The sequence below is a fragment of the Gadus chalcogrammus genome, chromosome 16 (assembly GCF_026213295.1).
Source record: "Gadus chalcogrammus isolate NIFS_2021 chromosome 16, NIFS_Gcha_1.0, whole genome shotgun sequence".
NCBI lineage: Eukaryota > Metazoa > Chordata > Actinopteri > Gadiformes > Gadidae > Gadus > Gadus chalcogrammus.
Window position 1 is genome coordinate 13,590,044 of NC_079427.1, and position 144,179 is coordinate 13,734,222.

The following is a 144,179-nucleotide window of genomic DNA, read 5'->3' on the forward strand; positions in this document are numbered from 1 at the left end:
CCAGGTAAGAGTCCCACAGGACTCGGCTCAGGGACAACTGCCCTGATTAATGCAAACTGGAACCGAGATGAGCTATTCCCTGGCGCACTGAAGACATTTTGGGCATTGCCGTCAGCTCTTAAAAAGGCCACATTAAGTGTGCAGATTACTTAAAGTTACTTCAAAGTTTACAGCAATATTAGTTGAATACAGGAAAAATACTTTGAGTACACTGTGGCCGGGGGGGTCTTTATTGGCCACAATGATTCTTGTTATAAATTGTATTCATCCCAAATCCTCCTAGGTGCCTTTGGGACGCTTGGAGTAGGAGGCGGGTTTGCCCTCGGAGCAAAGCTGTGCCGACCAGAATCCGAGGTAGCCTTCATTGACTATGGATTCGGTGCATTATTTAAAGGATCGTTCACTTGATCTAAACATGGCATTTTTCTCTGAGGTATGGATCGTCTACGGTGACGGCTCCTTGGGGTACAGCGTTGCAGAGTTTGACACCTTCACGAGGCATAAGGTGACGACTCCATTTTAGAGCTCCTGGTTTATAAACGAGGTCGATTTAGTATCCTCACTTACTTCATTATCATTTTACTTTTGATGTTGCTCCACCAGATGGTTTACTAATTTGGGTATTTCTCATTGGAAATTAAACTTCAAACTGTACTAACAATTAAACACTTCGGCAGTGCTTTCTCTGTATTTCTGAGTGTCTCTATCTGTGTGTCCGTCTAGACGCCAGTCATAGCTGTGGTGGGGAACGATGCGTGTTGGAGTCAGATTTCCAGGGAGCAGGTGCCCATACTCGGCAGCAATGTTGCCTGTGGCCTCGCTTTCTCGGGTAAATATCGTTGTACCGCAGCACTGATCTGGAAAAAACGGCCATGCCAGATGCATTGATAACAGAACAGCATTTTTGCTTGTTCTTGTTTGCTTGCTTGTTGGCCACTGTTTGTCTATCATGTATTGTCTTGTATTTGCTGTATGTGTGTCCTTTTACTATTCCTGCTGCCAGGAATTGCTGCTGTCTTGGAAATTTGCTTAAGCGATATTGCGGCTAGGACAGATGAGACTTCTCAGTTCTCAGCGCTAAAAACCCCACAATAGTTGTAGACAATTAACCTATTTTAGTGTGTGCATACATTAAGCTCAGTTCCTCACTCACAGGAAGTTCCAAAGTTCCACATCCTCCCCACAATGCAGTTGTAAATAATCAAATCAGGTAATGTTACCCAAGACACAAAGTTGCCTGTGCTCTCATCAAGCAGAAGAATGCATAAGGGGATGCCTTCTCCCTTGTGACCGGTTTACCCCAAGCACAAAGGATAACATTTAGATGACATTGAGGAAAGGCAGAAAATACAAGGAATAGGAAACAAAGCTTTAAATGACTAAAAGGAAACCACAAATGGATTATTCCATCACACCCACTAGGGGACAAATAAAGTTTTTTTTAATTTAATTTGATTCAATTGAATTGTTTTGCACACGTTCATTGTCAATCAATAGACATCATGTCCTTTCCAGACAGAAGACAACCTTTTTTCACACGTTTTATTTTTCAGATTACCATATTGTGGCTGACGGCTACGGAGGTAAGGGCTGCCTCATAGGACGCGAGGACGAGGACAGGCTCAGTGAAATCATCAAGTCCGCTCAAAGGGAGTGCCGGGAAGGCAAGGCCATGCTGCTCAACGTTCTGATCGGCAAGACAGACTTCAGAGAGGGCTCCATCTCTGTGTAGAGCGGGCCGGCGCTTGGTGCCCCGCTCAGACCCCAAAGTTTTGCCCGGCTTGCCTGAGGGATTTGTTGTGGGTCAGGCAAAGAGGGAAAATGGAATGTAATGCTATGAAATGAATGAGTTCAAGACTGATTAAGGACCAGCCCGGCCCTGACCAAACCCTGGCTAACCCTATGTGCCCTTAAGAGTAACTTCAAGGTTATTATAGTTATGATGATTATTATTATTTGAATTACATTTTTGTTATTTTACATGTTTACGTCGATTAAGAGTTCTTTGAACAGTCAGCCACTACACATAGGATTCATCACTCACTTTATTTGGTTATATGTATTGTTATGGTTACAAAATATCAAACTTCAGTTATATGTCCGAATGCGAACAGGCATTAATGAGTTATTGAGACTGACTTTTACATAAATCTATATGGTATGTGTGATAGAAATATCTTATGTGGAAAAATTGTGTAACTGTTAAAACCATGAATGAGAAGTTAATGGACTACAACTATTCAGGAACTATTTCAACCTCTACTTTTTCAATGCTAACTAATTTAAGTTGCATCTTTCTCTTGACTGCATCTTTCTCACTTATGCTATTAAGAATAGATGAAACTGCTTCAGTTGACACTACATTGGCATTAGTTTTATGACCAGGATGCCCTTTCAGCCTATAGAATGTATGCATTGTGTATTCAGTCTAACGATTTACTTCTATAGGCATGTATATTTAATCCGGTCAGTGGGTTTGATTTAAAGATGAAAAAGATAAACCTCTAGGCCGCAAGTTTTTCTTTTAGTCATATTCAGATAAAAAAGCACATGTTCTGTTCACAAATTCTGCTTCAGTACACATTTCAAGGGAAAAAAGGGTATATATTCTGTGTTTGTTAAATCAGAAATACATTTTAATAAAATAAGCATTTATGTGAATAATTATTTTCGATTTTAAGCACAAATTCGGCTTGTTATTACTTAATCCTGTCAAGTAAAAACAACGTTGATTCAAATACCTGCTTTGAGGTGTCAAAATAGCTAAACGGGCATGTCCATCTTCTTAATTATTATGAATAAATAATGTGGTGTTTTTTTTTATCATACAGTAACTAACGAGGCGTGTGTGTGGTATAGGGGGCGGGGGGATAACGATACAGGACGAATTCAAATTTTACCACTAGATGGCAGACAAAGTAATTTTTATGGGGGAGTTTTCCTCTGTTTAAACTTCCAGGAGCAGCTGTACGAATCGAATAAGGATAAAGTATACATTTACAGATTGGGTAACATTTAAAAATATATCATTTAAAAGTACTCCGCATCTATGAACTGTGAAACAATAAGACACGACATCGATGTCATTCTGCATGAGTCGCAGAAGTCGGGTGTGTGTGTGTGTGTGTGTGTGTGTGTGTGTGTGTGTGTGTGTGTGTGTGTGTGTGTGTGTGTCAGCCCTCATAATCCCATAGGAAGCAGGAGACACTCCTCCCCGTGATGTGTTGAGAAGAAGACTGGTGGGAGACAACAAGTATCAGCGTATCCTCACATTATATCTTAAACAAATATTGTTTTTTAAACTAAAATCGTACAGTTTACTGAATCATTCGGTTTGTACTAAAACTCCTGTGTCCCCTGGCTTGGTTGGATGTCACTATGTAGAGGACAGCCCCTTTGGGTACCCTGACTTCTTCGGTCTGTGTCCAATGCGAGGAGCTGCATGTGAGCCCTGTGCTGCGCGGTGCGGTCTGGGAGATAACTGCTGTCTAGCGTGGCGGGCTCGGGCGCGTCGAACACTTGTCTCCTCCCCGGCTCAGCGGTGACGCTAACGGCAGAGCTAGCTCCCACTAGCCGGTAACATCAGCGGCGGTTTCTCTGGTTGTCTGGTCAGTGGAGGAAGTGGCAGATACTTCTGTTGACTATAAAAATACAAAGAAACCCCACTCGGGTGAGTTACAAAGCTATGGTTACACACAGTGGATTCGTTTTTCTTTGAAGTTGTTGTACGCGTGGTGACAAATTAAAGATTGTAATGTAAAATCTATTCAATAGTACCGTGTATCACCGGCTTGGATTACGTGAACGCAGCAACAAGTGATAGGTCGTCACCTTTCTTGAGGGTTGCTTTGTCGATTCATTGGACATCAGCAATTTTGCTTCATGTTTTCTTTGCTGAACCTTTTATGACGAACAGCCGCAGTATTTATAATCTTTAATAGCATATAAACTGTAGGCCTACAGATTATGCAAGCAGCCACATATGTTACTTTATTGCCTTGTATTGTTGTTCATTGGTAACCTATGCAACCGGCCAGTGTAAACGTGGCATTTATTATGGGAATTATGTATGCATGTATGTTATTTCTAAAAATGGATGCACATTTTGTCTTTTTAGGAGCTGAATGGCCACTGCTCTAGCATTAAAAACCGAGAAGCGACCAGCAAATGATTCTCAGGATGTAGACTCTAATGCAAAGAAGCCCAGGTAAGTTCATGCCTTGTTTCTAAACAGCGATATGCCATGTCAAAATGTATACAATATGTACATGGAATGGATATACTGTTTGAAATCAGCCATGTGAAAGTATTTCCAATCCTTTCAGCATCACTAACCTAAATGTTAATCGGGGTCACATTTCATACCACGTGTGACCACTAGTGTGACTAGTGCTTTAAAATGCTCTGTTTAACCTACATGCTTTCGGAAGGATGTGGAAAGCCCCATCACTGGAACCATCGTCACTGAATATCTTCCTGCCCCAAAGGAAACTGCTGCCTAGCCTGAAGACAAAGCGGGCCCCTGAGCTGGTCCTTGTAATTGGCACAGGGGTGAGCTCCGCAGTGGCCCCCCAGGTCCCTGCGCTCCGTTCATGGAAGGGTCTGATCCAGGCCTTGCTCGATGCAGCCAATGACTTTGACCTGCTGGAGGAAGAGGAGAGCCGTCGCTTCCAGAAGCACTTGCAGGAGGATAAGAACTTGGTGCACGTGGCCCATGACCTCATCCAGAAACTGTCTCCGGTAAGGACTTCCTTCCTGCTTCCTCCTTCCGGTCTAGATCCAATCTGTGTGTTACACGTGGGCTCAAAGTCTAACAGCACACTGTTCTCCTCCTTGATGGGGACATTGCCCTTAGGCTTTTGTGGGATTAGAAAAATGTGTTGCTCTTATCTGGTTTAGAATTTGGGGTCATGGTAACTTTTGTTATGGGGCCAGTTTAGCCTTTAATTTGTTTTTAACTTATTCTGTAGACCAAAATAACGTGATTTGTCAGAAGATGGCTAATATGTTGTTCTTCAATATCAGTCCTTTTATAAACAATCAAAGACCCAATTCTCAACATGGATTGGGTAAGGCCATGTTCTGCATCGAGCTAGTGCTTGTATTTCAAATCTTTGTTGGATTTATGAAAACAAAGCATATCCTTTGTTTGATAGTTTACAACCAAGAAGCACTTTATCTTTATTCTCATCCTAACATCATTTTATGACTCATTTCTAAATAACAGTTGGATTCCATAGGGCTTGACATAGAAGTAAAGTTAATGAATTACTCAGTATTTTATTTGATTTGGAAGAAGTTCTGTTTCATTAGAGGAAGCAGAAGTATATTTTATGATAAGAATGATATGATATTATTAGTTAACATGTTGTAATGCCAGCCAACTTGGACAAGAGTTTTCCACAGACACAATACTTCCCAGCTGCAGAGGTACATGGTTGAGTTAGTTGTAATTACTATTGAGCAGTTGCTTTTTTTTTTGGTCCTTTTCAAGTGTTGTTGTCTGATCGTTAAGAATAATTTAATTAGTTAAGATTTCCAAATGGTAACAACTGTATTGATAATCTGAAATAGAATGAAAGAAAATACGTTATCAAAAAATATATATACATATTTTTCTGCCATAAATTCGATATCAGTGCATTCATTTGCTGTGAGGCCATGGTGATGTTCCAACCCGTGGTCAACGTGGTTGGAATTCACGTATTGTTTCAGCCTCCAGCCCTTTGTCACAAAGGGAACAAATGGAGTTTTTATGGCTTAATCCAGTAGTGTGGATAAACCGCCACCACACTGCTGTGGGCTGCAGAGGCATCAGCCTTCTCTGTATCGCTTTTTGCGAGGGGTGTGTGTGTGTGTGTGTGTGTGTGTGTGTGTGTGTGTGTGTGTGTGTGTGTGTGTGTGTGTGTGTGTGTGTGTGTGTGTGTGTGTGTGTGTGTGTGTGTGTGTGTGTGTGTGTGTGTGTGTGCAAAACCTTCTGAAACAGTAGTTCCCACCCTAGGCACAGAATAGCCAACATGGACAAACAGGCCCCTACCAATCCATATACACACTAGTCCTTGTTATGCTTTTTCTCTTCAACAGCCCAACAAAGTAGCTTTTGTGCTGCTCTACTCGCGTATCAAACGATACGTTGAAGAATGTGTATGATCTTATTGTTTAAATGACAAGTAGGTTTCCATCCCTGCCGTTACTTACCTTTTTTCCGTTATTACAAAACTGCTGAGAAAAATGCTTAATCTACTGAAGCACTTCAATGTCATAATGGCAAAAGAAAGTCGTTGTAACTAATCCTCTCACATCTTTGACCCCGGACAGAAAGTGGGCTAATTAGAACTTTGCTGAGTAGCTAATTAGAATAGTCAGAATGAAAACATGCGGCTCCTAGAAGCTTGGTGATTAGGCCTAGATTAGTTTTGTTTAATTTTAGGGTCATCAAACGAGCCATTTTTGATTCAGTTCAACCTGAAAAACTAAAAACCGCTTAAATTCTGTGTCACTTTTAAAGAGTGCTTTACCTCAGGTCTACTGTCGGTCTTATTACAATAGGCATACATGCGTCTTGATTAGCACACCATTTCTCAATAAAAAGGTGTAAATGGTGATCAATTGCTGTACCACTAAAATGACATGGCTCCCTTTCTTATATAAATCTAAACCTGACATTAGAGTCAGTGTCATGTCGTGGTGATTTTTATTGCAAGAATCCCCATTGGTTGTCTGTATCCCAAAGACTCCCTTGCCTATGTCAAATGGGCTTGACGAGTGTTAAAACAGTGGATAATGATGGTTGTGTCGTGTGGTTAATGTCTTCCTTCCGGTGAAAGGTTTTTGAGTATTTAGCTAATTTAGCTTCTTTAATTTGAATCACCAACGCCATGGGCGGCACTCCTCTGGTATCAATAGATATCCCTCCCTTCCTCAGTCCAACGTCTTCTCCTCCGCCAGCTATGTGTTTGCTCTAGCCTGGCTTAGTGTAGAATGACGTCATTAGAATAATCCCTCAACGATGCAGTCACTAATCTGTGTCCAGTAACTCATCTTGTCCTGCTACCACAGACATCACCACAAGCGGCTCACTGTGACAAATGCACTTGCAGCTACTTTACTTGTTATGTTGGGGCCAGGAAAATATGGAAAATGTGTACTACTTTGAGATGCCCTGCTGACCCTGTCTGTCTTTAGTATTAAGTGCTGGTTCCGGAGTTGTCACGTTCTCCCTGTGTTTACCCAAGCATACCCTGGGTAAACCTTTGCTTACCAAGTTGTGGTCTGCTTAAACTCACTGTGGAATTGGGCCTTTACATTGCAGCTAGATTCCTAATAGATTCCAAAAGTGTGTGTGTACATAAAAATTGCTTGGCATGGTTTCCATTGGTAGTAAAACCGGAGTTTCAAACTGGCTTTGTGTGTGTGTGTGTGTGTGTGTGTGTGTGTGTGTGTGTGTGTGTGTGTGTGTGTGTGTGTGTGTGTGTGTGTGTGTGTGTGTGTGTGTGTGTGTGTGTGTGTGTGTGTGTGTGTGTGTGTGTGTGTGTGTTTGCATTATCATACACCAAGACCCGAGTCATGGGTATGTTGACTTTAAAACATTCACTTCATTCTCAGATCAACTTAATTTGCTCAATCTCTCGGTTACTTTGTGTATGAAAAGTGCTATATAAATAAAAAATAAAGTTGCCTTACAGCTGCTGGGTTGAATACATAGTTAGAATGACACTGTTTGATTCTATCTGTAAGGCATATACTGTGCATTGTTCCATCCTCTCTTCCTTCCTCCCTTCCTTCCTTTTGATCACTCGTGTTTATTTGTATAAATTTTTTATCAAGACCTATCGTGTGAGATAGGTCATGGATGATGTTCATGTTTCCAGATGATGTGCCATCATATGTACATTATGTGTTTCATCCCATTATTCCCTTTTTTAGTTTCCCTGGTAATACCCGTTAGTAATTTAAAGTGGCCATTTAACAGTAGCCCCACGCCTTACTCAACATCAATCACGTCTTCTGTCCTTGATTGTGGTGGGCGGCTTCAACGTCACACCGGCCATATTGTTTGTGTGTCCCCCACTGTTTGTTCCCTTTTCATCGTGTTTGCCTCCCCACAGAGAACGGGCAACGTGCGCTCCACCTTCTTCAAGGACTGCCTGTACGAGGTGTTCGACAACCTGGAGTGCAAGATGGAGCACGCGGGCAAGCACCTGCTGCGCTCCGTGCTGCAGCTGATGGAGAGCGGCGCCCTCGTCCTCACCACCAACTTCGACAACCTGCTGGAGATCTACGCCGCCCACCAGGGCACCAAGCTGGAGTCGCTGGACCTCACGGACGAGAAGAAGGTGGGACGATGCTCCAACGGGGTGTTTAGAGAATTATCCTTAAAGCCTCTTGTTTAGTGTGTTGTTTTTTTTGTGTTTTCTTTTTTACAGTTTTCTTGAACATTATCTGTCTATGTAAAAGGCCAAAGGTGCAAATGTACTTGGGAGTGCATGCTTCACTAGCCCAGCCTGTCTTCCGCCTGAAAGAATCTTTCCAGCGCCCCTTGCGTCGCGTGGCCACAGAGGTCAAAGTTTGCCCCGTTAATCGTCTGTGGGAGAACTTTACAAGTTGGAACAATATTTGCATTTGGTGAAAGACACGGCTGGAGGAGGGGAGTATTTCTCTAATCAAGAGCAAACAGCTGGGTTTGTAAAAGTTCTCACAAGCTTCCTCTGATAGCCAAAAGGTCAACTGAACTGCAGCCTCTCAATCCTGGTATTTATGTCCCATCTCCCATCCGAGCTAATGTGTTGCAAACCTGTTTCTGTCCAGCAGGAACAGGATTAGGTGCGTTGGACTGTTAACAAACTGTGTGTGTATGTCTGTGTCCTTGTGGGTGTGCCTGTGTGCGTGTGTGTGTTACCAGGTATTAGAGTGGGCCCAGGAGAAGCGCAACTTGAGCGTTCTGCACATCCATGGTGTTTACACTAACCCAAGTGGAATCGTACTACACCCTGCTGGCTACCAGAATGTACTGAGGAATACCGAGGTTATGGTAAGCACGACATTCGATAGGCAGCGCTTATCCTTGAGCCTAAATGGTGCCGGCTGCTAGGTCATTATTAGGGGAACATAGAATACTTTGGGACAGGCTTAGTCATCATTCCAACCCTGACCAGGAAGACAATAAATCTGATGGAAGGATGACATGGGAACCGCTGGTGACATATGAGGATAACGGGCAAATACTACATAAAGGCACCAATTATGAGTTTTAAGTTATTTTTTATTATTATGAGAAGTCTATTATGAGAGAGTAAAAATGTCATCAATTTTCACAAATTGTTCCTACTCGCTTATGTCTTTATGCCTAAATTGTGTTTTCTTTGTGGATTCTGCTTGCCCTTGTTGGTCATGTCCTGATGTTAGCACAGCTGAGAACGCAGCAGTAACCCCCCCCCCCCAACTCCCCCCTTTCCTCTCCTTCTTCCCCCCATCTCTCCCTCCCCACAGCGGGAGATCCAGAAGCTGTACGAGACCAAGTCGTTTGTGTTCCTGGGCTGTGGGCGCACGGTGGACGACACCACCTTCCAGGCTCTGTTCCTGGAGGCGGTGAAGCACAAGTCGGACCTGGAGCACTTCATGCTGGTGCGGCGCGAGGACGTGGGCGAGTTCAAGAAGCTCCGCGACAACATGCTGGACAAGGGCATCAAGGTCATCTCCTACGGCGACGAGTACTCCGACCTGCCCGAGTACTTTGAGCGGCTGGCCAACGAGATCTGCAGCCGCGATGCATCCGCCACCGCCGCCGCCGCCACGCCCTATGGTCAGTTCTGTGGCCGTTTTTTTTTTAATTCTGTACCATTTGTGTGTGGTTAGTGTGTCGCCCGATCTGAGGGTCAGAAACGCTACCCCACTTCTCGCTGGTCATGGTATATTTCTTAATTATTTTCCCATCGTGTACATTTTGGGTTGTAGGTTCAAGCTAAATTTGACTTTTCTTACAAAATGTTTTTCCATTCATTCTCTGCATTCAACCATGTACAACTGCACTGTAAACCCAAAGCTTCACTTCCAATAGGGTTCAGGCTTGATGTTTATTATTTTAATATTTCATATAATATGTATGCTATAATATTGATATAACTGAGGGTGTCTTGCCACCTGATTTATCCGAATAAGAGAACTAGTGTGAAGTTTTTCCACATTGTATCCTACATCTTGAGCACTTTAAATCATCCGTTTATTTAAGGTTGTTATACCAGAATAAAGTGAGGTTTTAATTGTATTTTTCTACTTACAGGGTCTCCTTCACAAAACGGGGACGAACAACAGAATGGCTTTAACACACAGAAAAGCCTTCTCCAAGGTTAGGACTGAATGTTTCTCTTTGGTGTCAGTGCCTGTTTCCCTCTAGCATTTGGAGAATACCAGTCAATTCCTCTTCCCTCCCTACTTGTAGACATGCAATTTCAGTCTCTTCCAGGATTCCTTTTTTGTTTTAACCGACTTGCATATGTGGCATTCAGTGACGGCAGATGTTGCGCCTTGTTGCACTCTTCATGTCAATTCATTCCCTCCCTCTTCTGTTTTGCCCCAGACTATCGTTCTTGACAGGCAAACGGTCGGGAGCTCAATCTGTCAGTTTCCCCCAGACTCCAGTAGAGATCTGTCTACTACTCCCAGTCAAGCTCAGGTCAGATTTCACTCGTTGGACTTATTGAGGGCTACCAGTAACAGGTGCCACAAGAGACCTTTGCTGTTACTACGATTTAATAAAAGCCCTGTTTGGTTTCCTTTTTATTCGCTTATTTTTAGAAAAGGGAAGCATCGGTAAACAGAAATGGACAAAAAAAATAATAATCCCAGCATCAAGTCTGCTAATAGCCTATATCCAACCCCAAACTATTTATTTTTGTAATATGAATACTGCGGGGGGGGGCAAGTGATATTTAGTATGATACTGAAACTCACTTTGATGCATCCCCTGGTTCGTAAGACAAAAGACCAGTGGGTGGTGATGTCCGAACCGAACTCCAAGCAGTGGAACGTGCAAATATGAATACATCTCTGAATGAACTCCCCTCACTGGCCTACAACACCCCTGGCTTGCAGTGATTGGACCTCAGGTCAACTATGTGACCCCAGGTAGTTGATTGTAAAGATAGTGCATTATATTTTTGAATGTATTATATTCATCTGTTGAACTTGAACCTTTGGACACTTGACTTGGGTCTTGCTGTGTAAGGGGAATGAGGTTGGAGTTAATTTATTTTTATTCATTAAGTGCATATGAGAATGTTCTCAAAAGGTGACCCAGAATGCCCTACGCAGGGGGAACTTTGCTTCTCCCATTAACACAAAAATTAGTTGTATACTATTCCGTGTAAGCTTTTTTGTATTTAATACTTGCATGCGTTTGTGACAATTGTTTGATATTTATAAGCACACTTTTCAGAATAAATTCTTTATATCCCCAGTGTCTTTGTATTATTTGATATATTCCATGATCCATATTCCACAACAGAACAAACCTACTGTGTAAGCATTGATGGCATGAAGCAACTTTATTTAGAAATGTTTACATTCTCATAAATTACGGCAAATCTTCTGTATATTTATAGGTTTGTATTGCACTACCACAAGTTAGAGGTGTAGATGGTGAACACCTAAGACAGCCCCTTGATCTAAACTTGAAGGTAGTGTGAATTGGAGAGGTGAGGGGAGCTTTAGACTTCTTACGCAACTGTAGTCTTTTGAACAGAACTGCAACCTAGAAATGACAATCAAAACACTGAAACCTCAAACGGGAAATTGTAAGAAAAAAAGTTGTAATTATGTCTTTGTGAAATGGCAGTTAGCTTTGAAATCCTTGGTCCTTCCCCTAGCTTAGGTTAGCGTTATGTGTTTGATTCAGCTCGGATGCATTTAGAAACTCTTAGCCATATCAAAGACGAACTACTACCTAATTTTACTACTTCCAACATGAATGACTATTTGCTCCGAGCAAAGCACGGAGGCTGAGTGTATGAACGGCCGTTTCCCAGTACAACTATAATGGGAGAATATAGATTCAATATTGACATAGGTGGCCGCGGGTCGCTGCACCACCTGTTTGACTCTAATAAACCGCTTAAACAAGTAAAATTGCATTTAGATCACTTGTTCAGACTGCTCTGCTAAAAATGTATGGGCTCGGACTGTAGTTCGACTAGACATGTGACAGGCACCACGGTCTCTAGACTTTCTTCTGGGACAGGCAGCTGCTGAAATGTCACATCCAACAAGCATTGTGACGTAATTTGTAAAAAGACACTGCGTAAATAATTTAAAGATTACTGGATAAACCAGAGAAAACGAATAACATGCAAGTCCAAGGTCCATGTGATCAGTGGCAGTTCAAATGTCATTTGAATCAATTGCCATTTTGTATGGGACTTGATATCTGTTGATTGGTGCGCAAAGCTCAGACACAGATGGGGTACCTTCCGATTTCACCCAAACATTTTAGATTTATGCCAAACGAGGCTACGTTAATGTAGCACACTTTTTCGTTGTTTGATTTTCCAAAACTCCATGTGATCCTTTAGGTTCTTTTATCCAGGCTGTTTAAGAAACTCCACATGACTATTGAGTTCATGACTGGAGTTGTGTGTTGTGAATTAATCAGAACTGTTAGCTGGGTCAGGGAAGAAGAAGACGTCTCGCAGTCCAAGCGTAGGTAGTTGGGGTGTATTTGTCAATAGAAAAAAAAGAAAAGAAAAGGGAATCCGACCAATCATGCACCCTCCTAAGCCTTCATCAGGGCGCTGACCACAGCGCGGGCGTTGAGGCTGCGCAGGTCGTTGTAGGTCTGCCCTGTGCCCACAAACACGATGGGCTGGCCCGTGATGTAGGTCATGGAAATGGCAGCGCCGACCTGGAGAGGAAGATGGGAGGCATTTCAGTCAAAAATGTCATGAAGGCACAGCATAAAATAAACATGTGGGTGCTCTGAACTGGCAGGAAGCTCAACCAATCATGCCAGAGTGAAATGCCAGTACGTTATTGGGAACTTTGTTAACCTTGTCGTCGATGGTATCAAACTTGGTGAGAACGATCCCGTCGATGAGGCGAGGCTTGTCAGACATGGAGTGGTCCGCCAGGGCCTGGTTGAACTTCACCTGGACGCATGAGGAAAACGTCAGTCAGACGATGTTATGCTGAAGTGATCTTATTGAACAAGGAAATCCTTTTTTTGTCAAAGAAGAAATTCCCTTGAAGGATTAAAAAAAATAAAGTGCTATTTGCATGTGTACATATTGATTGCCCATCAATATACAGAATATGCAATACACACGTGTTAAGTCTGAAGAGGAAAACTCAGACTCTACAATGTTACTCAATACTGAACAATCTATAAGTGTTTATTTTATTCACGTCAAATGTTGCCTTTAATAGGTCCTTAACATGTTAACAAACAAAAATTTCACCCTGCCTAGGATCTTCGTTAGTTTATCTCATAAGGCAACGGTCAGTATCTGTTCTTCTGCATACCGTATTTTCCACACTATAAGGCGCACTTAAAAGCCTTTAATTTTCTCAAAAAACGCAGGGTGCCTTATAATCCGGAGCGCTTTATATGGCGAACACACAAACACTTAGAAGGCGAACACACGTTCACCAAGACGGGGAGACAGCGCCGGGCGACTTGCGCCACTATCTGCCAATGGATCGTGGATGCCTGGGCTGATATATCAGTCTCAACTGTGGTCCGAGCTTTCACGAAGGCAGGAATAATCACTGAACTGCCAGGTAACAGCAGCGACACTGACACGGATAATGACGAGAGGGAGCCGGGCATGTTGGATGCCGTACTCGCCCAACTGTTCAATTCGGACACTGAAGAAGAAGAATTCGAGGGATTCGTGGACGGGGAATGAACTGAAAAAGTGAGCTTTACGTGTTATACGTAACTGAACAATGTTGAGTTATGCACTAATGTTTGAATTAGTGGTATCAGACTGTGTCTTTTACGTGTTTACAACTGAACAAGGCTGGAAGATATTGTGAATATGCACATTACCGTTTGAACAACGTTGAATGCACTACGTATAAAACATAGTTTTATACACAAGTTGAAAAATTTTGAGTTACTATATTGTGAATGCACTAACGTTTGATTTAGTGGTATCAGACTGTTTCTTTTACTGCATGTTAACTGAATCAGGGAAAAGTTCCCCTCCACGTTTGGGAGAAGAGTGAACAAGGCTGAGAGATATTGTTAATATGCGAATTAACGTTTGAACATCGTTACCATGGGAGTGAACAGAGTTGTCAGACTGTTTTGTTGACATTCCCTTTAGCACAGCTCGGTCTAGTGGATGCATAACGCAACCCCAGTCAAACATTTGACTGCAGTATCTTCTATTCTATGCGCCTTATAATCCGGTGCACCCTATACATGAAAAGAGTTCTAAAATAGGCCATTCATTGAAGGTGCGCCTTATAATCCGGTGTGCTTTATATTGCGGAAAATACGGTATATTACTGTATCCATTTCTGCTGTACATGTTATCCCCCCTTTCACTTAATACACGCCATATTAAGACAATAATTTAAGGAGAATTCCCAACAAGTGTCCACAATTCATCTGAGCACTGTTCAAGCTTCAAAACCTTGCTTCTTGAATTTGAATCCTTGAATTCTTGCTTTCTTTTCTCTTGAATCTGAATCTTGAATCTTCTTATAGCTCTGAATCAGCACTTCCACAACTTGCCCTCATAATACAGCCCCTTTTACATTTAGATCTTACTGGCCTCGTCAGCCAGCAGACGGAACTCTGTCCTTACCAGCTGGTCCACAGCCTCGTTGCCCACCAGCGCCTCCCCAACAAACAGGACTAGGTCAGGCATGTTGACGGCAATCAGCTTGGCCAGAGCCGTCATCAGGGGGGCATTGTCCTGCATACGCCCGGCTGTGTCCACGAGCACCACGTCGAAGGCCTGGTTCCGGGCTGTGGAGGGGCACAGTCAGCATGGAGAGGTCATGCATCTCAAGTCCACAGTGGGTTATTGATGACGATACAAGTTTTAAAAAAAAAATCGTCATTTCCGTAATGACTCTTTCACGCTATTTGGTGATAGTCTTCGACACGAACAAGAGCTGATATTCTGTTCCATGTGTAGATTTGGTACGGTCTACCATAACAGCAACAGGGTTTCCGAGGCCAAAACCCAATAGCGAGCGGTTGTTGTCTTACCGTAGGCGATGGCCTCCATGGCGATGCCGGCGGCGTCCTTCCCGTAGCCCTTCTCGTAGAGCTGCACCACGGGCCGCCCGCCGTGCTCCTCTGGCGGGTGCAGGGAGTTGAGGCGCCGCTGGTGCGTCCTCAGCTGCTCCACCGCTCCGGCGCGGAAGGTGTCGCAGGCGGCGATCAGCACGGTGAAGCCGTTCTCGATGAGCCAGAAAGAGATCTGGGGGGGGGGGGGGGGGGACACGGTGAGACGGGATGCATTACGTTAAGGTTGATGGGTTGGTGAGGCGTGGATTACATTAACTAAATCAATGTTTTTTTATTTCATCTTGGAAGACAGTGTTTGCGTGAAGATTATGACAAAAAACCTGATTGTGATTGGTTTAACGGATATATCCGGAATGGTGGGAGCCGAAAATGTTCATCATGGTGCGTTTTTAATGAATGACACGTTTTCTCAAAAAGGTTCTACCTACTGGCACCGCCAATAAAACAGGCCAGTACAGTTCCATCAATGGACCTCTATTGAAGTTCTCTTTATGCTTGTATTCATCCGCCCATTGTTTGCCATTACATTTATGTTTTTCACCTGAACCGAAATAAAACTCAATTTGCATGTTTCATTACTTCTTACTTCAAAATTAATTATCTACATGAATGACTCTGCATTCAACTTCCCTTCCTGAAGTCACCGGCTCACCAACTTTGCCGAGAACCGATAGAGTAATATAAAAGTGAGTGAGTGAGAAAACGACATTGAAATCATTGACGCATTGACTGAGCCCAGCTCATACACACCTTGGCCAGGTTGGTAGACTTTCCGACCCCGTTGACCCCACAGAAGGTGACGATGAAAGGCCGGCGTTGGCTACGGGCCTCCAGGACGTCTCGGAGGATGTCCACCCTTCTCTTTGGCTGCAGGATCTGCACCAGCGATTCCTGCAGGGCCTGTTTAACCGTGGAGGCCACAGCTGGAGAGACGGAGGGAATAACAATTTACCGTGTAGTCATTTAACTGATGAATTCTGTCCTTCATGAGCAATAGGGGTTAGGGGCATCCAACCACTACATATCAGGTAGACTGTGGGGCTTGACTCAGAACCTTTCGGGTACGAGTGAAACATCTGACCATAGACCATTCTTTCCAAAGAAGACTAGCCTTGTTAGGCCACCGTATAGCATATATATTTAGAATTGTATAATTACAACAATTAAAGTACCTTTACCACTATGCCCTACAATTATTTAAAAGATAAATGTCACACCCACTTACTGGTGAAGGTGCCCATGACTTTGCCCTCTAGCTTTTTGGCCACAGAGTCACAGAGCTGGATGGATATCTCAGCTGCTACATTCTTAGCTGTGAGACGACAGAGAGAGAATTGCATCAAACCGATACTCCCATGGGTCAACAGGTCAACATTGAACTGAATATACTGTAAGGTTTGAAGGGATTTATTACCGATGAGGTGATCCCTCATCTTGTCCAGCACTGGCTCCATGTCCTCCCTACTCAGGCTTTTGGCGCCCACCAGGCCCTTGAGCATCCCAAACATGCCCCCAAAACCTACACCCTTCTTAGGGCTGTGGAGAGTTGAGAGTCCACCGGTTGAGTACCAACAGTGATGAAGCAGGCATCCTGTTTTAGAACTGCTATAATGTCCCAAGACCATAACACCCCAGAACCCTTCAGAGAAAATATTCGAAAAGGAGTTGAAAAAGGCAGGGTGATCTTACACTTTCTTAGTGTCGGCGACCTTGATCCTCTCAGGTTCCTCCTCCACAACTTCCTCTTCCTCTTCCTCCTCCTCCTCCTCCTCGCTGGACTCATAATCTACAGACAGCAGGTCTCCCTTCATGGAGTTCAGCTGCAATTCCTGAAACGCAGGGGAGATCATTGGCAACTGACCCTGCCCATCTCCTCTTAACCGGCCCCCTCTGATACAATACAAAACAGGAGAACAAAATCAGTTGCTCAAGAAACCCCACTAAAGGACTGAAGTAAAACAAAGATAGTGTTTATACATACATCTCTTGCTGGTTCGACGGGGACGTCCGGGCTGTTTGGATCGCTGTAGTCCAGTGCAGTTGGACTGCTGCCACCCATGTCCCACACACGTCTCTGCTTCTCCTTGGGCTTCTGAGGCTTGGGGGATTTAGTGGCACTAAAGGAAGTAGAATGGCCGGTTAAAAGAGAGAATACAACCGGTTGGCCAATGTGCAATCTGTTATATAATAGAAAACAAAAAATATATATAATAATAAAATAAATTTCTTTCAATGTAATATTTCAAACATATTGCAAACCAGCCAGTTGATCTAGCCTTTTCTGATCTTCATGACGGTTCATAAATATTGCTAATATTGTGTTAAATGTCCCAGCAAGAGATCACGTCCAGATCATTTGCAGAACTCCCTAGTTTGTTGGATCTCATCAAATCAAAAGTCTGCCTAGCTAAACCCCTACACAAACCAACATTTTGACTGTCTCTAACCTGGGTTTCTCAACATTTCCACCCCGGTGCTTGCGGAAGAACTCTTCCCGCTTCTTCTGGATGACCTCCTCTGGGGTCAGGCCCTGGTTGCCGTTCTCCATTGGCTTCTGGCTGACAGAAGCGTTCTTGCCTGGTTCCACTTTCTCAGGCTCGGCTACAGGAGCTGGGAGGAGAAGCAAAGGGAGAAAATATTACAGCAACGCCAACACGACACGTTGCATCTCAGCATCTCTCATGTCTTTCAAAAGGCATGGGAGGACATGTAAAGTCAGAAAGTAGACACATATCCCGGTCAAAATACAACATTAAATATAAAAGATGTATGGTAGTAAACATTACTACTGATACATACATAAAAATGATCACTAGCATTCCCTGCAGCACTTACCCTCCTTCTTAGCATTTTTATTCTTCTTGCCGCCCTGCTCCTTGACCTTGTCCCCACCCTTTGTCTCGATCATTGACTTCACCGTTTTCTGGGACTTCAGCGACTCGGTGAAGGTCCGCATGGAGGCAGGACCCTTAGCTTTGCTGCTATCCTCTGCCTCTCTGATTTAAAAATCATCATAATTTTACATTAGAAACACACTCAAGATATATAGTTCACTGGCCAGCTGGATAGTGCACTTCACTGTGTATTAGGACATTTTAAATCTACTTGTACATGTACATGTTGGTAAGAGCAGTGAACCTACCCAAAAATTGCACATACAAATGCAATATTTTGCCAGCATCATAACGAACTTCTAATCTGTATATTATATATTATTATTATTATAAGCATCAAGAGTTTCTATTAACAACACCTACAGCAGTTGATTTATGATTGAGTCGTATGCTACTTTACCTAAGCAGCATTGTGAAGTCGTTTTCAAACTCAAAATTGCTGTTGAGAAGTTTCAATGACACATTTTTGTCCAGCTCATTCTTATAGCGATCCCTGAACTGAAGTTGGACATCAGTTATCAACTTGTCCACGTATGTCAGTGTGAGGATCTTTTGAAAACCCACCTAGGGAAAACGGACAATGCACAAACTGAAATGTAAAGTGCTATAATTACTCTGGGAGGTTAATATTGAGTTTATGCTTGGCATACTTACCACAAAAACCAACTCAAACTCATTATCGAGCTTGTACTTGAGACTCAATGCTTCATGAGTGTAGGAATTGTTACCACTGCGTTCCTAAAAAAAAAAATATATATATATATATATATTAGGGAACGTTTGATATTTAGAGTTGATACAAATAATCCAATAGATTAATTTTTAGCACAAATGAGAGCCACAGCGCAGAAGGATGTGAGAACAAATAAACCACTATAATAGAGCTCTTCCCTAATGAAGATGACACCAGTGATAGTCACAAAATAACTAAACTCTAGATGAAAACTGCGGCACTGGTGCCCCGTGGCAGTGGTGCCCCGCGTGTCGTACAGCCAGGGCGGCGTTGCTGCCCTGGCAGCGGGGCTCTGGCGGGAGAAGAATCCGGGCAACAATCGCAGGCAACAATCCCTTTCTCCTCAATGTCGGCGGTGGTGCTCCACCGCCACCAAGATAACCCCCACTACGAGTCTCGTTGTGGAAGTAGCGGGATTCCGCTTTCTCCTCCATGTCTCAGTCTGTACTTCAGATTGATGTGAAAGGGGAAGAACCAGAGAAGTCTGACAATCCAAAGCAGTCGTTTGAGATTCATAATATTATCCAGTGGAACTCACAGCTTTTGGCCGTCATAATAAACATTATATTATATAGATATCTACTGTATATTAGGGCTGTCAGTTAAACACGTTATTAATGGCGTTAACGCAATCCAATTTTAACGGCGTTCATTTAAAAAATAAATAATAATCTTTGGCTCAAAACAAAGAAGCAGTAGCCTGACTGCTATGTTGTAGGCAGTATGTTTGTATGTTCATCGTTTAATTGCACCATCGTTTTTTTTTGTATCTTCCTGTTTTGATCACTATATGTTGTTATCAATAAAAAAACATTTGCACAAGGCAAGCCGATGCACTTCTCCATGTTGATAAGAGCATTAAAATTAGAACAATTAATGGGACAATGTAATCAAGGGATATTTAGCATAGAAAAAAGATTTGCGATTAATCGCGAGTTAACTATGGCAATAATGCGATTAATCGTGATTAAATATTTTAATCGCTTGACAGCCCTACTGTATATATTATATTATTTGGATTTTGAGCTCCAGGACTTCCGCCGAGCACCCGGAGTGTTCTAGAATATTTTCCAAGTACTGTATTAGGGGCCCACTAACAACTTTATTAAAGCATCTGTAAAGTAGCATGCCATGGGACCTTTAATACCATTAAGAACAAAATTGAATACCGATTGAACACCCAACTCCCTACACATAAATGACAGTCTTCAACCTGGAACCATTTTATCCATATTTTTTGAAGCAAAAGTTTGACATTTTGACAATTTGCAGAAGTACTTGCACTGCCATACGTGCAGATAGGTTGCTTATTTTTGAGGGTGTGCACTTGTAGCGCCAGTTTCGTTCTGGATATTAACTTTACCCGAAAGAGTGCAGGCCTACTTTTAGTAATCAAACAGGAAATCAATCAAAAAAACGTTTCCAAATCATGGAATTATTAAAGAATGCACGTCCCCTTATCATGATCCCCCTCATCCCCGAACTGCCTTCTGCTACACTATTCAACACTTGGGATAAGAAGTAAAACTCCATTATAATTGGTTCCCCTAAATACATGAGTGGTAATTAATGTGTGGGGAAAGGACAGATCATGCTCTTCCTCACTGGAAACATGCGTTGCGTCTGAGAGAGGGTTAAACTTATTTGACACATATATAACACCACAATGTGTAGAGCTCAGTCTTGCCACTGGTTGATGTTGATGGTGAGCTCAAGAGAGGGTTAAGCTTCTAAGACCCTTAAATATAATGCCCCGGTGTGTGTGGAAGTGTGAAGCTCCATCTGATCCGGCTGTTTCTGATGTCCGCATCAGAGAGGGGGTTAAGCTTCTCTGACGCATAGTATAACACCATGTTGTGTGTGTGTGTGGATGTGCGGACCTCCGTCAGGCCAGCGGTTGATGTTGATATTCCGTCCGAGAGAGGGTTATGCTTGAAGGACACTTATAGCAACACACTTCATGTACAACATGGTTCAATATGACACGCCTCCACTACTTTAAAAAATAATTAGCATGGGTCATTGCCATGGGGATAACACGACCCCCTCCTTCCTTGATTTCTCAAGCCAAAACGCTATGTCCCCCCTGGGCTACTAGAAGAACATGCTCCATGTTAGAGGACCTGACCCCTATGTAGATATAAAGGGCTCATTATAAGTTAACTTAAACAATGTCTCTTATTTTCATGGCAATATGCACACCAATTTAAACATACTTATGAATAGTATACTCCCTTTCTGCCATTTGCCTTCTGCTAGGCACTTATTCTACTTTAAAATTAATTTTTTTTGTATGCAAGATTTTCTAATACTTTGAATACCTCAATTGGTTCTCCACTACTATTACGCAATGTGCTAACGTTTGCTAGCGCTAGGGCTAGCTGAAGCTAGCACTCCGACTAACCGCAGCTACACGACAACAACCCGTACGGACCCTATACTGTAGCCGTACCTGGAGGATGACGGAGCGGATCAACGCATTGACCGGCCCGGTGAAGGACTCAGTGACCCCGGCGCCCTGGAAACACCACAGCACTATGCCCCCCTTGCCGAAGATGGTGAAGAAATCCAGCATCTTGACACCACGTCGCTACACGAGCTGCATCAGGAGAACACACACATACACAATAACACACATGTCATGTTGACGTGTAAAGTCATGGTGTTTCAAGCAGTTCAGAGGTAACCTGGCTAGGTCTTGCGTTATGGGATTCTTACCAGATATAGTCTAATAAATAAGAAATAAATCCCCAGCAAGTAGGACCAGCTGCCCATGCGAAACTATAAGACACGTCAGATTCAGGACCAGGAAGTGACGTTTCGCTCTCTTCCGTCATGGCGTGAAGTGGGCGTGTCATACAGTGGGCGTGTCGTACAGTCAGCGCGTCAGATTCTTCTGTAATAATGGTGCGTTCACTTCACTGGAAATTAGGCCTAATCCCATTTCCACCCCTTACCCCTCCCCCTTGTTTTAAAGGGGAAAGGCTGTCCCAATTCTAATTTGGTTTAAGGACTAGGGCCAAGACGTAGGGCTACGTAGCCCTTGAAATGAAGCTTCCAAAGGACCACACTTTAAAGGGAGGGCTTTGAGGAAAAGCCAGCCTGTAAATTTGGCAGCTGTCATGTATCCTTTTTTGTTGTTTTTCTGAGCCCTTTTACTTTACTTTTTAATTTTTTGTTGTGAAACATTGAGTCCAGCTGATGGGTCTGTGCATATATTGGGCATTTGATTCTCGTTTCAGAAACAGAAATATATTAAAAGACGAGTGGTAATTATGATTTCTATTTTAACATTCAAAAAGGTATACACAAGGTGCTTTTCTCATAAAGTCAAAAAGGGGAAAACTAATCTAAAATAATAATTGTTAAACATATAGAGAATCATCGTGGGATTAGTAACTGGTCGGTAAACAAACAATGCTACTGCGATCGCCCAGGGCCCCGTTTCCCGATATCGATGGATCTTCGCTCGTAAAATGGTTCGAAAGGTGGATCTTTCGAACCATCGATAATAACCATCGAGTAAAATGGGGTTAAAAAGGGTTAAAATATCTCCCCATCAAGGCCAACCGCAGAGTAGCCTACGAAAAGAATAGATTGCAATAATATGAATGCTAAAGATATTAAAACACAATTGATTAAACCTAGGCCGACATATATAGCAGTCCTAATCCTGAGCGCACGATCGGGAGGTGGAAGTTGCGCTTTAGATGCCTTCACAAGTCCAGCAGAGGGCTCCAGTTTTCGCCGGCCAAGTCATGCGCTGTGATATATGTGACAGCTATGTTGCACAACATTGCAGCTAAGGCTGGGGTAGCTTTGGTTGAACCGGAGGACATTGAGGACGATGACGACGAGGAATATCGGTGTGAGGACGGCCTCCCTCATAACTACGCGGCTGGTTTTCATGCACGTCGAAGAGTGATTGAGACTTTTTTTTAACCCCCTCCACCCTCCCACATGTCACTAAACATTCCCGTCAAGGTGACCAATCCCCACCATATCCCAGCCTTTTGCCTGCTCCTTTGCTTGTTTTTTATAAAAAAATATAATATATATATATATATATATATTTTTTTTTTTTTACATTATTTTATGCTACGTTTCATTTTAAGTGCCCTGCCTGCTCAAACATTTCCTGGACTGTCTCTCTCAAACTAATGCCGCTTTTCCACCGTACATGTAGCTCGACTCGACACGACACGACTCGACACGACTCGACACGGTAGCAGCGCGGGTCCTTTTCCACCGCAAATAGTACCTCCGGGACGTGGGCGGGGTCGTCTGCGCGAAAGGGCCGTGATGTATTTTTGTACGCGACGCAAACAACACCTACGTAACCCACACATGGACAGAACCCACATAACAACAATGGAGAACATCGATGCGATGGTATTCGTGTTCGTATTATTAGCTGGCATGTTGAAGAAGTGGAATATGTTGGCTGCGGCGCTGCTATGGCTGTTACCAGCATGATTGCCATGTCGCTCTCGTGACTTCGTCACACTCTCTGGCCAATCAGTGGCCGGCCGTCTGCCGACGTCACCTTTTAGCATCGGCTCAGCCGCTTGGAACCTAGAGCGAGGCGGTACTAGAAAAAGCAGCCACTTGAGGTACTAGATCGCGGTGGAAACGCAAAAAAGGCGAGCTGAGTCGAGTCGAGTCGAGTCGTGTCGAGCTGGTACCATGCAGTGGAAAAGCGGCATAAGAACATAATGGCCCACATTAGGCTCAGACGCACGTGATACACCATTACCAATGTGTTATAATAAAACGCATCCAATACTAGGAATGTCCGCTGGCTACGCCACTGAGGCTATAGTAGGCTAACGAGGCTCTTAGCGTCCTACGAGTACCCTGGAGCACTCGTTAGCTACTCGTGACTCGTGAGCGTTTTTAAGACGTTCGTTACCAAATATACTTTCGGGAAACGGTGTGAAAACTGTACGATGCTCTTACGACCCACTCTGCGATCCACTTAGGCTAACAATGCAGTGAAATCAGTCAAATTAAACCAAATCAATCGTCAAATATTGTCTACAACAGAGAGGATTTATTTCACTTCGGTAGAACATGCCAAATTCCGATAACGAGTGCCTTTCAACACTCGCATGGGATTCCTCCGGGAATAGCAAGAACACCGGCGTCTCCATGTATAGATACACCGAGCGGCATACCCCGAAGACGGAGGAGGGAACGTAAACAGAAGCGGGGTTGCAGGTCTGGCGACTTGGCTAGGCTAAAAAGGGCTCCAAACAGACCACCACTGCCCAGTCTTTACGTCGCAAATGTCAGGTCTCTAGGAAATAAGATGGACGAGCTTCATCTAGATATATCGACGCGGTCAACCATACGAGACAGCTCCATCATCGTTATCACGGAAAGCTGGCTACACTCAGGGATCTCAGATGCAGCAGTGGAGCTGGCAGGTTGCTCACTTCATCGCAGCGATAGAACAGAGGCTTCTGGTAAGAGCCGTGGAGGAGGACTATGTACATATGTAAATAAGGACTGGTGTACAAACTCCACTGTCATTGATCAGCACTGTTCACCTGATCTAGAGATGCTAGCAGTCAAATGCAGACCATTTTATTTACCACGCAAATTCTCAGTTACCGTGGTAACCGCTGTATACATCCCACCAGATGCCAACGTTAATGCAGCACTTGGCTATCTACTAGCAGCTATAAACAAACAGCAGACCACTTATCCAGAGGGCGTTTTTATCGTGGCTGGTGACTTTAACCATGTCAACCTCAATACGGTGCTGCCTTGCTTTGATCAACACGTAAAGTGCGCAACTCGAGGAAAAAATATTCTGGACTGTGTGTATTCAAATATTAAAAAGGGATACAGGGCCTCACCCCTCGCACACCTGGGCCAGTCTGATCACCTGTCACTATCCCTGATTCCCGCATATCGCCCCATTAAAAAACAAGAAGCTACCATTAAAACGTTTAGGAAGTGGCCTGAAGATGCATCTCTACAGCTCCAGGACTGCTTTGAAAGAGCAAACTGGACCTTGTTTTTTAATCAGGATGTAAATGAGTATGCCTTCGCTGTCCTCTGTTACATCAGGACCTGCATTGAAAATATCACCACCATCACCCGCAGCAGGATTCCCCCTAACAGGAAACCCTGGATGACTGGGGAGGTACAGGCCCTTCTGAGGGAGCGCAACGCAGCATTCAAATCAGGTGACAGAGCACAGTACAGCATAGCCAGGCACAACCTGAAAAAAGGCATCAAGCAGGCCAAAGCCATGTACAGGGAGAAGATTGAGGGCCACTTCACCAACAGAGACCCAACACAAGTGTGGCAAGGCATACAACAGATCACAAACTACAGGGGAAGCCGCAACCCACCGACAAACATCAATGCCTCCTTGGCAGAGGAGCTCAACCACTTCTATGCCCGCTTCGAGACACCTGGGCTAGATAATGGAGCTGCTCCCCCACCTGCTGGCACAGACCACACAGCCATGGTCACATCAGAGGAGGTAAGACTCATCCTCAGGTCTGTGAACACAAGGAAGCCAGAGGGACCAGATGGCATTCCAGGAAGAGTGCTCAAAGAATGCGCATACCAGCTTGCAGATGTCTTTACGGACATTTTTAATATGTCTTTAGCCAAAGCGGTCGTACCAACCTGTTTTAAAACAGCCACTATTATACCTGTGCCCAAGCAAAGTAACATCAGCACCTTAAATGACTATAGACCTGTGGCGCAGACTCCCATCATCGCCAAGTGCTTTGAGAGGCTGGTGGCGAAGCGCGTTAAGGCTTTCCTCCCTCGCTCCCTGGACCAGCATCAGTTTGCTTACAGGGAAAACAGGTCCACTGAGGACGCTATCGTCACAGCCCTCCATTCAACGCTGACACACCTGGACAAGAAGGAGACATATGTAAGACTACTCTTTATAGATTACAGCTTGGCTTTTAATACCATCGTCCCCAACCGGCTGATCACCAAACTTCTTGATCTGGGCCTCAGCTACAGCCTGTGTATGTGGATTAAGGATTTCCTAACAGATCGCCCGCAGACAGTGAGACTGGGTCCTCACCAATCCTCGAGCCTGTCCCTCAGCACTGGAGCTCCACAAGGCTGTGTATTGAGTCCCCTGCTGTACTCCGTATACACATATGACTGCATCAACACCCATCCTTCAAATACTGTGATCAAATTTGCAGATGACACCACTGTGGTAGGACAAATCACCCATGAAAATGAAAGTGCCTACAGAGACGAAGTTGACAGACTGACAGAATGGTGTCAAAAAAACAACCTGACCCTGAATGTTGTTACGTATTTTAAGAATCTGAGCTACCCACACATAGACCAAAATGAAGCAGGACCAAACATATAAGCCGTAAATACTATACATAGCCACAAGGGGAGCAAGACCTTATTAGAGGCTGCTCCAGCCACAGATGGCAGGGCCTTTTAAATATATGAAGAAGCCGAAGCGGCACCCCGGCCACGCCCACTAGGCCACGCCCACTTGGCGGTCTCTACCTGAGGACACGAAGTGGGGATCGCCAGAGAGATTTTCAGCGACACCCGCGAAGGGTCACGGGCCTCTGCCCGTGGCCCATAGTAGCCAGAGTTATTATCTCTCACACGTGTTCTACACGATTCCTAGAATTCCCTCCGTATAGCTTCACTTACCATGCCGAAACATGCCGACGACTTTATAATAAATGAAGTGAGTTCAAAGCAACCCGGGATTGGACAACTTTCTTCGAGAATATGCAAAAATGTCAGAAAGACAAAAGAAATCATAGTCGACTTCAGTGGGCGCCAGTGGGCTTCCAAAATGGGCGCCATTTTGGAATCCGTTGTCCATTTTATAATATGTCCATGGGCCCATCTGAGACCCTTTGATTGATTGACTGCTGACCTGGTTCCAGCGGTCATGACGTAATGTTGATGTGAAGTTATAACAGGCTACATGAGCTTAGTATTGTGTTTTATTTTGAAAATTCACCAGATGCTCTATGGCTTTTACTATTTAACTTCCTGCCCGGGTCGATCTGCTCTGTGGAAATTGACTCGGTTCAGCAACGGCTTGCGTCAAAGATAGAAGTGCTACGGAATGATTGCGGTGCGGCGCGGCCCAATCATTCCGTAGCACTTTTATTCATGATGTTGTTGTATATTTTGATTGTTGTTCAAATAGTTTAATATCATAGCTTAATGTCATGATGAATATCGATCTCAATGCAAGCTTAGAGTAATAGTTGAATGAATTGGTATATTAGTGCTAAAAGTAGCCTAAAGACTGCTGTGACTACTCTGTGAACACTATTCTTATACTCTGTGAACACGTCAAATGGTTCAGTCCACACAGCTGATTTCACCGCAAATCGCACCTTGCCTACGCTACGGTGAACATTTATTATCTGGATGGAGTTGCGGCAATATGTCATAGCCACAGTTAAATAAATTGAAGTCTGGCTCTCCGAAGAGAAAGGTAAAGAAAGACAGGGAGAGAAGACAAAATGAAGGAAGTCAGGTTCTAACTAACTAACGTTTAAACAAACAAGATGAAACGATAGTTATGTTATTATAACTCTAGTTCTATGATTGTAGGCGTAGCCGTCTAGGCTTCGCCTTATGGGCTTGTCCCGTGCGCGCGCTGGCGCGCGCTGAAAATTCTAACTATGCACCTATCAGCGTGGGCACCGCCCACATTTCCCACGGTATCGTGTCTATATAACGCGGTGTATACCGTCGCTCATCCTCCACGCTTTTCTTTCAGCATTTGGAGGGTACAGCAGGTGGGAAACTAGACGGCTACGCCTACAATCCTAGAACTAGAGTTATAATAACATAACTATCGTTCTATTTCATGTAGGCTACGCCGTCTAGGCTTCGCCTTATGGGCTAAGGTGAAGCTGCGAGCGGAGCCCGATCAATGTACTCCTGCTGGACCCCAGTCAAAACGACCTAAGTCACCAGAACACATTAAGACTCAAAAAGCCAAGGAAGTGTAAAACACAACAGCTTTATAAAAACTAATTCCTCCTAGATCAAGCAACGCAATGATCAAGGGAGAAAAAAGTGAGTCTGTAAAGACTCCGGCTCTATTCCGTGCTTCATGGAACCCATGAAAAGGAAAAGAAAACCAGAGCAACACGGTTTCCATTAGGTCCGCTACCACCGGGGGGGGAGCTACGGAATTCGGCTCTCCAATAATGGGACTCTCTCGGCCGTTTCTTATTTGAAGAAAACGGCGGGAGTGCCTCACTGGTAAACAAAACCACCAGACAATTGGCGAGCCAATAGAAAACCCCCTAGCCTGTTTTTCATTTGAAAAAAGGTGGGAGAGTAAGAGACTGGTAATCAAGACCAACTCGCCAGCCGGCGAGAGGAAATCCAACCACGCCGCTTTAAAGAACATGTCTATATTCTTAAGCCGTAAAAAGGGGTCCCGGACTCTAGCACAGAGTTGCCGAGTGAGCCCCTGGACATGTCTAACATGTAAAAACGGACAAAGAGGCCGAGGGAAGACCAAGACGCAGCCGCGCAGATGTCTTCCACCGAAACGCCCTTGAGTAGAGCCGTTGAAGCGGCCACGCTCCGTGTGGAGTGAGCTTTAACGCCCAACGGTGGCGCCAAGCCCTGCCGAGAGTAGGCTAGGCAAACACCCTCACATACCCAGCGAGAAAACCGCTGCTTAGAGAGAGCGCGGCCCCTGCTAGCGTCGCTATAACACACAAACAACTGTTGTGTGGAGCGGAACGCTGCCGAGCGATTCACGTACATAGCCAACGCCCGAACCGGGCACAGGAGATGCAACTCAGCCTCCGCCTCACTAGAATGAGGCGGGGGGTGAAAAGCCTTAAGCACAATATCCCTCGACCGAAAAGAACTATTAATGTTCTTCGGGAGGAACGCAGGATTAGGTCTGAGCAACGCGAAGGAGCTGTCCTCGTTTAGCAACAAGCAACTCGGGCTGACAGACAGAGCGGTTAGCTCACCGGCCCGCTTGGCAGAAACCAAGGCCAACAAGAGCGCCGTCTTAAATGACAGGGCATCCAAAGGGGCCTGGGAGAGAGGCTCGAAAGGATCCCTGGACAATCCGCGCAACACGGTGGGGAGATCCCAGCGTGGTGTAAGCACGCGTGAAACAGGCCTAACCCGTCTAGCCCCACGCAAGAATCTCTTGACCAGTGGATGGCTGAAGATCGGTCCACCATCACAGCCTGCATGGCCAGCCGAAACGGCTGCCGCATAGACCTTGATAGTGGAGAAAGCCAAACCTTTTTCCAATAAGTTTTGCAGAAACGAAAGCACGCTTCCCACCTCGCATTGAGATGGGACAGCGTGGTTCGTCTCACACCAATTAGAGAAGGCGCACCACTTCGCCGCATAGAGGGAAGAAGTAGAAGGCGCACGAGCACTCTGAATAGTGTTGATAACCGTCTCAGGCAAACCTTTGCCCTGCAGGATCAACCTCTCAGGAGCCAAACCAACAGCCGTCCCGAGACATCGGGCTGGTGGTGCACCGTCCCGTGGGCCTGTGAAAGCGCATCCGGCCTGAATGGTACTGGCCAAGGCGCCGACCGCGAGAGCGCGGCCAGCTCTGGAAACCACAGAGCTGAACGGTTCTCCGGGGCCACTAATATCAGGGACAGTCTCTCCTGTCTGACCCGTTCCAGAAGAGGAAGGATCAGCTGGAGCGGGGGGAACGCATACAAGAGAGCCCGCGGCCAAGGTGTGTGTGCCAACGCATCTACCCCCAACGGGGGAAGATCCCGAGGGCTGAGGGAGAACCACCACCTGCAGTGCGTGTTCTCCCGGGACGCGAAGAGGTCCACCTGCGCTGTCCCGAACCTCTGCCAGATCAATCTGACAATGTCGGGATGTAACCGCCACTCGTCTCGGCGGGGACCGCCTCGAGACATGAGGTCCGTCCCAAAGTTCTGGGCGCCCGCGATATGCAGGGCTCTCAGACTGCGGAGATACTGATGAGCCCAAAGCCAGAGCTCGACCGCCTTTCGGTGGAGAGCAGGGGAGCGGACTCCCCCCTGTCTGTTGATGTACGCCGCCGCCGACACGCTGTCTGTCCTGATCAGAACGTGGCGGCCGCGCACCAGGTGAAAGAAATGCAACAGCACTTTCCTCACTGCGTCGAGTTCCAACACATTTATGTGTGCTGTAGGGGGCGTGCGCCACTCGTCTCCGACCGAGTGAGAGAGGCACGTTCCTCCCCAACCCGTCAACGAGGCGTCCGTGAAGACCACTACGTAGGACGCCACCCTGCCCAGTGGAACACCCTTGAGAAGGGCGGAGGGTCCTTTCCAATATTCCAGGTCTGGCGACACCGAACGGGGGACGAGGAGCACCCTGAGCTTGTGTCGCCTGGGGTCCAACCGTTGGCGAGCAAACCACCGCTGGAGTCTGCGCATAAAAAGCAGACCCAGGGGGACCACGGGGTGGGCAGCTGCCATCAGCCCCAACAGGCGCATGGTGGACAGTGCGGTCACGTTTCTGCGAACGTGAAAACGGGAGAGCGCCGACAGGATGGCGTCTCGCCGAGGAGGCGAAAGCATCGCAGTCATGGTGGCTGAGTCTAGGCAAAGCCCCAAGTAGACTGTCTGCCGGCTGGGGAGCGGGGAGCTCTTCTCCCAGTTGATGGCAAAACCCAGGAAGGAGAGATGGTTTATCACCAACATGGTGTCCCTTCTCGCGGTCTCTTCTGAGTTGCTCAGAATAAGCAGATCGTCTAGGTAGAAAATAATCCTCTTTCCCTGACGTCTGAGCGGTTCCAACACCGTCTCCACACACTTCGAGAAGGTGCGCGGAGCCAGGGAATAGCCGAACGGCAGACACTGGTACTCGTACGCCATCCCCATAAAGGCAAAGCGGAGAAACTTCCTGTGCGCCTGCCGAACAGGGACGTGGAAGTAAGCATCCTTGAGATCCAGGGATGTGAACCAATCGTCCTCTCTCACACACCGGAACAATGCTCCGACCCTGAGCATTCTGAACTTCCTCGTGGCAACGAATCTGTTGAACACGCGAAGATCCAGAATAGGTCTAATTTCCCCTGACTTCTTGGAAACCAGGAAGTAGCGGGAATAAAAACCTAGGTGAGACTCGTGGGGGGGAACGACAGTGATGGACCCCTTTACCAAGAGACGTGCCACCTCTGCTGCAAGACCCGTGCTCGCAGCCGGGTCCCGTAGCGTGGTCTCCACCAACCCCATAAAGGGTGGGGGACAACGCTTGAACTGTATGGGATGGCCCCATCTCAACGTGGTGTCCAACCACGATGGCAGAACGCACCGCTCTTGCCAACACGCATAGCGGTTGGAGAGAGGGTGAGCCGACAGCTGAGGAAGACCGTCCAGGAATAACCCGTATTCCTCTGCCCCTACCGCCTTCACACTGCGTGTGAACCATGGGGGGCTCCCCATGAAAGGGAGGAGGCTCAGCGAGCGTAGGAGACGTACCACAACTAGCAGTTGTAAAAACAACGAGCTGTCTAGACGTCGCGCTCGTGCCCGCTGAACAGGGAGCGAGCCGTCCGGCCGCAGCACCTGTCCGCAGGCTGTAGCCACAGCGCGCGGACCCATCTCCTCACCTATAATGTGGGGAACCAGGAGACCGGTACAAGCGGCCGTATCCACGGGCTCGTGCAACGAGTCTCTGATCCGTCCACGAGGCTCCAAGGGACGCCGCTTCTTAGAAGCAGGTGAACCAGAGGCCATGTGAACACGCCGTCCGACCGCCACCCTACAGCCACAGGGCTGAGAGGGGGGAAGAGGCAACATGGAGGAACGCACCACAAGCGTAGGACGCAGGTGGCCTGAGGAATGTCGCTCTTTAGGTACCATGTAGCCTACCGCTGTTCGGCCGAACGGTCTTTACTTTTTTTTTTTTTTTTTTTAATAGGGAAAGAAAAAGTAGGAGCAAGCTTCCGGAACTTACCGGTCCGTGGCGCTGCTCTACCCGGCTGCTGCGGCACCGGGGCAGGAATCGGAGGCGGCCCCCTGGAACACTGGGACCGGTCTGGACCCCGCCTCCTCCCAGCCTGCTGGTGGGAGGAGCACGTGAGAATCGCCCCGAACCGGGAACGATTCTCACGGACTGACTGCTGGTGCGCGAGCACCTCGGAGAACCGGGGACCAAATAGGCCATCAGGCGCTAGTGGACCCTGGACGAGGCTGGCCCGCTCTCGTTCCTGCACCGCAGTGTGGGAGAGCCATATGACCCTTTGAATCATGGTAGCCCACGCCATATGCCGGCCGGCCGAAACGGCTATCGGCTGGCATAGCTGGAGGATGGCGCTGGAAAAAGCGGGAAACCGCCAGCCATCTCACGGCTTCCTCCGGGCCGTAGGCCTCCCTGTCAGCAAACAAGGAGACCATGGCAGAGGAGAGCAGGGCGATGTTGTTGACCGCCGTCGCGGATTGTCGGCCTAACGTCCGTTAGGCCGACAATCTGCTTCTGGAGGCGGTCGGGGGGCAGCGGCTTTTCGTTAGGGCGCCATCCGGCGCCCGGACAGAGAAGCGCTGCCAGTGGAGGCTCCAGGCGAGGGATCCCCCTCGCTTACCGGAGCCTTCAGGGTAGAAGGGTCCCCACCTGCAGCAGTAAACAAGTGCTGCACAGGCGGGAACAAGGGGTAACCCGCCGGGAAGCAGATGGGGTGCGAAAGCACTCGCCCTGCATATCGTCAGATACGGGGGCGAGAGGCGGGGCCGGCATGGGAAACCCTTTGATGGCCGCCGCCTCACCCATGATCTCCCCGCGACGGTGGCGGTTGTAACCCGAGAGCGGGAAAAACCGGACGCCGAGTCGCCGTCCATGGAGGCGTCGTCGTCGGCGTCGATGATGCCATCGCGTCAGGTCCACCGCAGGGGAAAAGAAGAGATGCCTGGAGAGGATCCCCTCTTCAGGCAGCTCCCGGCAGGCGACACAGGAGACGGGGGCCGCCATAGCAGCCTCGGCGTGGTCGGTGCCGAGGCACACAGAGCACGCCAAGTGCCCGTCACCCGGTGCCAGGGAGGCGGGACAGGAGGCGCAAAGGAGTCCTGAAAAGGACCTAGCTCCAGGAGCGCTCTCAGGTGGCCCTGAAAAGGGGCCGTTTGTCCGCGGCCTCGCCCGAGCCGCTGCCACCGGCTCGGGAGATCCGTGTTTAAGTCTTCATCTTCTTCTTAATAGTAGTTCTCAATTTCTCGCTGATAAGCACAAGTGCTGAAAGAAAAGGGAGGATGAGCGACGGTATACACCGCGTTATATAGACACGATACCGTGGGAAATGTGGGCGGTGCCCACGCTGATAGGTGCATAGTTTGAATTTTCAGCGCGCGCTAGCGCGCGCACGGGACAAGCCCATAAGGCGAAGCCTAGACGGCGTAGCCTACATGAAATAGAACCCCATTCTTAATTACCTCCTTTATAGTTGCTAAAATGAACAGAGACAACCAAAAGCAAGAGCAGACACTTTCAAATGATGAGGCCTTGGTTATTAAGACTGGTTATTAACACTGATCAAAAAAATGATTGTTTCTCTCAATCAAAGCACAAAACAGGAAAATGTATGTCCATAGCCTTAACACATACATGTTGTGTAATTAACAAGGACACGTTGGTGTAGTTGTGTTGAGTAATGTCACAGATTTCACTGTAAAATCGCCGTTAATGTGCAGCCATCGGGTCTTCCGTTAGCCAATGGGAGGAATGCTCATAGCTTCATATATTGCAGTGGAGGGATTACATTGTAATGAGTGGAAAACCCCCTGCATCGAAAAAAGAAGCACAAGGTCCTCCGTTAGCCAATGAGATGAATGCTCATAGCGTCTCTATGTGCAGCCGTCGGGTCCCCCGTTAGCCAATGGGATGAATGCTCATAGCTTCATATATTACCGTGGAGGGATTAGGCCTACATTGTAACGAGTTGAAAATCCCATGCATCGAAAAAAGGAGCACAAGGGTGGGTACCCTTTTGCGTCAGAAGCTGAAGCCAAAGTCACTGACCAAATCGACGCGCTCAGAGTGAGAATGTGTTGGATAAATATAACCTATGGCATGTAGGCCCCAGACGCCTCGACAAAACAAAATGGCTGTAACATCCTAGCTTCCTGCTAGTTAAAAAATAAAGGGAGGGCTTCAGTGGGGCTTCAGGACTTCTTGTATATAGGGTCCAGAATTTGGTGCTACGCCCCTGCATGCACATATTGGTGCTGAGACTTCAGACCACCACCGGACGGGAATGTTGATCATAGATTAATTTCGAGCACTGGATCAGTCCACACACTCTGTAAGCGTACTCAACTTTGACAATGGCTGGAAGAAAGTAGTTAAAAATGAGTAGAAATAATTGCTGTGAAAATAAGAACCATTGATGGTAAGTATAAGCTGATGGAAACGCAGTTATTATCTTGTCCTTTCTTTCTTGTCAAACTTACCTGCTAAATTTTAAAGATTACATTTTAAGATAGTTTAGGCTTAGGCCTACGCCACATTAATCCCTAGAGACACTGGGTTACCACCCACACTTTTTTATTTCACCCTGCATAAGTTGTAAATAGACATTAAAAAGTGTGTTTATCTTCTTTAAGGTTTGATGCACTGGCTCAAGTCGAGGGCAAGTGCATTTTCGTAGTGCAAAGAGGCATCGCAGGATGATCATACATCTATTGTGGCTAACAAAGCTGCTTCTTCTGAGAGGTTATCACTGTCATCAAACTTAGTTTCATCAACATCATCGTCGTCATCACCGTTATCACCATCCTCTTCATCAGCGTTGAACATCCCAACAGCCTCCTCCTCCAAAGCACACCTGCCAGTGGGCCCTCTGAGCTCAGCGCCACGGTGGAGTCGAAAGTATGATGTCGTTGTGTGCCACAGCTCGGCGGAAATGGATATCCAAAAGGGGAATCGTCTCGTCACTTTCCTGGAGGTGGCACCCCACTGCTTTAGATGTTTTTTGCATCTGAGAGATTCTATCCCAGGAGCTGCCATCGCTACAGAGCTAAGCCAGGCCATTCAGGACAGCCAATGCTAAGCACTGCTCATCACGCCACACTTCATACAGGAAGGCTGGTGCAAGTATATGATGCAACAGTCATTGGCGGCAGGGGCCGCTCGAACTATACCTCTGATTCAGAACCTGCCCCACGACCAGTATCCCAAGGTGCTCCAGTGCGTTGTCTACAGCGGCATCAGCACAAACCCTGACTGTGGCTACAAGTTGATACACAAATCTGTTCTGAAAGGTATACAAAACGGAGACACTGACTTATATTTTTTATATTTATGAATATGGTAAAATTGTACAATAACGGGACATTCATTGACATAAGTCAATGCAGTAAAAGCATTAACTAACAATTTCTTAACAGAATGGTTATGTAATTATTTACTTATGGTAGTCATGTTTACTTATGGTGTTCATGTTAACTAAGGCAAGTTACACTTGCTGCTATGGTGACGACCATTTATCCAGCATCTCCCAATCATTGCAGCCCTGGGACAATACCTTGCATCTGCTGGCAGCTGTAACACAAGGCAGGGAATGAATGATACACCCTCAAATGTAATCAAGAAAACCACCCACCCCCCTCTTACATGGATACATCCCTATCCAATACATGCTCCAAAGTTGTAGCAGTAGTTGTTTTCCTTGAGTGCTGGCGCTGTCTGTCATTCGCTGCCAGCTGTCAATTAGCTGTTATTGCAGCGCTTCCCATCATGTTGGCGTCTAGGCCTGTAGGCAACGGGCTTCAAGGAAACAATTAAACAAAAGGAAACTGAAGTAAATAAGCACTGGCAGCTACTTGAATATCCCGACAACTAGGCTATTAAGTGATAATCTGCTTCTCACCTTGTGCACCAAATATAGATTGCTCACAACATCTCAAGGACCTCAAGAAGGCATTTTTAAAGGTTTTATTAATTAAAAGTTATATCGGAATATGTATATCGTCAGACTTATAGCCTAGTAACGCCACAAAAGGACAGTAGCTAATTGGTGCTATCAATTCAGTGGTTCTCAAACTTTTTCTTGTCAGGCTAGACCTTGGGTTCAAATAATAGGCATCTACCTACCCTAAATGTGTAACACCTCAGGGACTGAGGTTGCAAATTAGCTATCTAGCTACAAACCTTTTATGTATTCACATCTGCAAGTTGTGTCATTGCCTTGCCATGTCATGTTTGTAATAATGTGCACTGCTTTGTCCCTGCTAAATAAACTACAAAAAAAAAAAAAAAACATAAAGCCGCAAACATTTTGAAAATCATCAGATTCCTCCACTACGGTTCTAATACTACGCTACAACAACCGATAGGTGGTTGAGCTAAACGACTTTACCCTATATGAGCTTAACCATCCATTTCTTTGAACACGAAACACTCTGCAGCCGTTGTTAACATACGAGCTATTCCCCTGATAACCACACGGGGGTGCTAATTGCTCAAGGTCTAGGATCGAGGTCAGCCACTACCTTCACCTAGTGATCAGTGACTGAATATATCACATTTATAATATATGTATGTAAATGCATATATATATAATATATATATATATATATATATATATATATATATATTGTGGCATCCCGCCACTTAAACCTCGGCCCGGACCAGCCCGAGGGTTGGTCCTTGATGGCCTATACCGTCCGTCACCCACCAGCCGGCGACGGAGAGCACCTGCCGAACCCCAATCAGCGGTATGAGAGACACCTGGCTGGACAGCCAGGGAGCCAGGAGCCGTTTCTCAATTCGCGTACTTGTGCGTGCTCGTGTGCTCGTGGACTCGTGAAACGTCATCAGTCGTTGCCCGAGCACTGTTCCAATTCGAAGCACGCATCAAGCGAGTACTGTCGTAAAACCCGGAAGTGTTCTGGATGCGTGCTCGATATCGCCGTTTCACCGAGCATGCATCGGAGGTGGCTCGTGTGTGCTTGCTCCCGCTATAAATCCCAGGATGCATTTCGCACTCGCAGCAGTACGAGGGCGGACAATATGGAGAAGACGCACACAAGTTACAACTGTAGCTTAAGTTACTCTTAACTTATATATACATTTATATAATATATAATATATAGGCCTAATATAATAATAATAATATATAAATATATATATGTAAGGTCGTGTGTGTGTATAGCTTATACACATGACAGGACACTCATATCTTTTCAATTGTTATTCATTCAGAATATTTACATACTATTTGAAAATGAAAGAGGCTGGGATTTTGTTTTATATCATTTGTTTATATTGTTCAGTAGTATATGCCTAAATGAGGCCGTAGCACAGTTAACGGACGAGCAGAGGTGGTGACGTCATCGAGTCCGCTGCTGTTCCAATTCCAGGTACGTACTCGCGTGCTCGCAAGTATGTGCTTGAAGTACAGACTTGCCAAGTACGTGCTAGCAAGTCATCGAGTCCGTAGTACGCGTGCTAGGAATTGAGAAACGGCCAGGGATTTTCCAACATTTTGAAAATCATCAGATTCCTCCACTACGGTTCTAGTACTACGCTATAACAACCGATAGGTGGTTGAGCTAAACGACTTTACCCTATATGAGCTTAAAGTGTAATTCCGGCGCAAATTAGCCCAGGATCTTTGTTTTGGCATTAAAACCCATCAAATAAGCCTTCCAGATACCTTTTTCATTGAAAATCGAGTATTATAGTTTGCCGGGCGCAATGTTTGGCGTCCATGTTGTTGACTTGGGGCATAGTGTTTCGCTTCTAAATCCGCATTTTTGAACCACTATATAGCACCAAACCTCTGCAGTAGCATGACTAGGGTCCCTACACATAAAACGAAGCACAAACAACTTAAAAAAAAAAGTTTGGAAACCCGGAGTTTATTTAAAAAGACAGTTTAAAAGCATTACCGGTAGATCCGTGTTTACAGGAAGTCCACACAAGTCGATTGCCGAATGCGCCGGAGTTCAGTTCAAGGAGGAAAGTTTTGGAATTTATAATTTATATAATATATATTTATAAATAATATATAGCAAGTGTTGACACGTAAATTAAATGAATTGCATATGTAAGTTACAGTTACACAATAATTGTTCGCTACAATCAAGCATGGCACGTTGTTGACGGAAGACGCACTGCACACGTGACTGACGCATAGAGTGAAGGACAGCTCAAGCACCGGAGAAAGACGAACCATCCACAGCTTGAAGTCAAGAGAGGGATGGTTCGTGTTGGTGTTTTCCCCGGCTGCGGAAAAAAGAAAGAAAAGTTACACTCCAGAAACTTTCCATAGACTGCCATTGCGGTACAATGACCGATCTCTGGTAGACCAGTGGCTTATTGTTCTGAATATGGACATTGAGACAACAATCAAGACTCTAATGCAGAAGGATCACCGTGTCTGCAGTGCTCATTTTGATAAGGACAACTTCATCATTCCCAAAAGAGCTGCTGACCCAAAGAACCCAAAAGGAGTTTCATTGAAGAGGAATGCAATCCCTCGAGTGCGGCAAGTGGCTACGGATAGACTTGAGGTAAAGTTGTTGATTGCATTCCTCTTCAATGAAACTCCTCTTGGGTTCTTTGGGTCGGCAGCTCTTTTGGGAAGGATGAAGTCGTCCTTATCAAAATGAGCAATGCAGACACGGCCCACATAGCAGGAGACTCCTAGGCGGATCCGCCTTCAATCCGCCAAACCCGCGTAAGCTGCCTCATCCGTTTGGGCGCCGCCCAGAGGATCAGCTCCGCCTCCGAAAGTTCTACTGTCATACAGCGGATCCTGAGCGGACCCATGTCGGATCCCTGTACGCGGACGCGCCTTTCACAGAGGATGGCTCCGCCCACTGTCAAACAGCGGATCCTGAGCGGACCCATTTCGGATACCTGGATGCGGACGCGCCTTTCACAGAGGATGGCTCCGCCCACTTATAACGGTTGAACTTAACAGCTATCGCAGACGCTTAAAGAACCGGAGAAGGTCAAGACATCATCGGAGATTTTCTGTGCTTTTTTGACTTTCGGCTGAATCCTCTTGACTGAGTAAGTGCATTTATTAATTGAGATATTGCGACATTCACAGTAAACATTGACCTTTCTGTTTTCATCGTGTAGGGGCTATGCTATAATTGTATTGTAATGCCTTTGCATGATATTGAACTAGCAGTAGAACCGAGAAGTGATTGATCATGTGAGTGTATTTGATTTAAAATGCAATAGCAATTTCGGCAGACTATGTTATATAAGGGACAATGTATAGAACGCCGGTCATTATGGGGAAAATGAGCCCCGTGTCGGTCTGGTCTGTTTTAAGGCCCATATCCATTATCTACTCCTAGCATATCTGCCTGGCAACGGACGATCACGTCGAATGACGTGAACATTCGCGAACCTTCTATCTAGCGATCCGTTATCTGTATTGCGCTATTTCGTCCTTGACCTGCTTTAAACACTCAGTTTACTTGCTCAATTTGATTAAACAATTAAATACAATACAAAGATAAAGTAAAAACAAGAGTTATCAAGCGATCCGTAACTGTATTATGTTATTTCGTCTTTGGCAACATGAGCGCGAATGTTTTTTTAAACCTGCCCGGCAACGGACGACCCGATCATCTGCTGACAGGCAGGTTTGGAATGGATTACGTATGGATGATGCGCCCGGTACAAATTTGGCAGCCGGTACAAATTGTGTGTGACAGTGCCCGCGTTGCCCGGGCTGCTGTCACGGGCCCGCAGTTCCAGGGCCATTCACGGGGCACGCGGGAGACGCGGGAGTGCCGTGGCCGCGTTGCCCACGGTTCCCGGGCCATTCATTCATTCGTTCGCGGGGCACGGCGGGAGTCGGGGGAGACGCGGGAACGCCGTGGCCACGGTGTTCCAGCAGAGTTTGGTCTCATAGTGTCTATTGCCCCTTTTCCATCCTCTATGTAATGAAAATTAAGCTTCAACATTTTTCACAGTCGTTTAGACAACGGTCTGGTCTGTTTTAAGGCCCATATCCATTATCTACTCGTAGCCTATCTGCCTGGCAACGGACGATCACGTCGAATGACGTGAACATTCGCGAACCTTCTATCTAGCGATCCGTTATCTGTATTGTGCTATTTCGTCCTTGACCTGCTTTAAACACTCAGTTTACTTGCTCAATTTGATTAAACAATTAAATACAATACAAATATAAAGTAAAAACAAGTGTTATCAAGCGATCCGTTAACATTATTATATTATTTCGTCTTTGGCAACATGAGCGCGAATGTTTTTTGAAACCTGCCCGGCAACGGACGACGCGATCATCTGCTGACAGGCAGGTTTGGAATGGATTACGTATGGATGATGCCCCCGGTACAAATTTGGCAGCCGGTACAAATTTTGTGTGACAGTGCCCGCGTTGCCCGGGCTGCTGTCACGGGCCCGCAGTTCCAGGGCCATTCATTCATTCACGGGGCACGCGGGAGACGCGGGAGTGCCGTGGCCGCGTTGCCCACGGTTCCCGGGCCATTCATTCATTCGTTCGCGGGGCACGGCGGGAGTCGGGGGAGACGCGGGAGACGCGGGAACGCCGTGGCCACGGTGTTCCAGCAGACTTTGGTCTCATAGTGTCTATTGCCCCTTTTCCATCCTCTTTGTAATGAAAATTAAGCTTCAACATTTTTCACAGTCGTTTAGACAACGCCTGTTTGTGATTTATTATGGTAGCATTATGGAACTTGGTCCTCATCATCTTCTATTTTGTGTTCTGCAGCTTCAACTTTTCTGCCATTGCCTCCTCTGCTGGGTTTGATTGATCAAGTAAGTCAACATTTCTGTTAATGGACACCTCGTCAGGCATTATCCCTTGCATCTTGCTCATGTTACGTTTATGATACAATTGCCTTTGGAGCACAGAAGATTTCATTGCAACCTCATTACATTCCCTCCATATTGGTTTCTGCTTCCCACTTTACTCACGCAGTCACAACACATCAATGGAACTAAAGCGCCCTGATGTGGCATGAATGGTCTGCTAACAATAATGAGAATAATAATGCCTCACACATACATTTTCAAGAAGGCCATTTCATGTAGCCGAATCAAGTAGAGCATCACAAATGTTTTTTTTTGTCTAGTTTGTAGCAATGAAACAGACAACACCACTAAAGTATATTCAACAATGTATTTATTTAAAAAACAACATTAGGAGCAATGATTAGGAACATTACATTAGGAACAATGATCAATTGATTGCAACCTGTCTTTCTCAAATGTCTCTTTTAGAACAAAAATGAATAGAAAGACTCTGCCTGTCTCCTCAAACGCCTTAAGACGAAGGGCACGTGTTGACGTCCAAAAAAGGCTTCTTGACATTAGGACAGACATGACTGACATGGACATGACGGCAATGACGGCAGATTACAGAGTTCTCTCTGAGGACACTGCTCCTACCTCTTCAGCTGCAGATGCATTTGATTCACTTGACGATTTAAGTGAAGAGGACATGGATTTTGATGATGGGGATGGGACAACATGTTCAGATTCTGAACCTGATGTCCCATCAGATTCTGAACCTGATGTCCCATCCCCATCCCTTTCCGATAACATTGCCAACTGGGCAGTGAGATTTGGCATTTCAATGGTTGCCCTGACTGCGCTGTTGAGCATACTCTACATAACCCATCCCAATCTGCCCAAGGATGGTAGGACCCTTCTCAAAACAAAAGTCCACTATGATATTCAAGAGAAGGCTGGGGGTAACTACCATCACTTTGGGATCCTTTCCTCCTTAAGGAACACTTTAAATAAACACGTCAAAATACTGACAGAGGGCATGACATTGGGGCTGCAGATTAATGTAGATGGTCTGCCTTTATTTAAAAGTTCCACTTTACAGCTGTGGCCGATCCTTGGATTGCTAGTTACCGTCCCTATGAAGGAACCAGTGGTGATTGGGGCGTACTGTGGACCTAAAAAACCAAGTTCGGCCACAGAGTTCTTATCAGATTTTGTGACTGAATTAAAGGAGCTCGAGGCTGGGTTTTGCTTTGGTGATAAGAACCTCACAATTGAGCTTCACACAGTAGTGTGTGACACCCCTGCACGGGCCTTTGTGAAAAAAACAAAGGCCCATAATGCTTACCATGGGTGCGATAAGTGCCAACACCCGGGGAAGTACCAGAATCACCGCATGTCGTTCCCTGGACCAGAGCACCCCCTTAGAACGGACATGTCATTCAACTTAAAGCTCGATGAAATTCACCACCATGAGGGACCTCATCCATTTCAGGGTATCAAGATAGGCATGGTAACACAGTTTCCATTAGATTACATGCATTTAGTCTGTTTGGGCGTTGTTAAAAAAATGCTCCAGTTCTGGCTCCGGGGTCCTTTAACTGTGAGAATGCCTGCACTGATAGTTGACAGGATGTCACATGAACTCCAGTCTGTCAGGCCGAATGTTCCAGTTGAGTTTGCCAGGAGACCACGGTCACTTAGAGAGTTAGATCGGTGGAAGGCAACCGAATTCCGGCAGTTTTTACTGTACACTGGCCCTGTGGTGCTGGCGGGATTCTTGGACCAGAATATGTATTCTAATTTCATGCTCCTGTCAACTGCCATATCGATCTTGGTAAGCCCTCAACATCACAGCCTTGTAGACTATGCTGGCCAATTGCTGAAGTCTTTTGTTGCTCATTTTGGTGAGCTGTATGGGACAGACCAAATTGTTTACAATGTTCACTGTTTGGTCCACCTAGCAGACGAGGTGAATCGACATGGCTGTTTGGATACTTTTTCAGCGTTCCCGTATGAGAACTACCTCGGGAAAATAAAAAAACTCGTAAGAAAACCGGAGTTCCCACTAGCCCAGCTTGTCCGGCGCCTTTCAGAGGTTCAAGCTAGGAAATTGGATGTTGATGCAGACATCACTCTAAAAAGGGAGCATTTTGTGGGGCCAATTGTTGTTGGGATGGGAGTGCAGGGCCAATATGGGGAAATGAGATGTGAACGATGGACAGTAAAATTATCAACAGGGGACAATGTATTTCTGGTGGGGGAGAAAGTCTGCCTTGTCAAAAACATCATCCAAAATGATAATGGTGTGTTCATTGTATACACTGAATTTTCCCAGCAGTCGCCATTTTATACCTACCCCTTCAACTCCGACAGAATTAACATATTCATTGTCAATCATGCATCTGATGAGCTGAAGTCGGTTGAGGCGTCAGCACTGCGACAGAAATGTGTAGCCTTGCCGTACAGGGATGGTTTTGTGGCCATACCTCTCCTCCACTAAATACATAAGGAATAAAAAAAACAATCAGTTCAATCAATCAATCAGTTTAAACAATCAGTTCAAGTTAAAAACTCTAATTATATAGTTGCCTACTGACTATGAATCAGTTCATTCAATCAATCAATCAGTTTAAACAATCAGTTCAAGTTAAAAACTAATTATATAGTTGACTACTGCCTATGAATCAGTTCAATAAATCAATCAGTTTAAACAATCAGTTCAAGTTAAAAACTCTTAATAATATGGTTGACTACTGCCTATGAATCAGTTCAATAAATCAATCAGTTTAAACAATCAGTTCAAGTTAAAAACTCTTAATAACATGGTTGACTACTGACTTCTGACTATGACTTCCATTACTTCATTACTCTTGCTGTAAGTATTTCAGAAAAGGTGGTATTTTTCCAGGTATACACTACGTGTCTTGTTTTTGTTTTATTTATTATTTTTTATTTTTTATGTTTTGCTCTTTGAGAACCCTCACAATGGCAGCCTAACATGAGAGAAAGACAAGCTGAAGTACACATTCTTGGCGAAGTCCACGCTAGCTAAGTAGCTACGACCAAAGCACATGGTAGCCAAGCTAGCGATCCTAAGCCTAAAGTCCATTTAAATGTAATAACCGATTCCAAGGAACACAATAAATATATGTACAAGCAACCAAGTATTAATACAGTATTATGTACATTTAGACTCCCGTAATACATCGCCAAAGTGTGGATTCATATTTAACTGCTCTGACTACCTACCTCTCCCAGCCGGGGTATACGTAGACTGAGGAGAGGAGGCAGCAACGTACAATACAACCCTCGCATTCCGCTAGGGGGAGCTCTAGCACTCCAACCAAGGCTCCCACTACCACAGCCAGCGCAAGGATCTCGCTGGCAATGGCAAGTGGGAAGCATTAACCCTGCTACACATGACAAATAATTTTTCTTTCTTTCTACATTAAGGATGAGTTTTCATCTCATTAAGTTTGCCGACGGGGACATTGCTGTGGTCCCGGAAAATTGGTGTGATGACGGGATGGTGTACTGGCCAAAATATAAAAACACCGAACGTGCCAAAAGGGCAGCGGCCAACAGTGAGACACCAGAGTCAAGCTGGCCAAAATATGACATCATGGTCATCAGAACTTGTGGTATGCCAATTCATAAAACTGTAGTTTAAAGAAAATGTGATGGTTTCTTCTCCTTCTGCTTGGAATAACATATTCTGTCTATGTTGTGAAAATTGTCTTGCATTGTTTAAAATGTTCCTTTAATTTGTGGTATGAGCATCAGTGCTGAGTATGTAGGTTGCGCCCAAGAATAATGTACCAAACAGCACTCTGCCATTGAGTCTCTGACTCTGACTCTCAGCGCTCTGCCATTGTCCCTGATTGGCATCGCCTGGGAATACCAAAAGCTCAAACTAAGAGTCAATGGCAGAATGCTGTTTGGCACATTTTTCTTGGGCGCAACCTACCCATTCAGCTCTGCTGCTCATACCACAAATACATGTTCCTTACAAATGTGGCATCATTTAAAAGGGGAGGTTTCAGGCTTTCCAACGATGTACGTTTTCTTGCTAAAAAGCATTGTTATAGCAATGAAAATATCAACCAAACACAAGTTTGCTTACTTTTTGTGCCTAGTTTACGTATCTTTAGTAATAATATTGCAGCTAATTTCAACCTAATGATCATTTTAACATATTCCATTTTAGACAACTACAAAGATGCCTGTAGGCTAATGGAGAAGTACCAGACGGGCTGCAACACCACTGATCTTCAGTCTGAGGCAGAGGAGGAGTGTGGGCTGCCAGATAAACGACCAAGGAAGGCAGTGTAAGTGTGTTCTGTCTTGTTTATGTTTTTGTATTGATAGGAAGGATATTTCCCGTAGCATTCAAAAATAGACCAGAGAGGTTTGTGCTATACTGTATGTATATTTGGCAATTTTGGGATTGCAGTTACCCCAATAATAATATAATATGGTTATTTAACAGGCATCACTTTGGGGACTCTGATGAGAGTGAAGATGGTGGCCAATTGCACTGGCAGAGTAAGGGATAATCTCCTGCCATCAGAAATAACATAATCATAACTTTAATATTAAGATATGGTTAACATTCTTAGTGCTAAAGATAATCACCTCACCTTGTATCCATTCCTCCAGCTCCAACATCTCGCCGAGGGCCAGGCAGCAGCAGCAGAGTCTCTCCTCGACTTGAGGAAAACTGTCTAGGTAAAGACTGATCTCCGAAATAATATTGAATACAGTGGCCCCATCTATATTAACACAGCAATGGTCACTCTGTTTCAAATCAACAGATTGCAACTGCATTACCATCTTAGATTTTCTGCATACTCCACTGAAATTGTAACTTTTTTTTTTTTGTAAAAATATCTAAATGTCAGCCACATATTTTGTCAATTAAAAACATCTGCACTCATGCAATATTTATCATTCATCAATACCAAATTGTATTGAAATACATCGTCAATCCATTCATGGGATTTAAATAGGTAGTGCATTCCAAAATGTTGCAACATACAAATGAATGCACAACCAGAGCATGACCAGAGATTTTTCGTTTGCAATTGTTTGGTCCTCTAGCTGACAGTCTACCATGGTTAACACATCACAATAATTTAATAACAATTTCCTTCCCTTAGCACCTCACCATGGGGCAGGACCGCAACAACCGTTGCCAAACCAACTCCGGAGAGTTACTCAAGGTAAGGAAAGGACTGATCTCTGAAATATTAGTGAATAGAACGGTCCCATGTGTATTATCAGTCATGATTAACAGATGATTGATTTAATACAATTCTTTCCCCCTCTGGGCCAGGAACGGCAGTCCCTCCTCTTCTCCCTCCACCCCCTCCACCCCCGACATCAACCCTGAGCCTGCGGCCAACAGAGGAGCCTTCTTCAATCCCCGCCATCGGACCAACATGGCGAGGGGGAAGAATGAATGAGTCCATTCCCTGCTCTGGTAAGCAATAACTGGCAAATACTGGAGGGTCATTCTATGCTACAGATTTTGGAAGAAATTATAACAACTCTCACATATTTTCTTCAAACTTTATCAATAACTAATGTCAGTATTGTGAGTAATGAGGATAAGCACTGAAACGTGATGTATTTCACACACTACATTTGAGCTATATTTCATGTTTGTCATCAGTGGCTGAAGTCCACATCCTCAACCTGCTGGAGACGATTAAAACGCAGCAAGACCAGCTTGTGGCAAAGGTCAACTACCTCTGCAGCAGGATGAACAGCACCCCGGGGCCAGAAGTTGAGATGCCTGATAATATTAATCTCCCGTTGGAACACCTGGAGGCAGTGGAGGCATTTGAGGTGTTTTTAAAAGAACCCTCAAACCACCCAGCTCGACAGAGAATAGTGAGTCTTCTTAATATGAATGGTCCATGCTATAATGCTATTAGGTATATTGATTGTCCATGATTATTGCAAGTATTCTATTGAAGCAGCACTGAACAGGCCTGTCCTGAACCCCCTTTTCCCAGATTGTGTCAGTGAGCGGCAGTCTACCTGGTATGACATTGTGTGTAAGGTGGCACATGTCCATGAGAGTGTGAGCCAAGTACATGTTTAGAAAAATAAAAATTCAAGGGAACAGGATTTTTTTCTTGAGAGCAACTAGTACAAATATAGACGTTTTTGTTTTTCTACATTTCGGGATGCATAAGCTTAGAATTGTTTACCTTGCTGATATTTAAAAAAATATATATATATTTGCCTTTTAGATTGCTTCTTTGGCCACAATTGGAGGCCATGATTTGAAGAGGGTGACTTGGAACATTCTTGGCCGGCTTTACACAGACGACGTGTCCCACCAGATCAACTGGAAAGGTGTCAACACCAAAAAGGCCTTCAGCCAGATGTCGGCAAAGAGCTTGCTTTTCAGTAAGTATATAATTCAAAGTAATATTGATTGTCTGTGGCGTAGGCCTGCCCGGCCTACGTCATCAGTTGTTTACATCTTGACAACCTGCCTGGCAACAGACGACGCGATCGTCTGTTGCCGGGCAGGTTGCAAAAAACATTCGGCTCCTGTTTCCAAAAGACGAAGTAACATAATACAGATAACGGATCGCTAGATAAAACTTGTTTTTACTTTATATTTGTATTGTATTTAATTGTTTAATCGAATAGCGGAAACGGGCGATCGCGTCAAATGACGTAGGAAGGTTCTCGTACATTCCTGACGCGATCGCCTCGATTAAACAATTAAATACAATACAAATATAAAGTAAAAACAAGTGTTATCTAGCGATCCATTATCTGTATTATGTTATTTCGTCTTTTGGAAACATGAGCCGAATGTTGTCGGCAGGTTGTCAAGATGTAAACAACTGATGACGTAGGCCGGTACAATTTTAACGTGACAGCGGCGCATCGCCGCCGCCGGTGTGGGGGGTGTAGGCCTACATAGAAATGTTCTGTTTTGAGGCGTGCCGTTCGGCAGCGGTGTGTTTTGGATTTAGTCTTCTTCAAATAGAATGTAGCCTACAGTATCTGTTGGATCATATAGCCTACACAGATATCTATATCATATAATATATATTATCACGGCCAAAAGCTGTGTGAGCCGATATTATGAATCTCAAACGACCGCGTTGGGTTCTCCGACGTTCCTGGTTCTTCAACGTCCACATCAATGTGAATACACACACTGTAACGCAAGTGTTTCTTGTTGGTTCTTTGACTTGTCTTGTATTTCCACAACGAGACTGTCGTGGGGGTTATCTGAGCCATGGTTGAGAAGGAATTGGGGGAAAGGAACTTTGGTTTGACTCGCTGAAGTACATGAACTGCGACATGCCGCCGGTTGCCGCGAGGCACCATCGCCCGGCAGCGGGCAGCCGGCAGCGCGCGGTTCAGTAGACTTCAGGTTGATGTGAAAGTGGAAGAACCAGAGACGTCGCAGAACCCGACAAAGTCGTTTGTGATTCATAATATCGTCTGGAGGCGCACACAATATGTTATATGATATAGATATCTATGTATTATATGATATTATTTAGATATAGAGCTCCAGGACTGTAACGCAAGTGTTGTACACTTCCTTGTTATTTGACGACGCTGAAGTTGGCATCCGATTCGCAGCATCCGATTCGGCTTGAAAACCACTTAGAATCTTCAAATCGGTCCTGATTGAAAACCACTACACCTAGACTCTTCAAATTTGGACTACATTATCACAGTGAGGCTATACATTATGTAAAACATAGTTTCAGATTTGTGAAACCTTTACCCTATTTGTGAAAATGCAATACAGGCTTATTTGAATGCTTTTTAGGGGTCCAGACCGCATTGCATTTTCACAAATAGGTTAAAAGTTTCACAAATCTGAAACTATGTTTTACATAATGTATAGCCTCACTGTGATAATTTAGTCCAGATTTGAAGAGTCTAGGTGTAGTGGTTTTTAATCAGGATCATTTCTAATGCGGTCTGGACCCCTAAAAATCATTAAAATGTGCCTTTATTGCATTTTCACAAATAGGGTAAAGGTTTCACAAATCTGAAACTATGTTTTACATAATGTATAGCCTCACTGTGATAATTTAGTCTCGATTTGAAGAGTCTAGGTGTAGTGGTTTTCAATCAGGACCCGTTCTAATGCAGTCTGGACCCCTAAAAAGCATTAAAATGAGCCTGTATTGCATTTTCACAAATAGAAAAAAGGTTTCACAAATCTGTAACTAGGTTTATTATAATGTATAGCCTCACTGTGATAATTTAGTCCAGATTTGAAGAGTCTAGGTGTAGTAGTTTTCAATCTGCTGCTGCTGAATCGGATGCTGCGAATCGGATGCCAACTTCAGCGTCGTTGTTATTTGGATAACCGTTCTGCTGTTGGTGTGATGGCGCATAACACGAATGAATGCATTGGGGGGAAGGAACTTTGGCTTTGACTCCCTCAAGAACATGAACCACGACATGGAGGAGAAAGGGATTGTTGGCGGCGAATGTCTCCCGCTTGAGCCCCGCTGAGGGACCACCGCCGGAGGCGGAGGTGCATAAGCGCTGCCCGGCAAAGATCCCTTTCTCCTCCTTGTCGTGGTTCATGGTCTTGAGGGAGTCAAAGCCAAAGTTCCTTCCCCCCAATTCATTCTCAACCTTGGCTGAGATAACCCCCAATACGAGTCTCGTTGTAGAAATACCAGAGACGAGAGTCCGACGTGATGCGCCATCACACCAACAGCAGAACGGTTATCCAAATAACAAGGAAGTGTACAACACTTGCGTTACAGTCCTGGAGCTCTATATCTAAATAATATCATATAATACATAGATATCTATATCATATAACCTATTGTGTGCGCCTCCAGACGATATTATGAATCACAAACGACTTTGTCGGGTTCTGCGACGTCTCTGGTTCTTCCACTTTCACATCAACCTGAAGTCGACTGAACCGCGTGCTGCCTGCTGCCGGCTGCCCGCTGCCGGGCGATGGTGCCTCGCGGCAACCGGCGGCATGTCGCAGTTCATGTACTTCAGCGAGTCAAACCAAAGTTCCTTTCCCCCAATTCCTTCTCAACCATGGCTCAGATAACCCCCACGACAGTCTCGTTGTGGAAATACAAGACACGTCAAAGAACCGACAAGAAACACTTGCGTTACAGTGTGTGTATTCACACACACACATGTGGCGCTAGCACGGTCGAGTCTCATTGGCGGGCCAACGTCTCTGGGCGGGCCAGGCAGAGTAAGGGGAGGAGCTGAGATTCCTCATGACGTCATGAGCACAGATTTCCAAATCAGCGCGCTTTAGCCTCCGTTTTTTCAAAGGCGAGCAGAACAGCTAGTGCTCGTTTTACACCAAACGCAAGTTTTAGCCACTGGGGGACCATAGGCAGGCTAGGGGAACTCATATTTATGTTAGAAAACCTCATAAACTGAGATTTTCATGTCATGGGACCTTTAACACTATTCATTTAATTTAAGAAATAGAATAATAATAAAAAAGAAACACATTTTTTAAACTGGGGAGTCGGGACCCATTGAATTTCTCAGGGACCCACCCAACTCGCCACCTGTGGGTCCCGGGGACTCACTACATTGAAAACCTATCAACATCACAATATATGTGCTCTGATCAGGGAAACATTTAATACAACTGATATTGTTTGAACATTTTGGATGTCCTTTTAATCATGGCACACCTTGCCCTGATCACAAATTCTTAATTTACCCAAATTCTCAAATTCTTAGTTTACCCACCTCTTATTTTGATCCCCACAACCTTCATAACTTTGCAAGTCATGTTTTTTTGCACCTCGTAATTTTTTTAATTATTATTATTTAATCTCCTTACCTATTGTATTGTGTTAGCCTACTTGGCTTTGAATGCTACATACCATAAACATAAACATATTTGTCTGATTTCAGGTGCTGTGAGGAAAAACTCCCTCACAAAGTCCGTCACCGATGCGGAGGTCACAAAGCACACCATCAGGTGGTTTAACCTGGCCATGGATCGGGCGACAAAGAGACGAGGAGGTGTCCGTCCCCCGACATGTCCCTCACAGCCGTAGTGAAGCCGTAATGAAGCAGTTGAGAACATAATGAATAAAAAAATTACTCAAATTATTGAACGTTTGATTCTTGTTGTTAACCAGTTTTTAATTTTCTGATATTTTAGCTGTGCATTGCACAACATTTCATTGAATTTCATTGAAGATGTAGCCTAATATATAAAATGTATGCACTATAGGCCGGTAAAGCACTAAATGAGTTTCTAAAATGAATGTAGCCACATTCATTTAACAGGTTAGCAAAAACAGAATAGGCTATAACCGGTATCTTTCCATAAATGTCCATTTTCCATTGAGAAGTTATTACTTTTGTACAGTAAACCGATGTTTTGAATTGAACCTTTTCTGTTAGGCCTATTGTATTGTAAGGTTGAAAATATGCAATGCAGATTTAAGCTTTAGGGCTATATTGCTGTAGTAGGCCTAGTTCTAGCGATAGTTTTTAGTTTTATCAAATAGTTTAGTTTATCCTATTTTATCCTACACGAGAACAGAAGGGATTTGGAAGGACAAACGGATCCGGGCCGGATGAGCCACGATTTGTATGAGTCCGTTGTGGGTCCGTTGTGGGTCCGCGACGGATGTATGTATCAATTTACGGGTCCCGAACGTACCCGTCGCGGAGGTAAGGTTTTAGTCGTGGATGCGGAGCGGAGGCAGCGCGGAGCCACGGCGGGTCCGCGATCCACCTCCGTGGCGGATCCAACGCGGCGTGCAAGTGGACCCCGATACGGGTCCGTTTCGCGGGCCCGTTCCGGAAGCCGCGATACCTCCGCGGCGGATCCGGCGCGGAGTACTTTTGCTATGTGGGGGTGATCCGTATGCATTAGCGTCTTGATTGGCGTCTCAATGTCCATATTTAGAACAATAAGCCACTGGTCTACCATGCAGAGATCGGTCATTGTACCGCAATTGCAGTCTGTGGAAAGTTTCTGGAGTGTAACTTTTCTTTCTTTTTTCCGCAGCCGGGGAAAACACCAACACGAACCATCTCTCTCTTGACTTCAAGCTGTGGATGGTTCGTCTTCTCCGGTGCTTGAGCTGTCCTTCACTCTATAGAGTTCCTGAACCCACGTGACCACCGGTGTTCGGAACGCCATTTTGGCAGTAAAATCAAGCTCCGCCCTTAAAGATATTCCTTAAAATGACCCAGCGCCGAAGCTTTCAAGCCATCGGAGTAGTACTCATCTCACTTTAATTCGCATGACATTGAGCTTTATATGCAAAAATTAAATAGGTTAAATATTACCGACCCATACAATGCCCCCGGGGTGCTTTTCAAAAGCATCTCCGCTGAAGAAGACGTCCCAGATCTGCAGTATCCGGATATATATAACTACCTTCAGAGCAGCCACAAAGACAGACGTCAGAAAGCCTGCAGGGTCTCTAATAAGACAAATATGCTACCCAAAAGTCCCATAGTTTCACCAGTGAGGCTACCAGGTATTCATGAGCATAGAAGGATTAGGGATGAAATAGGGCATGCAGTGTGTAACTGCTCCTGTGTGTAAAATTGTCATTTCCAGATGGTGTACAATCAAATGAATGTCAAGTAGGTAAAATAACAGGGAGGGTAAATCCAGGAAGTACTATTCTTAAAAAGCAGGAGTGTAAAACCAAGTAGTATCCTTTTGAAAGAGCAGGGCGGTACCAATGTGGGGTGGCATTACTATTGTCCAAAACTAATGTTATTGTTGTTTTCTTCAGTTGGGGATGTCATCACGAGGACTTGGCAAGAAGATACTATGAAATGCGGCATCGCCTCTCAAACACGGATGTCATGGTAGGAACAGCTGGATTCAGGATTTCACCCCTGCACCCGTTTATTGGGGCCTCACCTGATGGATACGTTTCCTGTAGCTGCTGTGGTTCAGGTGTCATAGAAATGAAGTGCCCATTTTCTGCAAAGGACCTTTCTGTTAATTAGGCAGTAAAGTGTTTTTCTGCAAAGAAACCAGCAGCAGCAGCATTTGCTGATCATAGTCAACAAATGCCCTGAGCCAGAAGCAGGGAACATGGTGGTCTGTGCGTCAGGTTTTTGTTCAGTTAAAAAGTTTCACCAGACCTGCCTTTGCATGAAAAGGGTCCCAAAACAGTGGGTATGTCCCATCTGCCGAAAAGTGATCAATGCCCAAAGAAGAAAACCATAGTGAGGAGACTGTGAAATGACTTGTTTGTAGTAGCTGATACTGTACTGTTATCTATGAATAAACAGTTGTTAAACCAATATTGTTCTCTTCCCCATAATTTGTATTAAATATCTGTAGCAATCAGGGATATGAAACATGGGTGGGTCATTCATATAAAACACACCAGAACAAATATCTGGTTGGGTGGAACTCGGTTAGAATGGGTGGATGTGCAGCTTGATCTGTAAAGAGAAACAATGTGATCGCATCAGAATAGCGAGTGATCAAAAATAATGTCACAACAAGCAAGCAAGTAGTGTGAGTCACAAAGTTTTATTTGCTGGTTGAGCACATCTGTAGCCAGTCACATCAGTTACATTTACTGTACATCCCCATCACTGGAAGGACACCACAGATTCAGACACATTTGTAAGTGCACAACATACGCTCACCATCTTGTCAAGGTAGGTCACATCATTTTCTCTGTATGTCCGTGAAACATATGGGGACAGTGCTTTGCAAGACTGTGTACTTTTGACGGAGAACTCCTATCACTCTTTCAATATGTATCCCAAGAGAGGCTAGACGTCTGGTGTTCTCCAAGTCAGCAGGATCTAACTGCTTCTTTCCACGAGTAAATGCTGGAATTTTTAATTCAGCTTGGCATCTCTCAATGGACTCTTTAACCAGACAACCTCTGTCCGCTAAAACTACGTCCCCTGGGAGCCAATGAGATAAAAAGTGACTTTGTTCTGTGATAAACTTATCACTTGTGCGACCTCCCCATCCAGTGGAAATGAAACAAATGGAACCTCGAGGGCAAATTGCAATTAAATATTTCATTGTGTGGTGTGATTTGTATGATGAGTAACACTGAGCACTGGCTAGCAATCTACTGGGTTTCTCTAGAAATATTTCAAAACAATCTATAATGCAAACTGTCTTTTCAAAAGCTACTGTTTCGAAATGCATATGGAAGAGATTTTCTTAAGTATTCTCTGTCAGGCCACAACACCAGACTTGGCACCAGTCTACAATGAGCTTTGAAACAGTGGTTGAGTCAATGTCAAAATAAAAAGCCAAAAAACTCAGGACAAGTTCATCCTAAGCTTAATTAAAGTTAACATGTACTGCTGAAAACATGTTAAACTAGATTTAAGTTTGAGAAAAGGAGCCACAATATGAAAAATTGTCATGAGAATGGAAAATGCTGATAAACCGGTGAGAGTATGAACCCTTTTATCATCGTTATGCGTACAGGGAATTGATTAACCTAGCGATTGTGGTACTTGGTTCTATGAACATCCTTTCTGTACCGACAGCGATATATTGATGCACTTCTTAGGACAAATGTACTTATTGTAAGTCGCATTGGATAAAAGCGTCTGCTAAATGCCCTAAATGTAAATGTAAATGTTATGCAAGCTCATCTCATTCAGTGTAGTCCTATTCATTTTTTCCTTCAACAACATATTTTCAGTCCTCAGAGCTTGGCATTCTTGCTCAAGAGATTGGACGCGTTTACCACAGGTTTCAGTGCTGCATGGTGGGGTTGCTGGATCCTCCTCATGGAGAACAGGCTGGACATCATTTCCAGGTTCTTCATGGGTAGATTCCTTCAAAGGCTCTGTGGTGGGACTTTGCTCTGCAGTAGGATCCTTGTTGCTGTCTTGGGGACAATCTGTTGATGCTCTGGTGAAAACAAAAGTAGTATAAACTGTCACTACTGATGACAGTTTGTCATTCTTTTGTCAGTCACTCTCTGTTTTCTGCAGTATACTAGCTTTCGTTAGTAAGAAAGTAAGTAAATTGTATTTGTATAGCACATTTACATCCAAAAGTGCTTTATAGTCGGTATATGATAAATAAAGAATGTAATAAAATAAATGAATAGAAAGACAATGACAGGGATATTGACAATGACAGTGACAATCACATGCATAGTCAGTGGCTGCCAAATGCAAGTCGGTATAGGTGTGTGATGATTTCAAACCAGCCACAGATGTTATGTTTTTAGCTCATTGGGTGTTATTAAACCTACAATGAATTGTACAAAAAAAAATTGGTTTATAATTTTACCAAGTCCATGGAAGTGGGGTTGACCAGGTTAAGGAACTTAAATATTCACCTGGGAGGGATGGCTTTCGCAGATAGCTTTGTCTGCTCTATCTTCTGTAGCTTTGCTCTCTGTCGTCTGTTGAAAACCTCCAGTCTCATTTCTCTTTTCCTCTTCTCTGGAGATGGAACGTAGTTGAAAATAGATGGAACAAAGTCCGGCCTCAAGGGATTATCACTCTTTCTCCCTACAAAATAAATAGAAACATTTCAGCGTCGAACTTGGGTTTGTTTACTACTACGTTAGCACTTGCTAGCTTAGCAGCATAAAAAACAGGACATTGTTAGCCCCACGAATTGCATGCTATAATTCACCCAGCTATGTAGTAATAAACTGATCCGAAACCACAATTATAGCCTATTAAATAATGAAGCTAAGCTGCCAAGCTTTGTATTCTGTAACTTACCTGATATGAAGTGATCGCTACACAAGCGGAATCCTACAGCCGGGGGGTCCCATTTTTCAGTCTTTTTTTGCTTGCTCCTGGCTCTTTTAATGGCGCTGATCCACTTAGCTCGCCTCTCCGCATCTTTAGGAATGCGGTAGAACGACGTACATTTATTTTTGCCTCGTTTATTTGTGCAACCTGGTGCACAACAGTTATCGACCATGTCTTCTCCACCCCAACAGCGCCAGTCTGCCGAATACTGCCAAAATGGTGGTGCCCACGTTTCCACCGCCCCAACAAGATGTCTATGACGTCAACACCCGGAACTCTATGCGTCAATCACGTGTGCAGTGCGTCTTCCGTCAACAACGTGCCATGCTTGATTGTAGCGAACAATTATTTTGTAACTGTAACTTACATATGCAATTCCTTTAATTTACGTGTCAACACTTGCTATATATTATTTATAAATATATATTATATAAATTCCAAAACTTTCCTCCTTGAACTGAACTCCGGCGCATTCGGCAATCGACTTGTGTGGACTTCCTGTAAACACGGACCTACCGGTAATGCTTGTTAAACTGCCTTTTTAAATAAACTCCGGGTTTGCAAACTAAGTTGTTTGTGCTTCGTTTTATGTGTAGGGACCCTAGTCATGCTACTGCAGAGGTTTGGTGCTATTTAGTGGTAAAAAAAAATGCGGATTTAGAAGCGAAACACTATGCCCCAAGTCAACAACATGGACGCCAAACATTGCGCCCGGCAAACTATAATACTCGATACTGCGAGTTTAAAGGGTCCATATTATGCTTTTTTGGGATTGGTCATTTAATTTGGGGGCACTCCTAGAATAGATTGACATGCCTTGATGTATAAGATACCCCTTATTATTCTCACACTGTTCATTTCTGAAAACAATTTCAGCATCTTTAAAAAGAAAGTACAATTGGAAAGTTATTCAAGTCAAAATATTTACATTGAAAGCTATCAATATTTTGTTTTTTACTTTGTTTTCTTTAAATACTGTGCATAAGTATTAAACTATATTTCATTACTGTAAGTTGAAACTAGATTTGTGTTTACTTTAATAACTTTATACATTGTATACTATATTATGAATATTATCAATTTGCTGTTACATTTTGATCTTGACAGTGTTGTTTCCCATTTGAAATGCATTTAACATTTGGCTTTTCCCTGAAGTTGTTAATAAAAGGCATATTTACAGGTTGTAAAAAAATATATATATTGTCATTGCACAGTAACAAAGTGCTGTTGCATTTCTTTCACCTGGTGCGCGGCCGCCACGTTCTGATCAGGACAGACAGCGTGTCGGCGGCGGCGTACATCAACAGACAGGGGGGAGTCCGCTCCCCTGCTCTCCACCGAAAGGCGGTCGAGCTCTGGCTTTGGGCTCATCAGTATCTCCTCAGTCTGCATATCGCAGGCGCCCAGAACTTTGGGGCGGACCTCATGTCTCGAGGCGGTCCCCGCCGAGACGAGTGGCGGTTGCATCCCGACATTGTCAGACTGATCTGGCAGAGGTTCGGGACAGCGCAGGTGGACCTCTTCGCGTCCAGGGAGAACACGCACTGCAGGTGGTGGTTCTCCCTCAGCCCTCGGGATCTTCCCCCGTTGGGGGTAGATGCGTTGGCACACACACCTTGGCCGCGGGCTCTCTTGTATGCGTTTCCCCCGCTCCAGCTGATCCTTCCTCTTCTGGAACGGGTCAGACAGGAGAGACTGTCCCTGATATTAGTGGCCCCGGAGAACCGTTCAGCTCTCTGGTTTCCAGAGCTGGCCGCGGTCGGCGCCTTGGCCAGTACCGTTCAGGCTGGATGCGCTTTCACAGGCCCACGGGACGGTGCACCACCCGCCCGATGTCTCGGGACGGCTGTTGGTTTGGCTCCTGAGAGGTTGATCCTGCAGGGCAAAGGTTTGCCTGAGACGGTTATCAACACTATTCAGAGTGCTCGTACGCCTTCTACTTCTTCCCTCTATGCGGCGAAGTGGTGCGCCTTCTCTAATTGGTGTGAGACGAACCACGCTGTCCCATCTCAATGCGAGGTGGGAAGCGTGCTTTCGTTTCTGCAAAAATTATTGGAAAAAGGTTTGGCCTTCTCCACTATCAAGGTCTATGCGGCAGCCGTTTCGGCTGGCCATGCAGGCTGTGATAGTGGACCGATCTTCAGCCATCCACTGGTCAAGAGATTCTTGCGTGAGGCTAGACGGGTTAGACCTGTTTCACACGTGCTTACACCACGCTGGGATCTCCCCACCGTGTTGCGCGGATTGTCCAGGGATCGTTTCGAGCCTCTTTCTCAGGCCCCTTTGGATGCCCTGTCATTTAAGACGGCGCTCTTGTTTTTTTTTAAATATATTTTTTGGTCCTTGATGGTGCAGGTGCCGTACCAGACTGTGATGCAGGTGGTGAGGATGCTCTCGATGGTACAGCGGTAAAAGTTCAGCAGCACTTGGGGGGATAGATGGACTTTAGCCAATTTCCTGAGGAAGAACATGCGCTGGGTGATAGACCTTAGCTCTTCGACGCTTTTCTCTGAGGAGGTGCTCTTAATGACAGCCACCTCAGGCCATTTGCTGTGAGCGTCGATTACCACTAAAAACATGTGATTCTCTAGTGGTCCCGCAAAGTCTATATGGACTCTTTGCCATGGTATTTCAGGCAAGTCCCATGGATGTAAGGGAGCCAGCTGCGGGATGTTTCTCACTTTCTGGCAGGCACCGCATGACTTTTCTTTTTCCTCTATAGCTGCATCCAGGCCTGGTCACCAGAAATAACTGCGTGAGATTTCTTTCATTCGCACCACACCACAGTGTCTTGAATGGAGCTCATCAATCACTTTCTCTCTCAATGGCGGCGGAAAGATGACCCGATAGCCCCACAACAGGCACCCAGACTGGACTGACAGCTTGTTTTTCCTCACCAGGTAAGGCTCCCCTCCCACAAGTGACCATATCCAGAACCTCAGACATGACCGGGTCAGTGTGCGTGTGTTTCTTCACATGAGCTGAGGTTACTGGAGCAGCAGTCACATCTTTGAAGTAGAACATCTCTGCTTGCGTTGGCTCAGCGTGCGCGACCGGTAGCGGAGGCCTCGAGAGTCTGTTAGCATTGCCGTGTAGGTCTGACTTCCTGTACTTGATGTCATACGGGTGGGCCGACAGTAGCAGGGCCAATCGCTGCATACGGCTAGCTGCCAGGGACGGGAGGCCACGGTGAGGACCAAAGATAGAGGTGAGAGGCCTGTGGTCCGCCAGTAGAGTGAATTTTCTCCCGAAAATATACTGATGGAATTTCTTCCCTCCAAACACTATAGATAATGCATCCCGCTATGGCTGCAGGATATATCGGCAATGTAAGATATATCAATATAATTTCCAAGGGGATACAAGATTTCACAATATCGTTTATATCGATATATGCGTTAAAATGGTCAGTTTCTGCCACAAGCGTCTTTGTTTGCCTTGGAGACTGTGTGAGCGTGACCCCTATCCCTCCCACTCTGTCCTTCCGAACGTGCCGTGTGCAAAGACGCCTCATTCCCGCCCCCGTCGCCCCCTCACAACACAACAAGCATGGAGGATATTCAATAGCGAAATGAAACCAAACATGTTCCCAAATGGAGCGGAGAAGGGAGGGGGCGGGGGATTAAAGTTAAACAATGCGACAAAGCCAATGATCTAAATGGTAGTTAATGTGTGCTACCTACAGCTTTTTATTATTGTTTTGCACAGGTGATTATTTTGTTAAGAAGATGAAAAACTGAGGAAAAAATGTTCTTTCAATTTAACATTCTAGCACTTGGCACACGTGCCATGTGCCAGCCAGAGTTCCTAATGGCACAACCAATGTTCTAACTGGCAGCTATTTGTGTAACCTTCAAAGTGTTCCATTCTGTTGAAGATAACGATACAAAATCACATTTTGCAGTCATACTGTGTTTTAATAAAAGTGCTTGCAACATCTCACATGTGGCTTTTGACTTACAAAAAAAACATCTAACCCACTCTGTAGAAAATATCGAGACGTATATTGTATATCGTCATTCAGCCCAAAAATATCGGGATATCATATTTTGCCCATATCGTGCACTTCCAGCTCAATCTGTGCATAATTAGATTCTGCCTTGCTCAGTGTCCTTGATGCAAAGGCAATCGATCTCTCTTCTCCTGATGGCATGATGTGTGACACCACTGCACCAACACCATAGGGTGAGGCATCACATGCTAGTAGAAGTGGTAATGTGGGGTCAAAGCGGGTGAGGGCCTCTGATTGAGAGAGGGATGTTTTCGCATCTTTGAAAGCTGCCTCACATTTGTCTGTCCACTTCCATGTCTTGGTTTTCTTTAATAATAATAATAATAATAATTTAATTTAAAGGGCGCCTTTCAAGACACCCAAGGTCACCTTAGAGCATAAAGTTATCATAAATCGTTTAAAAGCTCTAGGAGCTCATGTAGTGGTTTCAGTCTATTTGAAAGGTTAGGCACAAACTTTGCATAGTATGTCAGCAGGCCAAGGTATGATCTCAACTGGCTCACATCCTTTGGGGATGGAGCGTCTACAATAGCATTAAACTTTGATGGTGCCTTGTGAAGTCCTGTGCTATCGATTACATGTCCCAGGTACTCGACGGAAGGTTGGAAAAACTCACACTTGTTTTTCCTGACCCTCAGACCATATTCCTCCAACCTTTGTAATGCAGCATCCAGGTACCTTAAGTGTGACTGTTCATCTGGTCCTGTGATAAGCAGGTCATCCAGGTACCTTAGTGTGACTGTTCATCTGGTCCTGTGATCAGCAGGTCATCCAGGTAGCACTGCCCCCCTGGTAGCCCACGCAGAATTTGGTCCATTGCTCTTTGGAACAGTGCTGGAGCAGATGTGATCCCAAAAGAGAGCCGCCGGTATCTATAGAGGCCTTTGTGTGTTACCAAGGTAAGTAGTTCCTGTGACTCTGGATCCACGTGCATCTGGAGATATGCCTGACATAAGTCTATTTTACTAAACCTCTTCCCTCCGGCCAAACCAGCAAAGAGGTCGTCTATAAGGGGTAAAGGATACTGCGCAGCAATCAAAAAGGGGTTCACCGTTACTTTAAAATCACCACAGATCCTTGGGGTTCCGTCCTTTTTCATTCCTGGAATAATTGGTGTAGCCCATTCACTTGTGCTCACTGGTTCCATGACCCCACTTTTGACTTATCTGTCTAGTTCTTTTTCTAATTTGGATTTGGTGGCATATGGCACAGATCTAGCTTTGAGACACCTTGGTGTGGTCCCTGGTTTAACTGTGAGCTTAACGGTAATGTCTTTCATGCTGCCAAGTTCTTCATCAACAACTTTGCAGTGTTTTTCCAAGATCTCCTTTAAGTGACTTGTGTCTCCATCACTGACCTGAAACACTTCTTGCCAGTTAATTCTGAGCTTTTCCAGCCATCTGCGGCCTAGTAGCGCTGGACGGTTTCCTTGAATGATTTACAGTGGAAGAGTCTTTTTCTGTGCGCTATGTTGCACTGTTACATCTACAACTCCTAACACGGGGACTGGCTCACCAGTGTAGGGCCTCAGTTTCAACTTTGTCTCCCGAAGAGTAAGGGGCTGCAGCTTCTCCTTGTAAACCGTATCCGATACCATAGAAACCCGGGTACCAGTGTCCACTTGCATCCGTACTGTTTTGTTTTCCAACAATGGTGTGACCCAGTATCCATCATCCCCATCTGTAACAGCTAAAACATGCATTGTATCTTCATCCTCAGAATCTGAGTAACTCTGCTCATCCTGTTCATGTTCCATCTTATTCACTTATTTTTTCTTGTTTCTTTGAAAGCCACTTCCCTTTCGCTCTGTATTCTGTTTGTTTGTCTGGGTCTTTTTCATTTTACAGGCACGTTCAATATGGCCTTTCTTACCACAGTTTCGGCAGTCTAAGTCTTTACAACAACACTCTGTTGCCTGGTGTGCTGTATTCCCACAGCGGTAGCTGTGGTCACTGTCCTATGTTACCTCATAGGACAAATCCCCTGGCTTGGCAGGTTGTACTAGACTGCGCAGCAAGTTGAATGTTTCGTATCCCATAACACAAATGTGGGCACCACAACATAATCTGCAATCTTGTTAGCAATCACAAAATATCCAAGCCTTTCGGTGTATGAATTCCATGGTTCAGTGTTTTCCTCGAATGGTCCGATATGTCCAATCAGAGCCGCCATTCTGTTTTTTTATTTTTATTTTACTTTCCTTCCTGTGTCTCTTCACCGCCGGTTTCGTTGTTACAGAGATTCCTTAATTCCAACCGCAGCTCTGCCTTCTGTTTCCGTTCACCCTGCAGTAGCCAGCAAGTAGCCTCACACAGCCAGCCACCCCTTCGCGCCGTATATCCGCCGAAAAGACGTCCCTTCTCAGACTTTCCTCCGAGAATAACACAGCGTGAGAACACATAACCTCGACGCCAGTTTCGTTGTATACTAGGATATCATAGTACAACAACTAATAAGGACACAAGACTGTGAGCATTTGATATGCACTGCTCACGTCAGCATGTAGCATAAGAGAGGGCATGAACGCGTCCCAGGAGGGACAAACTTAAACAGTTAATGCACAACACATCCTATATTTGTCACGGTCTCACCCGCCAGATCCTAGCTGCTACTAGTGTCAGTCTTGTCTGTCCCTGTTTGTTGTTGTCTCAGTGTTTCATTTGCGGGGGCGTGGCCTCCGCATTCCAGCACAGTTCCCAGACCCAGCCTCGTTGATCACCCGCACCTGACAGTCATCTGCAATCAGGATCAGCAGGATATCTACCCCAGTCTTCCAGCCATTCGTTGCCAGATCGTCGTTTGTACTTATCCTGTTGAGTAGCTTCCTGATTCTATTCCTTGTTCTAGTTTACTCGTGTTCAAGTCTGCACATTCCTAATCTTTCTTTCTCTCTACCAGTCATCACCATCACAACCATACCACAACCCTGCTCCACTGCCGGATTTCCATCTTCGTCGAATCGTCGTGCGTGACTGTCGGTTCGCCTGCCAGCCGACCCATCCAACCCCGGTTCGGACCCCCCGGCCCGTGGTTTTCAGGACTAATAAACTGTTCTACTGTTTCCGCTCTCGTCTGTGGTCATTTGTGCCGTGCGTTTGGGTCCACCCCGTCTTGAGCCGTAACAATATTCACCAAGGGTACTAGGTATCACTTGATGGTAAGGCATCACCTGTTCATTATAGAGGGGATACATTTTGTGGCAGGTTGTTAAGGCAGTCTGGAAGAATGTGTATCCCCAACTGGCTTAGAAAGAGGAAAATTCTCTATACTCGTCGTTTATCAAAATATAATGCTATTGTGATTGTATAGCCTAGTTGTATTCCCTGGGTACAGAGAGGCCCTATTATGCCCTTTTTTACCGTTTATTATTTAATTTGTTAGACCTCATAGAATTGATTTACAACAATAAAGGGTTGTCTAGCGCATTATTTTTTCTCCTACTTTTATGAGTATTACAACCCCTGTGAAACACCCTGTTGCTTAGAATTTTGAGGCATTTATGGCGCGTTTCCACTGCAGGGTGCGGAACGGATCGGATCGCAAAGGTGCGGATCGGGTCGCGTTTCCACCGCCAAAAGTGGGCGTGACCCGGACTTAGCCGTACCCGTTTTGGCCAGTTTTGGCCTCGTTTTCAGGACTCCTCCGTTGGGGTACTGAAAACGAGACCAGACGCCTGAAAGGGTCCCAGGAAATTCTAGCTACACACCCCCTCCGTTGATTGGTCGACAGAATCATCACTTCCGTTTTACGCGAATCCTTACATGTCGTGTAAAACGCTTGCTTGGGCGAACAAGGAGCTGGAGACGTTCGTCTGCATTCTTGGGGAGGAAGACGTTGTTTACGATGTTTACGTAGCTGCCGCGGCGATCGACATCCGGCCTACCACAAAGGTACTGTCGGCAGTGGAAACGCGACCTCGGAACTGAGCTTGGCTATACCGCCCCCTCCCTACCGCACCTTTGCGATCCGATCCGTTCCGCACCCTGCAGTGGAAACGCGGCATAAGAATCTTGGTGCTGACAGGGTGCTTACGTCAATTCAGGCACTCTGTCACTCTGTCTACTATGGCTTCAGCTACCTTACCAATTATATATTATAACTCACAGATATATTATAACTCACCTTACCAATTATAGATGACCTTACCAATTATATATATATATATATATATATATATATATATATATATATATATATATATATATATATATACATATATATACATATATATATAGTATTATGTCTTTCTGTCCATCTACTTCTCTACTCAAACTCTGTTTTGCAATCTGATCCATTCCCCCCGACCCCAGCGTGTCCAGGAACGCAGCAAAAGTTGATGACGCTCTCCCATTGACTCCCAGCAAAGGTATATGCTTACGTCACCATGTACCGGAAGTAAAAGAAAGCCGCGGAGAGAATCCTAAGAGAATTTTAGAGAATTTTATAATTACTAGCCTAAGTTTGAGTACGTAGGGCGTTCCGATTCAGATCGGGCGAAAATAAGTGTACTGAAAGGAACCGGATGGTGTACTCAAAACGGTTTACACTTTTCGTACTCGACGGCAGCCATCTTAGCTACGAAGCGGAAGAGGGCGGAGCCAGGCTGAGCCAAAGTCGGCGCATTTTCCACATAGCCTGCACTAATAGAGTCATTTTGTAGTTTTGATCGTTTTTATAGCTGCTAGGCGTAAAGAGTTCACCGTTGAAATCGGGATGGTCATTGCGGGGGAGGAGCCGCGGCGGCAGTCGTGATCGTAATTTCCGGTTAGTGCACCACAGAGTATTCGATTTGGATCAACACTGACATCTGAAAATTAGCGCACTTAGTGAGTGCGGATAGTGTACTTCGTTTAAGTGTACTCACGGAAGCAGGGACGTCCTTAGGGGGGGGGGTAAATTAGGATGATTCCAGGGGCGCAGCACTGACGGGGGGGGCGCCCCAGAGGTGGTATTATTAATGCAAAAAAATAATATATCTATTTATATTTTTCGGATTAAATCATCAAATTAAGGTGGTTTGTTTAATCGTGGTTTGTTTCTCCATTTTTCGAAAATCATTAGAAAGTCTTCACCCTATTATCACCCCTCTCGTTTGTCATTATTTGGTACAGCCCAAGTTTTACGCTACTGCAGCGCAAAGTAGCAGCCCGGCAGATCATTGTGAAGCCAGTGCAGACTAGTCGTGGATTTAATGATTCGTTTCCGTGACCCAGTTCGCGTGATTCAGTTCGCCACGAGGAGTCTTTCGCGAATCGTTCGTTCAGTCGAGTTTCCGGTAGCACTAACTCCACTAAGTCTGACTGACTCAGCTGAGCACCGTGCAATGGGGTCCATTCCATGATGCGATTTACCGCTACCGGAAACCAGGCTGAATGAACACACGATTCGTGAACGACTCCTCCCAGTTCAGTTGAGTTTCCGGTGAATCGATTCACCGGAAACTCGACTGAACGTGGAGTAGTCGTTCGCGATTCAGCCTAGTTTCCGGTAACGGTGAATCGCATCATGGAATGAACGCTATTCGGCTAGACTTGGTTCAGTATCCAACCTGCTTCCAGCACTCGAGTTGAGGGGGGATGAGGGGGGATGGCATCCCCCTTTGGAATTAAAATGATCAAAATCATCCCCCTTCTGAAACAGCCATCCCCCCATGTTATTTTATCAATTAATGTGGAAATATTACTGCTATTTCATTATAGCGGTTTCCTTTTTCAATTCGGCGCAAGCAACGTTACTTTTCCGAGGGACAGATTTGACAGCGATACTGCATTCTCGGGCAGTATGCTATTGCGCAAGCACGCAGGCGTACTTGCGCAATAGTGCCTTCACAAGCTCTCATTCCACACCGTACGAAACTGACACTGGTAGCGTGAAGCAGTCTCTGCACCTCAGACATCGCTTCCGCAGGCAACTCTGTCCCCTTTTCTCCCTTTCATTCCAACCCGTGAGCAACGCTAGTCTCCCTTCTCTTCCGAATGCATTTTTGAAAAAAAAGAATAAGAATCCGTTTTTAAAATCCTTTAATGTGATGCATGCCTCAGAATCGTGTGATGCATCCGATCAGCTGCGTTTTTGGGGATAAAATAAGAGCGATGACATGACAGTAGTCATCGCTCTTATTTGCGACCAAGAGAAGCCTGGTCGCAAATGGAATGAGAAGGCGCACAGCCTTGTCTGAAAGCGCAGGGGGTCATCCCTATGTTCCCCGGGTCCTATGTTCCCCGGGTTCTATGTTCCACATAGGACCCTTTTTAAAAAAAAAAAAAGGTCCTATGTTTCCCGTTTTTCCCAAAAAGGGTCCTATTTTCCCCTGTAGCCATACATACTGGGGAGCATAGGACCCTTTTTCAGAAAAGCGGGGAACATAGGACCCTTTTCTGGGAAAAGGGTCCTACGTTCCCCGCAATCTATCTTTAAAAATATATCAATACTTTGACGTGACATTCGCGTGATGACAGCCAATCGGCGTTCAACAGCGCGGCCACTGAGTGACTGTGTAACGTAACAGCCAATCAGCGTTCAACCGGCCAACTCAGTGCAGTGCAGTCCGGGGTGAACTGCAGCATGGAGGATAAAGTGATTGTTGCCGTTTGCGACTCCCATAGCTCTTTATATGATAGTATATAATATAATATAATATAATATAATATATTATAATATAATATAATATAATATAATATAATATAATATAATTGTATAATAATATCACTTCCAAAAGCTCTGAGCGCCTCCGGATGGCCGTTGCGCGGGGAGCTCTTGTAGGGATTGGGCTTCTCGGGTTTTGTTTACTGGCGTATGAATAGACTGCGTCAGGTTCCTCTTCCACAAAAGGTAAAGACATGCAATGGTAGTTATCTCGACCGGAATTTGGCAGTTATGATGGAAAAAGTAACAGACCGGGGAACATAGAACCCTTTTTTGGAAAAAGGGTCCTATGTTCCCAGGTCACATATCGGGGTACATAGCACCCTTTTTGGGAAAAGTGGGGAACATAGGACCCTTTTTAAAAAAAAGGGTCCTATGTTCCCCAGTCTCATACAAAGAGGGGAACATAGGACCCGGGGAACATAGACACGCTCCCAAGCGCAGGATATTCGCTACGGCGCTGCATCCAAAAGTCCAGAAATGTCTGGCCTCTGAAGGCAGACTTCAACGTCTCGTCACAGGACGATTTTGCAAACATTTTGCTTCCCCTACTCGTCGTCACAGCAGTTAGTCAATGCAGGTTTAAGATCATTGCATATGATGGGTACATGCACTTTTTTTTTAACGGTTGCTTCAACTTCAAAAAATTGCTTCATAAAATCGTTCATACTCCACGTACCACTAGAGGGTGCTCGCGTACCACCAGTGGTACGCGTACCACAGATTGAGAACGGCTGCAATAGGAGAAGGAAAAAAACGGAAAAGCCTAATAGGACCCCTTTAAGAATTATGAATGTATATTGCCAGTAATAGGAACACAATGGTAACAGGGATGTTACAATAGTTTAGTTATTCCTATACGATGTGTAAGTGATGGAAACTATTTGCTAGACGGATTCATACCGTCAGTGTTTTCACTGTTTCCAGAACTGGTCATTTCATCAGTACACAACGTTTTGAATTTCAGTGTCACCATCGTTGGATAATCTATTCCAAATGTGTAACCAATTTCTATAAAAAAAAGCTAATGGCCAATATGTTTTTTACATTATTATTTAAATATGTTTTGATAGTAGACCTTTTACATTAGGCTATAAGACAGGAGCAAGGTACGTTTTATTACTCTGTTTTCTGGGAATAATTGACGCAAGCAGAAACCAGAAAACAAGCCGTTTTTTCGTTTTTTCCGCCCACCGGCGGTTTCCGCCGGTGGGCGGGTCCTCTTATTGCCTAGCGTGCTTCATTGCCCTGTGCTCTTCATAATAAAAGTTCTTCCGTTTGATAATGTCGACAAAAATATTACTGTATTATAGACACTAGCAGACACAGAGGACCACACCACCCACAGTCAAGACTGACACGGCTTCAAATAACAATAATAGTATTCATAATCTTTTGAAAATGAGAATTTATGAAGTTATGATGACTTCAGTGCAGTTCATATTTAGCCACAGTTAATACATGCAGAGCAGACCTGCGAACGCTGGCTGCTGATTTCCTCACAGCCTGAGAGTTATGAGGAATACAAGTGATCACAACACATTTCTGACAGCTGAAAATTGCGCATTTGTTGACCTTTATCCATTTAAAGTAAACAAATTATTTTTTCTTGTTGAAAGATATTTTATATTGTTTTCATATTATTATTTACTGATGGTGTTTATGCGAGTGCGTGTTATATTGAAAGCGAGGCTGGGTGTGCCTATGAATATAGGCTACAGTGATTTTTTTAAGGTGCTGTACAAGCAAATCATATTGTCTACTCTGTACAGTACAGTGACAGGGACTGTTAAGTAACCTACTTCATTCAATATCGAATAGGCTACTGTAGCCTACACTATGTACAAATGGTTTTGCTCATGGCAGTTGTGACAGTCATTTTAACGTGTCAGCAGGCAAGCTGAACTCATTCCAGGATGCATTATGCGTTGTCCTATAGCCTACTTGGAACATGTTTTGGAATGGATCTATAGTAGCGTATAGAAATTTGCTCATAACAGGCCAGCTGGAATACAAAGCAAACTCTTTGTATTCCAGCTGTTTTTTTTGTGATGTTTTATGATGTTTCAATGTTGCGTTGGTAATGTGTTAGACAGCTTAGATGTTCTTAAATGTTTTGTTAACCTGATTCCTATCCCACTCTGTTTAAGTAAAAGTGTGCTACTGCTGCAAAATCTCTTTGCTTTTGTTTTTTTCTTTTCTTTAATGTGTTTGGAAATGACTTTCAATGATGTTAACTAGATCTCATAACTGGCCTAAACACATAAAAATGTGTATGTACCCTATACCGTTTGACTATAAGACCTCTATAAGAATCTCTATTCATGTAGTCAGTCAATGATCAAACTAGTAGCATGAATATGAATTACAGTCCAAGCGGGTTAGGCAAGGCAAGGCAATTTATTTTTATAGCCCGTTTTTACAAACAGTTTGTCTCAAAGGGCTTTACATAGCATGAGCTTCATAACAACATCCTCTTCCCTTAAACCCTCACATCGACTGAGTAAAAACTCCCAGGAAAACCAAGGGGAAAAATTGCAGTTGGTTCAGACTGGGGGTGGAGCTGTGGAGAATATATGGAAACACAGAGAGACTGCGAGACGCCAAGGCCAAACTACAAGGTGCGACAGGTGAGGGGGGGGGGGGGGTCTGCCTCTCTGACCCATGGGGAGAGCTGGTTCCAAAGTAAAGGAGCCCAGTAACTGAATGCTCTACTTCCCAGTCTGTTTTTAGAGATACTGGGAGTCACTAACAGACCTGCATTCTGGGAGCCAATAAAAACCTTTGATAAGTCATAATAAAAATAATGACTCATTATTGTGCATTTAAAGATGTATATTATTACATTGCAGCATTATTTGGGGATGACAATACAAGACTTCCATGAATGTGCATTTGAAGGAGAGTTTGCTTTGTATTCCAGCTGGCAAATTTCTATAGGCTACTATAGATCCATTTCAAAACACGTTCCAAGTAGGCTATATGACAAAGCATAATACATCCTGGAATGAGTGAAGCTTGCCTGCTGACATGTTAAAATGACTGCCACAACTGCCATGAGCAAAGAGCAAAACCATGTGTGCATAGTGTAGGCTACAGTAGATGTACATTATGCCATGAGCAAAGAGCAAAACCATTTGTACATAGTGTAGGCTAAGCCTAATCAATATTGAATGAAGTAGGTTACTGTACACTCTTTGTCACTGTACCGAGTAGTCAATATGTTTTGCTTGTACAACTGCCATGAGCAAAGAGCAAAACCATTTGTACATAGTGTAGGCTACAGTAGCCTATTCAATATTGAATGAAGTAGGTTACTGTACACTCTTTGTCACTGTACAGAGTAGTCAATATGATTTGCTTGTACAGCACCTTAAAAAACTCACTGTCAGCCTATGCACCTTGTTTTTGTCTTCGTAAACTGTGCCACAAATTGGGACTTCAAAATTGCGCAGATGCGCATGCGTCAACCAAGGGAGTAACGGTGGTTGTCGAGATTGCTTCACTTTGAAATTCCGTTATCCGCTGAAAGACTTGACTATCGTGTTGAAAGTCCCAACCTAATTGGGGCATGATCTGGGTGTGCTTCCTTGAGATAGGATGTGTTTGCATCCGTTTAACCGCTTTGTGAGCGCCTCACACCAAGTGCGCGCAAACAGACGCCTATTCGATGCGGATCACCCTCATACCCGACAACACGGTCTTGATCTTCGTCTTCTGCTGAAATAGCGCCGTCGATTCTCCAGTGTGTCCACTGACTATACGGCTGGTAAGCATGTTTTATCCATGCATGCAAAGGCATTGGACATTCGTAGATTCACTTTCACTCTTGCCGTTTGCCCCTAACAGTGAATGGTTGATAGGATATAGACATAACTCAAGGTTGTGGGTAGAGTGTCAGCGAAAAGTTACTAAAGAACAACGTTTAGAAACGCTTTAGATTACAGACTGCAGCGTCGGGGATATTTTGTACTAACGGTGTAGCAAATCAGTACGCACCAATTGCAGGCTACCTGGGAACCATGAAGTTATGGGATACAGCTACCAATTATATTGTTGTTATTTTCCAACTACTGGGTACCTAGCCTATTAGTAGGCCTACTGGGTTAATTCGACCTACTGAGCAATAATCCGGACGTTTGGGAGGAATTAAGAGAGCATTTTGTACATCCTTTATTGTCCCTTTTTGGGGGAAATCTCTGCTTTTGACGCATCCGGGAGCCGGTGTTGTGCCGAATCTCGACCCCCGCATATTACAACCCCCCTTCGCGTGAACGCGCATTCGCTTATTGTCAACGCCCCATACTTTTATTTAGTTCGAGGCGCTCTTCCTTCTGACAACATTAGTCAAAAGTAGTGTTTATATTATATCAGAACATCAAAAGTTGAGCAACTTATCACAGAAAGCGATGGCATATTTTCGGTTGTAAGTTTTAAGACGAACACATCGCAATGGAACCTCCGACGACCCATGTACGCTGCAACATTCAAGATAATGAACTACGAGGGCACTTAAATACCTAATAGTTAATTAGTTAAAAGTAATACATTTATGCATTATGTTATTTACTCATATTAATTTTGACGTCTTGGTAGCCTACCATAGAAAGCACATTTAACTGTGACTGATCCAAAATTAAGGAAATCCTTTACAGACTCAGTGAGCACAGCCTCGCCATCGAGAAAGGCCACCACAGGCCTGTTGGATATATTCAATATGTATTCAATATATATTTAATATATCGAATATATATTTTGGATATATATATAATATATCGAATATATATTTTTCAATATATTGAATATATATTGAATCCAATTTATCTAATCTCATCTTCATCCGCTTATCCGGGGTCGGGTCGCGGGGGGAGCAGCTCAAGCAGGGGGCCCCAGACTTCCCTTTCCCGGGCCACATTGACCAGCTCTGACGGGGGGATCCCGAGGCGTTCCCAGGCCAGTGTTGAGATATAATCTCTCCACCTAGTCCCGGGTCTTCCCCGAGGTCTCCTCCCCACTGGACGTGCCTTAAACACCTCCCAAGGAAGGCGCCCAGTGGGAATCCTTACCAGATGCCTGAACCACCTCAGCTGACTCCTTTCTAAGTAAAGGAGCAGCGGCTCTAATCCGAGTTCCTCACGGATGGCTGAGCTTCTCACCCTATCCCTAAGGGAGACGCCAGCCACCCTTCTGAGAAAACTCATCTCGGCCGCTTGCACCCGCGATCTCGTCCTTTCGGTCATCACCCAACCCTCATGACCATAGGTGAGGATGTGAACGAAGATCGACCGGTAGATCGAGAGCTTTGCCTTGTGGCTCAGCTCTCGTTTCGTTACATTACATTTACATACATTTATCCAGGTCACGAAGACGGAGGGACGGACAGACCGGGGTTACAGGGCGGTACCGCCGCTGGATCCCGCTCTGTGCTGTCTTTGGAGTGAAGACGGGGCTCAGCGACCGCTGCCCCACTCCCAAAGACCAGCTGACGGCCAAGCTTACAGACAGAGCGCATCGGTGTATGATGCAGCAAGAGGCTGTTATGAATAACATCGCCCTGCTGGCGCATAACATCTCCACCATGGCGGTTAACCCTCATCGTCTGGCCGAACAGGCAGTCGACGTGCTCTCCTCCTGGCCCCCAGGCTTACCAGCCCTGCCCGCCTCCATCGCAGGCTGCGGCCAGCGGCCAGCGGCCAGCGAAGGCCCCGGGCAGCGGGCTCATGGGGCTATGTCCCGACCCACAAGCGCCGGCGAAGGCAATTACGGGGCGAGGGAGAAGCGTGTGACAGCGAGAAACACCTCTTTACTAAAGACGGCTGTTTTTTCCCCACACAGTTAACCCTGGAGCCTACCGGCCCGACCATAACTGTTTCTCACGCATCTCCCACCACATGCAGGCCGTCAATAAACCTTGTATTATTGATCGAGCCAGCCCTTCATTAACTTTACGAAGGCAGCCTCTCCCGGCTTACTAGCCCCGCCCGCCTCCATCGCAGGCTGCGGCGAGTGGCCAGCAAAGGCCTCGGGCAGCGGGCTCATGGGGTGATGCCCCGCCCCACAAGCGCCGGGACAAGGCGTCGGCTGCGTCGTCTCCCGCTGCGTTGTCTCCCGCTGCGTCGTCTCCCGCGGCCTCGTCTCCCGCGGCCTCTTCTCCCGCGGCCTCTTCTCCCACGGCCTCGTCTCCGGCGGCTTCGTTTCCGGCTGCGTCGTCTCCGGCTGCGTCGTCTCTTGCGGCGGGAATATATTGAATATATATTGAATATATATTGAATATATCCAATATCCTTCACTCTCTCGATGGCGAGGCTGTGCTCACTGAGTCTGTACATAGTAAAGGATTTCCTTAAGGTGCGGCCACACCAGACGCGTATCTCGCGTACTTCGCGTATAAAATCGCCATTTTTTCCATAGGGAACCATTGGTTTACGCGCGTGAAACGCGTTTCACGCGTATAAGCAACATTTTACGCGCGTAACGCACGTATGAGGCGCGTATTTATATTTACGCGCTATACGCGCTATACGCGCTATACGCGCGTATATCGCATACATTTCAAGAGTTCAAAAAATTTAACTTTTTACGCTCATACGCATGACGATTAGCCGCGTTGCCCAATCAGCGTTGAGCTTGACCCGACGTCACTGGCAGAGAGTAGTGAGCTTGGACAGAAGCATACCGCCGACATCTTTCTTTATTCTGTGTGGAAATAGTAACATAGTTACGCCATTAAATGCTTTTATGGAAACATTTCTAGCGAGAAATGTGCATTTTACTTTCATAATGTTCGCTCGGTGAATGTGAAGGATGTTTGGTTTGATAGTTATGACGAAGAGGGAACGCTCCGTTCACTTGCATGGACAGAGTCTCTGGTTACTAAGCAACCTCAACGTCTTGGCGGACTATATATCTGCTGATCAACACTATGAATGCTGGAAACACACCAGACACACCATGTGAAGTTATTTAACCCGATTATTGTTATTTATATCCGAGATTATTTAATCTAACCCGATCTAAACTCTATCACCCAAACACGGCGGCGTTTGGGTTTCCTACCTCGGACTCCAGCGCAGCCACGGCCGACAACTTTCTTTATTCTGGGTGGAAATAGTAACATAGTTACGCCATTAAATTTGTTTATGGAAACATTTTTAGCGAGAAATGTGCATTTTACTTTCGTAATGTTCGCTCGGTGAATGTGAAGGATGTTTGGTTTGATAGTTATGACGAAGAGGGAACGCTCCGTTCACTTGCATGGACATGGACTCATCTAGGCGAGTGACGTAGGCGCGTATAGCGCGTATAGCGCGTATGGCGCGTATGGATATGCGTATGCAACCATTTTTGACACAAAATGGTCAAGCAACATTTTACGCGCGTATCTCGTGTAAAGATTACGCGAGATACGCGTCTGGTGTGGCCGCACCTTTAGTTTTGGATCAGTCACAGTTAAATGTGCTCTCTAGGGTAGGCTACCAAGAGGTTGTCAAAATTAATATGAGTAAATAACATAATGCATAAATGTATTACTTTTAACTATTTAACTATTACGTATTTAAGTACTCTCGTAGTTCATTGTCGTGAATGTTGTAGCGTACATGGGTCGTCTGAGGTTTCATTGCGATGTGTTCGTCTTAAACTTACAACCTAAAATATGCCATCGCTTTCTGTGATAAGTTGCTCAACTTATGATGTTCTGATATAATATGAACACGCATTTTGACTAATATTGTCAGAAGGAATGAACTAAATGAAAGTATGGGGCGTTGACAATAAGCGTTCACGCGAAGGGGGGTTGTAATATGGGGTCGAGATTCGGCACAACACCTTGTTAACACACACTTGCACGTACACAAAAGGAGTGACCTTGTCAGAAGTTGGGATTTCCGTCAAGTTGGAAAGAAATGGGCAGATTCTGAGTTTGCGGTTCAATAGATCATCAGTGAAACATCGTTGCGACACAAATGACACCTCTAGCTAAATGTAGCCTGATAACCTAGAGGAGCAGCTACAACCTTGTTTTCATCAAAACAAGCCGTCTTTAGAGAACGGTGAATTGCCGTCAGGATAGGGACCGTCTGCAAAGTGCAAAACTGAAAACGACCTCAATGGTCAAATTTTAATAGCGTCGCCATTATTGACTCTAGAGCCCAAAAACATGATCAATATAGGCATGGCCTCTATATGGTCTTACTACAACCTTTAGTTTTGAAAAATATATCTCTTCTTATTTTTGAGGAATTTTTATTTAGCAACAATTTGAATAGCTTCACCATTGTTGATTCTAGAGCCCCAAAACTTGCTCCATAAAGGCATAGCATCTATATGGTCTTACTACAACGTTTCCTTTGAAAAAATGTATCTCCTCTTATTTTTAAGGAATTTCACAAAATCGATACAGTAAAATCACATGGTTCCATGTGTACAAGTAGTCTGCCAAACGGTTAATATGGTCATATCAGTCAGTCCCGAAACGTATACGCATAATTTTGTCTATAGCTCACTTCAAAGTGCTAACATAATGCAATTTGCAAAGGCGAAAATATGCATATGCGAGGTTTTCAAAGGACATTTATTAAGAATTGACACAGTAAAATCACATGGTTACGTGTGTACAAGTGGTCAGTACAACGTTTAATATGGTCATATCAGTCAGTGCCAGAACTTATCTATTATTTTGTCTATAGCTCACTTCAAAGTGCTACCATAATGCAATTTGCAAAGGCCAAAATATTCATATGTGAGGGATTCAAAGGACATTTTTTCAAAATCCATACTGTAAAATCACATGGTTACTTGTGTACAAATAGTCAGCACACCGGTAATATATCATATCATTCAGTCCCGGAACTTATCTATAATTTTGTCTATAGCTCACTTCAAAGTGCTAACATCATGCATTTTGCAAAGGCCAAAATATGCATATGGGAGGTATTCAAAGGACATTATTTCAAAATCTATACAGTAAAATCACATGGCTACTAGTGTACAAGTAGTCGGGACAACAGTTAGTATAGTCATATCATTCAGTCCCGGAATTTATCTATAATTTTTTTCTATAACTCACTTCAATGTGCTAACATAATGCAATTTGCAAAGGCCAAAATATGCATGTGAGGTTTTCAAGGGACATTTTCTCAAAATCTATAAGTAAAATCACATGGTTCCGTGTGTACAGGTAGTCAGCACAACGGTTAATATGGTCATATCAGTCAGTGCCGGAACTTATGCATAATTTTGTCTATAGCTCACTTCAAATTGCTAACATAATGCAATTTGCAAAGGGCAAACGGAAGTAGAATCATAACAGCGTCATGAGGTGTCGTTCACGCAAACTTCCGACATCTCGAAAATGTTTTCCCTATAATTTCCAGCGATGTGAACGCACCAGGCATCAACGCTCCGAGACCGGAAATGACGTCAAAAGTGCACCTCGGAAAGCTGGCATCCGTGGATTCAGGTACACACCATCAGTGTACGTTTAAATGCACAGTTTAATCTGATTGAAGCCATAGTTCTATCTCCTCAATTGGACAACTGCAATCGTCCGAGTATACATGACGGTGAGAAAATCGATTCATTGGCCGAAGCATGTCATGCCCCGCTACGATAGGTGGCACTGTACCCATTTCAACTAGTGGTAGTAGAGCAACCAGCTGACCTCTTTACGTAACCATCAACAACAAATACGAGAAAGATGTTTTCAGTAGAGAGCTGTCAGTTCACTTCGGGTCCATGTAATTTCTCAGACGCTCCATTGTTCCGACCTCTGGGTCGTATGCAGACTCCTCCGGGCTGTGGACGGGTCCCAGAAGTAGATATCCCTGTTCACTCCAATACAAGTGGGACCAGGAATGTGTCTCCGCAAAAAATATCTGGATATCGATCAAAGGCTCATAATTATCTTTATACGATTTACTAATAAAATGTACGTTTTCTCTTTTCAAAACCCCACCTCAAACGTTTTATTAGCCATTGTTTGCAGGAGAAGGAAGGTTGGGCAGCTGAAAGGAGTCGTAGTGAAACAAATGTTCTTTCGGCTCGGCATCTGAAAGGGGTTAGTGCACGGCTCCATTAACTTCTCGTAGTCTCGAGTGGTAATAACGATTTTTGTTTTGTTTTAAAATACAAAAATGAAATCTATATAAAAGGTTTTTCTTTATTAGGTCAAAAAGGGACAAACTAATCTAAAATAATAGTATAAATCATAATTGTTAAATAATAATTATACCCCAGATGGCAGGAGGAGTGTAATTTAAAGATCACATATAGTGAATCATCGGGGGGGTTAGCAATAGGATTCGACCGATATGGATTTTTTCGGGCCGATACCGTTTTTTTTTCATCAGCCTTAGCCGATAACCGATACGGCAATACCAATTTTCTTGAGCCAATATTTGGAGCCGATAATACCTTGGAAATCCAGAGTATTCGCGAGAGCACAATTTGAAATTTGATTAGCGAGTCACTCTGGGAACGAACAATATACTGGTGTATATTCTGGGCGTCCCCTGGCCCAGAACATTACTCAATCACATCGATGTATCAATATAGGCAGGCCAAAAGTGTTGCTGTTTTACCGACCGGATACGGCAAGAGTCTTATCTATTGGTTAGCTCCACTGGTCTGGATACGTCACCCCTTGGTTTCTTCTGATTGGTCATAGTGTTATCCAGTGATATTTTCAAATGCATGCTTGGTGCCGCCCCTCGAGTTGGGCCATTTTCATTACTCGTTGCCAGACCTCACAGCTTTCTAGATGTGGGTCTGGATCTCCAGGCTAAACCTTCGTCAATTTACGTCATAAAAATGACACAATGATGTTAACAAATGTTCCAATGTCTCAATTAAAAAAAATTAACATTTATTGAACGGCTGATAATCACGGCCCAAAAAAGAAAAAAAGAAATCGGCCGATAAAGAAAAAAATATTTGATATTAATCTTTGCGTTTTTTACGTGTATTGCTATCTGCCAATATTTTTTTGATAATATCGGCCAGCCGATATATCGGTCAATCTCTAGTTAGCAACTTATACTTCAATGGTCGGTAAACACTGCGACTATGCTTGCTCAGACCTCTCGCTTATGATGATATAATGCTAACAATGCTGGAAAACTTTTCTGCATCCGGAACGTCATGCACTACTAGGGCGTAGCTAGGCCCAAATCTCTCCTTATAGAAAGGACAGCGGATTCCAAAATGGCGCCCATTCATTCCTATGAAAACTGGTGTTCCCGTGGACCTCGGAGCCCGTATTTTACTGGGGTCTCTCAGACAGAAGCTTTTCTGGAACCGTTCCCTTGGCATTGCCTAAGAATATTCTTTATGAGAGAGTGGCAGAGTGGAGGTAGCGCGTCAGTCTTAAATATCTGCCTGGGCGACGGGGGTTCGACTCCAAAGGGTGAAGTCCCAATGAATTCCCAATTAAAAAGTCCCAATGATCATGCATATGGAATACTTATTCACTAAAGGTTATGGAATTATATTTTGTGCTTATTTCGAACTTGAACCCATATTTTCAAGGCCGTGCTGGCACCACGTCTATGGGGGTAATAAGGCATGATGATATACCGGTGAGATTTGAACCCCGGTCGCTGGTGTTCCGGTTTTATACTAATCCACTACGCCATCGCCGCTACCTCTCAGCGGTTGAAACGTATGCGATCCATTTCTTACATAGGATGTAAGAAATGGCTCGCCGTGCCGCAGCACTATCATTTCGTAGCATTTCTATTTTTGCAATTTCAACAGAGCAGATCGAGCAGGGCAGGAAGTGAAAAAGTAAAAGCCATAGAGCATCCGGTCAATTTTCAAAGTAAAACAATACTCAGCTCATGTAGCCTATCACAACTGCACATCAACATTATTACGTCATGACCGGTGGCACCAGGTCAGCAGTCAATCAATCAAAGGGTCTCAGAAGGTCGGCAACATGGACGACGAGAGACTCATTGTCGAAGTGCCACCTGTGCCACCTGTGATGACGTTATAATGTTGATGTGAAGTTGTGATAGGCTACATGAGCTGAGTATTGTTTTTTATAAAAAAAAATAAATAAAAAAAAAATAGAAATGCTACGGAATGATAGCGCTGCGGCGCGGCGAGCCGCTCCTGGGACGCTGCTGAGACGTTCCGCAGCCGCGCCCGGTGGAAATGGTCTCATAGATTAGAGTGGAACCTATCTGCTGCGGTGACCGCGGCCAAGACGTGCCGCAGCCATGACGCTGCCTTAACGCTGCAGTAACGCGTCCGGTGGAATCGGGCCTTTATGGTAGGCCGGATGTCGGTCGCCGCTGCAGCTACGTAAATATCGTGACATCATAGCAGCGCGACACATTGTCAAGCTCCCTCTGCACATCTTCCTCCTCCTTGTTCGCCCAAGTTAAAGTTTTGCGCGACATGTCCGTTGTCCATAATAATACCTTGTGTGATCTTTTTGTTTTTATCCCCATGTCGCCCGGAAGTGACCATTCTGTCCACCAATCAACGGAGGGTCGCGTGTAGCTCGAAATTGCCGGCAGCCTTTCAGGCGTCACAGTACCCCAACGGAGGAGTACTGCGAGACGAGTGCGAGACGAGTGCGGGTCACGCCCACTTTTGGCGGCGTAAACGCGCCGGTGTGCCGAACCGCACCCTCCGGTGGAAACACGCCATAAGTGAGCTTCGTAGTACTCTGATCGCTCTAATCGCGATTTGTGCTCAACATTTTCTTCCCAAATAAGTGTTTATCTTATACAGTAGGCCTACTTTTGTATAACAGCACTTGGGATGGTAAACAAATCACAACAACCGACATGAATTTGAAGTTTTATTCATGAAAAAATTTGAAATATTTTCAAAAATAAAACGTGTAGGGTGCGTTTGCCGGAGTCAAAATAGTCACAGCTCATCTTGAGCATCTACTGTCTCCTGGTAGCCTCAGTACTGCCCAGCTCTGATGGCCTGGACAACAAAGGAAGCCAATGTTGTCTAAGAAAGAAAGAGAACAACATCAGAGAAAAAATACAAATTATGCCTTGAGTAGCCTACAGCATTACACAGACTTCAAGCTAACGTAACGTAGCTTATAAATGCTCTGCCAATAAGATCGGCTACTTTCGGATAGCTACATTGTTACGTACCCCGGGACTCAAAACTATTGTAGCCAATGTGTTAGTAAAAAAACAAACACTTACTCTATACTGAGACATCTGTTTCTCCCGGCGGGCTTTGGCTGGCGTTACAAGTTCACAGGTCCAGAAATATTTATCCAATACCCAACTGTTCAGATATGGCGTAAAGCCTGGGTGAGAGATTACACACATTGCCCCGCCCTCGCCAAATTCAGCTATTTATTCTAGAAGAAACTGGCATTGCTGAAACTCGCTGCAGCACAGGGACTGTGTTAGTGTCTATAGGCGAACAGAGCAAACCGGCGCGCTCCGGCTCCTCGTCCTCGGCCACAGGCAAGACTTGTTCAGTTGCAGCAGCCGCAGCAGCCGCAGCAGCCGCAGTAGCCGCAGCAGCCGCAGCAGCCGCAGCAGCCTCCCCTTCTATTTGTGTCAATTCTTCCTTGCTGTATTCTGGCTCCTACTAATAGCCCTGAATGTCAGAATCCAACAATAGATTTTTAAAATCCACTTTGGCTGTTTCACATCACAAATTTGTTCTCGCGGGGAAGAAACATGGCGGACATTGTGTTTATATCTCGTACGCAAGCTCCCGCCCCCCCTCGTTCCTTATTGGTGGGCTTGAAAATTTGCGGAACCAGTGGTTTTTAGTCCTCTGCCCTTCTAGCATGCAAGCAAAGTTCTCCCGAGATGACGTCAAATGCGTCATTTGACGTCATCTCGGGAGAAATTAGATCAGGAAAGCTGGGCCAAGGGAAGACTGGGTTAGACTGAGGGAAAAAAAATAAAAAATGTATATTACAATAGCGATTTTATAATGATAGAATGCCGGTTCTGAATGGGTGAAGTATCCCTTCAATACTTTGTTTAGCAAATGAAGAACAAGATGTCCAATGCAAAGTCTTGCAAAACCCTATTAAAAAGTCAGCCTGCGGCCCAGCCTTGTGACTTATTCTATTTGTAACAATTTTATTTTATAACAATTGGGCCATTACATGAATGTAAAAGGAGGTAAAAGGATGTTCATGTGATGTGTACTTACATGTGCTTTACAAGTGCAAACATGTAAAATACATGTGCTTTACATGTGCAAAAAAAAGTAGGACGATATTTGAGAAACATTTAAAGTCATTAAAATGTTAAAATATATATGGCTGCACAGGCTTGTAATAAGCCCTTCTATTAATTTAAGTCTGCCCATTCAATTATTATCTCCCTGTCCAGCTACCTGCATGCACAAGGCTAGGGAGACTTATTGCTCAAGCATAGTGAGCTACTCTTTTTGTTGGATACTTTGTCTTGTTTCTCCAATTTGCCTATGCTTGCTTTAAACCCACTGACCATGCAGGGCTCCAGACTTATTTTTTTCACTAGGAGCACTGTGGCCCCTAACTGAAAATTTTAGGGGCGCAACCAGAAATTTTAGGGGCACACACCGTTAATCAACATGCCAACCAAATATTCACATTTCTATTAATTTCCACTGTATTACTAATAACTATTTTGATAATAGATGCAGAAATTACAATGTGCTGTTTCAAATTCAGTGTCACATTTTATTGTGATTCTCATCTATCCCAACGGTTTCCAGGTTTGCGCATGCGTGCCTTTGACAAGTACGGAAGCGACAGTTTCACGGGAGTGCGCCCGCTTGTCGTGCCGCTTGACTGGACGCTGAGCCTCCTCTCTGCCCGCTCACCTCTCCATTGAGAATGCATTATCAGGCCAGACAAACGCCCCCCGTGTGAAAAGCCCTTTATGGCACCTGAAGCAGAGTCCTGCACTGGTTCGGTTGACCCGCACAATGGATGAAACGAGTCGGGTCGGACGCCTGAACAGCGCGGGTCGGGCGCGGGTTTTGCGATTGCGAGCGAGACTTCACCAGTGCTGGATATGTTAATCAAGAGCGGAGGAGTCAACTAAAACCATCAACAGTGGATGATGTGCTTTTTTTGCACAACAATCTAAAGCACCAAGCCAAACACCAGATAGTGTAATTCCCATCTAATGTTTCTAATTTTCCATCGGGTGCGGGTCGGGTGTCGATATCAATTTATAGTGAGTCTGGTCGGGCTACTGTCGGAACATGGGTCGGATGCGGTTTGAAGTATTGCGGGTACGGGCGGGTGTAGGGTTTGTAAAAAAGATCCGTGCAGGACTGACTTGCACTGGCACACTTGCCGAAGGTCGTAAAAACGAGTCAATAGTTTGCTTGCTCATTGTAAACGCACGTAGCAGGTTTTGAAATCTTTCTTCTTCGCACAGACGTTTACGCACACCCGATAATCTCTAGGACCCTCCCCCTCGACACATTAACCACTTACAGTGGCCATTCCCTATTCTCCTTATGCCCTGTTTACACCTACCCGATAGTGGGCCCCGATGGTGCCCGATGGCTAAATCAGCAGCTATCGTTATAACATCGGCAAATAGCGTGGTTGCATCGGGAAACACCGTTACTCTTCCCGGGAACATCGTTAGACAACGGGAAGAAACGGGAAGAAATCGGCAAAGAACGAACATGTTTGTTAATTTTGGGTCTATCGGGGTAGAATCGGTTACCAGGTGTTGCTATGGGCTAATCGGCTATAATCGGGAATAGAACGAGAGTATAACGTAAGACATCGCAAATCGTTCGGGAATTTTCCTGGGCACATCGGCTATATTCGGTAATCTTCCGCGCTTTATTGTGTTTTATCGTCTTTATATCGGCAACCTCAACACACAAAAGACCCTCGAGAACCCTAGACAAATAACGATTGTGAGTGACCAGATTGTGTTAAGGAAGACCCTCAATCTGCCACTTGGGTATAAATAGGGGGTGATGGATGGATGTCCTACTTTTATAATTACAGGGTACTTCGCCCATTTAGAACCGGCGTTCTATTATTATAAAATCGCTATTGTAATATAAATAAATATATAAATAAATATCAGTCTAAACCAGTCTCCCCTTTGCCTTCTCCCGAAATGACGCCAAATGACGCCAAACGCGTCATTTGACGTGTTTGGCGTCATTCGAAATGACGTCAAATGACGCCAAACGCACTTCGGGTGTCTTCCCTGGCATATATCGTTATGTTATCGTTATAACATCGGGTATGTGTAAATGCTACCCCGATAAATTGACACGATCATACATTTTTAGCCCGATGTCACCCGAATCACCCCGACTTCCACATCGGTGGTCCATCGGCCATTAGCGGCCATTAGCGGGATGGTGTAAACGGGGCATTACACTCATTGACCTGCTAAAGATTCCGGATTCATTGAAAAACCCCTTCGTTTAACGTTTAAAAAAAAAGGGCAAATTTACTGGTCGCACATAGGCGACCAGATGGGAAAGTCGGTCGCACACTAGAATTTTCGACGCAAAATGCGAACATTTGGTCGCAGTCTGGAGCCCTTCCCTGATCTGCTGCCTCTTTGTTAATCCCTCCACCTTCCATGTCTCATTTGCTATACTTCTTCCATTTCTGTCTTTCACCCATGCAGCCACAGCCAGTGCGTTTACATGACCCAACAACCATTTCTCTCTCAACCACATCCATTTGACCATGTGAAATGAACCTTGTGGCTAGCTTCAGCAAGTTGAATATGTTTTATGTCCTGCTTTGTCATCAGATCATCATCATGCACAGTAATCTTCAGAGCCTGGATCATGTGAAGACGTTGAAGAGGAAAAGTAAGCTCCTTTACCAAAATCCACAATCGTAGATCTAATATATCATCTTGTTCTGTTTAGGGATGGGTCAGAATATCCGTTTATTCGTTCCCGACTGTCAAAGTCGATTTTTAACATTTGTGCCGTTAATTTTTTTTCCCATTCAAATAAACAAGAATTAATGGACGGAACTAATGTTGGACACCTCGGAGGGTATTCGGAGGGTATTATACCGCTTATACCATGGTCAACTGCCAAAGAAAATAAATTAAGACCATTCATTTATATTTTTTTGCGGTTTACAATCCAAATATAAAGTTTTTCACAATCCATAACTTTGTTTCTCTGGTAACGCCTGAGGGTTTGAGTAATTCCTGCAACAATCATTACCCTTCCGTTAGGTTCTTATTCAACGGAAACTTTGTTCACTCCAGTAAATAGGACGGACTTTAGCTTCGACTTGTCAATGAGAGGCATTCTAGTCCGCTCAGCTATGAGCTAGAGAGCTAATGTTATGCATTGTACATATTTATAATTCAAAATTTGTCCAAGCCTTTATACCACAGATACTATAGGGTCTAGAGCAGGCATCTGCAAATGGCGGACCGCGGTCCGGGTCCGGACCAAGTAAGGGTCCTATCCGGACCCATGACCAAGTAAAAATCATGATCTTCACAGAGCGAAGACCATGCACTCACCGAACTCCCCCCCTCCCTCCGTCTGTCACGGCATGTGCGCAATAGCGTCACTCAAAAAATAGCCAATGAAATCGTTTGTTCACCGGAAGAGCGATTTGGAATGAGAAAATGGCTTGCTCGAAAATTAGGAAAGTTGACCACGAAAACAGACATTTAAAATATGAATGGACTGACCAATACATTCTCCCGCAAGGCAGTACTAAACCTTCGTTGTGTCTTTTATGTGTTGAAACCGTGGCGCTGATAAAAAGCGGGAATATTAAGCGGCATTACGAATCCAAACACAGATCCTTTGAGGAAAAGTATTCCCAGAAGTCAGAAGTACAGTGGAAAATATCCGAGCTGAGAGCTCAGTATGAGAGGTCAACGTGAGTTTTCACACCAGGGATGGAAATGAACACCCACCACACGCCATTTGCGGGGTGGATTTGTATGGTGGCGGGTGAATTGTGTCACTTCACCCGCCACTGTGTCGGGTAATACTTTCCAGTCAGGTCCGATCAAATTTGCATATTTAATACATTCGTCATACGGCGCTGCACAGTTCCACAACCATTACTGTCAGCATCCGGCCCCCTTCCTCTTCTACGCCTCTCTAGCTGAACTGCGACTGTCAACATCTGGGATAATATACCGGTAACAGCTCTCAAGTCTCACGCATTCGGCGTGAGACACACGCAAGACGATGGGTGTGTCCCATAGACGACGTCATCGTCTTGCCGTCCCTCCCCGTTCTGTGATTAGTTCCCCATCTCAGGCGAAAATCTGATCCATGGAATCCAGGCTGCCTTGCAGCGCAAAATGAAATCGCGCACAAGGCAGCATGGCTATTGCTGCGTTCGAGTATTCTCTGACGCCACGCCCACACGTTTTATTATTTCGCTCGATCGTTGGAGGACAACATGGACGCCACCCGGAAAGCTGTTGTCGCGGTAGCATTGGCAAAGGACCAGGCGCTCCAAAATAAGTAGGCTATAGGCCATAGGCAGATACGGACGCAGTAAGGTATTGCAGTAATACGAGTGATTTAAATTGCCATTTAAACCACCAAAGTGGTCCAAGCACAATGAAAACAGTTCATACGTCAAGTCACCGAGATGGCGAGTTCGCCGTCCGAGGAAAAGGGGCGTGTTTGTGCGTGTCGCTAGGCAACGTCCTCGGACGTCCGAGACAGATGGATATTAAAATGCAGCATATAGCCAGGCTATTTCGGAGGCGGGTTCAGAATTCCATTCATAAATTAACAGACGTGACTTTGACGTGAATTGTCTGGCTGGCTGAAATTTGAGAGGGGTTCTGGAAGTGTCCATGGTCCATCAGTTAAGCATGACGAAGGAGAAGTGTATGGAAGTAAATCTGTGCCATCGGATTTTGCAAATAAAAAGCCATTGAATTCTAAGTACTGAATATTTATGCATTGAAATAACGCATCTGGACTTGAATTTCAACGAAATCAACGTCCCCACGTTGAAGTTTTGGACGTTGAATCTTTGATTTTTGAATTTTTAACATTGAAAAATAAAGCTGAATAGGAGTTCAATTCAAATCCAAATACGTTATTTCAATGCATAAATTTTCAGTGCTTAGAGTTCAATGGCATTTTATTTTCAAAATCCAGCACAGATTTACTTCCATAGAAGTGACTCAAACATTTTGTGGTTGAGAGGGCGTATCGGTTTCCACCATAGGTTTCTACAGGAAAAAATCGATGTGTGGATATGAAAAAATGGATATGTTCAACAAAAAAACAGTAGCCTAGGCTACATTCATTTCCCCTGATGTCAGCAATGTTCCACTTTCAGCTGGAATTCACCGGTACACTAAAACCACGTGTCTTCTTTAGAGATCCCTTTATTTATTCACACAGTTCAGCAGCGGCATTCATTCAGAATCAGAGCCCACATTAAAGCTGCATTCAGGACGACTATCAATACCCAGCCGAAAAATAGATGTGCTATAAATGGTTTTGTATGTAGCAGTCAGGAACATGGGCATAGTTGTGGAAGTGCTGGTGTTAGAAAACAAAGTTGACGGGAATTAAAGTGCTGCACCCTACTGTACAAACGTAGATTATTCATCACAAGAATTTTAATTCAGAAATTGAATAGGCTAATAAACTCTGAATTGTGAGATAAAATTCAGCATTCTGATAATAAAGTCAGAATACTTGGATAAAATCCGAATTCTGAAATTAAATCCAACATTAAAGGTTCATTTAAGAAGGTTCTCATCAGTCATTTGTCGCCTGGTCGTGGTGTCGAGTTTTTTTTAAAAGTAGTTCACTAGTCGTAGCGCGCAATCATTTGCAGTGTCAGAATTAGGAGAATTTAGTCACCATTCAGATTACTCTGACACTGCAAATTAAAGCGCTACTACTAGCGAACTACTTTCAGCGTGACTGGAGAGAACTTCCTTAAATTAACCTTTAATGCTAGATTTGCATGAACGCTATTGTGTTCATGGGAGAGTCCTTAATTTTTTTACCATTATTGTTTTATTAACAAATTTCTCCTACAGGGGATTTTCTTTTCTTTCTTTCTTTCAAGTTTATTTCGAATATGTAGACAAAACAAAAACAAACAAATTTTGCAAAAAAACAACAATAAAGCCATTCAAGAATGAATAACAAAAACAAAAATAATGATAGTAATAGTAAAAATAAAAAGCAAAAAGAAACAAGAAATAAAAATAAACATTAATGTAATGTAAATGATTGATAAAGTTCTATCTAGACTATTGAACAGAAAGAAACACTTGGTCATACTTTACACACTTTACCACAGCATTGGCCTACTGAATGCCACAGATATATTTTCAGCATTGGACTGAATGCCACATAAATATATGATTATGTTTTTGCACGTTTGCGACGTTTAAAAGTTCAGGGTATAAAGTCCAAGCATATGCCTCTACTTGTATTTCTTAAGCCAATAGCCTTTTGAGGCAGTGTTTTTTCTGAATATTAGTGTTAAAGGCCAATAATGCTTCCTATCATATGTTAGTTACCATGTCTGTGGACACATTTGTATGCAGTCATATGTAAATCTAAAAAAACAAATTGATTTATGATGGTGTAGCCATGCATGTTGTTTTATTGTTAATATGTCAATTTGATTTTTATTGAAAATACTTTGCATAGATGAATTATCCCCAAACTTGTCATCGTAAAACCTTTGAAATAAACATGACTTAACATGGCAGATACCTGTGTATTGTTTATCATATGCGGTAAGAGTGTAACGTTTTCAATCAGTACCTTAATAGAACCCACTTACAGTAAAATCACTTCTGATGGAAAAAAAGATGCGGATGAAAAACACTTTTCTTATCTATTGTTACTATTATATTGTTTAAAATGTACGCATATAGTAAAAATATATATAGCGTATAAAAAGTGGCTGGTAAAAAAGATGAGTGGCTGGTAGATCTTTAGGGTTAGGTCTCATGGTCTCAATCACCGGATCACTCATCGTCTCTACCATCATTGTTTGTAATCTAACTGCCACAGTGGCTGGTGGGCAAAAAAGTTAATTTCCATCCCTGCTTCACACACTCAGTTACCGGGCAGCAACGTGCACTGCAAATGAATGCTTACTTAAGATTGCTTGGATTCGGGGCAACATACAAAAACTTTCAGTGACGCGACTGTTGTGAAGGAGTGCTTGAACGCCGCTGCCGAGACGTTACTTGAAGGTAAACAAAGTTATGAATTGTGTGAAAAAATTAAGCAAATCCCAATGTCAGCTGCAACGACAACCAGAAAATCCGAAATGTTATCAGATGACGCATTGTCACAGCTGGATGTGGCTGTTCAGAGTGCCCCATCCTTAGCCATTGATGAGTCTTCAGATGTAACAGATAATGCCCAGCTTTTGGTTTATGTGCGATTTTTTCATCAAGACAAGAAAGAGATCTGTGAGGACCTGTTGGGTCTAACACCAATTGAGACACACAAAAGACGAGAAGATATTCTTGAGGCTATTAAGGAGATGCTGTCAAAGAGGGGGATTGATCTAACAAAGGTTGTCTCAGCCACTACAGATGGAGTACCTGTTTTGCTTACTTGAAATGTAGGCCTAGTGTACCTGTTTTGTTTACTTGAAATGTTACTTTGTCTTACCTGTTTTCATGGTTAAAAGTAAGCTATTTGGAAATTGAAAGTAAATACATCTGAAATTATAAGGAAATATGCCGTGTTGATTGTATTTGACAAAAGTAGGCTATTAGGACGTGGTAGGTTAGCGGTTCGGACCTTTCTTGGAATGAATTTTTGTCTTGTTAAATTTTAATTGTAGACCCCTGGTCTAGAGCATATAACCGCGTTGTCTGATTACAGTTTCATCATTTTCACCAATTTACCAGCTCTTGTTTTGAAGACCGAATCACCGCGCCATTCTTTTCAATGGGAATTGTGACGGGGGGGTGGGGGTAAATCCAGCAACTTAGAGGAAACCATCATAACAAATACTGCTATCAAACTTAAATGGCTTGGGAATACACTTTAACTCATTCAAGTGTTTCCTAACATGTACCCCTTTCAAACGTCTTCAATGAACTTCAAATTAATGTGGTTTCTCTTATATCTATTGTGTAACATGCTGGCCTTTGCATGTCTTCTTTCTATCTAGGATTGTGGTTCAGGCTACTACTGGTGTTCCTGTTCTTCCTTTCCTGTGTTACTTCCTACTTCATATACCCTGTTATATCAAGGTAAACAGCGCCGGGAACAAGTTCTCTATTTTAATTAATCCTTAACAATATATTATCACCTTACCTGGGGGTAAACTTTTTTTGAACGGTTTTGGGATAGTTATTATCCACAGACTATCTAAGAAAGAAAGCTGAATCCTAAAGACGATATTTGTTCATTAGTTAGCTTTATCTGAAAACATTGAACATTGCTTTGGATTAAAGTATCTCCTAGACTGACTAAAGATCCAAATGGCCTGCCAGGCTGAGTATGAAGGAAAGTTTCACTGGGTGGATTAAGTCATGGGTGGATAATATCTTCAAACATAGTTCTTCAACAAAGCAGTGAAAACAGTCAAATTTCACCTAAAAGCGCCAAATTTGGCACAGATGTAGCTCAGGTCATACTGAAATGATTCAGCTAGGGCGCCGGAGCCAATGACCCTTGGGGCCAAGATGGCGGCCAAATCCAAAATGGCCACTGCCTGAAAAGGGTTCCGGCCATAACTTTTGAACCACATGAGTAACAAATACAAACTTTATATATTTTTCAGCTTAATTGGTCATGGGAAACACATATGAATGTTAATATTTATGAACTAGTGCATCTGGATCCCTTATTCCTCCAATTCCAATATGGCCGCTGTCCAAAAAAAGCAGTTTTGGCTGCAGTATGGGGCCTTACAGCCCATTGTTCGCGCAAATTCATCTACATGCACCAAATTTGGCACAGATGTAGCTGAGGGCATACTGAAATGATTTAGCCAGGGCGCCCGAGCCAATGGGCCCTGAGACCAAGATGGCTGCCAAATCAAATACGGCCGCCGTCTGAAAGGGATTCGTCCATAGCTTTTGAACCAGATGAGATACAAATACAAACTTGATGTATATTTTACCTTTTTTGACCATAGGAAACCCATTGGAATACTAACATTTATGATTGGCTATATCAGGACCCCCCAAATTCCCTAAATTCAATATGGCCGCTGACCTAAAAAGGTTTTTTGGCTAGAAAATTTGAACCAAATGCGCTACAAATGAGGATGTGGTGTCTATTTTTTTGTTTATTGACCACAGGAAGTCCATTGGCATATTTATATTAATGCTTGTGTAAGTCTGTAACCGTTTTCATTCAAGACTGTAGTTGAACAACTTTTTTTAACACAACTTTGAAGATTATTCTCAGTGTTGATTAATTTCCTCCTGAAATGCTTTCAGTTTACCACAGGTGAATACATTCAAATTGTAATCATATTTGAAAGAATAAGACACAACTATTATTGCAAGGCAATATTTATTTTATGTAAAATTGTTAAAAGAATAATATAGTAAATTTGTCTAAAACTCTTAAAGGTTTGCTTAGCATAACAAAAAAACAGCAATAACATAAAAAACAACAGTGATCTCAATCACCGTATCACTCATCGTCTCTACCATCATTGTTTGTACAAGCACCCTCACATGCACATTACAGGCGTCTCCAAGATTAGTCCAGTAAGGTTCCCAAGTCTTGCTCGGAGAGTCCCGATACCATCCCCATGCATTGAACTCTGGGATATCTTGCTGGACAGAAGTTGCCTGATTCCAGTAGAAACTGGCCTGCAGCAGTGCTCTTTTAATGTGCTGAATCAGTGCAGCTTGGGTGGGAGGCAGGTTCTCGAGGGACTTGGTACCATTCGAGAAAAGGTGATGTCTAGCTTGATCTACGCAGCTGGAACTACAGCTCTTGCTGTACATGATGACAGCCATACGCTCCAGTCTTTGGACATGGACGTCATTGTTGATCTGTTCAGGGTCCGGGGTGAGGGTAACCAAGGATTCCCCCATGCTTAGACACATGCTGCCCATGTGTTACAGATATACGAATGAGGCTTGGCTCTTTCTTCTGCAAAACATTTATTTCCTGTTGGAAATATAAACAGTTTACTTTAGAGATGCTCTCTTTAGCGTAGCATACATTCATTAGCTATACCCATGTACTGTCCTACTTCGGCGCACCGATGCCCAGCCACCTGTAAGGCCTAGAGCGCCCTCTGCTGGTGAATACAAGTTTGTCCAGCCAATAATGTAACCCTTTCAAAATACCTTGTGATAAGACAGAACCTGTGTTAAGCTTGTTGACTTTGGCCTAAATATTGAAAGGGGGGGGGGGGGCAAATAATCCTATGTCTTTTAATACACAGTGCCACACTCTCCCCCACTAAGTTAAATGTCACCTGACATTTGCATAGTGGGCCCACTATGCAACTTTGGGAATTTCTTCGCCGTTTTCTTGGTTTTGGCACGCACATTTCTCTACACAGCGCCCCCTACAGCTTCGTAGTAGATATTTTACAACACTGTCGTAACAACTTGTTGACGACCCTTCCCCATGCATTTCTACGCGAGCCATGTGCATTTGTTTTCAAAGAAGCCGGCGAATGCGTGGAGCCATGTCCGAAGTAAATGTTCATAAAGTGTAGGCAAGGGTTAGGGTTAGGGTTAGATTATAATTGTTTTATCTTAGGTTGAACAGAAAAATCAGTGTGAGAGTGTTGGCCAACATAATAATCTAAATAACCAAGAACCTGGATTCGGGGATTCAGTCTGTATCTGGGGGACGAGACAGACGAACAGCAAAACACTAATGGAAACAAAGGTGTTTATATGGCTGCAACCAAGCAAGCTAGAAACATACAGGGCTCTCAACAAAACGGTCGAGAAAACAATTTTTACAGGGCTCACAACAAAATGGTTGAGCAAACACATTTGTACAGAGACTATCAACATCAAGAATACCACGAGGACAAAGTTCACCCAAGGGTACTTTCAATTTCAAAAGCAACACGGCCAAGTCGGAGTCTGATTTGAAGTCTTCATTTTCTTTCAGTTCACGCTATTCCTGAAAAGCTTGCCCAACGTTTACTCGTGTCTGGCCTCTCTGTCGGTCAGCCTCCCCTTTCTCTTCTTCTGTTCCTCCGACATTGGGTTTCTCTGTCTCTTTTTAGACGGCTGATCTATGATGAATGTAACAATCCCTTAGTTACTTGTGTTTATATCGAGCCGGTTCCGTGTTTGGAGGTCTGTGCCGCAAAGCAATTCGTTACTTCGCGAGACCCGAGACTCCCGCGAGAGTGGGCGGCGGGTCGCCGGCAGAAACATATTCATTTTCTCCGCCAAGATGCGCAAGGGGGAGTTGAAACAACGAACAATCGAACAAAAATGTATAATGGAACCATCGCAATGACTCCTAGCCTGTTATATTAAGGTAAATCAAGCCAAATTGCCTCGCAACTGGCTGTTTATATCTAGCCGGTGCCATGTTTGGGTGTGTGTCTGTGCCGTAAAGCATTTTCGAAACTACAATCTGACTACATTTTCGAGGAAACTTCCGCCGCGTCACATCCGGAAGCGCTCGGTCCGAACACATCAAGTTGCATATGCGCTTTTTCACTGTAGAGGCCACATGGGAAAATGACACACCCACCAATCGACCCAGAAATGGATGCAGAACCATCAGCATAACTCTCAACCTGCATACTTAATGTAATTTTGGCTAAAAAAGTTGCATAGTGGGCCTTTAAGGCATTATCAATGTTTTTAACAATGGGGGGAAGTGAGCAAATAGGTCAACGGGTTATTGTCTGTGTACAACACAAATGATGTAGCGTGGAACAGGTAGTCGCGGAAACGTTCACAGATGGCCCACTTCAACGCCAAAAACTCTAGTTTCACGGAGTGCAGATGATACCTCTTTTCTGATGGACTTAAGGTGCTGGAGCCATACGCTATCACTCTCATCCTCCCTTCCTGTCGCTGATACAAAACAACTTGTGATGCGTCACAGTGTAACACGAACGGCTCCGTGAAGTCTGGATATCCCAGAACAGGAGGCTGTGTGAGTGCATCAATCAGCTCACTTAGTACTTCCTGGTGAGACCTTTCTTTTTCTCCACGGCTTTCTTGTGTTTTTGGCCTGGTGGGTCTGGGTTGTGACTTTCAGGGTTAGGGACAGTAGGGACAGTAAGCAGGTTGTACGATGGGTGGGCGATGCGGGAAAAGTTGGGGATAAACGGTCTGTAGTAGGAGATAAAACCCGAGCATTTGGCGTATATCCCCGTGGCAGGTGTTTTTTCCTTTAAGGCCCTCACCGGAGCCAACTCTGCGGGGTCCACGGTGTAACCCTGTCCTGTCACAACCTTGCCGAGAAACACCCTGGCCCCTGAACATTTCGCATTTCTTTGGGGTCAGCTTTACACCATGTGCTTTATAGCGATGGAGGATAAGGCAAATATGCTCTAGGTGATCTTCGAAGCTGCTGCTGTGCACTAGGTTGTCGTCCAGGTAAGGGAGACATATTGTGTCTCTGAGGCCAGCCAAACAGTGCTCCATGCTCCTCTGGAATTCTGCTGGTGCAGAGCTTAGACCAAAGGGTATGCAAACCTATTTGTAGAGCCCCCAGGGTGTGATGAAGGCTGTCAAGGGGCGGCTTGCCTCATCCAGGTAGTCCGCGTGGTAGGCTTTACCCTGGTCCAAGACTGAGAACCATGAACTCCCGCCCAGGGCATCCAGCATGTCTTGAATCCCTGGTATTGGATGGCGGTCTGGGACTGACTTGCGGTTGAGTTCTCTGAAGTCGCAAAACAGAGGCGCAGACTGCCGTCTTTCTTGCGGACACAGACCACTGGCGACGAATAAGGGGATCGTGATGGTGTGATCCACCCTTTGTTCAACAGGTCCTGCAGATACTCTTTAACTTCATTGTGAAGAGGCTTTGGGACAGACATGTACGTCTTTCGTACTGGCTGGGTGTCGTTGAGGTTATTATGCATCTTGAGAGTTGGTATGGAGCCTACACTGTCTAATGCAAATGCCTCACATTCCTCTCTCAACACTCTCCTTACCGCTTCTTGTTGCCCCTCTGGGAGTTGTTGGAGGTCCACAGGTGGGTCCCAGGCTGTTGGTCTCTTGACTTGCTCGTTGTCAGGCTGTGGTGTGTTGCTTGCCTTGCTGGACTTGAACTCTGTGCTGTCTTTACTTTCAGGTGTTTTGCTTTCTTTGGTCTGAACGGTTGCTGCATACACTGTCTTGACTGACTCCAGGTGTCCTACAACTTTATGCGGTCCAGGTAGATGGTGTGGTCAGTGGTGTTGGTCACTGGTATGGGTATGTAGGGCACTTTGCGTTCTGGGACACGCACGAGGACCTCGCTGTAGGCCACGCCTTTTGGTGGGGGGTTGAGTAAGTCGGGTGAAAAAAGCATGTCTTGGCCCCTTGCTTGTGAACTCACATGTGCCCGTATGTAGACCGTAGAGACTTGATTAGCGGGTAAAGGCACTATTTTTCCCCCTGTACTAGCCATACCATTTGGACCTGATCCACTTTTCTGCATCAGTCTGACCACATTATGAGCGCTCCTCACTTTTATGGCAAAAGCTTTACTCATTTTGTGGGCCAGATGCTTTCTTCCACCTTGATTCTTCCCTTCGTTCCGGTTGATAATGGCCTCGATCACATTGTAGCCTATGATTGGGTCACTGGCAATAGCTGGGCACTAATATTGGCACTTGTAAGTCACTTGACATTGTGGGGTCACTGTCTAGTCGGAATCTTACTTCAATCCAGCCAATGTAGGGAATGGGCGTGTCATTGGCAGCAAGCACAGTCAGCATCTCCTCCCCTAACAGCTCTGATATAGGTCCAATGACCGCATGGGGAAGGTGGTTTAGTCCCCAAGGCTCATTTACTATGCTGGACTGGGCCCCTGAGTCCCACAGTACTTTGACTGGGTGATTGTCCATTAAACAGTTCACCATGCATCGGTTTCCCACCAGGCTTACCAAGGGCGTAGGAACCGGGGGGGGGGCGGAGGGGACGTGTCCCCTCCAATTTTCGAGACAGGCGCATTTGTCTCACCCAAAAATTATACCTCAAAATATCTGATGCTTTTATTTTGAAAGCGCAACACAGCGTCTTGTCACCGGCCCCATGAATGGTGTTGTATGCCCCCCACGGAGCCTTTAAAGCCTGATGTCCACCGGGGACGTAAGCGCCGCAGAACGGCTGCGCCGCGGTCACCGCTGCTGATCGCTGCCACTCTTTTCAATTAAACCCTTTCCACCGGGCGCGCTGCGTCCCCGGTGGAAATCAGGCGCCAGACTGTTTGAGATACGGGTGTCTGCAACTAGCGGCAGGTTAGAGCCGTTAAGATGAAAAGACAGCAGCAGCGTAGTTTAAATGATTTCTTTCTCCAGGGGAAGAAAAAAACGAAAGGAAATGTGAGTTGGTCATAATTTTATCCAAGAGGATAATTATATTTTCAGACTAACTAGAGTTGTTGATGTTGTGATCAACATCTGACTCTTGCTAGGTAAAAGTTGTTATCATGAAAGTTACTAGTCAACGTTACTAGCCAGCGAAAATGTAGCAGACTTTACAGTAAAGAAAAGGACAAAAGCGATTTGATTAAAGATGACTGTAAAAAGAACATTATTTGGCATTATTTGTTCTGGATAATGTAGATGGAAAGCTCAGTGAGCAATTTAACCAGGATGACTTGTTGACTTTGCAAAAGTTGGAAGAGACACTTCTAAGTGGAGAGATTGATGCTATTGAGAAATACCCAGAGTTAAACAGAGAGTCACTTTCAGTGCAGCTTTCTATGTTTTGCCTGAACTACTCATTTAGCTACAGTGCAGAGGCTGCAGGGATCATTCGTGGATTGCCTGTAGAGGTACTATTTGGGCAAGTGGAAAACCTGGTCAGGTTGCTTCTGGTAGTCCCTGTTTCATCCTGTGAGGCAGAGAGAAGTTTTAGTGTCCTCCGCAGGCTCAAAACCTGGCTCCGGTCCACAATGTCTCAAAACAGACTCAACCATGTTGCTGTCTGTCATGTCCATCAGGATAGACTTGACTTACTGCACAAGAAGTCAATTTGCAAGCAATTCGTGGCTGCAAATGACAGGAGGAGAAAACATTTTGGCTCTTTTGCCTAGGCCAGTGTTTTTCATCCTTTTGTGTGCCACGGCACGTTTGACACTGTTGGATAACACTACAGTGCTATCTAGCTTTTATTTATATCAAAACTACACAGCAATTGATATTTATCCGTTCATTACATCCATTCTAATGTCGTTTTAGTTTACCTTAATCTTCACACCCCAATTAGTTCGTGGAAATGTGGAAGAATATCACACACTCAAGAGTAAAAGCAAGTTGGTGTATATGTTACAATTCTTGATGCTGTTTTCCCCTTCTCCTCTTGCCGGCACTTTCTGCAGGCTCTCGCTGTCTGCATTGGTCCAAGGGGGCGGTGACTTGTCTCCATCACAGCCTGAAACATTTGTTTCATTTCTGTCGAGAGTCCGGACCAATGCGTTTTTATGGCCGTTGGCCCCAGCATGTGCAAGATGCAGGAATATTCTTGTATCTGCTTCGGGATGATTACAAGGCTGAAGGGCAGACATGTCATACCCTGGTCTGTTGCAGAGTACAGCATCTTTCTTGGTGGAAAGCAGGAGTTTACCTGACATGTCATGCTTGGATATATACAAGTAGTTCTTCCTTGTTGTCCTCATTTTTCGGGAAGTCACTGTTCCAGTAACTGGATATGTATCAAACACAATATCCAATCATGCGACAGATTCATAGCTCATGTGTGACCTCACAAACCCAGCAATATTGGTGTTAACACAGTCATGGAATGTTTTTTGCAGTAGTTGGCTGGACCATTTCGACCATTACAGCACCATCGAGCACAACTACAGTTGCATCTCTAACTGCTGCTACTGCTGTTTATTTTTTAACCTTCACACATTGAAGAATGTCTGACTTTGTACCACTGCGTAAACGCCCCTAGTTGGAAAGGCTGGGGGACATAAAGCAGGATATCTTTTTTCTATTTTGCAATTGTAGTCATATTAAGAAAAAAACACCTGGTAAAAAAGTACACCTGGTTACTTAAACGAGAAAGTAAGTTGGTAGGAAAGGAAGTAGTTGGTTAAACACTGTTGTTGGTCATCTTCCTCTTTCAACGTCTTTCATCTTGCTCACAAGCATGGAGTAGCACTAAACAGCTGCTCCACCACAGTCCATACAGTCAACTAGTATTCTCAATATTTGCTTAATATTGCCCAAATCTATGACAGATTGGATTTGGGGCTCCACATATACCCAATCACAAATATAAATATTGTTTTTTGTTTCCAATAGCCAGAAAAGTTGAAATATATATCAACTTTACATTTGTATCTCATCTGGTTCAAAATATGCAGCCAAATCCCTTTTCAGGTGACAGCCATATTGGATTTGGAGGTTTAAGGGGTCCAGATATACTGGATCATAAAATATAAACATTTCTATTTTTTTCCCATGATCAATCAAGCTAAAAAATACATCAAGTTTGTATTTGTAGCTTCATGTGGTTCAAAAGCAATATGGCCGCCAAGATAGCCATGTTGGATTCGGCCGCCATCTTCGCCCTGAGGGTCGCTGGCTCAGGCGCCATTGCTAAATCATTTCAGTATGACCTGAGCTACATCTGTGCCAAATTTGGTGCTTCTAGATGAATTTGTGTGAAATGACCTATTTATGTTCTTTATCCCCCCAACTAATTGTGAACTGCATCTTGAATGTACTTTTTTTATTTCAGCTACGAAACATCTCCAAACAGCAGCATGTTGCATTGTGACAGCTTGCACATGCAGCACAAGTGGGAGAGCCTCCATCTAAAGTGAGTCATGGCATGTGGGGGAGCCTAGGCCAGTGTTTACATTGAAGCCAAGGTGCCAGCCACCTTGGACATTTGAGCTCTCTCTCTCTCTCTCTCTCTCTCTCTCTCTCTCTCTCTCTCTCTCTCTCTCTCTCTCTCTCTCTCTTTCTCTCTCACTCACTCACTCACTCACTCACTCACTCACTCACTCACTCACTCACTCACTCACTCACTCACTCACTCACTCACTCACTCACTCACTCACTCACTCACTCACTCACTCACTCACTCACTCACTCAGTCACTCACTCAAACTGCCGATTAGCTGGAGGATGTATTTATTAGCATTCCTACAGTGGTGTTTGTTTATAAAAAAATACCTTCTCCACCTGACCTTAGACCTGACTAGTAACACAGACAATAGTTTGAATCGTGTAGCTTTAACCTGAGAGTTTAACTTACATACTGCTGATATAAACCATGGCTGTTAAAAGACTTATTCAAGCAAGATCAATGAAATATATTCATACATATATATATATATTTTTTTATTGATCTATGTATATATATATATGTATGGGTTAATGCCCGACGAGGTGTCCATTATCAGGAATTAATGGACGACGCGGAGGAGTGAACCGTCCATTAATTCCTGATAATGGACACCTCGAAGGACATTATCCAGCTTATACCATGGTCACTTGCAGAATAAATTAAATTAAGACAATTAATTTATATTTTCATGCGTTCTACAATCCAAATATAACGTTTTTCACAAGCCATGACTTTGTTTCCCTGGTAACGCATGAGGGTTTGACTAATTCCTGGAACAACCATTACCCTCCCATAAGGTCCTTATGCAACGTATCGTTGTTCACTACTCCAGTAATTAGGACGGACCTTAGCTACGACTTGGCAACGGGAGGTATTCTAGTCCGCTCAGCTATGCGCCAAAGAGCTAACGTTATGCATTGTACATATTTATAATTAGAAATTCGTCCCAGCGTTTATACCACAGTTACTCCTGGGTCTATAGCATATAACTGCGTTGTCTGATTACAGTTTAATGCATTTTTCACAATTTACCAGACAATTTGACTGGAACTACTTAGCAGGTGTCCATATATCAGGAGATAATGCACAACCTGCAGCCAATCAGAATCGAGTATTCCCCCAGACCGTGGTATAAATATATATATACATATACACACATGATTTATCTAACACTGCTATGGCACAAAATGGGTGCAGTTCAACCATGTTCTTTACCATGCAATTATTGCTAATACCTAGCCTTACCTTTCCTTTGCAGCATTAGCAGGCTGTCACATCTCTTTCTAAAAGCGGGGGATTTCTTCTGGCAAGAACATCCCTCAGATCAGGCTTTACCTTATGGCATTAAGGGCAGTGGTAAGTCAGCAGTCTGTGTGCTTGATTTGCTGCGCATAACATGATCCTTCATGACAGTTTATTTTAATCTGTACCTGAATTTCAACTGCAGACATAAATGGAGGCTTAACATTTCATAAAGGCCCATAATGGAAGGCAGGGGTAATTTCTATGACAGTCTTTTCTGAAGTGTTGGCAAGCCCGAAGTTGAAGAAGGACAAAGCTTTTCAAAAAGTGGAATGGTCTGAAGCTTCGCTAGGCTGGAGCTTTTTTATCTGTCAAAAATCAATCACAGTGCTATACGTAATAGTCTATTCAGAGGAATGTGACTGGACAAAATACTTATTGGTAAACACCGGTGCAGGCATGTGTCAAAATCAATTTCATATAGCCGATTACCAAAATAAGCAGAAATATACTTTTGGGTGCAAATATATTCATTAAAAACAATCCTCAATTAAATATATTTGTTTTGTTTGTCAACATTGTGGAAGTGAAATAATTAAACTACAGGTAACCTAAATTAACCTCAAAGAGCCCACATTTTATTTTGTCAGATCTTTAATAATAAATCTTGTTTTACCCTAGAGCAACTGCTGCTGAAAATTCTTTCAATTATCAACCAAAATGAGCCAGAAGACATTGAGTAAGTCCGAGTTACTTTGATTATTTGGTTAATGTGAGAACTCATATGAATCTATTTTCTCATCGTAAACCTATTTTTTAAGAACAAAATAACAAGTGTGTGTGTGTGTGTGATATGCCTACCAGTTTGTTTTACCTGTGCTTCAACAGCCTGGAATGCAGAACCTGTGTCGTCGTCGGGAATGGGTTTTCCATTATAAACACTTCTCTGGGGGGTGTGATCGACAAGCATGACGTGATCATTCGGTAAGCAGAGGCAGTCTTGGGAAATGTTGTACCCATGCTGTACTGCTATGTTATCATTATATAGGGGTTGTTTATTATCATGTAAAGACTGCCTCCGTTTCTGAAGTACAGTAGTATCAGAATTGTATCGGAAGTAATGGTTACGTCTAATTCCACCCACCGGTTTGGGGTTTTGCGACCAATTTTGCAACCATAATTGTATGCAAAAAACAGGATGCCGTACTACAACCGGTCTCGTTTTGCAGCATGCAAGCCATCATGTTTTTTTGGCCTGTTCTTCCCCACAATTCTCTGCGCAGCAGAAGATATGTCACATGAACTCTGGATCTGATTACGAAGGATCTGTATCATGTTTTGGTTTTCGCTGTGCAGATAACAATCCAGGATGATTGTTATTCTTCTATATGGCAGTGGTAGCATTATTTACTATGTCCTAGTTGTATTCACATCTGTTGGAGTGTGTGTGGATGACGGCTGGTTTAAGCAGCCTCACATGGCCCGAGTCAGACTGATTGATATCTGGGGCTGGCTGAGGCTGCACACCTGTTGCACATTGAGTAATCAGCACGCATAGGTTCAACCAGCCATCTCCACACACACTCAAATCTTGGGAGAATTCGTGTGTAGCAACCAAGCCCAGAAAATGTCCCCTAGGTGGAGTGTATTATTGTCGTTGCTACACTGGCTGGGGATGGCCGGGTGAGGTTGTTTAAACCAGCCATCCACACGACCTATAAGCAATGGTCTTGTTGGGTGATGGGAGAAACTGTAGCTGTCTTTTCTCTTTTTGATCAGAAAGGCTATTATGTTTTATTAATATATTTATATTTATACTATGTCTTTATGTTTGCGTGTCTGCAATGATAGATAGATAGGAACTTTATTAATCCCTCGGGAAGGTTTACTCAGGAAATCAAACTTTCAGAAGCATTAAACACCATGTTACAAATATAATAAAAGCAATAAACAAGTATACATGTGCAAAATTACAAAATTCTAAATTCTAAATGCTAAAAAAATATATTTATATATATATATCTATATATATCTATATATAGATATATATATAGATATATATGTGATGGATGACAAATGACAATGGTAACTACAGTACTTTATTTCTAAATGATTTGCCGAATGCTGATATGCTTTTGTGTTTCATGCATTATGTCTTTATTTGGAATAATTATAAACATTTGTGGGGAAAAAACAATCAAAGCCGGCGAGGTAAAACAGCCATCAGCACAAAATTCTCTGGAAGAGCACCTTTGAACAACTCCACCCAAGAGTTCTCAATTCGATTTTGTAGCACTAGTTTACTGGCAGGTAGACAGATAGATAGGTACTTTATTAATTCCTCTGGAAGATCCCTACGGAAATTGCACTTCGAGCAACAGCAAACACCAGGTTACAAATAGTCTAAGGGTTGCCAGGTGTTACCTGCCATAACAGACATCTCCTTGAGTGGGTGTGGTGATGGCTTGATTAACCAGTGTGCCTTGATTGTCCAATGCCACACAGGCGTGCAGCCACACCCAGCCCCAGAGTCCGATCCGCCGACTCGGGCCAAGTGATGCTGCTCAAACAAGCCACCAACAAGACATACTCCAGTCTCAGAATAAAACCAACAATGGGGACTAAGGAGTTGTGCTATGTGGTCCCCTGTGCAGGCTGAATGACGCTCCAGTAAGGGGCTATGAGGAGGACGTGGGCCACAAGACCACCATGAGGCTCTTCTACCCGGAGTCCGCGTCCAACAACCCAGGCCTGAATAACAACCCTGAAACCCTGATGGTCATGGTGCCTTTCAAACAGCAAGACCTCCTCTGGCTCAAATCCATCGTCAACAATGAGAAAAGGGTCTGTCATCAGTTTCTGATACACGCACGTTTCAGTTACCCTGTTTGCGGTTATGACAAACTGCAAATTAGACTCAACAAAACTTGGATCTAATTTCCAGTGTTGCTAATGAAAAGTTGACCATTTGTCAATGTGGTAGACTCATGAGACCATCCTGATATTAACTTTGCATTTCACAACTAATATCAGGCCAATGAATGAATCAGTCTGGCCGGGCATCAATAGATTTTTCTAATATCCTTATTCCTAATAATATATTTTATCATATAAAAACAGTTCAATGCAAACATCGCACCGACCGGCAAACAATGCAGTCGTTTGTCGCGCCTTTCTTTTTCTATTTGTGTCTAACCCCTGCTCCAATCTTTCATTGATCGATGCTTTGGATGTTGTGGATGCAACGGAATATATGATACAGCGTTGCAGCAACATTTAAGATGATCGCGATGAGTTCTGCCCGATCTTCCTCCATGCTGTCTGTGGTCGAACCAAAACAAACTAAAGTGACACCGGCCGCACTTATCCCGCACCCTACTTCATATCCCACCCCTTGCAAGTTAGCCACCTAAACCCCCTGTTGATTCTACAGATGTCTGAACGACATCGATGTCCGCATATAAAGCATCAAGTGTGAATCATCTCATCATCTCATTACGTAATAGGTGAACCAAAATGGTATACGTTGTAACATTATAAGCAACATTTTATTATATTATGCGCTCAGAAATTTGTTACATTATCGACCGGGGTTTCCGCATCAAAGCTATGGGTTAATTTCAACTAGAGCTTGAGCACTCGCGCGGAAACACTAGTTTTGATAATATCCAACCAAAAAAGTTGGTGGCTACAGGGGAAACATTCAAAAGTGATAACGTTTCATTGACATCTGAAACATCTTCACCTGCTGCAGGCTCTGATGATCCTAAAAAAGCAGGATGTGCACTGTGTTCAACTTGTTAAGCTAGCATCAAGGTTTATTGGTCTTGGCGCTTACTTTATTTTGCAAAAAAAGGCCAGACACATTTCCAGAGAGAAACTGAATGTGGAATTGTGAAATTGGGATGGGCTCATGAGAATAACTTCTGTGCAAACAATTATTGTGATGTCCTTTTCGGAAATGTATACATAGTGCGCCATAATGCAGGCACCCAAATATTTGTGGCCAGGCGTGCTTCTGTTATTTCTACAAAATTTCTCTCCACTCTTTGATTCTCCCACTCTCCCTTACATTTCCAACTATTTTTCTTATAAATGTAATCAAGCACACTGGTACATGCTCTTCTTTCTAGAACTACCCGATCATCCGTAGCTGCATATGTAGAAGCGGTTTAATGTCTGTGGTGCCAGGGGCCTTTAAGAGTTAACACCTGTTTCCATAGTGTTGCCCTCCCCACGCTCTGCCCCCTCCCATTCCCTAGGGCCAGTGCTTATAGTCAGAGGGTCATTACCCCTAATTTGCACATCAGTTCCCAGTTGCTCCTAGTAACCAGAGACATGGTGGTTCAAACTCCATTCAGTTTCATGAATTTAACAAAGTGTTTATTTTAAATTTTTGGCTTTCCTCCTTTCCACTGTTTCCCTATTGTTGTTGTTCCCTTTGTTTCTAAGTCTTCCTTCCTTGAGCAATGTGTGTGTGTGTGTGTGTGTGTGTGTGTGTGTGGTGTGTGTGTGTGTGTGTGTGTGTGTGTGTGTGTGTGTGTGTGTGTGTGTGTGTGTGTGTGTGTGTGTGTGTGTCCTAGGTGAGGAAAGGCTTTTGGAAGCTTCCTCCCCTGATATGGCTGGGTGATATCAGTAAACTCAGAGTGCTGGACCCCTACTACTTCCACCAGACAGCAGACCGACTGCTGAAGATCCCCCTACCTTTCAAGCCTGGGAAGGTGAGGTGATTTTCCCATTTGCCCTACTATCCAGTTGCGTTCCTCCATTACCTACCCCTTGGGTCCATTTGGGAAATAGACAATTTCCCTGTCTCATTACATTTTTCTCACTGATATTCATCAGTAAAAAAGTATAAGTGAAAAATACACTGTTTACTTTATGGATTTTTTTTTAAGCATTGTTTATTGGAAGTCACATCTTTCTTTGATGTGACATCACCACATAAATTGCATTGCACACTGACTTTCTGTTCATCGCCTGCAGTCCAGCAACACAGAGGTTAATGTTTTGCTACTGCATCCTGTGTTTAGACATGGACCAACCCTGCCTGCATGCCAAATGACCAAACAAGCTTCTGAAGCTTCTATCAAGATGGAGATTAGCCTCCATTGTACAACTTCCTGGCATTCAATTTGCAACAGGACTCTATGAATTCTGGATTAAACGGCACTATCCCGTTTGAAACAATCCGCTCTTGTTTTTTAAGGGCGACGGCTTCCCTGAGATTTCATTCAGAACATTTGCTCCGGCATGACCATCCTTTTGTCAATAAGACTAAACAATTAGTCAATATTTATTTTGCGTCATGATGGAACTAAAAAGATATTTCTGTTCCAGGCAGACTATAGTATCTACTTTGAACAGGGATCAACCAGATCAAAAAGTATATCATTTCACCTACGCATGCTGTGTTAGACTCCAAGCTGGTAGAAGCAGCTTGTCTAGATGAGAAAAACAGGCAAATGGCACGGAATGAACGCTCTCCGATATGAAATCAGAAGTCAACCGTTACCGCAGCCAACAGTACAATTTAATGCAAACAGAGACTCAAAGGGAGAAAGGCATCATAAACAATGCAGTTGATGGCTCAGCTAGTGAACATAATGCAGAAAAACAAGACAGGAATACAATAACAATGTGTGCTGCCCCCCTGGCGCCGGTGGGGGAATTGAGTGCCACAGTGCCGTGGCGGTCGGTGGAGCCATCGGGGTGTATGCAGAGTGTGTGCAGTGGGCAGCGTTCAAACACACATTTTCTGAAGCTGCCATGTTAAATATACATCTGTATGCTTTTCTATTGTCAACTGATGAGACAATTTTAAAGCTACAAGGAGCATTTGAAATTATTCAGCTCACTCTTGTTTCCTTAAAATAAGTTCTTTAAGAGAAGACAACTCAAAACATTTTTACCAGAACCCTGACTTGTTTCATTCCTTGCCACAGCTCCATACATTACATGGCAGGCCAGTTTAATTAGTTTGCTCATACAAAGACCTGGACTTTATGATGGAGATAGACCTGCCTGTTAAGTTTCATGTTGAGATTTACTCACCAAAATTGATGTTAAAGTTTAGTTTTTACCTAAATGTTTACCTATGTTAGTGGCAATCTTTAGATTCTAGGAATGAATTGCAAAACATAACTAAAGCTGGAGGTTTTTATTTCAAATACTGAACTCAAGACCTACCTCAACCAATATCAACCTCTTCTTGTATTTAACTTTTTTGGTAAAACAAAATCAATAGTATAATGCAGGGGTGGGCAATTCATTTTCCCAAAGGGCCACATGAGAAACAGGAACTGTTGCTGAGGGCCGGACCAATAGGCTAAAAATTAAAATTCAGCGCAATATTAAGTTGATCTCTTTATAAAAAGCAAGTAAAATGCAGGGTAATTGATAAGCTGTGACTGGTAAGAGTAAATGTTATTATAAGAAAGATGAAAAAAAATAAAGCAGACATGGTAACAAAATGCAGTTATGTTAGTATTTAACTAACATCCACAAAAGCAATTGTGAAATAATTATCATGTTTTTACCATTCAATGCTGTTCAAAGAACAGCATTGAATGAACTTTATGAAGTGCTATTACTATTTCATTTGCAGCGTGATTACAGAATTAGCTTTTTTTCCACATGTTTTCTTCAGATGAAAAACTGAAGCAGACATACTACAAAAAGACAACATGTCACTATTTGAACAGTATACTCAAAGAAATGTTAAACAAAATGTGCCTGTTTTTCAGAACAGCAATAAATTAACTTTATACAAAGTGTTATTATCTTTTTGTTTTTGTTTACTACTCCATTAGCTGTTTTTCAGTTATTATTTTCTTGTTCAGTGAGAGAAATCGAGTCTGTGCTTGGCTTGAACAAGTGCACTGAAGTGCACTCAAGTACAGCTGACAGGTCAGTGAGGGAAGATCTGCATCCTGATTTGTTAAACCAGAGGAAGGTAAGGTAAATGCAGTCCATATAATCCTTTTTAGATCGACCTACCTTTCTCTGGGCATATTAGCGCAGCAGTCATTTTTTTGTTTGTTTTTTTGTCGATTGTTTGATGTCCTATGTCCGTCGGTTTTGTATTGCCCTTTTCTGTTTGCTCTTATGTCTTTTTTGTTTTTGTTTTGTTGAGGAAGCCTGTAAGGGGAAGGGGGTGGGGGTCGGAGGGGTTACGAAGTCATAATAATTTGGAAAAACTGAAAATGCCATCCGGTCCGGGTGATTTATTATTATTCATCAGTTTTATTGCTTCGGTAACCTCGTTAAGTTGCAAAGGGCTGTCCAGCATCTGTCTGTTATTCTCCGAAATCGCGGGTACGTCTAGTGCTGTGAAAAATTCTGACATATGAGCCTCAATAGTGAAGACTCCGACGTATAAAGTATAGGTAGTATTTAGCTGCCGAGTAGTTCCACAAGCATGTCCGGAAAAAAGTTGTCGGCCTGGGGCCCTCAATAGACTCTTGCAGCCCGATTATCCTGATATTATTCCTCCGGCTCCGACTCTCCAAGTCTGCTGGCTTAGCAGCTAGTCTAGCGTTGCTATCAGCTAGCGTGGTGCACCTCTCCTCGAGCAATCACACACGCTCTTCCAGCAGGTTAGCGTTTGACACCACTGAGAAGATGCGCTGGTTGTGACCTTCTACTGTGGCTTGGGTTTGGGTCAGCTTGGGTCAGCTTCCAGAGATGAAAAGGCCATTTTAAACTCTGATGAGAGGGCCACTCTGTGCTCCTCTAGTAGCTCAGCTATGCTAGCAACACAGGGGCCACCGCACATGCCATTGAGGGCCTCTACCTTTTTGCCGTTGTCTTTCTTTGATTGTTTGCCTGGTTTCGAGGACATCTTGCCAGGTTTACATAGATACCAAGTTAATTGCTCGTTGCTGCGTATTTGAAGAGGTTTGGGGTGGTTGAAACTATTATTTTCGCTAGTGCGATCACTACATTCCGATCCCCAACCGGAACTCCTTTCCTTTGATAGGCGCGTTGAGAGGAGGAGCAGGCGAACCAGCTGTTTATAAGAGTACCCGCGCTTGTCTCTTCTGGTGTGTGTGTTCGGTTGTCCGGTCATGTGTGTGTGAAACGAGAAAAAAAAAGTCAGGGAGAAAGAGTGCTATGATAAGATGAATGTGAACAGAAAGATATTTATATTTAAAGATTCTATGAGTTGCAAAGCAGACTTTGCAACCCCATAGGATAAGGTGCTAAACAACTATCCATGACACATAGTTCTTTAGGGCTCAAACTTTATCGAAACGTTGTACCCCCTCCTTTATCCATCTATTCCTTAAAGGTATTTGGTGGTAGACTGTAATTTGATGCAACATTTATCAAGTTGGCAAACAATATTTGACTTGGCCAACGAGCAACATCCCTGATAAACCTGCTTACTTTGGGCTGGGTGAGAATGTTTGCGAACATGGAACCAGCCATATGTGTTCTCTCTCCTTTTCTCCCCTTATGTGAATGTGTTCTTCTTTTGGACTTTCAAGTACAAACAAAACTGGATTGTTACAGAGAAGATGGCACAGTTGGAAGGCAGGGATTCTACGCTGTGCAGGCCCTATAGCGCTTGGTCTGCAGCTGAGATTATGGAGAGTCCAGAGAAGTCGTTGGCTTCAATGAAAGCACATTTCAAACTTTTGTTTGTTTCCTGACACATTATTTTTATGTGATGGTAATCAGGGATGCAAACCCCTGATTTCGGTTGTCTCATGTGATTCGTCTAGATCCCAACTATATTGAAATTTGCACTTGTGCTGCAGCCTTATATTACCAATATGCAATTGTCAAGGTGACTTAGAGGTAGATGTAGCATTTTTGTTCTGAACACTTTTACTTGTATACACAGATTTATTATACAGTTCGCCTGCAGGTCAAGGTAGCCTACTGTTATCAGCTATATCAGTAATTATACAGCACATCTTCAATATGAAACTTGATATAACAAATGTTATAACTAAAAATGAGGCCAATTACATTTATTGGTAGTTTGTATTTCAGCGCTTTGTTCAGAGTGTTTGCATTGGCAGCCATGCTATCTTCCCACTGACTGTGCATGGATCCACAACAGTGTAATGATGGCCCGCCCTCAAGAGAATGCTGAAACTCTTTAGGACGGTCATTGGTAGTAAAGTATAAATCAGCAGGGACAGGTTGATCCGTCAGCAGCGCACCACCCACCCTTGCACCTTACTAAATATAATCAGGTTGTAACACACATCTCGTTCCAACTAAGCCCAAAGTAAATATGAACACTGTACCCTATAATAATTGTGTATTTTGGCAGGGTGGGACCTGTGCCAATGTTTGCAGCATAGTTCACACCCTTGTCTGCTCACACCCAGGATGCTGATCCGCTTGTGCCTGGTTGTTTTGTGGCTCGCAGCTTCTGTGGGGAGGGTGTTAAAGGGGACATATTATTAAAACCACACTTTTCCTGGGATTTTGGGTGCTGTTTTTGTTCTCTGGTGCTCGCACACGCATGCAAACTTTGAACAAAGTCTGTACATGATTTTTTTGAGTGAGATATGCATTACTGAAAGTACCCCGCCTACAGTTACCAAATTAGCGAATCAGTTTCGGTGCCCCCTTCTACGTAGGAAGGGGGCACAGTTGAATATTGCCTCCCACTTCCCCAATCCCCTCCAATCAGAGCATAGCTAAGGTTTTATGGACCAGCGAACGAGCAGCTCCGGCGGGGGGAACTCGGCGGCAGCCCTGCAGCTAAGCTCCGGGAGTACAATCCATTACTCTGCCGTACTGCCGAAGCTTCGGCGGCAGTCAGGAGGGAGGAGACATGGAGGAGGGGGTGTACTCCGGGAGCTGATCTGCCGCCGAAGCTGGCAGGTCCGGCGGCAGTCCGGCAGCTCCGGCGCGGGGAGATAGGCGGCAAGTCCGGCAGCTCAGCTCCCGGAGTACTATCCCTTTCTCCTCCATGTCGCGGTTCATGGACTTCAGAGAGTCAAGGCCAAAGTTCCTTTCCCCCAATTCCTTTCAACCATGGCCGAGATATCCCCCACTACAATTCTTTACTTGTTGTGAAAGTGCCAGAGACGTCAGACACAGTCTTTATGTGTCATCATATCATCCGAGGCACACATAGCTTTTGGCCGTGATATGAGATATAATATTATATAAATACTAGGGATGGGCACGAGTAGTAAATTCCAAACTCGAGTGATCGAAGGAATTCCTCGAGGATCAATCGAGTACTCGTTTAATCAAATCTATTTTTAGAATGCAACGCATCTGCAGCAGGAATAGGCCTAATGATGAATGGTAATATTACCAACCAAACATGTAATGCTTATTCTCCATCAAAAGTCAGTTATCAGAGTATTCATTATTTATTTTTGCACACAATTTAAATCACGTTGAACCAAGGCCTGTAACGGTTTAAAAAAAACAAAAACGAAACAAGTAGCCTAGCCTAACCATTGAAAATAATTTAAAGCTGCAAATAAAACGGCAGCAAATGGACTTTGGAAATACTCAGCGTTTTGATCTTCTCTACACGGCCGTGATTACAGCTGCGTCTTGCGGCGGTGAAAATAGCCGACACACTTGGTTGCTGCGGGTCTGCTTTCCCGACCTCACCGTTGTGTTTCAGGAGCATATGTTGCCGCATAGTACTTGTAGTACTCTGGTAGCTCGATTTCGCTTGGCATATTTTACATTTCATCTTATGATCTCCTATTTCTTTAAAGTATTTCAATTCTTCGCTGCGCTTTGCTTCAACCGCCATCTCTTAACTTTTTTAATTCTGGCGTGCCTGCACACGGCACGGTACTCCCCACACATAAATTTGATACATTTCATTTGCTTTGTGCCCACGGCATGCGTTAGTGGCGCCGCACAGACAATTGTACTCGAGTAATCGATTTCCTCACGCCCATCCCTAATAAATACCCATGTATAATATTAATATTATTATATTATATGATATAGATTTAGAGCACCAGGAGTCAGCAAACGGCAACAATCCCTTCTCCTCCATGCAGTGGTTCAGTGTGACAGCTCATTGGTCAATGGGTTGCAGCATATATGCATTAAAGCTACAGACACCAGAAAAAGTGCATTCTGAAGGGACTGAAACTTCTACTATACTATGTTTACTTGTTGGGAAAACACCATAATATGTCTCCTCTAAGTTTTTATTTCTGACATAAAGGTTTAGATGAAAAAATATGCTTTAAACATAGGAGTGTAACCTTTGAACATCTTTGGTCCTAGGCTGAATGCTGGAACCTGTGATATGTGGTTGTAGAGTCATATTCTACCACGCTGTGGGGAGTTCAGTTTTTCGTGTCATCGTTAATAGACAACCAGTGTTTAAATACATTTACAGAAACGAGGGAGGCCAGGAGGCCACTGGCTACCCGATTTTGTTGCTTCACCTTCATCATGTTTTTAGGTCCTGGAGCCTAAGGCCAATAAAAGTATAGAGAGTGTAGGAAATTATTTAGCACGTCACCTGCGACTATTGTCACAGCCTTCTTATCTCAGTAAGCACACAGGCCACAACCTGGCCTGTGAGCCAGTTGGCACAGGTGCCAGGTGGCACACAGGCATAGGCACTGCTGAATGTCATGTCAATATCAATGTCAACATGTCGCTCAATGTCCCTTTTCCATAATCTGGAGGAGATTCACCTTCAGACTTGGTGGGCAAGGAACAATCGGCCCACAATGTAGTCCGATTCAACCAGTTTAGCACCTGTTGGCTCCAGCAAAGGTATTGCTTCAACTATATACATAAAGTTCTCTCTGTCTGCCTCTGTCCGAGGCAGCCAGCGCTCACCAAAACACGCACACAGCTCTCCATGCACTGCCTCCACAACACTATAAAACAACCTCTCCAGCACCCTCTCCTTTTTTTTGCATGGTCCAACATGGTTCCTCCTCTGCATCATACGTAGTTTCCGGTCTACAACACACGTACTCTTACTTGGACTAGTCATCTTTGTGCCTTCCTGTCGCTGGTACAGATGTGTTACGTAACGCACAAAATTCCATCTGTGGCGTATTCCACAAAGCCGATTTTATCACATAACCGGGTAAGTTAACCCAGGGTTTGCGGTAACCCTAGGTTTTCCTTTCCAAAATGAACACGGTATGTTAGTTACTATAGAAACATATGCCCTGAATCAAACCTGGTCGGAGCACGTTTTGCACAGGTTAAGTTTGGAACATAACCCGGTTGTAGGTATTTAAACCCTTGTTCACCGCAGATTTCATGTGTTCACAATGGCATGCCCTTTTGATGAGAGGCCTGTTGACATCGGAGCGCAAATTATTTGTGCAATCCACCGGGAGCGATTAATAAGACCACGGCTCGACATCTTGGCATATCAGATGACTTTTTGCTGTAGAGATATAGATTCTTGCGCAAATCTTTAATATATCTAAATAGCATACTCCAGCCTTACATAGCCAACACTACCAATCGAGGACCTGGCCTCATTCACTCCAGACTATTTGCGTAGCCCTCCGTTTTTTTGCAAATGGTAGTTTAATCTATAATGTTGGAGATGCTGAGCACATCTCAGTCCTTTTCAGATGACCCATCCACTTCCGGACCAGGATTTTCATCGGCCTCCTACCATACAAAGAGCAATATTGGCTGAGTACTATGCCGAGAGGCGCTTACAACGGAAAATAGTCCTAACGGACTAACATCCACTGGAGAATATTCAATAGTAGCCGGCGGCTTCATTACAAGCCATCTTGATCTGTGAAGTTGATGAACTTTTTTTCTTGATTACAAGCCATCTTGATCTGTGAAGTTGATGAACTTTTTTTCTTGTCACTTTTAGGTTTTCAACCCAGTTACCAAACAAAAATATTTAGAACATATGCGTTGTGGCACGCACACGGCTTGCATGTGTTACTTCGAAGGCAAACAAAAATACAAGAAAAACACAAAAACCTACATTCAACCAGTGGGGTACCCTCACATGGCCCCTGGCTCTCTGAGGAGGTACCTCCAGGTATCCCCTCTATGCCAGGGCGCCCTGAATGTATGTCTATTAACAGCACCTCCTCCGGGGTCAAGACAATTTGAGGGCCATATCCAGTCTGCCGACTGTCTGCCATTTCACGATAGGCTTAAAAAAAAGGGCTTATTTAAATGTATGCATACGATGGTGGGAAAAGCTAACAAGTTTTGTATGTTTTTATACTTCATTTTTACTTGATCCGCTGACGCTTGGGAACCATCGGAGTACATATTTTTTTAGAAGAAAAGGGTTATGTGGTAGGAACGTTAAGAATGCTTAACTGGGATATTTATAGATTCATTGCTGAAATATTAAGGATCATGCTTTTGACATGTAACTAACGCATTTACGTGGTCAGTGATCCGCTGCCAGGCTTTGGTTCTCCGGGTTGCAGAGGCTTTAGCGTTCCCTTTTCTTGTGATAATGTTCTTCTCCTCGTCATAGCTCTCCAGGACAACCTGGAGTTCCATTTCATTGAAATAAGCGGCCCGTTTCACCATTTCGATCAGGGTTTCCATGATCCATACATCACGTCTTTATAGGTTTGGCGTGGACGCGCACAACCCTGTGTTAACCAACCCAGTGTTGATTGAACTAATGCATAACCCGTGCGGTGGAACCGACAGCTCTGGTTTAGTGGGCACAGGGTCAATCAACCTTACAGTTCAGCGTTAACTCTGTGTTAAACCTCAGTTAGTGGAATACCCCACTGGTTATAAAGTTGATCCTGGTGTTGCTCCAGCAACAAGTCCATGTTTTCGGCTTGTAGCATGCGGGTAGGGATCTGTAACAGGGATGAAACCCTCTGGATCAGGTGTGTTGTGAACTTCAAGGACAGCTGTGTAATTGCACGAGAAGTTGATGATCGAAGCAGTGCACGGTATGGTATGTCACGGCGGCCTTTAGCAGACAGCCAGCCAGCCAAATGGTTCAACTTGTACACATTGGCACAGGGGCGGCTAGCCGCAGACAGTTTCCGGTCTGGTTGCTGTGTTTCCTTCCCTCCCCCTCCTCCTCCACCACTGGGCTCCACTGCGCTGTTGGGGAATGGGCTTGTGCTGGGAGGTGATTGACAAATGCTGATAGTGGGGACCGAGTTCATAATAAGGACACATGGTGGGGATGTTGGAAGCGGTACATATATCAGGAGTCGTAACGTGCAGCCATGGTAGAGATGTGTGTGTGGTGACATGATGGGTGATCTGGGTTTGCTGGTGGCTGTTGCACATTGATTGCTCAATGTACAACAGGTGTGTAACCTCACTCAGCCCAAGACTCCAATCAGTCTGAGGCCCCGTTTACACGAAGGGAAAACGCAGATATTTCCAGGAAACGCCGTACACGAAAACGCAGTTTTTGTCACAGAAACCGATCATTTCTAAAAACTCCGGCCAAAGTGGAGATTTCTGAAAACGCCGGTTGTGTGTTGTCGTGTCAACGGGGGGAAACAGGGTTTTAGGTTTTGAAGCGTCACATTATGCGCCAGGAAATGCTTAAAGTCATATGAGCGCCCTATGTTACATACAGTTTGTTTGTTACAGGAAGACGCTCGTGTTATTCGTTGTTGTTGATTCTGCGGATTCTGATTGGCTTGCATGGCTTTAATTGCCCTCAATGGCGTATTTATGCGTTTTGATGTAAACAACAACTTTTTTGAGAACGATATTGTGTGCACAATGTTATTTTTGAAAACGGAGGGGGGGAAATATTCGTTTCTATAAATACCCTGCTACGTATAAACGTGGCCTGACTCAGATGAGGTGAGGTTGCTTAAACCAGCACACTCTGGTAATAGAAACTAGATGCAACAACGTAAACCTCTGTTTATGTTGTTATCAATACAGCTTCAGCCAAATGGTGGAGACCGTGAGTGCTGACTATTATTTTATGAGATCCCGAAAGATAGTCCAAACAGTGAACGTGAAATGTCCCGGGCAGTAGGTAAGGCTTTGCAGTCTCAGTTTAAGTCCTTCCTGGAATAACTGAGAACCAAACAGGCCTGTTGTAAACACCAGTACACCAACCAGGAAGATGGGGGTATTCTCCCAAGGAGACAAGGGTTTGGGACTGAAGGGATTGGGTTTATCTTTGATCTTGGTTGGGAATGAAGCAAGGAATACTGTTTGGAACTGCCTCTCTCCCTCTGTGAACATGGATAATTATTAACAGTAGGTGAAGCAGCGAACATGGATAATTATCTGCAGTTTTGCATCGGCTAGTGAATACTGCAAAGTCTCTGTTTTCATTAAGGCATAAATATTTTCATCTCATATAGAGTACACTTTTAAAAAGTCCTCTTGATTCAAACGATCAGCAAGCTTTTTATATATCAAACAAAGCACAACTGGGCCAACAGTAGAGAGCGGGTGGTCATTGTACATCTGTTATCCTCCAGAGACCTCTAGTGGCAGAAAAACTTTGTGTGTGTGCATCTGTGTTTTTTCGACTGATCATGTGTGAGTAATTTCATTAATAACGTACACAAACATTCTGTAAAATAACTGGCCTATTGCAATGGTTTTTTAAGCAACAAATTTTAATTTTGCTTTCTTTTTCCCTGAAGACAGTGCAACCGACCACAGGGATGTTGGCCATTTTTGTGGCTCTAAACTACTGTGATGTGGTTCACGTTGCTGGTTTCGGATACCCCTCATTCAAAAACCAAAATGATCAAGTCCACTACTATGGACACGATACAATTAAACAGATGAAGGTGGGTGATGATGTTCCTTGACTGTGCTGGATGTTCACATTGAAAGAATTAAGGAAATACTGACCTTGTCCTCAATTTCAGGTTTCTCCACATAATGTCAGCAATGAAGCGGGTGCCTTAAAAATGATGGAGGATTTGGGTGCCATTGTTTACCTGCATTCACATTCGTGACACAGAGGGTTAACCCTAACCCTTAACTTCAGAACCGATTAACTCTTTGAGCTTACACTTAACTTTCTGTTGGATTCATCCATGCATCATATTAATTGGCTTTTGGATAACACCCAGTTGACAGTTTAAGTACCGGTACTCTAATCCTCATTTTTAATAACCTGGTATGCAATTTAATGGTATAAAAAACGTTTTTTGGGTCTTAGTCTTGCCTGACCAATTCAGATACGTTATTTACATTGGGCTTTATCACAGTAACAACCTGTTGCAGGTAAGAAGTTTGAGATATTAAATGTGTGTTTTATGTATTGAATGTCTGTGTAGACAATCAGATTCCAATCAGAAAATGTTGTCAATCTGGAATAGCTGATTTTAGGGTGTTGCATTCAGATCTTACATGCTGAGGTTATAGTCGGGTACACTGTCGAAAACTGCATTGTCTGCTTGTATTGAAAATACACCTAAAATTGTCTGAAAAAATGGCGGTCTACCTACCTCAGCTGGATGCCTGGTACCGCCATCGGTCGCACAACAAAGTCCCAACTCTTCTCTGTTTCGGAACCGCAATGGTGGAACGAGCACCCTGCCGATGTCAGGACTGCAGAGTTGCTCACCAGCTTCCACAAGAGTATCAAGACTACCTTTTCAGAGTTAATCTGGACTCTACAAAGCCTTCCTCCTTACCTGCCTCCTCCCTTACTCTCTGAAAAACACCCCAGGCACTTAAAGAACCTTATCCTATACCTATCTTTGTTGAATACAGGGAATGGATTAACCAAGCAATTGTTAATGCTTGGCACTTGTTCTATGAACATCCTTACCGTACCGACAGCGATATATTGTTGTTTCTCTTTCTTGAGTCACTTTGGATAAGAGAGTCTGATAAATGCCCTGAATGTTAATAAAATGTAAATGTACCTTTAGGCATCCTTGTGCAAGACCCCTGCTTGCACCTTAAAGTGTAATTCCGGCAAAAATTGAACCCAGGGTCTTTATCGGCATGAAAACCAATAAAATAAGCCCTCCAGACACTCATTTTCATTGATAATCGAGTATAGAGCTTGCCCAAAGTTGCCCGGAGCAATGTAACAGCCCAAACAGCTTCCATCTTCTTGGCTAGGGGCACAGCGTACGCACAACGTAATTTTTTTTAACTTCTAATATTGCTCAAAGAATATAGCACCAAACCTCTGCAATAGCATGATAAGGGTCCCTACATAAAACAAAGCATCAACAACTTAAGGTGCACTCACACTAGGCCATTTGGCCGTGGCCGTGTGGCCGTTTTCACACCTAACCGTGCTCAAATGGCCCCATTGTTCTCTGGCCTGCACTCACACTAGGCCATCTGGCCGTGGCCGTTGGCCGTCGCAGCTGTGGCCTGGAGGCTCTTGTAAATACGTCATCACGTCGTAACACGTCATCACCAAGCGTCCGCTGCATGGACCATAATAAAGTCTGCCGCCAGTCAGAGTTTTAACAACAATGGATAACAACACAGAGAACACATCAACAGTTTGGCGCGACGCGATGACGCGATGTTTACCGTTTAATGGGAAAGAAGGCTCGTCGCCTTAATTATGTCCGTGATCGTCGCATTGAGTATACGTCATCCAGCTCAGGTTGCGTAGCCGTGCGTGTGCGCGTGTCGGCTCATTAGCATCTGTACCGTAGCGGCCCGTGCCGTAGCAGCACACCTCTCCCAAATGGCCAAATTGAGCCGGCCTGGCCAGACTGGCCACACTCACACTGGCAGATTTGAGCACGGTTAGGTGCTAAAACGGCCACGGCCAGATGGCCTAGTGTGAGTGCACCCTTAGTTAGCGTATTGGGCGTTTATCAAAAAATATGGTTTTCCAAGTCTGCCTTACCGGTAGGTCAATTTTCCAGGAAGTCCACACAGGTCGATTACCGGCTACAGTAAATAAAATAATAGACGCACCAACAAATTTAAAACAGCCAAGTATCAGGAGGGAAGATTTTTAAGTTAAATTTGTTGGGGCCTCTATTATATTATTTACGGTAGCTGGTAATCGACTTGTGTGGACTTCGTGGAAACAACAGAAGTTGTTAATGCTTCGTTTTATGTGTAGGGACCCTAATCATGCTACTGCAGAGGTTTGGTGCTATTTGAGCAATATTAGTGGTTAAAAAATGCAGATCTGGAAGTGTTCGCTGTTCCCCTAGCCAATAACATGGAAGCCATTTGGGCTGTTACATTGCTCCGGGCAACTTTTTGCAAGCTCTATCAACGAAAAAGAGTGTCTGGAGGGCTTATTTTATGGGTTTCATACCGAAAAAGACCCTGGTTAAATTTTTGCCGGAAATACACTTTAATGACATGTCTAAAAGACACGAAAGACCACTGAGATAAAAGCATCCTCAAAATGGTAATAAAAAGCCTGGATGTAGTTGTGAGAATTAACTGGAATTTCCGGCTGTAAAATAAGCAAAGATGTGTATTTATTTGAAAAAATTGACTTTCCCGAATTTCAGAAGTATTTTTCACAATTGACTTGGGCTATGGGTTTTCTTCTTTATATGTATATATCAAAATAAATGTCTATGGCGCAGTTTTAGTTTATTGAATTTGACAATAACACTGAAATTGCATTTATTACAAACCTTTATCATTCCTCTGGATATTATTATTTGTCACTCATACGCTACTGAATTTGGGACTGTTTTCTAAACACCAAACCGTTGGAAGAAGGGACAGCAATTATGCAAAATATGCAGAAATATGCCTATTTTGCAGACCTCAGACTTTTGACTATTTAAATATCATTTTTTCATGTTTTTGGGGATATTTGGGAAATTGTACTGGATATATTACATGTATATTCTTAAATAAAACTTTTTAAGCATTTGAGATTTTTTGTCCTAATAAACGAAGCTTTCATGTCCATCTTAAAGGGATGCTTCACCCATTCAGAACAGGATTTCTATCTTTATGAAATTGCAATTGAAAAAATATATATATGTTTTTTTTTCCCTCAGTCTAACCCAGTCTTCCCTTGGCCCAGCTTTCCTGGTCTAATTTTCTCCCGAGATGACGTCAAATGACGCGTTTGACGTCATCTCGGGAGAACTTTGCTTGCCTGCTGGAAGGGCCGAGGACTACAAACCACTTGTTCACTTGTTCTGAACAAATTTGCAATGTGAAACAGCCAAAGGGGATTTTGAAAATATATTGTTGGATTCGGACATTCAGGGCTATTAGTACAGGTCAAAATACAGCCAGGAAGAATAGACACAAATAGAGCGGGAGGCTGCTGCGGCTGCAGCTCAAAAAGCCTTGTCTGTTGCCCAGGACGAGGAGCTGGAGCGCGCCGGTTTGCTCTGTTCAGTGTGCTGCAGATCTGGAAGTGTTCGCTGTTCCCCTAGCCAATAACATGGAAGCCTGGATGTAGTTGTGAGAATTAACTGGAATTTCCGGCTGTAAAATAAGCAAAGATGTAGGCTATGTGTATTTATTTGAAATAAGGGGGAGCTCGCGTACGAGATGTAAACACAATGTCCGCCATGTTTCTTCACCGCTTAGCTAGAGAACAAATTTGCAATGTGAAACAGCCAAAGTGGATTTTGAAAATATGTTGTTGGATTCGGACATTCAGGGCTATTAGTACAGGTCAAAATACAGCCAGGAAGAATAGACACAAATAGAGCGGGAGGCTGCTGCGGCTGCAGCTCAACAAGAATTGTCTGTTGCCCAGGACGAGGAGCCGGAGCGCGCCGGTTTGCTCTGTTCAGTGTGCTGCAGCGAATTTCAGCGATGCCGGTTTCTTCTAGAATAAATTTCTGAATCTGGCGAAGACGGGGCCATGTGTGTAACCTCTCACCCAGGCTTTACGCCTCATCTGAACAGTTGGGTTTTGGATCCATATTTCCGGACCCAGTAAGTTGAACGCCTGATCCGGACCCTGAACTGGAAAGGCCAGCCAAAGCCCGTCGGGAGAAATAGACGTCTAAGCATAGAGTACGTGTTTTTTTTTTTTACTAACAGATTGGCTACAATAGTTTTGAGTTCCGGGGAACGTGACAATGTAGTTGTCCGAAAGTAGCCGATCTTATTGGCAGAGCATAGGCTACGTTACGTTAGCTTGAAGTCTGTGTAATGCTGTATAGGCTACCCAAGGCATAATTTATCTTGCTTTGCTAATGTTGTTCTCTTTCTTTCAGTATCGGCTTCCTGTGTTGTCCAGGCCATCAGAGCTAATTACCCAGCACAAGATGGGCAGTACCTTGGCTACCAGGAGACAGTAGATGCTCAAGGTGAGCTGTGAATATTTTGACTAGCAAACGCAGCCTACACGTTTTATTTTTGTAAATAGTTCAGGATCTTTTTTTTTTTTTATGAATAAATCTTCAAATTCATGTTGGTTGTTGTGATTTGTTTACTAACCCAAGTGCTGTTATACTAAAGTAGGCCTACTGTATAAGATAAACACTTATTTCAACTGGGGAGAAAAGGTACAAATACTTGATATGCTGAGCTACTGTAAATAGCAAATGTTTTTATGCTGTACAGTAATATACAAATGATGCGTTTGAGAAAGACGAGGGCAGAAGTCTCAACTAGTCAACGTATCACGGGGATATGTTTATGTGACCTTGGTTACAATGTTCTGCTGCTTTTTAATGAACTTCACAGAGACAGGTTGGGTGGAGCACTGGACTGGTTTACTGGCTGTAACATGGGACAAACACACAACCAGTGTGCACATATAAATAGCTAGCCTTAGTCGGTTCCCACTCAAACTATAAAAGAGAAGCCCCGTATTAGTGCGCACATGTCACGTACACGTCGTGCTTAAGGACTCTTCAAACATTACGGCAACACAAACCAATACAATGTTTTACAAGCATGTAACATTAAATGTTGATTGATTTTAAACATCTTATTATACGTGGTTTGCATTAATAACTTAATTTATGTCCAAGTGGTCAGTACGGCAACTTACCACAGCGTAAGCTCGATTGCTTCTGAGCAATTTACAAATCACCCAGCATTAAGTCAAACACAAGCTTCTGCTGTAGACTTTCAAATTAAAATATAAAACGTTGGTTGGAGTCCCAAGTTTGACAGGAATTTAACAAATAAAACAAAGTCATTATTTACACTGTTACATTTACACAAAGTTTGCTCGCACTACCACTCGCGCTAGGACCATGGGTCCTTCCCCCTCCAAACTGAAACAGGCGGGCGGTGCAGCGAGCGCAATGCACTGCGGTAGTTGGAGGATTTCTTGCTTTTGAGCAAGAGAGACACTTTCTGCCTTTAATCAGGCTAGGATGAACCGATTAAAAAAATAATTGCCCATTTATAATACATAAAATGATTTACTTCATATAACCTTCATATCTCCACTGGTGAAGTATCCCTTTAACCTATCAAAATTAGGTTTTCATTTTAAGGACACGCAATATTTGTATCGCCACTAGATGGAGCAGTGCTCCCATTCGTAGAACTGCATTGCACAAGAGGCCGAGCATGCAGCAACTGGAACTGGACTGCCTTAGGCAATGGAAGAGGCCAAAGAAACCAAGCTTCATGCATGGGATGGACTAGCCCGTTTCCGCACATCTGGAAAACAAGCGCATCGCTGAGTGCTGTTTATTCAGACTGACTGATGTAGGCCTTCGTTTGCCACTAGCGACTGGTGTTAATGATTGTGACCACCATTGGTACACGAGATACTGTAGTTATTAATGAGGATAAGTAATAGAAGTCATGCCTGTAGCACCCATTAAAAAGCTGCATATGCGGCCTCCTGCCTTCCCCATCTAATAAATAATGCGTAAACACACGCTGGTAGTACGGCAAGATGGCCCTTTTAGCAACCTTATTGCATTTAGAATATCTAATATATATATATATATTATATATACCCCAACACACACACACAGACACCTGGCCTTTTCATCATCTGACTAACAAGGAGGCCATAGTTTTGGATGTGTTTGTGTCAACGGTGAGTGAAGTGAGAAAAAATAATCGCCTCACGCCTGAGGGGCTTTGTTCCTTTCCCTCTCTCCGCAACCTGCCCCCCGGTTACATAATGGAGCGGGGGGCTGTGAAAGGGCAGCGGTTTACCACACATACAACAGAGGGGGAGAGAAAGAACAACCAGGTCAGATCGTTGGGATATGCATACTCACCCCCCCCCCCTCCCCTTCTCCATGTCCAGTGGTGTAGCCTACCCTGACCCCCCTCCCCCTCCTCCTCCATGTCCAGTGGTGTAGCCTACCCTGACCCCCCTCCCCCTCCTCCTCCATGTCCAGTAGTGTAGCCTACACCTAACCTGAGCCTACCCGCTGTAGCTCAGTAGCATTGCTAACCTGCATTCATACACTACGTTCACCTACCAGTGGGAATGGCCAGGCTGCTCATATACGCCGGAGATACACTGCGGGGGGTGTATGGACTCACACTCCATCCACCTAGCACCAGTGTGTGCTAAGCTTGCTGAAGACGAACTGGGCTCTTAGAAATGCATAGGTTTGAACCTCGAGGGAGACCCCTTTTAATCTATGACCCGTGGCCCTCCCTGATGCTACACTGGGGAATGTTAACAAGGCTATTGGCTACAGGGGGGTCCCCTCTGATCACCCCCCCCTGCTCACTGGCGCCTCCCAGCACAGGCAGAGGTGTGTGTGTGTTTGTGTGGGGGGGGGGGGGGAACCAGATCATGCAGTATCCCATTCTTTATCTTTGTAAATTAACTGTTAATATCAAGGGTTACTGTGTGAGGTGTGTGTGTGTGTGTGTCTGTCTCTGTGTTTGAGCGTGCGTATGTGTGTGCGTTGGGAAAGAGAATGCGTGTCTGTGCCTCTGCCTGTATGTGGGTAAGTGTGTTTGTGTGAAGGCCTACACAGGGCCTGTTTTAGTTTTCACTGTAGCTCGCTACCTCATGAGAGGGCATCTGAACGGGCTTCCCAACACTCCCCCACAGCCACCAGAGCGGCCGCGAATCAGGTGCTCATGCAAACACACCGCTGCCATGGTAACAGGAAGCATAAGCAGGAAATAGGAGGATTGAAGGAGAAAAAAATGTCATAAAAAAATCCAATGTTAGCGTTGCCGACGCAGCTTTCCTCAGCAAGCCATTGGAAGGCATGTTTCCTCGCCATGGAAACACTGTCATATAATGTCAGTCTTTACTAGGCTTCTCTGTTCCTGGATACATTGGAGAAACAGACATGGATTGGTTTAAGAAGCTGTGAATATTGCCGACTTTTATTGCCGGTTTTTGGTTATGCTTGAACTAAAAAATATAATTGTCATTGAATGTGAATTAATTATGGTTTTGATCTGAGAGCCTGGTGTCCAGCAAACGTCCCGCTTGGTGGCCGGAGACATTCCACTTTTTTCCCTCATGGTCCTGTTTAATGGGTAAACTTGTGCTATGCAGCTGCCACAGCAAGCAAAATGTCAGCAGCTGACCCAGCTAATTTAAAGGCTAGTGCCAGTGTTGTATTTCATCAGCACCCTTGTTTATAATCTAATCGTTATGCAGCCAAGGCCCAAGAAAGGGTACCACACATGTATTATAATATCACAGAAACAACTGGTATGAGCCAGTTTGACCTTTATAAAAGAAATATTGAATCTTTAAATTGTATTATATTGTCATTCTGTGTAGTCTACACATAAAGGAGGGTAGAAATGCAGAAATAGCATCACTGAGCATTAGAAACACCAACATTTCTATAGAACATACACTAAATGGAAAATCACACACAGGATATGGTATCAAACAGCTTATTGATTTTATTTGTACGATATATGTACATTTGTGCGTGCATTCCTGTGTGTGTGCATATTTGTGTGTTTCATCTTTTAGCACAGATTCATGACTTGTCATGGTTGTCGTGGTTGGTCTCTGCCTTAAGGTCTGCTCTCTTTTGCACAGAGTTCTGTCTGGTCCCCCTTGCACGCTCTTTGGCTCTGTTGCTATGTCCCGTCCATCCATGCCAATACACCCGCACGGGGCACAGCAATTACAATAAACACTGACTAACACAACAGTGGCAGCCGGCGCGGGTGTGTGTACATACAACCCAACATGCGCTTCCACTCACTCACACACGCTAAGGGGCAGGTCTAGTTTGTCGCTTGACAGGTAGGATTATCGCTATCCGTGGGACGGTGACACGGCGGCATAGTTGAAGGAAGACCCTCACTGCTGAAGCTCTTCTTGGAAACAAGAGTCCGCTGGCTGGCAACCTGAGACCCAACAGATCGTGTTGTGTGTAAATGCAGAGTTTGACTCATGGTGGCCTGCTATTGTGACTAGAAACAGATACAAAGGACTACCCTTTGATTCCTCTTGTTGTCTTTTTTTTTTTCTCTCCCTGGTGCGCGACTTTTACATAGCCAACCGGAACTTGGTTTTGCCTGTTGCCCACGACGACGGCCTTCAGGTTGCTGTACGACATGCTAATGGGGCCCCTGCAACAGTCTTTTTCTCTCTATTTTTTGAGCAAACCAAAGCACCCGTCGACCACCACTTGATGTGGTAATGCCCGCCTACATTTCTGACAGGTCAGCTCCTTTCCTCCCTCTCTGCCTCGCTCTCTTTCTCTCTCCCTTCCCTCCTTCACTATTTTTTCTCCCCCTATCTCTCTCTAAACTGTCTCTCTGTATCTCTCTGTCCCTCTGCTTCACTCTCTCGCACACGCTCTCCCCCTCTCTTCGACTGCAAGCACAAGAGCATAATGGCGATCTGATTTTTTTTACAAAAATAAAGGATTACAGCCAAGTGGGTAGTTTCATAATGCCTCAAAGCTCTGTTTTTTTTTGTGGGTCCCTGATTATATTCATACAGCAACGTTTCATAAAGAGCTCCTTTAGCAAGCGGCTCTCTAATGGCTCTATTCAGTGGGGTTCAATTTACATGCAACTGCAATATCATTTGGAGATTATATAATTAAAAGCTGTCTGGTATGAGTTGGTCTAAATGCTACTGAGGATATATTTGTTTTCTGTTGTGATTCTTTTTAAAAGCCTTTTTGAGTTCATCCTCTCTCAACAGTTCGTTACCCATGCACTCAAGAACAACAATGTGTGTTCTGCTGATTTACAGACAAATGGTTCTGGGTTCAATCCCCATTTCCGCATTGTACCTATCCTTGAGCAAGATCCCCCCTTACCCCTTCACCTTCACCTTCACCTATCCCATAACCCCGGAGGGTCGTTGGGGCACCACAGACGATCTGTTGACCAGCTCTCTCCATCCCTCTCTGTCCTCGGCAGCTCTCATTGCCTCACTGATTTTCAAGTGAGTCCATTCTCTGATGTTATCTTCCCATCTTATCTTTTGTCTCCCTCGTCTCCTTCCGCCTTGTACGGTTCCTTGCAAGATGGTCTTTGCAAGGCCTGAGGATCTGGTGATGTGTCCGTACCACCTCAGTTTCCGTTTTTTAACAGTGGTAAAAAAAAACTACCTGCTCCTTAATGACCTGTATCTGTACTGTCTAGCCCCTACCTGCTCCTTAATGACCTCACTATGTACTATCTAGCCCCTACCTGCTCCTTAATGACCTCACTATGTACTATCTAGCCCCTACCTGCTCCTTAATGACCTGACTGTACTGTCTAACCCCTACCTGCTCCTTAATGACCTCACTATGTACTGTCTAGCTCCTACCTGCTCCTTAATGACCTGACTGTACTGTCTAACCCCTACCTGCTCCTTAATGACCTGTCTCTGTACTGTCTAACCCCTACCTGCTCCTTAATAACCTCACTATGTACTGTCTAACCCCTACCTGCTCCTTAATGACCTGACTCTCTACTGTCTATACCCTGCCTGCTCCTTAATGACCTGTCTCTGTACTGTCTAACCCCTACCTGCTCCTTAATGACCTGTCTCTGTACTGTCTAGCCCCTACCTGCTCCTGAATGACCTGTCTCTGTGCTATTTAACCCCTACCTGCTCCTTAATGACCTGTGTCTGTACTGTCTATCCCCTACCTGCTCCTTAATGACCTGTCTCTCTACTGTCTATCCCCTACCTGCTCCTTAATGACCTGTCTCTGTACTGTCTCACCCCTACCTGCTCCTTAATGACCTGTCTCTGTACTGTCTCACCCCTACCTGCTCCTTAATGATGTCTCTGTATTGTCTAACCTCTTCCTTCTCCTGTATGACATTAAGTAGCAGTTCAACACACACACACACACACACACACACACACACACACACACACACACACACACACACACACACACACACACACACACACACACACACACACACACACACACACACACACACACACACCTACCTGCCTACACGCCAACCCACTCCACAGCTCCACTCTTTGAGGCACAAGGCCTTCCCTGTACTGTAGGTTTGGGTGTTGCTACATCTCATTGATGCAGGCCTGGCTGAGGCCTGAAATGACAGTGATAGATTAGGCTGTCATTAGAGGCAGCGGAGCTCATCCTGGCAGCTCGGCCGTCTCCTAGCTTAACCTCTCGCTGTCCTGCTGCCTGGAAAAAGCAGCAGCAGCGCGCCCATACGTCACAGCTTTTAATACACTGCAGCCATTCATTCTGCGCTTACAGGTATGGTAGACTAGGAGCTGATGTTGAGCCCAACATGCAGAATCCATGAGGCAGGCCTGAGATATTTAATGTATATTTCTCATATAAACAAAGATCCGACAATGTTAATACCAGTATTCAAATGCACATTTGAATGCATACATAAATACGTAAGCGGTCAACGGGTGGAGGGGAAGAATGGTGTGTAATCCTTGCAAGTCCTTTTTTTTTTTCCCTTCAGCGCCGATAATATTAAAAAGTGGCTGTATCTGACACATCTTGATGGTGCTTTCCCTGTTGAACGGGGCAGGCGGGCTGGGTAATAAGAAGGGGAAGAAAAGTCCTGCTGTAAGCAGAGAAGGGACAAGACCTTGATGATGCGCACCAGGCCAAAGCTGACGCTCTTAGATATGATACTACACCCCAAAAAATCCTGGTGAGAGAAAATTCTCTCAGGCTGCTTTTCAATGAGGACTGCGACACTGCTACATCAGAGCTGAAGAGAGAGAGAGGGAGAGACATCCAGACAGACTGAGATACAGAGAGAGAGGGAGAGATGGAGAGAGAGGGAGATACATACAGGCAGAGTAAGATAGAGAGAGAGAGAGAGACAGACAGGCAGACTGAGATACAGAGAGAGAGGGAGAGAGAGAGAGAGGGAGAGACATTCAGGCAGACTAAGATAAAGAGAGAGAGGATGAGAGGGAGAGTGAGAGACATTCAGACACACTGAAATACAGAGAGAGAGGGCGAGGGATCCAGACGCACTGAGATAAAGAGAGGGACAGTAAGAGGGAAAGAGTTGAGCAGAGGGATCCATATATCTGAGTCTTATCTTCAGGCACCAAATGGAATAATACTGTGAGCCAGAATCCCCTCACAAGTCTTCGGCCTTAAGTAATAAAAGGGGAATAAAAGGCGAAACACCTCTGGCACCAGTAAATTAATGATATTCAAAGGAATGTGAAATGCGATGCTCCTTTTGCCTTCTGGAAACCCGCTTCAAAGCTGTTCAAATGAGGAGGAAACCGTTGCGGGTCTTAAACCGAGGGTCTGCGCACGGCCCACCAAACCGTCCGCTTTGTGTCCAGAACCGGATAATCTTTTCTTTGTACTTGCAAAGCTGCCTCAAAAAGTGTGTTTTCTGTTGTTATTATTAATAGAAAGTTTCAGAGGAACCGTCCAGGGCCTTTCGTAATGTCTACTCTTCTGGAACGAAAAAAAAAAAAAACGACAACGCATCTAACATTTTTTACAAACATTGCGTTGTATGTCGTGCATCTTTCATGTGTATGAAAAGCAGAGGCCAACATGAATGGTTAATGTGATTTTACAGTTATGTAACAGGGCTCTCTTTGTGTTTCTCTCTTTGGGCTCCAGGTGTGTGTGTGTGTGTGTGTGTGTGTGTGTGTGTGTGTGTGTGTGTGTGTGTGGTGGTGTGGTGTGTGTGTGTGTGTGTGGTGTTTGTGTGTGTGTGTGTGTGTTGTGTCGGGGTGTTATTTAACCAGCTTGCTGTCTCTCCCACACTGATGTGCATGCAACACATTGATATTATTACATTGCAAACTTCTTCTTGGACAAAAAGCTCTTTGCATAAGGCAGTGTATGAAAAAAAATCATGTTTGAAAGGCATCATGCTCACTTTAGCTCGCAGCTTGTTTCTGGGCAGATAGGTAAAGGACAACCAAAGCCCTTTGCGTACGTGCTGCTGTGAAACTAAGTTATTCTGTTTCGCTCAACACCCACTGGCATCCCAATGAACTCATGAATAAACAAACAGACATATACACGAGGTGATGACTACTTATTAGTACATTAGTAAAAGCTGTCGTTTTCCTCTGATAATATCTTTGGAACAAGCTAATTGGTGCGTCCTGCAAATGTCATATTTTAGCCTTAACCGCCTTCTGTAGACTTCTTCCAGAACTATATTATTTTTCTACCCACAAATTTTATTTTCGTTTTCCCAGAAACGAAAGAAGACTCTGTGACAACCACAAATACATACAATTGTTTTGTCTGTGTGTGTGTGTGTGTGTGTGCGTGTGCGTGTGCGTGGTGTGTGTGTGTGTGTGCTCTGTGCGTGTGTGTGTGGTATGAATAAAGTGTACAATACATACAATTGTTTTGTCTGTGTGTGTGTGTGTGTGTGTGCGTGTGTGTGTGTGTGTGTGTGTGTGTGCGTGTGCGTGTGCGTGTTCGTGCGTGCGTGTGCGTGTGCGTGTGCGTGTGTGTGTGTGCGTGTGTGTGTTTGCGTGAGTGTGTGTGTATGTGTTTGTTTGTTTTCATACTAATTAGAACAGAAACCAAGGGACAGTGAAAATCCCCAGCTGTGCTTCTTTGCATTTGTATCCCCGGGTGAGATCTCTACCCTGGGATTAACCAACACACACGCACACACACAGACGTACACATTAACACACACACACACACACAGTAACACACATACACATTAACAAACACACTTAAACACACACATAAACACTTAGTCTTTAAATTGTCGCCATTTCGGGCCTCATTGTCTTGGCACTAAGTGGCGTAGGGATGTTGTTATAACAAAGTAGTTACATAACAATCTTGTGCTTAAAGGCTCGGGGAGGATTTGAGCTTGAAAGTGTCAGATACATTGTTCGTGAATGATATGCATGTTTGCCAACCGACGAGATCCCATTGTGAAGCATGCCCCACATACATCCTGAACAGTACATTGACAATCAGTATTCACCAAGAGGACTACATTAACATGTCACACATTCCTGCATGCTGAGTGGACTCAAATGATCACTGCATTTCATCGATATAGATGACTCCATTTGTAACCTTGGAAACCACTAATTTGGTAAAGATCCAATCACATCCTACAATATTAATAACAGAGCTTGTAAATCCTACAGCTTACATTTGGGAAGTACAGGAGCATACAAGTGTTAACGGTAGTAATGTTGTTGTGGTCGTTGTTTAGTAATTAATCATGAAATTATTTGTGTTATTGTGTTTGAAATTGTCGCAGTGTCTCTCACGTGTCAGAATTGATTACACTACGATATACGCTTATTTAGGATTTTACATTACTAACAACAAATTCCATGATGCATTCTGATGCCTGAAAGGTCGATAAGATACTTCCATTGTACCAGTCCCATACGGAGATGGATTTAATATGTTCTAATCCCTGCACTTCTACTTAGCTGATTCAGATATTTTGGTAGTTTAATATTGGCCAGTTGGCTTTTATGACCATGAGTACCCAGTAATGACACCATACATATTTTTGTAATTTCTAATAATTTTGGAAACCAATTCTGCCTCCCTGCCTAAGATACATAGCAGCCGATTATCAGCGGGATATTAGGAGGAGCCAAATGGCAAAGGACCATGATATGACTTGGCAGTGCTTGGCTGATCACAGCAGATGGAACCTCATTATTTATATGTAAAACCAAGTAACAGCATATCTTCGATATGAAGTCCTACATGCATTCATCCATGCATTATCTAGCAATTCAACACTCTTTTCTGATTTTTATTTATTTTCCACTCTAATTATATTTGGAAACATTTTACGAAACAAATAGGTGTATTCATACAGCGTTACTGAACTGTGACCAATTTTATTCAGTTGACAAATTGTATTTGTCCTTGCTCTTGTTATACTAAAATATGTCTGTCTATTTTGGTAAAGTCTTCAGACAGAAGAAAATGAGAGAGAGAGAGAGAGAGAGAGAGAGAGAGGAGGAGAGAGAGAGAGAGAGAGAGAGAGAGAGAGAGAGAGAGAGAGAGAGAGAGAGAGATGGTAGTAACAGAAAATGGAGGAGTGAGTGAGCAGCCATTAAGGGATCAGATGTTGGATTAGGTTAGGGGGGAAGTGGAATGAGTGTGACTAAGAATTCTCCCCACGGAGACGACAGGCAGAGTCAGCCCTAGCACAGCCCACTACCATCACTGTCATGCCAATCAAAACATGAGCAGCAGAAAACATCTGCCCCAGGGGCATCATATTCCTACAGCCATCCATCAAAAGACTGGTTGCCATGCAGAGCCAGGCTGCACTGGCAAGGCATTATGGACTGACCAAAACAACACTGTCAGAATTAAATGGGGGGTCCGAAAGTGCTGGTCCTGTATCACAAGGTGTTATTTCTTTCTCTCTTTCTCAGTCCTGCAAGACATAAACTCGTCACACTCTTTATGTTTAATTCATTATAATTCATGGCATTCATTTGATTATTTGCCTGGGACGATACACATTGAAAAACCTTTTTGTCGATGTGCCAGAATCAGCCCAAAAGGCTATATTTCATCCGCAGTCCCTTGACTGGTAGATTCAAAACATATGTTTAAATACATCACATTCATGAATATACATGATAGAGAACTGATTTGAGTTAGCTCTTTTAGAAATGCTTTTTCACACATATGCCTGTTTGCGGTTTATTCCTAAGAAGTTTTTGGCTTCTACTAACTAACACCAAAAATTGGAGGGTCCTCTACCATTGCTGCTGACAAAAGTATTTATTGTTACAAATGCTGCCCAAAAAAATCAAAGCACCAGAACAAAGCTACATTTATTGATCTAAGTGTCCATTGGATAGGATTCGAGAAACTTGATTGGTAATTTCCATCCATTTCACAACTGAGGAGATGGAGACAGACTGAAACACTCAGAGATGGTGTAGCAGTATGTATCAGCATGTTATTGAAGAGGACAGAGCAGCAACGGCCCCCAAATATTTACTACTAGCCTAACAAACACCAACCTGTGGCAGTGAAAGTCAAGTCAAAAGAGGTCCCATGTGTGTCTGGATTGTAAAGTAGCAGCTTGCTGAACGCTTGGTCCAAGACCAAATTAGCATAGCAACAGTGTGAAGGTTCTATGTCAGGTTAGAGGAAGAGCATGTAAAACATGATGGTGCTACAAAGTTCAAGAACAAGTTGTGGTTATCACGCACAAATTCCTAAATGTACAGCTAGCAGTAAAACGCGCGCTTTGCCAAATGTTCTTAGACCATTTATGATACAACATTATAGTTATGGTAAATAGTCAAATTAGTTGGATAATTGGAATGGGAGATAATAATTGTTATAAGTATAAGAGTCATTCATGCTATTAGATGTAACTAGCCTGTTCTGAGTTGGTGGATCATTTGTGCACAAAGCACAAACATGTACCCTAAACGTTATTTAGTCGCACAACCTACATTAATTGTAATATAGGGCAGACATGATAAGCCTACACACAATGTAGATAAGAGTAGTATGTTGAATGGAACCGAAATTAGCTCTGACACTTAATATTGTTCACATGAAATCCTTTTCTTGTTTACTTTCATTCAAAATAACCTTTTCTACGTTAAACAAGACTCATTGTTTTGCACCCATTTTATTTTGTTAACTAAGGAGGTGTAGCAAAACAGCATACACATCCGCTCCTCTTCCCAGCATCTGTTATCTAATCCAGGACAATTACGTGAGCGCTCATGGTCGTATGTGTTAGCGTGCGGTTAAACCTGGGCCACTTGAACCTTTCATATCGAGTCAGGTTCAGCCTTCTGCCAAATGTGTGTCACAAACTGTCACCACGGTCTCGCCTGCACCTCGTCAGGGCGACAGGGCCGTTTCCCTGACGATTCTGTCAGTTTGCAGATGGCGGAGGGAGGGAGAGGGAGGGAGGAAGGGAGCCTTGGCCCATAAAAGAGCTGCCCGGAGGGAGTATGTGTGATGGCGGGATGGGGTTGGGGGAGAGGGGGGGTAGGGGGGGACATGACATTATGAGCCATCAGGACACATTCATCAGATGCAACATTAGCACTGTAACTGACTAGGAAGCGATATTAATCCATTGCTTGCTCTTGTTCTCTTGTTCTCGTACTTCTCCTGTCAGTTTGACTTGCTAATGGGGCAATACTCTGCCACCCCACACTTACCTTTTAATTGCGTCCTAATATGATGGATCACACTGAACAGGTTTACACTCCAGTAGTCGGCTTTAGTGTTCTGGAGGATGTACAAGAAGCTTTTCTGTTTGACAAACCAAGGTAACGCTTGAATAAATCCTAGTCAAAAGAAGCTTCCCGCTTCTAATTCAGATGCCTTGGTCCCCTAGGAGGGCTGTCTCTGTTAAGGCTGTGAATAGCCAGTCTATGAGATGACATCCAATTCTAATTAAGCTACAGCTGAGTCCCACTCACACACACACACACACACCAACTTGTGCGCCAATAGTATGAAGCACACACAAAGACAACCGCAAGCAGGAACAAACACAGACACAAGTGCATGCTGAAACACACATTAACATGTAAACACTCATGCACACATTCTGGCTGACACACAAACCCTTCCCACACACATGCATGCTGACCCACAAAGAATGCATACTTGCACGGTGAGATACAAAAACAGGCGCATTAACGCACACTCATACACACAAACTGTCTTGACACAAACACAAAAACGCAGTAAAATGCTCTACATGGAGATGAACACCAATCGCTTGACTGGAATATTTTGTAGAAATGTATTTTATTTTTGTTAGTTTTGCCTATGCACATCTTTGTTCAATGACGCAATGTCTCAACCATAACATTTGAGCCATGCCAGGCCGGGTCTGCAGTTGACTGGTTAAGAAATGTACCCAGAGTCTGGAGTCCATAATAAGGTTGGTCATTGTTGTAGCCTTTTATACAACCACATGCCAGTCATATTTAAATTATTACGATGATTACGTTTAGGTAAAAAAGTTCAATGTTGACTGCTCTGTCTCATTAAAGAACATATTGGTTAGCAGTCTCTCTCTAACCACAGATGTATGTTTTAACCTGATACAAAGTGCTTCTTACTTTTGAATAATAAACAGGAAGATTGTATATTTCTACTCCAGGGAGATACGATTTAATGTATCCTGCTGCTTTGCTTAATAAAATATGATCCATATTAAATCCAAAAGCTAAGTTTTAAGATTCGATAGCAATCAGATTCTGGACTGCAGAATCAATATTTAATGTTGCCCAGGGCATCCAACCCCAGTAGTTAACATGGCAGAGTCAGTCATTTTTTACCCAGCAACGCAATTAGGAGTAAGAATGCAACAGCTAGCTAAAAGATTGTTTTCTTATGTTTTTGCATAATGCATCAGAAAGACAGGGGTTTTAGAGTTTTTTTACTACGTAGTTGTAGGATTTGACGTTGCATCTGATGACAGCTCAGGTTTCAGACATGCACTGGAAAAAGGGTTTTAAGCCGTACTTCATCTGATTATTATTTTGTAATTCAATTCAAATAAACATTTTTTGTTTTATTTTTAAAATAACTTTTTTTTATTTCAAAATACTGTGAAATATAGATATTTTTAATTAGGAGCTCAATTAAGAAATATCCATTTTGACAAATGTAAAATTTTAAGGTTGTGTATTCAACTGATTAATAATTTTGTCATTCAATCCAATTTTTTTTTTTTGTTTTCTTCCTAAAACACTGTTATATTTGATTAGGAGCTCAGCTGCTATTGGTGACTTTTGGCGACTTTTTGAGGTGAAAGCACTATCGCTATTACCTCTTCACAACGAGCACCGGGTGCCTGCGCGGCCCCTCCCCCGTCTCAACGCACTTACAGGCAGCTCAGTCCTCGTGGTAAAAAGCAAACTCAGGAACCGGATGTCCTTGCAGACCTTAAACTCCATCCTATACATCCGATATGGATTAAAGCAGAGTGGATTAAAGCTGTCAGGTGATGCTTGCTTTGAGCACCAGCTGCCTGATCATGTTTTGAAGCTTTTTGGAACATCAGCTGCTTATTCATTCAAGGTAGCACCTACAGCTGAACCTGCAGTAGAGAGCCTTGACCAGAGTGACGATGACTCACTGGTTCTGTGAGCTAGGACAGTCTGTCTGTGTCTGGAGGGAGGTCTGGAGTAGGCCTAACTCTGCCATTTATATTGTTAATATATATTTATTGTGTGGTGGCAGTAGCTCAGGTGGTAGAGCGGGTTGGCTCGTAACCTGAAGGTTGTTGGTTCGATCCCCGGCTTCACCAAGCAGAGTATCGAGATGTCTTTGACAAAGCACCTAACCCTGACTGATGTCGCGATGTGATGTCGAATCCAGACATCCTGCTGATGCTGCAAGGCCATGAAGTGGCGAGAGCCGAGCGGGAGAAAAATGATGATGATGATGTATACAAATATATGTTATGTTTAAATGAGAAACAATTGTTTGATTAAATTGTAATCTTTTTGATTGGATAAAACAAATTATTTCTGATAGATATTTCTTAAATGAGAAACAATTGTTGGAGTGAATCAATATTTTTTTGTTTAGGATTTAACATACGATTTAAATGTATTAACTTCATTCAAAGAATAGAATTATACTTGGTGCCAAGTTGTATTATTTTGTTTTTATGAACATAGGAAATATTGTTTGAGGCAAGCTATATATTTGTCATTGGCTCAAGTTATGTAATATAGATGTGAACCATTACCCTTGTTTTTTTTAATTGGTTCAACAGAAGGCATTTTCCAGTGTGTGTTCAGATGGAGAGTTGAATGGGAGCCTACAGTTAAAGGCACATTAGGACTTGGAAATTGTAAATGGTTTGCACAATTATTTATTTATCCTCCTTTTTCTGCTGGAGATTTGATCTTAATGTTTTTCTTTTTTTTCTTTTTCTTTTCTGTGCCTTACACATACTACCATCATGATATTAAATGGATGTTGTTTACTATATATTGCGAGAAATGGGCTGCACTCATTTTCGATACTGTACCATTATATGATAGTAAAATTACTCCCTTTCATAATTCCCTGACTGCACTTCAACTAGCAGCATTCCCTCAAATTGAAAGATGTGGCATTGATCTGTGGCTGTCATTTTAGGCTTTGTCAATGCTTCATTTATCACCACTCTGCACATTTTCTCAGTGTCAAATGTCTTAGGAAATAAATAAATGAAAAAGGTGCCCTCTTTGCAGTATGCTGGTGGTTCACAAAACAGACTCACTGAGAGTCCCTTCTTTTGCTTCCTTGTCTGAGCTTCCGCTGTATCCATTTCCCTCTCGAGAAGATCCAAGTGGATATACACAGTCAATGGCCGCGGTCCAAAAGACTACCGACCAAAATGGCCCTCCCCAACCAAAGATTATTAGACATTTGTGATCATCTGTTGATTTAAAAGGGGCGAGCACATAATGATAATAATTGTTATTTGACTCTTTAACTCAAACCCATTTTCAGTGTCTGAAAGGATGACACCTTTATTGGTTACTTTTATTTTGCTACTCTTTTCGCCACTTTGGTTGGATTATGAACGTTCAATGTTGTTAAATGAACACAATGTTGTTGTTTGATTATTCATTGACAAATGACATGCATATAGTCAAAGCCGGAATGAATACACTGAATCAAGACCGAAGCATCGCCAAAAGAGCAGTCATTTTCTAATTCTTCTAACTTCATAATTTAGGTTTTTAAAGCACATTTGCACCCCCCTCCCCATTTCTTGTTTGCTCCTTTGCTCATTTTATGTTGAACCACCTTGTCTTAACAAAATTGTACTTCCACATTGATTGAAGGATTACAAAAAGTCCAAGTTGAATGGATTAAATGAATAGAACATGGGCACGCCTTGTGTAGCTCCAGAAGACACCATGTGTTATCTTTGTCTGTTGAGTACTACAGTTTAAACATGTGTGTGTCAGCTTAAACCTCACAAATACACCTTGGTTTCAAATACAATTTGCATCTAAATTATTATGAGAACTGGACATCCCAGTCCACATTAGGAACTACAACAACAATAACAACAACAACAAAAACAACAAAACCAAAAGAAGATTTTAACCATATACCTCCTTCAAGATTGTGGACTTGAATATCCAAGAATACTTTCTGATTATCTTTTATTGAACATGACACAACATTGTATTGAATTGTGTCACAGAAAGTAACTGAATAATAATTTGAGTTGATTGAATAACAGTGATACTTTTATTAAAATGCAATTAAATGCTCCCTGAATTGTGATGTGTCGGTTTTGGAGAATTTATTTTATTAGTAGATTTCAAAATGTCCCAAAATTGTAACCACCTAACATATCAAGTACAACTAACGAAGCACATCTTTATCCATTCCACATGCCATTTTAGCCATTCTCCTAATATTATATCAGGGCTACAACCATACTGGCATTATGACCAAGCTATTCCTGCTTTTCTTTGAGACGTATCCCTTGCATAGCCTTCAATCCTTAAATCCCATATGGATGAGGCTCCTTCTGCCTCAGATTGATTGAGGGACAAATAAGGCTGACCATACCTATTAAAAGAGGCTGTGTGCTGCGTTGAAATACATATTTGAAGAAGATTGTGTTTGTTCTGTCCCTTCCCGAATGCTGTAACGTTACAGTCACTTTCAATTCCCAATTTGAAATGTTTATTGGGAAAAAATATTGATTAAAAAAGGTTTGACAAACCTCATTTTGCCCTCAATTCAAACAACAAAATAAAAAATGCAGTTAATTAACCTTTCAATTTCCGTACCAAGAACATGGAACGCAAGTATCCCATGACGCGATTGCAACTTGCTTCGAGCGTTTCTTTTGACTTCATGAAGCAAGGCTACCATTAGCATATTCCAGTCTTCTTCTAAATATAGTCTTAATCCAGTGCTGCGGGGCACTGTAACAAATAAACATCCACCCGCACCGGAGTGGATGCACCGCACCTCCCCCCCCCCCCCCCCCAGCCCGGCTCCACACCCCTGTTATCCTCAGCAAACGCAAACGTACGGACTTCATTCATTATATGGAAAGAATGTAAGAATTAATTGACGGTTTGTGCATCATGATTTACAGTAGTGCGGACCCTTTCTGGTGGGGACTGAAAACGTTTTGCTATGCTGCTCATGAAGGAGCTTGCCACAAATGACTGCAGGCAGCGACATTGCCCAGGGAATCTGTTTGAAAGGTCATGGGCCCCGACAATGAGCACAGCAGGGCAGTGGGGGGGGGGGGGGGGTGTATGCGGTGACATGGGTGGTGGTGGTGAGGCTGGAGGGATTACGTGTCGAAGATGCACATACTTGTTGTCTTGCGTTAAGGGTAATGTGAACTGAAACATCCCTGTAGCGTTGAACTCGTAATGGTTCCGGTGTGCAAACATGAGTAACAGGCACGTGTGTGTGTGTGTGTGTGTGTGTGTGTGTGTGTGTGTGTGTGTGTGTGTGTGTGTGTGTGTGTGTGTGTGTGTGTGTGTGTGTGTGTGTGTGTGTGTGTGTGTGTGTGTGTGCTTGTGTCCGTTTCTGAATGCATGCAGGCATATTGCTGATGTGATTATGGTATAGCGCTTGGAAGGATACTGTGGTTCTACAATCTGCAAATGTGTTTCAGGAATGCAGGGAAGAATTGCAATGCAATAGGAAGATGCAATAGAGACAGTTAGAGCCTGTTAATCCTGTTGTTGGAAGTGGACTTTATTACCTCTGCTCAGGACACGACAGAATGTATAGTGAGCTGGGGTTATTCTGCTGATTGTGTTTTAGCTCTCTGAGATGTTGCAGAGGAGGGTTTTCTTGTGGCTTTCTACCAATAGCCTCCCTCTTTCACACATTATGCTGAACTCAGAACCGACTCTGGGGCAGTGGCACTCCGAAAGCTATACTGCTCAAATGGTGTGATGTTCTACCAGTGTTGTACATAGTAGAAGGCGTGGTACACGTATGATGACACAGGTAAGGGCTCATTGTATAGCATTTATTCAGGACTGGATTACAATTAATAGTTTGTTAAATGCATGTTTGTGAGGGAATTGTAAGCCTTATTCAGGTAAACAACACAAAACCGTCGCTGCTTAGAGCTGCACATGCTGTTTTTCTCTGTTTCAGATCTCAATAAATTGAATTCTTTTGGATTGTCTATTTTTACCAGAGAGGTCTATTTTTACTTACCACGGCTCTGGGCTCTGTGACCCCTTCACTTCAGAAATACAGAGAGATGCTTTTACAGTCCACATAAATGTTTTAGAAATAATGACTTCTATACACTGTCGATTCTGCCGGCTTTCTGTGAGCCGATCAGATGCAAGTCGGCCTACTGGCAGCACATACTTTAATGATTCAGCAACCCACCATTGACACAAAAATAACAGTGGTGGTCGGTGGATATATACTGTATTGGAGTTGCTCAAAGTGTCTGATATGTTTGATCTTTATAATAATGGTGAGATAACAAACAAAACAAACTCCAAGTGCATAGCCATTGTAGCACCTCAAAAACTCAGGACATCGCATAACCTTTCAGTGAAGGTATGCGCCGGGTAAACCATTTAATTCAAATGATTAAGGGATCAGCACTAGAGCAAGTTTATGTGCAAAACTACTGCCCTGATTTGAGTTTGAAGGGCTGCTGCTCTCCAACGTCTAACAGAATGGGCTCAAACTGAATTATAGAGAATCCTTACAATTTCTGTATTTTAATGAACATTCCTTTAGACACGTCACATACTGGCATAATGTAGACAGACCTTTGACTCAGGCTCAGTGTATGGCAGATACCTTTGAATGGAGGTTTGAATGGGAGTTTGAACATTTGATTGCTTTTTTCATCTCCCTACTTACCGTGTGCCTTTGAAAGAGCAGGGGTACTCAATAAGTATGGAAAATAAATATGGAAATTGGAATGGGAGATCCAAAAAATATAATCTAATGAGGGAGAGTGAGATTGACTGAGACATGGAGAAAGGGATGAGGGAACCACATTGAAGGTAGCCTATCAACACACCCCTGCAAAATCAGGGATGCAATAATGAGCTTATTTGGGTTCTTCCTGGTTTTTTACTGCACTGTGTACACAAAACAATTATTACGTTAACATATCTGCAGAGATTTTATTACAATCATGAAGTATTTACTGAGATTAAGATTAAGCCCCTGCAAAGAGTTTTGATAAAAAAATACAGCAGACCCTGATCGTGTCTTTACTCCAAATATACATTTTATGAAAGAAAATAAATGATTGATCTTGTCTTTTCTCTTTTTCACTGCAGTCAATTAAAAATCATGAATGCAAATTATACACATTGGACATAAGAATTGTCTTAATGTAAGATAAGGTTATCCCAGTGGTAATACCATAAGAATAATGAATGAATCTCCAGGTTTATTGAAATGAATCAAACCATGAAGGCCAAACCATGAATCATGTGTGCTTAGTGATGTGTGTTGTTTCACCCCGCCCCCCATACATGGAAGGCAGACATTTAAACAAAATGTAATTGGCTTCCCTGTCAGTAAAGCAAGCATAACTAATGGAAAACAGGTAGGCCTACAGCCTGATAACAGAGTTACCAATGCAAGCTATAAGACGTCTTAAACTAGAGCCACTGGAAGGAGCTATGGATTCAGCCTTTGATGGGGGGATGTCTCTCGGGTTGCCAGGGAGTGGAGCACGTCCTGAAACTTTGCAGAGATTATCTATGGGAATGCCTAATGGCTATTCCGTTCAATCTCATGTGTTCGTTGTGGCCGTTTCCATCATGTGTTCAGTGCAATCTTCACTCACATGAGGAGATAACCATCAGCACGGAACTGAAACCGGATCTAGAGGCTTAAGAGGCTTGTATTTCATATTGTGATGGGCGTGGATGTGTACAGTGTTCAGTTTACAGTGCACAGGATCGGATACCAAAAATATTATTGTGCATAAAAAAAATGAGGCTTTTAAAGAAAGGAATTTATTTTTGTTTGATTCATCACCAAATTTGGCAGAAAAAACATGTTCCTTTATTTGTATTTGCAATGTTTGCATACAAGTCTGCCGAGGACTGCGGTCCACTGTGGGTGCTTCAAGCTCTCTCATCTGGGAGAGACAGTGCGTTGTCTCCTACACATCCAAAGAGCCTGGAGAGGGCTGCGTTCCAACTCCAGTTCAAAAGCATGCGTCATTCCCGACCGATTGCCACACTGTATCATAACTCGAACACAAGAAGTGGAGGAAAAGAGCATAATTGGCAAAAACAAAACATAAATAGTATTTTCAAACCTGAGCAGCGGGTGTGTAGTGACGCTGGGAAGAAACATTCTGCTTCAGGCTGTGGAGGTCACCTCTATGAATATCAGCAGCAGGGTATGAAATGTTGGATGAGGAGAAGTTAAAACAAATATATTATCAAAACGGCAGTTTCGAGTATAAATAATAACATTATCAACACAGAGAAAACCAAACATTTCTGCAACTGCCAGCCAGGTGCCTGTTGCCTTTTACTGTCTCCATGGAGCAGCACCTTGCGGTCAGGCGCTCCATGCATCACAGACGGTATTGACAGCTGCTCTCTGAGGGGTCCGCCCTGGTAAACAGAAAATGGCAGACCTTGTCAAAAACCAACAGAATTCCAGAAACCGGTGTGTCGGATGATTCCACATCCTGAGCCTCTGCTGCAGTGCTGTTTCTTGCTGCAGAGTGATGAGTCAGGGATATTCACACAGTTTGAGTTAAACTGTGCATCTACGATGTACCCTCCCCCTTCATGCTGAAATAGCTTCACGTTTGGCTGCAGAGCTAATGAAGCAGCACCCCCCCCCCCCCCCCACAAAGACGTCACATGATCAGTAAGTGCCTTACAGTCATTTATGGATTATTGTAGTACTAATTGTGGTAAACTGTTCACATTTACTCCATTCCTGTTTCTATGGAATTCAGGATGTTAATTTACAGGTTGTATACATGAATTGTTTCTCACTCAAAATTAGAAAAAAATGAGTTTGACCTTTTTTTTTAATTAAAGCAACTGTAACCGTTGTACTAGTCATAATGATTCATAATATTTGTCTTTGCATCCTACAGCAAAATCGTGGAGCCATTCAACACAATTTCCTCCACACATTGTAAAAATCAAATACTTTTGAACAGCTGTACAACATGCATTGACATATATGACATATATTTGGGAATTCTCTTTGGCGATTCTATTGCGTGCACGTTTGCTTTGATGCAATGTAGAGAGAAGCAAAAGTCAGGGTATACACTTCATAAAGTATGCTCCACATGTTGGAGTGATGCATCACAGGTCGTTGGCTCAGCGGGCTTAGAGGGAATATACAGGCCTGACCATGTTGACTTCTTTATCAAAGAGGGGAATCAGGCAAACTTCAAAGAGTACACCGATGTGTAGTTGCTGCTGCTATTGCAGCATGATATCAAAGCTCTCCTCGCGCCTGTCTGTTCACTTTACCACCTGTTTCTCTGTCTGTCTGCCACCCTCGCCCTGTGAATGAATTGTTCATGGTTTCCTTTTGAGATATGATATTCATTTTGTATTATACTGTTCTCCGTGGATGTGTTAACGCTTTACAATAAGGATGCATTAATTAACCAGTAATTAACATTTGTCAGGGTCGGCTTAGCTGAGGAGGTAGAAAGGGTGTACTTGAAACCGGAAGGCTGCTAATTTGATCCCGGCTCCTCCGAGCTGAGTGTCAAGGTAAACCCGACGGCTCCTGGCAAACTGGCTGTCACCTTGCATGGTTGACACCGCATTCGGTGTGTGAATGGTTCGAAAGTCGCTTTGGATAAAAGCATCTGCTAAATGCCCTAAATGTAAATGTTATAATTGCAGCAATAAGCATGAGCTAACAGTTAATTAACAGTTAATTAACAGTTAGTTAATGGTCTAGCAAACATTTACTAATAGTGTTTGTGTCTACTAATGGTGTTCAAATTATTATACAGGGTAAGGGTTTACCCTGACCTCTATGCTATATCATTAGTGCATTAACTAATGAAGTAATGTACCTGATGATGAAATGGATGAGGTTATTAACCTTTGTTGCAAAGTGTTACCGAGCATATGTATATTTATAAGTTATGTGTATTTATTCATTAATCTCTCTTTGATGCAACCGTCCTTGGACATAGTGTTGTGTGTCACCCGAAGCTAAACACATCCTCTCTAGAAGATAGAGTGCTTCTCCCTCATGCATTACCTGTACGCTCACCAACACCTGATGCTAGAGGGGGCTGCCTTTGGCATACGCTTCTGAAGACAGATTAATGGCAATTTGAAGAAAAAATAGCCATAGTGACACACGTTGTGGGGGGCAGGATAAACAAGTGGGTAGGGTGTTGTCCCTCCAGCCTAAAGGTTTGAAACCAATCTTAGGTTAAATTAAAAAAGATGCCTGACCCGACCTCCTCCTCAATGGCCTCACTGTACATTGTTCGGATAAAAGCCTCTGCTAAATGACTAAATGGTAAATATATTTTATTTCATTCTAACTATATGCAATTATGATTATAATAATAATAATCATCATTAATCAGCACTATCAGCAATGATGAATCCATTAATTAAAAACAAAGCAGAAGATAAACAGATACTCTTGCTTTCTCAAACAACAGCCAAATTGCTCTGTTTGTTTATGTCCGCGTTTGTGCCTTATGGTTTGTCTGCGCGTGGGCTTGTATCCTCGCCTTCTACGTGGGATTTGGTTGATGGGGTTAGCCAGTCAGTGCCAGGGAGAGATGGAGAGAGAGAGAGAGAGAGAGAGAGAGAGAGAGAGAGAGAGAGAGAGAGAGAGAGAGAGAGAGAGAGAGAGAGAGAGAGAGAGAGAGAGAGAGAGAGAGAGAGAGAGGTACAGCCCACTCCTTTATGCTGATGCAGATGTTGGAAAGAAGGAGAAAATATGACAATTCTCCCAGCGCATTAAACTGAGACATTAAGCTCTCTGTCTTATACACACAGTTCTGGTGTGACGGCACTGTTGTTAACGGCCTGTGTGCTTTGGCATGACTCTGCATTATTTAGGAGGGAGGAAGCGGAAGCGATGTTAGTCAGCAATGAAAAATAGCAATTGCTTAGGAACTTACAAGGTCATGTATCCACTAATAGTCTCTGACACTCCGTTTTTTTACTTTTCTCCCCGCAAGACGTGTGGCACAGACACACCTGGTTGAAGCTCCTATTTTAATGTACCTTTCAATACATCCTTTATATTCATCATCCTACATTATTCAGGTCCAAATCAGAGATTGTCAGCTGGCCGGCGATCTAGGTCCCAAATTGAATAGCTCGGACGAAAATAGCCATGACAGCAAATTGCTATGAATCAATGGATTTCTATGGCACACTGGCTCCCACATGAATCAAAAATGAAACACGTTTTTTTCTCTGACCACCGGTGTAGTTTACTTCGGAGCACTGAACAAATGGGATTATGTCTGTGAGGTTTGTGTGTGTTTCTGTTGACCTGTGCACAATGTCTTAGCGCATCAGGAAGACTCTGGGCAGAGTAGAACCTATATTCCAAAACCTGTTAAACGATTTAAATATTTAACTGCCTACTGCGGAAAGCGGCGTATCTTGATACAAGTTGTTTTTTATATATTAGGTCTGTTACGTGGTAGCATATTTCTTAATTTATTCTATAAAAATAATTATTGTCCAAAAACTTGAGCAAGCCATTCAGTTACACACTAATGGTTACCTTACTTTGATTAATGAGTGTCTGCACAGCAAATCCTCTTGTACGGCCTGTACAGCAGTTTCACCCCAGGCCCAATGTAGAAACTATGGCTATGTCACGCTCAAACACATATAGAATGAAGGCTTGGTTGTTTGCTAACAACCATTACCCTCACGGTTTAGAAGTGAGGGACAACACAAACTTTTGACATGTAATAGGTCCATATCGGTGGACACGCTCAAACAAAGACCCAGACACCCCCACACAAACACACATGCATGTGGACACGCACTCATGCATGCATAATATCTATTCAGAACAGCCTGTTCTTTTTGGCCATATCATGTTTATTCCCATGAGAACACAGAGAACAGATGACATTCCAGCAAAGACAGGATCATCTTTCTGTAATGACAAAAGGTTTCTTTGCAAATGGACACATGGACACAAAGATGTCACACAGCACAAGGACAAAGTAAATACATTTGATGAGACAAGCAACAGTAAGAATATGCATATAAATGTTTAAATTTTGGATTGAAGTCGATGTATTTGCATCGTGATTTTTTCTATCAATGCCTTCTTTCAGAATTATCCTATTGTGTAGAAATCTCAGATAATGCATGCCTAAAAAATACCCTGTTCTTAGTATGGTTTTAATTTCTATGTGAATGTGTGTAGGTGTGATTTGTTCATGCAAGCTCTGACACATGCCGTTGAAAATATAAATATAATTAATAATAATAAAGTAAATCATAAGTTATACTTCTGCATTTGCAGAATTGGAAAACGGGGAAAGACACATTCGAAGACTTAATAATTAATGAGCAATGTAACTGTGAAGTTGGAGTAAATAACTACAAAGAAAAATATTTTGTTATTAAAAGGATGATTCATTACTAATATCTTGCTCTTTGAGATCTTTTTTCCTCTCCAACACTAACACAACACTGAAACTTGAATGTACTCATTAGCCATTGAGGTCCCTTACCTACCTATTTTAACATGACTGATCTCATTGCACTTATTAAAGTTCGTGTGGCATCGCCATGTGGCATGAAACAGATTTTCAACAATATATGGAGTCTTATCCATAAAGAGCCTTGGTCTTATGTCGTTTCCCCCACATCTCGGTTAGTTACACAAGCCTCTTTGAAATGGTGACAAAAGTGCCTCCTCTGTTGTCAGACAAGAGTGGGGAAATGCGCACACAGCTTGCTACTGACATACAAGGAGCAAACTATGACTATGACAACATTCTTGGATGCAAGAATGACACGCTGGCATTGTCATCTTCCTGGGTTGTACTAATACCTGCAACACCTGCAGGGAAAACCCCACTGAAATGCAACTTTGGTGAGCTACACACACCTGATAGCTAGCTAGTTATCTAGATTGATGCTAGTCAACCCTGTAGATTTTGTTTCATGAGTGTCGAACAAGCAGGGCCTCTACATGATGGCATAATGGTAGCACACGTCAAGCCAGTTTAAAAGATAGATGAAAAGGTTTCCACATGGAAGGCTACTCCTTAAACCATGTATCGAAGCATGCCTCTTGGTCTTCTCACCACCTGTTCAATCCGTCCTTAACCTTAGCACCAAATAATTCCAGCCCCTGGGAGAGAAATCCACTCTCTGCCTTCATAGGTTGTATGATTGACATGTAAGGAGCTCTATATCTCTGTGAAGGAGAACATGGATATCCACACAATGCTAAAGAAACAACCTAGGTAGGAAGGACCATGGTATTTTCAGAGTTGGGGTCTATAAGAAGGTGGGAGATGGAATGGTTGGCCACTAAACTGAAATCACACTGCCTGAATGTGGATACCCTGGTCATGATGACACAATGTAGTGGTATGAGCTTAGCTGGCTGGCTGCTGGTGAAGCCGAAACAAATCATCAGTCCACACTTGAGACTGTTGAGATTATTCATTTGGTGAGGAGCACTAGTTGGGGTCTGCGAATCAGTGCCGGAGTGCCAATCTATCCCTGCCTCCTACAAGTGGCTGTGCGTCCGGAGAGCTACAATGATGGATTTCTCTTTCATTCTGGCATCCTTGTCATTTGTAGCTGATGAGACAGGGGCCTCATGGCGGATTAAGAAAACACACTTTTATTTTCATGCTGTGAGGA

General features: G+C 43.7%; 6 protein-coding genes across 13 annotated transcripts in view; 4 read left to right on the top strand and 2 right to left on the bottom strand.

Annotated features, from left to right (window-relative positions):
• Nucleotides 1-2,783, top strand: part of ilvbl (ilvB (bacterial acetolactate synthase)-like) — a 7,761-nt gene extending 4,978 nt beyond the window's left edge. The window contains exons 10-14 of the mRNA XM_056611681.1: nt 1-4; nt 284-354; nt 434-505; nt 724-829; nt 1,554-2,783. The exon at nt 1-4 is cut by the window's left edge and continues 166 nt beyond it. Of these exons, the coding sequence (XP_056467656.1) occupies nt 1-4; nt 284-354; nt 434-505; nt 724-829; nt 1,554-1,732 (432 nt within the window). The 3' untranslated portion in view covers nt 1,733-2,783. The remainder of the gene's footprint in view (nt 5-283; nt 355-433; nt 506-723; nt 830-1,553) is intronic.
• Nucleotides 2,784-3,195: 412 nt separating this feature from the next.
• On the top strand, nt 3,196-11,536 carry fam118b (family with sequence similarity 118 member B). 2 transcript variants are annotated; one of them, XM_056611052.1, is made up of 8 exons: nt 3,196-3,670; nt 4,118-4,207; nt 4,431-4,740; nt 8,109-8,336; nt 8,903-9,031; nt 9,490-9,802; nt 10,280-10,345; nt 10,577-11,536. In XM_056611052.1, the coding sequence occupies exons 2-8, from the start codon at nt 4,125-4,127 to the stop codon at nt 10,588-10,590; spliced, it is 1,143 nt and encodes a 380-aa protein (XP_056467027.1). In that variant the 5' UTR covers nt 3,196-3,670; nt 4,118-4,124; the 3' UTR covers nt 10,591-11,536. The 2 variants fall into 2 exon arrangements, with proteins under 2 accessions (XP_056467027.1, XP_056467028.1); XM_056611053.1 differs by having other exon boundaries at nt 3,200-3,670; nt 4,488-4,740.
• srpra (SRP receptor subunit alpha) lies at nt 11,097-21,716 on the bottom strand. Its single transcript, XM_056611051.1, has 15 exons — nt 21,605-21,716; nt 21,339-21,485; nt 18,808-18,891; nt 18,554-18,717; nt 18,095-18,255; nt 17,707-17,869; nt 17,241-17,376; nt 16,949-17,088; nt 16,674-16,795; nt 16,485-16,571; nt 16,010-16,182; nt 15,218-15,431; nt 14,808-14,971; nt 13,041-13,139; nt 11,097-12,895 (listed from the first exon to the last, which is right to left on the bottom strand). Exons 2-15 carry the CDS (start codon nt 21,459-21,461, stop codon nt 12,767-12,769), a joined length of 1,959 nt encoding a protein of 652 aa, XP_056467026.1. The 5' UTR covers nt 21,462-21,485; nt 21,605-21,716; the 3' UTR covers nt 11,097-12,766.
• Nucleotides 21,717-44,235: 22,519 nt separating this feature from the next.
• On the top strand, nt 44,236-51,323 carry LOC130406008 (uncharacterized). The gene is made up of 8 exons (XM_056611373.1): nt 44,236-44,931; nt 45,093-45,148; nt 45,263-45,331; nt 45,763-45,825; nt 45,939-46,085; nt 46,278-46,498; nt 46,864-47,023; nt 50,519-51,323. The coding sequence occupies exons 1-8, from the start codon at nt 44,603-44,605 to the stop codon at nt 50,662-50,664; spliced, it is 1,191 nt and encodes a 396-aa protein (XP_056467348.1). The 5' UTR covers nt 44,236-44,602; the 3' UTR covers nt 50,665-51,323.
• Nucleotides 51,324-53,090: 1,767 nt separating this feature from the next.
• On the bottom strand, nt 53,091-55,597 carry LOC130406009 (THAP domain-containing protein 11-like). The gene is made up of 3 exons (XM_056611374.1): nt 55,316-55,597; nt 54,922-55,096; nt 53,091-54,485 (listed from the first exon to the last, which is right to left on the bottom strand). Exons 1-3 carry the CDS (start codon nt 55,518-55,520, stop codon nt 54,191-54,193), a joined length of 675 nt encoding a protein of 224 aa, XP_056467349.1. The 5' UTR covers nt 55,521-55,597; the 3' UTR covers nt 53,091-54,190.
• A 13,868-nt stretch (nt 55,598-69,465) lies between these two features.
• Nucleotides 69,466-119,864, top strand: st3gal4 (ST3 beta-galactoside alpha-2,3-sialyltransferase 4). 7 transcript variants are annotated; one of them, XM_056612096.1, is made up of 12 exons: nt 69,467-69,774; nt 75,380-75,480; nt 82,742-82,802; nt 88,108-88,189; nt 96,797-96,877; nt 98,169-98,266; nt 98,834-98,891; nt 99,041-99,136; nt 100,807-100,996; nt 102,736-102,873; nt 113,716-113,865; nt 113,947-119,862. In XM_056612096.1, exons 3-12 carry the CDS (start codon nt 82,751-82,753, stop codon nt 114,034-114,036), a joined length of 1,035 nt encoding a protein of 344 aa, XP_056468071.1. In that variant the 5' UTR covers nt 69,467-69,774; nt 75,380-75,480; nt 82,742-82,750; the 3' UTR covers nt 114,037-119,862. The 7 variants fall into 7 exon arrangements, with proteins under 7 accessions (XP_056468076.1, XP_056468071.1, XP_056468070.1 ...); XM_056612095.1 differs by having other exon boundaries at nt 75,380-75,465; XM_056612101.1 differs by lacking the exons at nt 113,716-113,865; nt 113,947-119,862 and adding an exon at nt 103,186-104,479 and having other exon boundaries at nt 69,466-69,774; nt 75,380-75,465.
• Nucleotides 119,865-144,179: the final 24,315 nt, after the last annotated feature.

Coding starts and splice junctions, on each gene's coding strand:
- srpra (XM_056611051.1), bottom strand. CDS start 21,461: ATGCTGGATTTCTTCACCATCTTCGGCAAGGGGGGCATAGTGCTGTGG. Junction 18,718..18,807: donor AGTTTGAGTTGGTTTTTGTG/GTAAGTATGCCA, acceptor CGTTTTCCCTAG/GTGGGTTTTCAAAAGATCCT. Junction 17,377..17,706: donor GGAAATGTTGAGAAACCCAG/GTTAGAGACAGT, acceptor TACTTCCTTTAG/TGCCACTAAATCCCCCAAGC.
- st3gal4 (XM_056612096.1), top strand. CDS start 82,751: ATGCACAGTAATCTTCAGAGCCTGGATCATGTGAAGACGTTGAAGAGG. Junction 98,892..99,040: donor AATGAGCCAGAAGACATTGA/GTAAGTCCGAGT, acceptor GTGCTTCAACAG/CCTGGAATGCAGAACCTGTG. Junction 113,866..113,946: donor ATACAATTAAACAGATGAAG/GTGGGTGATGAT, acceptor CCTCAATTTCAG/GTTTCTCCACATAATGTCAG.
- LOC130406009 (XM_056611374.1), bottom strand. CDS start 55,520: ATGGTCGATAACTGTTGTGCACCAGGTTGCACAAATAAACGAGGCAAA. Junction 55,097..55,315: donor TAGCGATCACTTCATATCAG/GTAAGTTACAGA, acceptor TTTATTTTGTAG/GGAGAAAGAGTGATAATCCC. Junction 54,486..54,921: donor GCGAAAGCCATCCCTCCCAG/GTGAATATTTAA, acceptor TGTTTTCACCAG/AGCATCAACAGATTGTCCCC.
- LOC130406008 (XM_056611373.1), top strand. CDS start 44,603: ATGTTCCTTACAAATGTGGCATCATTTAAAAGGGGAGGTTTCAGGCTT. Junction 44,932..45,092: donor AAACGACCAAGGAAGGCAGT/GTAAGTGTGTTC, acceptor GTTATTTAACAG/GCATCACTTTGGGGACTCTG. Junction 46,086..46,277: donor TGAGTCCATTCCCTGCTCTG/GTAAGCAATAAC, acceptor GTTTGTCATCAG/TGGCTGAAGTCCACATCCTC.
- fam118b (XM_056611052.1), top strand. CDS start 4,125: ATGGCCACTGCTCTAGCATTAAAAACCGAGAAGCGACCAGCAAATGAT. Junction 4,208..4,430: donor TCTAATGCAAAGAAGCCCAG/GTAAGTTCATGC, acceptor TGCTTTCGGAAG/GATGTGGAAAGCCCCATCAC. Junction 9,803..10,279: donor CGCCGCCGCCACGCCCTATG/GTCAGTTCTGTG, acceptor TTCTACTTACAG/GGTCTCCTTCACAAAACGGG.